The 139,460-nt window shown below is 39.4% G+C and overlaps 3 protein-coding genes across 12 annotated transcripts; 2 read left to right on the top strand and 1 right to left on the bottom strand.

Moving 5' to 3' along the window:
- Positions 1-337: 337 nt before the first annotated feature.
- CELSR2 (cadherin EGF LAG seven-pass G-type receptor 2) lies at positions 338-98,384 on the top strand. Of its 5 annotated transcripts, none has more exons than XM_039323237.1 (35): positions 338-4,017; positions 30,207-30,851; positions 45,728-45,950; positions 51,512-51,627; positions 51,877-51,965; positions 64,515-64,672; positions 65,438-65,601; positions 65,858-65,983; positions 68,329-68,495; positions 69,517-69,702; positions 70,131-70,244; positions 71,432-71,606; positions 72,761-72,902; positions 73,455-73,575; positions 74,368-74,551; positions 75,158-75,259; positions 75,947-76,041; positions 77,697-77,906; positions 78,761-78,944; positions 82,900-83,043; positions 84,462-84,645; positions 85,363-85,530; positions 85,654-85,780; positions 86,076-86,276; positions 86,635-86,809; positions 87,864-87,976; positions 88,538-88,617; positions 89,032-89,158; positions 90,384-90,506; positions 91,351-91,481; positions 91,594-91,682; positions 93,708-93,881; positions 94,577-94,786; positions 95,737-95,980; positions 96,594-98,384. In XM_039323237.1, the coding sequence occupies exons 1-35, from the start codon at positions 531-533 to the stop codon at positions 96,619-96,621; spliced, it is 9,006 nt and encodes a 3,001-aa protein (XP_039179171.1). In that variant the 5' UTR covers positions 338-530; the 3' UTR covers positions 96,622-98,384. The 5 variants fall into 5 exon arrangements, with proteins under 5 accessions (XP_039179171.1, XP_039179174.1, XP_039179175.1 ...); XM_039323240.1 differs by having other exon boundaries at positions 96,727-98,384; XM_039323241.1 differs by having other exon boundaries at positions 94,577-94,687.
- A 1,562-nt stretch (positions 98,385-99,946) lies between these two features.
- Positions 99,947-114,437, bottom strand: PSRC1 (proline and serine rich coiled-coil 1). 5 transcript variants are annotated; one of them, XM_039323247.1, is made up of 9 exons: positions 114,364-114,437; positions 112,673-112,724; positions 112,029-112,086; positions 109,159-109,744; positions 106,611-106,781; positions 106,102-106,243; positions 105,253-105,516; positions 104,179-104,296; positions 99,947-102,252 (listed from the first exon to the last, which is right to left on the bottom strand). In XM_039323247.1, the coding sequence occupies exons 2-8, from the start codon at positions 112,686-112,688 to the stop codon at positions 104,208-104,210; spliced, it is 1,326 nt and encodes a 441-aa protein (XP_039179181.1). In that variant the 5' UTR covers positions 112,689-112,724; positions 114,364-114,437; the 3' UTR covers positions 99,947-102,252; positions 104,179-104,207. The 5 variants fall into 5 exon arrangements, with proteins under 5 accessions (XP_039179181.1, XP_039179180.1, XP_039179179.1 ...); XM_039323246.1 differs by having other exon boundaries at positions 99,947-102,326; XM_039323245.1 differs by having other exon boundaries at positions 99,947-103,831.
- Positions 114,438-114,543: 106 nt separating this feature from the next.
- PPIL1 (peptidylprolyl isomerase like 1) lies at positions 114,544-118,224 on the top strand. Of its 2 annotated transcripts, XM_039323347.1 has the most exons (4): positions 114,544-114,660; positions 115,310-115,464; positions 115,681-115,749; positions 117,418-118,224. In XM_039323347.1, exons 1-4 carry the CDS (start codon positions 114,605-114,607, stop codon positions 117,636-117,638), a joined length of 501 nt encoding a protein of 166 aa, XP_039179281.1. In that variant the 5' UTR covers positions 114,544-114,604; the 3' UTR covers positions 117,639-118,224. The 2 variants fall into 2 exon arrangements, with proteins under 2 accessions (XP_039179281.1, XP_039179282.1); XM_039323348.1 differs by lacking the exon at positions 115,681-115,749.
- The last annotated feature ends 21,236 nt before the right edge of the window (positions 118,225-139,460 follow it).

Here is a 139,460-nt window from a genome sequence, read left to right on the forward strand (position 1 = left end):
ACCCCTAAACTAGGAAATGTGTTGTGTTGGGAGGCCCTCCCGCTGCGATTACACACTCCTTGATTGGTCTGAGGTATTTAGGGAAGCACCGGAATCCTCTGTGCACGCTCTGTATTTGCCGTGGATTATAGCCATTCGACAACAGGTGCGAGGCGGTTCAGAAGTCCTCTTGCCCTAAGGTTGCTCGCCCCACAAGAGGAGAACCTGGCGGTGCAGAGGGGAGGCCCCACCGCGCAGCAGCCTTTTCAGCAGCGAAACTGACGCGGCTCCTTTAAGAGCCGCAGGTCTATGGAAATGAGCCTCGCAGAGCTGCTGCCGCAGCGGAGCCGAGCCGGGCTTGCTTGGCAGGCGGCGAGACCTTAGCTGGCTGCGGCGGGAGAGCAGGCAACGGCGGCGACGGCGGACCTGCTCGGGCTCATCGGGTGGACCGGGGAGAGGGGGGCCATCGGCCCGGACCTCGCATTTGGCATGAAGCGCTGTTGGTGATCGCTGGACGGACAAAACGAAGACCGGGCTGCGGGCGGTGGGAGATGGGCGGCGGCGGCGGCGGCGGCGCCCCCGGCCGGGCTGTGCTGCTACTGCTGGCGCTAGGGATCCCCCGCTCCCGCGCCGACGGCCCCGAACCGCCCCCTCTCTGCGCCCCCTTCAGGGACCCTCGGTTGCCTGAGCGGCCGCTGTCACCACGGAGCCCACCGCCTGCTTGCGCCGAGCCGCCACCGCTGTGGCTTTGCCGGATTTCGCCTCCGGCCCGCGGCCTCTGGGCGCACCTGCTGGGGCCGCGGTGCGATGGTGCTTCGGCGGCGGCGGCCGAGGATGGAGAGCTGTTGCTGTTAAGCCACCTTCTGTTGGCCCCGGTTCCGGGCGGTCGATTCCGCAGAGGGCGAAGCCGGACTCTATGCTTGAAATCAGGCACCCACATTCCTTTGCCGCCCGCTAGCTCGCGGGGCGGCTGCCAGCTAAGGTGCACGGTGCAAGGCGGCGGCGGCGGCAACGCTGGAGACCAGCATGGGCCGTTCCATCCCCAGGGAGAACTGATCCTGCCCCCACGAGCCATGTGTCTCCGGCCGGGACGCCCATTACGGTTGGGGCTCTCGTGCCAAATCTGCGATGAGAAGACCGAGATCTTTGTCCACTGGCTGCTGGCTGTGGGCTCTTCGCAGCAGGAGGTTCAGAAGCTGTGGCCCTTGGAGGGGTGTGGCTGCCAAGGTGAGGGGAGCAACAGAAGGAAGCGGGATGTGAACACCAGCCCCCAGTTCCAGATGCCCACCTACCAAGTATTAGTGCCGGAGAACAGACCGGCAGGCACACCTGTGATCTTGCTGAGGGCCATGGACCCTGATGAGGGGGATGCGGGCCGCTTGGATTACTCCATGGATGCGCTTTTTGACAGCCGCTCAAACAGCTTCTTTGCCATTGATCCCCAGACAGGCGCCGTCACCACAGCTGAAGAACTGGATCGAGAAACCAAAAGCACCCATGTGTTCCGGGTGACAGCGACAGACCATGGCACACCGCGTCGCACGGCTCTGGCCACGCTCACAATCACGGTCAGTGACACCAATGATCATGATCCTGTGTTTGAGCAGCAGGAGTATAAGGAGAGCATGCGGGAGAACCTTGAGGTTGGCTACGAAGTGTTGACGGTGAGAGCAACCGATGGCGATGCCAGCCCCAATGCCAACATCCTGTACCGCATCTTGAATGGTAATGGGGTCAACAGGATCTTTGAAATTGACCCCAAGTCTGGAGTCATCCGCACAAATGGCCTTGTGGACAGAGAAGCTGTGGAATCCTATCAGCTGATTGTGGAGGCCAATGACCAGGGCCGAGACCCAGGACCGCGCAGCAGCACGGCTACAATTCATATTACAGTGGAGGATGACAATGACAACTCACCACAGTTCAGTGAGAAACGTTATGTTGTACAGGTACCGGAGAATGTGGCCTCAAACACCCACATCTTGCAGGTAAATGCCACAGACAGGGACAAAGGCAGTAATGCTATGGTGCATTACAGCATAATGAGTGGCAACACTCGGGGACAATTTTACATAGATGCCCAAATAGGTAATATTGATGTAGTCAGCCAGCTTGATTATGAGATGAATAAGGAATACACTCTTCGTATTAGGGCCCAAGATGGAGGAAGGCCTCCTCTTTCCAACATCAGTGGGCTGGTGACCATCCAGGTACTGGATGTGAATGATAATGCCCCTATTTTTGTTAGCACCCCTTTCCAGTCCACGGTGTTGGAAAATGTACCTGTGGGCTATTCTGTTATTCATATCCAAGCCATTGATGCAGATTCTGGGGAGAATGCCCGACTAGAATATGCTCTGGTTGACATGAGTCCCAATTTCCCTTTTACTATCAATAACAACACAGGCTGGATTGTAGTGGCTTCTGGTTTGGATCGTGAAGCTGTGGACTTCTATAAATTTGGGGTTGAAGCCAGAGATCACGGTAACCCTCCAATGACTTCTTCAGCAAGTGTTAGTATTACCGTTCTGGATGTCAATGATAACAATCCTGAATTCACGCAAAGGGAATATACCATGCGTCTCAATGAAGATGCAGCTGTGGGCACCAGTGTTCTTATTGTCTCGGCCATTGATCGGGATGTCAACAGTGTCATCACCTACCAGATCACGAATGGGAATACTCGCAATCGCTTCTCCATCACCAGCCAGAGTGGTGGTGGTCTCATCACTCTGGCCCTACCCTTGGATTATAAATTAGAGCGGCAGTACCTTCTTACAATCACAGCTTCTGATGGCACTCGGTTTGACACTGCTCAGGTCTTTGTTAATGTAACTGATGCCAACACACATCGGCCAGTGTTCCAGAGCTCCCATTACACTGTTAATATCAATGAGGACAGTCCAGTGGGTACCACTGTAGTGATTATCAGTGCTACAGATGAAGATACAGGGGAGAATGCTCGTATCACTTACTTCATGGAAGACAGTATTCCTCAGTTCAGAATTGATATAGATACTGGTGCTGTGACAACTCAGATGGAATTGGATTATGAAGACCAAGTATCCTATACTTTGGCAATTACAGCTCGTGACAATGGCATCCCACAGAAATCAGATACCACCTATCTAGAGATATTAGTTAATGATGTAAATGACAATGCGCCTCAGTTTTTAAGGGATAATTACCAAGGATCTGTCTATGAGGATGTACCTGGTTTCACAAGTGTCCTGCAGGTTTCTGCTACAGATAGAGACTCTGGAATGAATGGGAGAGTGTTCTATACCTTTCAAGGTGGAGATGATGGTGATGGGGACTTCATAATTGAAACCACCTCTGGTATTGTTAGGACGTTGCGTAGATTGGACAGGGAAAATGTTCCGCTCTATGAGCTTAGAGCATACGCAGTTGATAAAGGAGTACCGGCCATGAGGATGCCAATTGATGTCCATGTCACTGTTCTTGATGTCAATGACAACCCCCCTGTCTTTGAGCATGATGAGTTTGACATCTTTGTGGAAGAAAATAGTCCAATAGGCTTAGTGGTGTCCCGAATCACTGCCAGTGATCCGGATGAGGGTACCAATGCTCAAATTATGTACCAGATAGTGGAAGGTAATATTCCGGAGGTGTTCCAACTTGATATTTTCTCAGGAGAGCTGACAGCACTGATGGATTTGGATTATGAGACCAAGTCTGAGTATGTCATAGTAGTCCAAGCTACTTCAGCTCCATTGGTAAGCCGGGCTACTGTGCATGTTCGTTTACTGGATAAGAATGACAACGTCCCAGTCTTGAAGAACTTTGAGATCATATTCAATAACTACATTACCAACAAGTCCAGCAGTTTCCCCACTGGAGTGATTGGCAGGATCCCAGCCTATGATCCTGATGTTTCTGATAGTCTTACGTACAGTTTTGAGCAAGGCAATGAATTGAAACTTGTTCTCTTGAACCACAGTACTGGAGAACTACGTCTGAGCAGGGCCCTGGATAACAATAGACCTTTGGAGGCAACCATGAGAATTTCTGTATCAGGTAAGGTGTGTTTATGTATGCTATGGTGTGGGAGATATTAATCTGAATTTGTATCAGCTTATAGACTGGGATCACATATACTAGGTTATAATAAAATCTGGTTTATAACTTCATAAGTTATATCCATTCTGGTATATTAGCCATAGTTATAGTTTATAGCTTATGTGATGTGTGAATCCAACCAATTGTGGCTTGGCTAACAAAATACAGTTTTTTGAAAAAAAAAATTGTGGTTTACCAATGTGAACATAATTGTAGGGACCAGAAGGAAGTTATGAAGCTATTTTATCCAACTTCTACTCCTTGTTCAAGTTTTCCTCATTACCCAATTGAGAAGCTACGGCTAAGATTATTACAGCAATTAAGAAAGGAAATAAAATCACATATGAAAAACACATCACTGAGGCTGACCCCTAATCTTTGATTAAATTTATAAGTGTTGTGCAAATGGATGGATGACACCTTTTAGAAATTCAGTCTCTCATTTTTGTTTCTTTTGATAGAGACATTGTAGAATTGGTAGAGATTGCAGAATTTGCAAAAATCTTGTTGCAGTATCCCAGTTGACTGCCATAGATTTTATTCTAAAATAGCTCCTTCTCTCTGGATTGCCAATTTTTCAGAAAAACATCTCCTCCTCCTCTCTTTTCTGTTGAAATCAATCAACCACTCAAAATTAATCTCGAATAAGATTGACTTGTCTCATATATGACTAGATTGTGAATGATGTGAAGACATCAAAATGGCTTTTTAGTGGCCAGGACAGATTGCATGAGATGCCAGGAGAGTGAATTTTGTGAATACTTCTAAGAAGGAATTGGCATTCTTCTGTTAGTGCTAGAAAGCAGGAGGAGAAAAGAATTTGGTGTAGTTGTCATGAAGTTACTTATCATATAAAGCAATTTGGATAGTTTGTATTTGCCACTTCGGTTCCCATGAAAAACTTGATGATGTACATTTATGCCATTGAAAGTTTATTAGTCTTTATCCTGCCTTGAGACTATTTTTACTTGAGCAGGCAAATAAGCTGCTCTTCTGCTAAATTTGTGCCACAGGTTGGCATACTGTGGAAGAAATGTGTCAGGGGAGCTGAAGATACAACCTCTTTAATTAGCCACATGCTCTTCTTTTCCTACATTGCCTCTTTATTAGGGTGCCTAATGCCTAGCAATTAACTTAAATTAAATGTCAGTATCCCAATTCAGAGCTTTCCAAGGGCTGCAGGGCTGCAAGCATCAACAGAGAGATACTCATAAGTAACATATAGCTAATAGTAAAGGCTGATGATGATGTCAAGGGCATGCAAAGGGCCACTATAAAACCTTAAGGCTCTAAATGTTCAAATGATAAAATTCTTCAGTGACAGGAATATTTATACTTTTGATTGTGCACAACAAAAATGTAACTTGCCAAAAGCTTGCCAAAAACAAAAAGGTCATGCTCAGAATCAGTTTGGCCAACCACGTCATCTTACTTAGGGCTGCAAAAATCCAGATAACCATTAGAGGTCAGGATTTTTTTTACAGCTTTCTAGATGTCTTTGATGCCAAAGCCCTGGAGTTCCTAATTCTATTAAATATAACATTGTCTATAAAATAATTTAGATAAAATAGGCTTTCCTAGTGTTATGTCCTCTCTCTATATAGTTGGATCTAGTGGGAGTAAATATGGCTGGATTAATTTTTTAAGAATAGTTTTGGCTAGGGTTTAGATGGTTAGAGTATATGGTGTTTAAGGCTTCTGATTATTTTCTGTGTGCTTTTTGCTAAGACTTTTATTTTGCTAAGGCTTTTTGCTCATACACCTTCCTACAACCATCATCATTGGCAAGCTCTTTCCTGCATCAATGAACCCTGTGTGTTTCAGGCGGCTCTGGCAATTGGAGTTTCTTCCCATTTAATTGTCTACACTGTCCCTGATATAGTATTCTATTGGGGAACTGTAGGAAATAGCTAGTTTCTTGCAAGTGCTTGAACTGTAAAATCAGATCTGGAAGTAGACAGAGCATATACTAGAATAGCCCTTGTCTAAGATGGTACCAATTGTGCCCATTCCAAATCACTGGAATACGAGTGAAGAACTAGTATTGATGGTGCAAGGGCAAGGTGATGGCACATTTGGCTAGACTGAATAAAGCCTACAAGGGTGTACCTTGCTCATTCCACCTCCACTGCTGAAAAAATTATCCTTACTCTCACAACTCACGTAACGCCTCCCACTTGGTGCAAGACGTAATTAATCTTTCCCTTAGAACAAACTTGGTGGCTTACATTATTAGTCTTATCTAGAGGAAAAGACTGTCTCTGTTTCTTCAGAAGAGAATAGATTACAACTACAAAACGTTTAACTCTATACTTCTATAGCATCTCCAGATGGCCATTTCCTCTGTGCAAAGTCAGATGAGTTATTGTATGATGTTTTAACTGTATATGATCCATACTGAGTTAGTTCTAGTTAGGAGTGTGAATTTGGCAATGTTCATTTTCTCTACGGTCTTAGAGAGTGTCTAGCCTGACCAGCATTCAAAATTATTTTCCTTCAGCAATAACTTTTACTCATTATTACTTGTCTATTTCTTTCTTGGGTTGTTGTAGTCACACCTGTTCTACCAGGTTTCTGGTAGGAATTATGGAGCCACATTTATGGTCCAAATTTTGCATGTGATGCTGCTGGTATCTACCTTCAGGGAGCAATAATGATGGATAGTTGGAACTCAGCTTGAAGTGCATCTACCAAATGCCAATGGCAAATCTGACAGACTCTGCTATTGAAGTATATGTGGCATATGTGGGGATTGATTGCGGTTGTGTCAAGAATGGTATTCTCAGTTGACCTGTTCTGCCTTACCATATGAAGGATATTATTGAGCCATTGTATACTTTTTTTAATAAAAAGACTTTACTACTTAATTATTGTTAATACCAACATCTTCCTAAATTGGAGAATGTGCTTTCCTGCAGGTTCTGTATATTGACATTTGCTCTCCTTTTGTTTGGTAAAAGAAATTACATGCTTTAAATTTAATTTATGTGTCTATCAAATTTTTCTTACGTAACTACATTTTCTGCAAGCTTCATAATTAAAGTGTTATTAATCTTGCATCTTATTTTTTTTGCTCCTAGTCTATAATATATTTTGCAGTATGTATCTCCTTCTTTAGCTCTAACATACAGCACATTTTTCTATATAAAATCCCACACAGTATTGATTCTTTCAAAAACAAATCCTATTTCAAGTGAGCATAGTACTACCAGCATGTCTCCAGATATAGAACCAGAATTTGTCAACCTGAAATCCTTGAGATCTGTTGGATTATCAACCCCATTTCGGGAACATTGATGTTGATATAATATTGTTGTGAAGCTATTGAGACTGAAATATTAACTGTGACTCTTAAAAGAGTGTTTGCACCAAATAAGTACAACCAATGCTAGAATATGCAGGATACATATGATTTCAGCCTATACCTTCCTAAAAGGAAATATATATATTTTTTCCTCCTGCCTGTTTATAAGAATAACAGTCAAGCTTTCTAGATTATCCCAAATTTTGCAGAAGAACAATGGAGAGAGATTCAAATATATGTTGGGGGGAATTAAATTCTTTGTCCCAGGAGTATCATTGCATATCCACCCCTCAACCCCCATTAATATCACCCTTCATAGCATAGAAGATGATAGGCCTGCTTGCTGGAAACAAATTTGGAGATGCGTAAGAGCAGCTGTCCCTGGGTTTCAGCAATTAAACTCTCAGCATGGTGGCTAAAGACTGCACCTGCTTGGGGGGGATAGGCAAATAGGGACTGGGGAATACTGCACAGTAGCTAGATTAGAGGACTGATAATATCCATGGCTCTTGGCTGCCTTCGGAGCCTTGCTGAATGATATTGTTGCCTCTGATGGAAGCTCCTGGCATTATTGGAAATAGATGCAGCTGGCACTCTGGGGCTGGTCACTTGCAGTAAAGAATGGATTTTTTTTAATTTTTCTGCCATAACAATAAACCAAGAAAATCCAGCCATATTGCCAGATAATAGATTGGTAATTCCTAAAGAATCACCCAAATAACAGGTATTACTCCACTTATAACAGTTCATTTTTAAAATAGTGTTTTAACTGAACATTAAAAGTTAGTTTTCACAAAATCTGCATGAACAATCCTGTTTTTTTTCCTCAAAAAGAGCATGGAGGTCAATATTAATGACTTTTGCTCAGAAAACAATGGCCAAGTTATTATATTGCACCGAATTAGGAAACTATAGTCCAAATGGCTCACCTGTATAACAGGGACACTTCAAAATAATTATTTTAAAATCTTACTGCTCATATTAACGTAACGCTGAGAATACATGAGGATCTTTTCTCTATTAGAATAGTTTTATCATGTAGTTTATAATTGTGTTTGTTTGGACCATAATTTAGCTTGCTGTAGTGAATCATGGATTCACACAGTCACTGTTCACTCTGTTCAAGTGCAGGAAAACTGCTACCGGTATTTCCAAAAATTCTTGTAGGCTCAGACAATACATACTAGCCAGTCAATGAGATGGAACTCACTGCTTTCTCAATTGGCTGAAAGCAGATCTAAGCTTAGCAATTAATTACTCGGAGCACAGAAATCAAAAGTACAAGTCTGCGTGCACATATACGGATATACAGTCAACACAGGAAGGACACAAATAAGGCATGTCAGATGAAAATGTATAGGGATAGAGATTGATTATTGCCTTGATATGGTAAAAACCTGCTGAAAAGAATGCTTTCACAAGTCAGTGGAAATAAATAAAGACTATATTATGATTACATTCTATATATCTGTTTCTTTTAACAATGTTACTTTTCTAGTTGTTCAATGCTCATAGGTGTTGCATTTTGAGCAGGTGAAGATGATTTTCTCTGAAAAGCATTTATTTTCTTTGTAAAAACCCTACTTAGCAGTAGATCCACTCACTGTAATCAAGTTTGCCAAAGTCATAACACCATGTCAAAGATTCTAAAATATATAAGCCAGTTGCCTATAGACATAAACTTTTTACGGATAACCTATGAGCAGATTGCCTATAGATGTCGACTTTGAATAAGTATAATGAAATATGGAACTCACTTATACAAAATACTGTAAGTTAAAAAGAATAATTATATAAATGTATTAGGAATAAGCATATGTAATTTAATAATTAGAATTATAGCTGCTGTTACAATAATATACTTTGTTTCTTTTTCCCTTTTTCTGCTCTATTTTTTCATGTTTTAAAAGTATTTTTTATGTGTTTCGGAAGGAATGTATATATTTGCATTATAATTTTGTTCCTTTTTCTTTTTCTTCTATTATTTAAATATAATAGCAATAAATAATTAAAAAGGATTCTATAGTGGAAGAAAGGCTATGTAGACACTTTTCATGAATTATTATTGATATAACTAGGGAAAGAAAAACATGCTTTAAATTGCTAGAATTTATCCAGCCGAAATATGATTGTAGACCATTCAGTAGAGGTTTCTTTTGGGTATCAATAATAGGATTTTTCCTCCCACATTTTGCTGCTTACTAATCCTGGACAATCACTTTCTTTATATGCTACCCTATTAGATTTTTTCCTCATGTCATTGGTTTACAGTTGTGTCTGTTCAGATATTTTGAACCATGAAATAGGATTTTTTTTATAAATTAAAGGGTGTCAGGATTGAGATTAGCATGTGAAAATATTAGAGCAGGCTTGGCAACTACTAGGATCCTACAATCCAAGGCAACCTACTGTAGCAGTTGGGAGTTGGCCTGTACTAGATAATTTATTTAAACCATCCGTTCCACCTTTGTAACTATAATACCACCTCTAAATTGGAGGAATGACGATGGAGGAACGGCTAATCAGTTATCCTTTCAAGGATCTCCTGGCTATGATGCCATTTTAGTATTGGGAGTGAAGTGGTTTATGATGTGGAAGATTGTAGGATGCAAAGCAAAGAAATTACCCAGTTCCTATTTCATGGATTCTAGTAATGAGAGAGCAGAGAAGAAAAATTAAAAGGAGCAGATCTCTGCCAGCAATGTCTGCTGAAGAAATATTAACCATCAAATACTGAAGTATGAAAATTGGAGTTCCTTTTATAACTGAACAATATTCTCTATGCAAGTGTATTGGAATGACTTGTGAAAATAACTTCACTACGGGTAGTGTTTGACTTACAACAGTTCATTTAGTGACCATTCAAAGTTACAGTGGCACTGAAAAAAGTGACTTATGACCGTTTTTCACACCTACGACTTTTGCAGCATCCCCAAGGCCATGTGATCAAGATTTGACTGCTTGGCAGCTGATTGCACTGTTCCAGGGTCATGTGATCACCTTCTGTGACCTTCTGACAAGCAAAGTCAATGGGGAAGGCAGATTCACTTAACAACCACGTTACTAACTTGACAACTGCCTTGGTTCACTTAACAACTATGGAAAGAAAATTCATAAAATGGCTCAAGCTCACTTAACAGCTGTCTCGTTTAGCAACAGAAATGTTAGGCTCAATTGCGGCCATTAAATCAAGGACTACATGTGTTTTTTTTAACCACACATTCAGTGTTCAAAATGTTTCTAAATTGCACCAGCTGTAAGTCAACTTGTGCGCTAAACTGATCTGTAATTTCCTTGAATATGAGTACGGTACTGAAATGTGACAAGATTGAAAAAAAATCAACATTAGTCAATATCTGAGCAATATTTTGCATCTCTGAAGCTGAGAGTTTTAAGTCAAAGTTCAAGAATATACTCAAGAAGTGGTGTAGCGTAGTGTTTTGTATTGTGCTTACCAGATTGTATTGTGTTTACCGTTCCAACATAATGAGGAACATAAATGAGTTTTTCTTCAACAGTCTTGTTCCCATTGAAAACTGTGTCCCACAGCAAATGTCTCCCCCCACTTTCTTCTGAATAAGAGTAAGATCTGATTGGGTGTGCTTGATTATGTACCATCAGGTTGCTTTTGATTCCTAGTGACTACATAGATATTTTTTTTCCATATCCCTAATCTGTTATTTTAGGCCTCCCAATGGTGCAGTCATTGCCACTGCATGTCTCCATCCACTTTGCTGCTGACCATCCTCTTTTTCCTTTCATCTTTCCTAGCCTTAGAGCCTGTATCAGAGAGCTGGGTGTTCACATAATGTATCCAAAGTAGGATAATTTGAACCTGGTCATTTTTGTCTTGAGTGAGAACCCTTGAGTTGATCTATTTGATGATCCATTGGTTTATATTCTTGGCTGCCCAATAATCTTGGCAGTCTTCTCCGACACTAAAATTCAAAAGACAATTTTTCCCTTAAGACTTTCTGTTGCTAGGCTTTGAGGGATGGCTGTCATGTGTTAATGCTATTTGTTTCTAAATTATATGCCCATGCCATAACATAAGAAGAAAAGTTCAGTTCAAGCGAATTTTTACACTCAATCCCATTTTATACTTCCTTTGGAATAAATAGACTTTTGGCTTTTCTTTTCCCCACCTTGAGAATTGGAGATGTCTGTTGCATTGGTCTCTAGCTTCACAGGTTCAGTCCTTCAGATAGGAACTGCTTTTCTTTTACTCTGCAACTTTATGCTTTATGCAAATCCAATGATTTCAGAGTGAATTAGTGTGCTTTAGTCTGAGACCGGGATAGCTCATGTAGCTATCCCAGCTGAAGTTTCATGGAGTTCAGAAAAGTAGGCTTCCATTTGTCTCATCTTGGTTGGAGGGTTATTGCCACTAAACAGAATTGGTTCTACAAGTTTGAGGCTTGCTTTCTTCTGTTGTAAATGTATAATTGAATAAATAAAACATCCTAGACTTCATACAACTTGGTAATTGGAAGAAAGTGCACCCATCAACATTGTCTTTCCTACAAAGTAAAATAATAGAATAGAGCTGGAAAGGACCTTGGAGGTCTTCTAGTCCAGCCCCCTGCTCAAGCAGGAGAACCTATACCATCACAGACAGGTGAATGTCTAGTCTCTTTTTAAAAATCTCCAGTGATGGAGCTTCCATGATTTCTGGAGAAAAGCTGTTCCACTGGTTGATTGTCCTCACTGTCAGGAAATTTCTCCTTAATTCCAGGTTGCTTCTCTCTTCGATCAGTTTCCAACCATTGTTTCTTGTCCTTCCCTCTGGTGCTTTGGTGAACAACCTGGCCCTCTCTGCCTTGTGGAAGCCCCTCAGATACTGGAACACTGCTATCATGTCTCCCGTTTCTTCTTTTCTTTAGACTAGCCAAATCCAAGTCCAGAAGCCGTTCTTCGTATGTTTTAGTCTCCAGGCCTTTGATCATCTTAGTTGCTATTCTCTGAATTTTTTCCAAATTCTCAACATCTTTTTTGTGATTTGGTGACCAAAATTGGCTGCAGTAATCCAGGTGTGATCTTACTAGACTAGGGTTTTATAAAGCGGTAATAATACTTCGTATGAGAATCCAAACTTTTATATGTCACGTATTTCAACAATATTTTACCAACAATATTTAATATTTAACTTAGCCTGTTTGGCTTCCAGTCCTATCTGACTTGACTTGGTATTATAATTATTATTTTATTCCAGAAGGATAACTTAAAGAATTTCTTTAATTTTAATTAAATTAATTAAATTTAATTTTCTTGCCTATGAGTGCTGCTGTTGCCATTTATGCTTGTCCAGTCCCAAATCAAGCATTTATGGACCAACCTTAATTGATTCTGCTGGCTCCTTTTAAACTGGATTCCTAGTTCCTGGTTGCCTGGATGAAATTCTGTAACCCTTTCTCTTGCTGAACTTCATGTTTTACTTTTCTAGTGAATTTTTTTCTCAAACTGTCGTCACCCCTATTCCCATACTGTAGTGTCTTTAGTCAGTTACAAGATTGTACCTGCAACTTGACTTATCAATACAATGCTAGTGGTATATGATTTTCTAGTATATGGCACTGTAGAAGACCAGCACTCCAAAGGTGCACAATAAGAAAAATGAAGACTTTACTTCAAAATTTAGTTATCCCCCAGTTGTAGAGCAAATCTGCCAAATTCTTTACATAGACCTATTATTTCTAAATAATATCAACCTTCATAATTTAAGGAGAAGGAAAAGGGATTATTTAGGTGATATAATGCATTTCATCAGTAAAGTCAATTACAATTTAGGCAATTAGATCCTAATTGCAAAATAGAATTTGATTGAAAGATCTAAGTTTACCACGAAGTTACTAAAACTCTGGGATTAAAGATGATGTATGATGCCTGCAGCATATTTATACAAAGGTGATAAGAGAACAGGCAGAGAGCCAGTTTGGTCTAGTGGTTAAGGCACCAGGCTAAAAGCCAGAAGACTGTGAGCTGTAGTCCTGCTAAAGCTGATGGGGTGCCTTTGGGCCAGTTGTTCTCTCTCAGCCCATGTATTCAGGCTCAGGTGACATGTTAGTTGGTCAATTTTTGTCACAACCAAATGGATCAAAACTTGGTTGATCCAAAAAAACAAAGCGAACCCTGCACTTGCAGGAAAAAGGCTAGGAAGAAAATAGAGAATAGTATTTATAAACATTAGTATGCCTTAATTTTGCTGTATTCTGGTATCCCATTATTCATGTCTGACCATTGTGATCACTTTGCAGGATCCCTCTGTCCAGTGGTGGGATTCAGCCAGTTTGCACCAGTTCGGCAGAACCTGTGGCTAATTTTTTGTTGCCCAGGCCCAGAATGGACTTCTGGAAGCAGCATCCACACAGAGAACCGGTTGTTCACATATTTGAATCCCACCACTGCCTCTTTTCATAAATTTTCTGCAGATTTTCAGTGGAAATTCAACTGGCAAAAAGAGGTTTTGGAAGCCCAAAGAGGTGGCCAAGAGAAACTTGGTTTGTTTTGAGGTGTGACGTGCTTTATAGGTGCTGGTGGGAGCTCTCTCTCCCTCCAAATCAAAGCTTTAATCTGGATCTCGGTCTAAAAGCATGACAGAGAGGGGGGGGGAGGGAGGGAGGGAGGGAGGGAGAGAGAGAGAGAGAGAGAGAGAGAGAGAGAGAGAGAGAGAGAGAGAGAGAGAGAGTGATATTGCCTGATAAGGAAATCTGAGCTCCAGCCGTTGCCATAGCAGCTATTGCCCTTCACCAAACAATGAATAACGGTTAGAAAACCACATGCAGATTTTTCTGTTGGAGGCTTGGCTTTAGGCATGCAGATGATTGTGCCCCTTTATAATTCTGTGCCTATGCCACCGAAACTCACACTGCAGCTGTTCAGTTCCTCAGCCTTGAATTTCCCCTCTACACGATGTCTCGTGTTAATCATCTATCACCTGCCACTCAAAATCCTTATTTTTTTTTTTAGTAATTTATTCACCTGGCACAAACAAATAAGCCAAGAGTATACTGTGCATAAAAGTGCCCACCTGGAGAGAAGAGATTATCAGGCCCTCCTGCCTGGAATATCTGAGGCATGCAATCTTCAGATTGAAGAGCCCTTTAGCTGTTTGAATAGCACCCCTGAGGACAGTGTTTGCTGATCTTAATGGAGAACAAGGAAAGGATTCATAAAGCCTAAAGGCTATCTTTATCTCTATCTCTATATCTATATCTATCTCAATACATATGATGAAAACAATAGTATATTGTATCAAGACTAAGTATTGGCAGCTGTTAGAGTTGAATCAGAAGCAGAGTGAGAGCCAAAGACTCAGAGCTGAAAAATGCCCAGAAATATTATACAGCCCGGAAGAGGTTTGCATTCATGATTGATCCCAGTCCAAATAAGCTTTTCATAACCCCTTCTATTCAGAAGAACCCAGTCACTAGATTCTAAGAATACTTCACTGCCTAAAGAGAGGTTCATGGTATCAATTCTGTTCGCTTTTCTCTACTAAAATAACCCAATGCTCCTGGTTTAATTAAAGGGACGGTGTTATCTGTTCTAGACGCATATTTACATATTGCATGCAAATGTTTGGCTGATATCTGCAAATTTTCTTGATGTACACTGTTATTGAAAAATAATGGTTAGTCTAGAGATCTGAAAACATATTTATCTGATGAGCTTCATTGCCCATAAACACTACTTGTTCTTTTAAAGTACAGGTAGTCCTCAACTTATAACAGTTCATTTAGTGACCATTCAAAGTTACAACAGCACTGAAAAAAGTGACTTATGAATATTTTTCACACTTACGACCATTGCAGTATCCCCATGGTCACGTGATCAAAATCCAGACACTTGGCAATTGACTCATATGATGGTCACAGCGTCCTTAAGGTGATCGTGTGATCACCTTTTGCGACCTTCTGACGAGCAAAGTCAATGGGGAAGCCAGGTTCACTTAACAACCATGTTACTAACTTGACAACTGCAGTGATTCACTTAACAGCTGTGGCAAGAAAGGTCATAAAATGGGGCAAAATTCACTTCACAAATGTCTCGCTTAACAACAGAAATTTTGGGCTCAGTTATGGTTATAAGTCAAGGACGACCTGTATCTTTTTTTCAGCCTGACATTTTCTAAATATGCACATCATCAGAGGCACTACCTGATTGGTTTTATTCTATTGGTAACTTATTAGGTGTAGGTAGCTATTAATTTTATTATGGGATTCAAAGAATTTATTGGGAATTTAATCCGTGGATTATGCCATTTTAGATGACTATGCAGAGTGCATTAGTTTTAGAAGCTCTGCAGATACTGGTGCTCAGCAATGTTGAAGGCATATTTAATTACCTACAGCACCATAATTTGTGCGTTCAGTTCTCAGTAGAGGGTTTGAACCCCATGGAAGTCTGGATCAATGGTAGTATGTGCTTCATAAGTTCCAAATAGAACGAAACCTGTAATTTACTGCCTCCTGGTCAATATAAGTAAAAATACCACACAGGATATATTCTGTGTAAAAAAATAAAATTCTCCTCTCTAAGAGGGGACGCGAAAGTCATGCAATAAAATAAATAACTCTATAACATAATAAGCGTTTTTTTTAATCCCACCATTTTATATATAACTCCAGGCAGTGAACATACCTAACATCCCTGCCTCCGATTTTCCCCACAACAACCCTAGGAGGTGGGTTGGTTTGAGCGAGAATAATTGGCCCAAAGCCACTGAGTTGATTTTCATGCTTAATGGAGGCCTAGATAGTCTCCTTATTTGTGGGCCAGCAGTTTAATCACTACCCCAAATTGGCTTTTAATATCTATACTTGTCTGTCTCAGTGCTTAAAAGGGAAGACAGGCAATGTATACCATTCTACAAATAGAGCAGTGTTTCTCAACCTTGACAATTTTAAGGCATGTGGACTTCAACTCCTAGAATTCCACAGCCAGCAATGCTGGCTGTGGAATTCTGGGAGTTGAAGTCCACATGCCTTAAAATTGTCAAGATTGAGAAACACTGAAATAGAGTATATGTGTGGACATTAATTCACATAATGTTGAGTAGGGAATTCTTTGCGTTGGAGGAAGCACCTCAAATTCACTAATTAAATCAGACACACTGCTGCCTATTGTTTTAACAAATCTTTTTTGCTATGCTGTAATGACTTTTATTCTATTTTCCTATGTTCCATGGGAAGTTTTGATCTGTAGTTCACATATAGAAATTTATTTTTAGTATTATAAAATAGTCTTCTAAACTAAAGCTATGTTCACAGGCAGAGTATAATAATTTGAGATGAAATAGTTAGACATGGAAAATAATTCTCATTCATTGTCCATTCTTATGTAGAGTAGAATTTGGCTAGGTTGCTGACCCACATTAGCCCATTGTTTGGATACTTGCTGAGAACTAGCATTTGATCAATGACCTTCACACATCCTTTTTGCTGCTTGTCATAGAGAAAGGAGCACAGCCATTGCAGCTTGAGTGCGGAGCCCAAATCACAAAAGGCACAAAACAGAAGACAGTAAAGGATAACATTAGCAAATGTCTTACTATTTTAGAGAATCTTGCAATCAACTGATAAAATTATAGGATGCCATAGGAAAGTTTCTGCAATATTTCTATGGGTACAGTTGAAGTAACAAACATCAGTGACTTGATAGATTGAAATCATTTGAAGAATCCTCATGAATACGGGGGCTCTAAGTAAACGTGCATAGTTTCTGTTTGAGTCTTAATGCTAAAAGAGTTTAAAAGACAGAGTGATTCACCTATCCATGTGGGAAATCTGGCTCTACAGCATCCTCAGTTGGTAATTATCCAATCTATTTTTTATAAAGTCCTGTATCAAATGTTTTTAATTAAACATTTAATTTAATTAAAAAAAAATTTTTTTTAAATTCAGGAAAGCCCTCTAACTTTTGAATGGCTCTTCAACATGGCAGCCACCAGGATGAATAATAATTGATTTAAAAAAAAAATAGGATTTTTAAATTTAAATCGGATTTTCTTTTATCACATTTATTTTAATAAAATGCTTTTGGATTAAAAATCTTTCTAAATATAGTTTTCTATTTAAAATACATTTTAAAATAGTAGTTTAGTTTACTCAGCATAAAATGGAGCTTAGTTATGTAGCATGAGGCTGTATATTCTGCACTATTTACATTTTTGGTAAACTCATTCAGTGAATCCAAGCTCTGCAAGCTGAGATAACATGCACTGCATTGATGCATTCGCACAATTTCACAGTAACCATGAGATAAATCATAAAACAGAGTTCAGGAATATTCCTTTATCCCATTGTTTAGCAAATCTATGTACACTACAAACTATATGATTGTTTGAAGAGAAATGCACCTGTACCAGGCTCTAAGTGTATTAATTAAATAAAAAAAATTGAGTAGTTCTCCAACTATGTGTGATTAACCTATTAACCTAAAATTGCTTCTGATATCACTGTTTTACTAACCTGACAGCTTATTCTAAATAGGAAACCTTCATTTTGTTTGCAAATAATAATATTAAAGGTTCTAACTACCAGCAAGAATGAGTCCTTACATTTAAAGAGCACCTGTCATTTCAGATCCATTATGGCAGCGCCTGTTAGCGGGCATCCACTCACCTGCTGCCCGCCACGTCCCTCACCTTGTTGTGTCACTGCCGCATCACCCGCTGTCCCATTAAAGTGAGTGGAACTGTCGGTGAGTCAACAGCGGGTCAGAGGAGGAGCCACTGCAGGACAGAGATGACTATTGCTCTTTAAAAATTATGATTTAAATTGAGTTGATTTAAATCAAGCCTTTTTACTAGTGATTTAAATCAAATCCACCCTGGCAGCCACTAGCTCCTATGCAAAAGCTGTCTAGAAAAAAAGGCTTAATAAGTTTTCTGGATTTTATCCCCTTCCTTCACATCAGCCACAGTGATGACTTGGTATTCTCTTTGTCTACAATGAATTGAGGTGCAGGAGGCAACAGCACTACTTGTGCCAGTGCTGGTTGCAAAGCATCATTTGATACATAGCAGGAATATGATGAGTTTCCTCCACAGAGGGCGGGGTAAATAGAGCTGGCATCATGCATTCTTACTCCTGAAAAATTTTCAGTGGCTCCTGTGGAGCAAACTAGTTGTGTGGATCATCTGCATGATATCCTGTTTTGAGGGTTTTCCCCTTCTGTTAAACCATGTCCGATCCTTGGAGAATTCCCGGACAAATCCCTGCAGTTTTCCTGGCAAGGTTTTTCAGAAGTGGTTTCCAGAGGGGGCCAGTCCCTCGCCATCTCCGGGGCATGGCACGCGTGCCCACAGACAGGGCTCTGAGTGCCACGTCTGGCACACGTGCCATAGATTTGCCACCACTGACATAGCTGGTTTTGTGCCCAACACAGGACTAGAAGTCATGGCCTCTTAGTTTATAGTTTGATGCCTTAAGCACTACACCAAACCTGTTTCATTTTGAGGTTAAAGACAGTCATATTATCAGGAAAAGCATTGCAGTAGATCATGTTTGTATTCTGAATTTATTCTGAGTGGGATTTTTCTACTTAAGATAGCTAAAACATTTGATACAGTACTTTATTCTTCAGGCAGCTGAGGACCTGCAGTTTATCTAACCTGCTTGATAGCAGAATTCAGCTACATTAACCTGCATTTGTTTCAGTACAAAGAGAAGTTGGTCTAGCTATACAAAGGTGTTTCTTTTTGTTCGTTTCTTCTTTATTCTTCTAAAGGCAATACAGTTCACGCAGAGATATAGCAATTCATGCAACAGGAGGATCTGGGCAAATAGGAGATTAAGGCCTTTTCCCTTCTCCTCTTCCCTTCTTTTTTATGAATATTTTATTAATTTTCTAATTTTACAATCAGGTACTTAATAGACAATGTGTTGTCTGGGTCCATTAGTAATTCAGTAGTATATATTAACTTCTTCAATCTAGATCCAATATTACACCATCAAATGTTTTCTCTCTTCTTCCGGTAGTACCTATTTTCCCACACTAGGCAAATACAATTCTTATTGTTATTAATAAATACACAATTGAATATCAACATCTTTGTTACATTTTCCTCATAATATCAATAATGACAGTTTTAGATAACTTTTTTAACCAAAACATATCTTAATTGCATTTGCATATGTTCAATCAGTAACCTGTTTTCGCTTTTTTTAAAATTTTAATTTCCCATCAATGTTCAAAATATCTCTTTTGTTTATAATTTCAAAGTAAGTTATATTTGGGTAACCAAAAGCTTCTCTTATTCAAACTTCTTAGCTTTTTCCTGTTTCCCTTCTTATACCAAAATCTAATATTCTAGTTACAAATCTTATCATTCTAGTTATGACAGAACTTCTGTTTCTAGCAATGATCTATTTCTCCACCATATTCAAACATCTAGTTAATACGATAATATCCCATCTAATGGATCCTCTCCCCTTCTTGACAGATCTGGCACTCTAGGTAGCACTAGCAATCCCACCATTTCCTCATTTAGATAGGCTGGCTTGTGTCTGCAGAGGGATTTGTTCAGTCATGTTTGGTATCTGAGACTTAGATCAGGTTCTTGAACCCTTGGAGGGGCATGTTGGGCTAATTTCAGCAAGCACAGTCATGGATCTCCTGAGCTGTTGAACATGCTACTGATCTATTTGAGATCCCCATATTACATCTTTTATGAGGCAAAGGGTGCAGATGGGACATAGCTGTTAAATCATTCACTATTTTATCTAGGGATGAAGTATGTGATTGACCAGTCTCCACATGGTTCTCCAAAGATTTGCTATTTGAGAACAAGAGAGCCTTAAGAGTGCTATGTTTTTCTTAAGCATGCAGGTCCATATGGAGCTCCCGTGTCAGTTGACAAATGACCTCCAGTTCTCCTGCTGTTTCTGAGCTGAGCACATTATCTTTGTCAGGAGCATGGGATGTGTTGGAGTACAACATTGCCATGATGCCTTTTTTTTCTTTTTTCTTTTTGCTTTTTGTGGCTCTGGGAAAAAGTATAGCTTTGCTAGATGCTTTGTTTAGTAGTGGTTGCCATGGAGATGCTGAGGCGATAGTGAAGCAGCAATCTTTCCCTGAAAGGAGGAGTAACATAGTGGGGAAGAATTCAAATTCACCTTTGTTCCCCAGCAGCGGGGTCTCCATCTGCAGAGAGTTCAGCAGAGACCAATCTTGTGGTTTTTTATTTTTTTTTAAAGCAGAGCACTGGACCCACGGGCAGGCAACCAACTAACTTTGGCAGACAAATTAACTATAGCATCATGAGGGTCTTTAAGGAGATAAATGCTCAGGGTGTGGTTCAGGATAAGAAGACTGTGTTCACATATTTCAGGAATTGAGTATCACACTAGATATTATAGTCTTAGGAATGAGCACAATAGGGAGAAAATTCTGTGAGGAAGTTATTTGAATACAAAAGCTTCTATGAATTGTGTCACTGCAAGACCCAAAGAATAAGGTAGGGTCATATTAGCTGTTTTCTGCTCAACAATTTTAAAGGTCTGATGCATATGAAACAAGAATTGATATTTGGTAATTGTTACTACTATAAACACTGATTGTGGATCTGTCTTTGATGTTCCCCATGCACAGTCAACAGAGAAGGTGAAAAACGATTGCCTTATTCAAAGGCTTTAGGCAGTAATGCTTCTGTGTATAGCTAGCAGTCACTAGCAATAACATTAATTCTTCCTTGTTTTTCCCATGTGACCATCTCCCTCTTGTGTGGCCCGTGTGGCCAAGAACATTAAATGTTCAACAGAAAGGATGTTAGTTCATTTTCCGGAACATATTAGAAAACTGTAAAGCAAATAGTGAGCCAGGCAATACATCTTCCATATTCTATATTCGGAAAGATGTTTCAATTTCTTCTACCTTGTAAAACAGAAGTTCATTAAACTATTCAGAAATATTTATCAAATAATTCAGGAAGACTAATTTTAGGTGGCAGTTGAGCTTAATTACAATTGGTGGAGGTGTGATCATTATAATTAATTCTCCTTTGCTCAGAATAGTTATTACATTGTTGAAGTGTTTACACACAGCAAAATTCACTGGTGGCATTTGCTTATTAAAAGGAAGTGTTGGTCATGTGTATACAATTGTAAAACAAAGGGTATGCTTCCACAAACAAAGGGATCCTTAGATACAGAGCAAGTGGAATTGGTGTATGGAATAGGGAAGATTTACATTTGTTGATTTTCTATTCCAAATATGCTGGATTTCAATTTCAATAATTTTCAACGAATCTTGAAGGCTGAAGAAACTTGGCATCTTATAAAACCCCGGATCTTTGAAATGACTTTTACAATACTGTAGTTATTTAAAGCTTGTTTAAGAGAGATTGTCTCTATTGGATTCTGTTTCTCTTACTGTGTTCCAAAATATGCCATAAATCAAAACTGGTGAGATAAAGTATATTCATATATAGGAAGAAAGCTGCCATTTTTTTGCCCAATGCATGTACCATTTCCTCTGATTTTTCTTAGAGTGATCTTTACAATGTGGTACCCTGGCAAAATATTTAAGTTATCCTTTCATCATATATTGGGAGTTGCCGGTTCCATATTGTATTTCTGTCATTTTCTCTGCTTCCAGTTTGTAGTTTTCTGATGAAAGGACTTTGCCCTCTCACTTGAAACACTTTCAAGCAGACTTTTGTGGTCCAAATAAGTTTTTTAGTAATGTAAAAACTTGTTGAGTGCTGTACCTGTGTAAAGCATTGCCTCAGGCAACTGCTCAGGTATGTTTTACCACACAACTGAATCTGAACAAGATTCTTGTATTCCAAGGCCTGCTTAGTCTTTGGCTGGCTAATCCCAATCTTCCAATCCCAGTATTTCCTTTCCATGCCTTAACCTTCTACCTTCTGAATATCAACCCTGACAAAGGAGGAATGTTTTATTTTGACTGTTTTCTTTTTGTAATAATTGGAAATGAGGCAAGGCAAGGAAAAATGTTTGGATACGATACAGCTATTTCAGAAGTAATATTGGTCTAGGCCAGAGTTTCTCAACCTCAGCAAGTTTAAAATTAAAGTTTAACTTGCTAGCCACACCTCCCCCCTGCATTTCCTGCTCCCCCTCTGCTCATCTTTTTAATTTCATATTATTACATTTCCACTGTTTATTTTTATTGTTTTATTCTTTTACTATCATTATTTTTACATTTTCTAATCATGGGTGGCATATACATTTAATACATGAATGAATGAATGAATGAATGAATGAATGTGTGGACTTCAAATCCTAGAATTCTGGGAGTTGAAGTTGCAACATCTTACAGTTGCTGAGCTTGAGAAACACAGGTCTACAAATTTTACCCTATGTTTCAAAGGAGTGCCCATGCTAGTGTTCTTCAGCATATGACATTTAAGTCTGTTTGGGATAATTATTAGAAAGCAGCAGTATAGTATAGTAAAGTTGTGAGGTTTCTGCATTTGCTCTACAGTTGAGCCATTAACTTCTAGTCATCCGTGTCACAAGAGAAAACAGTGGTTAGGAATAGGCATCTATACAGCAACCATCTGGAATTTAATTATTAGAGTAGAAACTGAATCAGGTTTGAACTATCCAGAAACAAAAATATTAAAACTAAATATACTGTGTGAAGTATGGTGACACCTTCAAAATTGAGGGCGACTGCTTAATTTGGACATACCTAAACTTTTTAGTCAAGATAGCATGCTTACAGTATTTGAACATGGTGGTTGTTGATATGTCTAAACTTAAATTTCTGTTTTATTAGAAAGCAACTTGATGAGGAAGTTCCCTGCCATATCTTTTAGCCCCAGGATACCTCCTACCACATTCCATTTATTTGCCTTCTTTCTGCAAAGATGGGAACAGTTCCAAAGAAAGCATTGGGTTGCAAATTACATTGCATTTTTTATTTTCTAAGGGCCCAGGTAAATTTCAGAAGTATTCTATGAAATGAAGACAATTCTGGAAGCAATTATTTTGCTTTGGAACATTCCATATTGTTTAAATAAAAATAATAATTCCATATATATATTTTTTCTATAGGATTGTAGCAAATCCAGGCTTATACATAACAACCTTCCTTTGTCATCTACCTTCTGTCATTACTTCTTGAATTTTTACTAGCAGCTTTTAGCTAAGTGGTTATACCTGCATCCATATTATACTTGGAGTGTTCCTCCCATGGTATTGGAATGTGCTTTGACCACCTTGTCAGAACCCAAACATTGATTTCATGGACAGCATCATGTAATTAACAAGTGGGAGCCTTTATAACAGTGGTGGCGAACCTATGGCACGCGTGCCAGAGGCGGCACTCAGAGCCCTCTCTGTGGGCACGCATGCCATACCCTGAAGATGGTAACCATTCCTCTTCAACCAGCCGCCCACTAACTCGCCGAGGTCCCACATGGCCAGATGCATCCCAGCACCCATGCGCTCACTGGCCTCTGTGTGCAGGGGCCAATGGTATCAGGCGGCAGCCACCCCAGCCTGACCTTGCCCTGTGACAATGGCACCCCGCCCTGCCTTGCCTTGCTTCGCCTCACCCAGCAGGTTGAGCCTCCTGCCCACCACCCCACCTGCCAGAGACCCCCTGGATCTCTCCCAACCCTGCCCACCCCCACAGGCGTCCCTCCCCATGAGCAACATTGAGGTGATCACGCCCACCTTGTCCACACCCACCCAATCTGCCATGACTTCCACATTCACGCCCACCCAGTGAGCCATACCCGCCTGGCACCCGACGATAAATAAGTGGGTTTTGGGTTGCAGTTTGGGCACTCAGTCTCTAAAAGGTTCGTCATCACTGCTTTATAATCTTTTGTATTCCTTTGTTTGACTGAATAGTAGGATTCTTTAATTTTGTCACATTCCTAGTTGTAGAATTGGGGCTGTGGCCATTTTTTTCCTGAAGTTCTCTGAAGTCTCTGGATTCCTTTTCTTACTGAAGCAAATGCAGCATTACCTTTCATTTTTGGATGAAATGTTTAGTAAATGCAAACCTGGGCCATTGCTTAATTCTGAACTACAGTTGCAATTCTGTGTCTGTTTACTGTGTGGGTATACTGTAATAATAAAAAGGTAAACAGATTCATAAGTACACTGTAATTTAAATAGAAATATTATTAATCTTAACATGATTGGGAAGATTACAGTTAGTGGTCTTTTGCTCTTCAGATACTGATTGGGGATGGGCAAGTGGACAGTCTCTGACATTGGTCCTGTTATTATTGAACAGAGGACTGTCCTCTATTAAATGGGAAACACAGTTAATTCATTTACTAGGAATTGAGTGTCTTTGAACTCAATGGACAATAGACCAACAGTTTTATTAAAGCAAACTAAAGTTTACCACAATGAATTCAAACAAATTTTGTGACATTTTAATGGGAACTAGTAAAAATATTGCCTGCATCACACATCACACCAGGCCATTCATTTGTCTGTTCCTTAGAATGTTATGTGTCAGTTGTGGTTTATTGAATAATAAAATATAGTTAGGTAATCCATTTCAAGCTTGATCTGTGAAACTATTCATTGCCTTATTGTAGATTTTGGATTTTTTTTTTTAATAGACCGGTATGCCTGTCATTTGACTTTTATAAATTTAACAGAATTTACTTCTGAGTAGACATGTATAGAATTATAATGCAAGGGTACTTCAGTAAATATAAGTATGGGATATTTTGCATATAGGTCTGAAAACCCATAGGGTTGCTAACCATAAAGAGATAACTGATACTACTTCTAATTCAGCACTAAGGGCTTCTGCTTTATATGCTGGGCTTAGGACATATGCACTAGTTCTGAAATATACCTTAAGTATCTCTAACTCAGGGGTTCTCAACCTTGGCAACTTTAAGACTTGTGGACTTCAACTCCCAGAATTCCTCAGCCAGCCCCTTGGCAACTTTAAGACTTGTGGACTTCAACTCCCAGAATTCCTCAGCCAGCCCCTTGGCAACTTTAAGACTTGTGGACTTTGCTGGCTGAGGAATTCTGGGAATTGAAGTCCACAAGTCTTAAAGTTGCCAAGGTTGAGAACCCCTGCTCTAACTAAATGTGAAGGAGGGGCTGAGGCACTTTCCCAAGGGAATTGCCAAGTGCAGGTGCCAGAGAGTGTTACCACTCCTGACTCTTGGGAGCTACTCAACCGGTAGATTCCTACCATTGCTCAGATTAAGGAAGTTAATTATTGATAGCATTTGTCTGAAATGGAAGGCTGGAAGGACCAGCGGTAACCTCTTTCACGACTGGGGGCGGGTGGAAGAAATACAAAGTTTAGGGTACTGTGGCCATTTTTAAACGTCAGCCATAAGGACGACAAGGTAATAGTTATCTTGGCTAGCTCTCCTCTCCTTGTTTTGTGTAAATGTGAAGCTGGCATTTTGTTCAGCTCTTTGTTCTTGTGGCTCCATATATTAGAAAGCAAAACGAATCAAACAAAACCAGACTGGAAACATCCCCCACCCCACCCAGCAGTAAGTTGGAGTTGAAAGCGCCTGTACATGTGAGAGGGAGAGCAAATGACTTTGCATTCATTATGGCTTAATAGGGTATGGGAATAATTTCTTAGAAATGCAGGCAGTGGGTGGTTTAGCAATGTAGAATCCTTGGTGCCCTCTGAGCTTGGTGCTCTCTTGTTTGCTTGAAGACAAAATGAACCTGATTTCATCAGATCTTTGACTCAATTTTTGTACCTGTTCTTATTCTAATTATATTGCACTGGCTTTATTATGTGGGGTATTGTATGATCATGAAGGCAAATAGAAAAGACCCAACTATGAAGAAGTTAGATGCTGAAATAGGAGAAAAGCATAAGATTACATGAATTAGGAGTAAAACCAAGTGACTGCCAGGAATCTATTTTTCTTTACAAATTATAGAGGTTGTAATTGCAAGGAAGAGCATGGTGGAATAACAGAATAACAGAGTTGCAAGGAACCTTGGGGATTTTCTATCCAACCCTGCTCAAGCAGGAAACATTATACCATTTCAGACAAATGATTGTCCAATCTCTTCTTAAAAATTTCCAGTGTTGGATCACTTATAACCTCTGGAGGCAAATCTTTCCAGTAATTAATTTCTCCTTAGTTCTAGGTTGGTTCTTTCCTTGATTAGTTTCCATCCACTGCTTTTTGCCCTGCTTTCAGGTGCTTTGGAGAATAGATTGACTCCCTCTTCTTTGTGGCAGCCCCTGAGATGTTGGAACACTGCTATCATGTCACTCATAGTCCTTCTTTTCATTAAACTAGACATACCCCATTTCTGCACCCATTCTTCATATGCTTTAGCCTCCAGTCTCCTAATCATCTTTGTTGCTTTTCTCTGCACTCTTTCTAGAGTCTTAACATCTTTTTTTATATTGTGGTGACATTTCATAGACATCGTAAATCACAGACATTTATTATTTTAAAAGTGAATGCCACAAATCATTCTGAAGATTGCACTACCCATCTATATCTCAGAAAAAATTTGGACCTGATTGAACAGTATCCCTCCCTCCCTCTCTCTATGTCTGTGTCTGTCTATGGAATTATTATCCATGCATGTTTGTTGATGTCCAGTCTATCTTCCCTATGTGTCTGTCTGCCCTTGTGACTAACAACAGGATGATACAAAATTTCTGCTGCTGCTTCCTGACCATGCAGCTCATTTGTTTCCTTTCTCCTCTTTCCCTTTGCTTGAGCCAAACTACTGGCAGACACCAGAGCCAGCTTCCTTCCTGCTTTTGTTTGTTCTGGGCAACCTATTCTACTTTTTATTGGGTTTATGTTAATAATTCTGATCACTATCATTGGGTGGGCTTTTGCAGTTCCTTCAGCAAAAGGAACCCCATTAATGACCTGACACTAGGATAATAGGAACGGATCGCTAAAGCCTAAAGTACCAGCAGAGAGAGTATTTACTATATAGCAAATAGTACTATGCAAAGGTGTGAGGCTGGGAAATCGGCATACCAGCATCTCCTTAGAAGACACTGAAATGGTAGCAAAGCATATTAGATGTCACTTCTATTTCATTGTGATAGCAGATAGTGAAAACTGACCCAAACTATTCTTTTTTTAAAAAAAAAAAAAGAAAGAAATGGATACAGTGGGCTTGAGAGCCAGTTTTGTGTAAGGAACCAGGATAGAAACTGCGAAACCATGAATTCTAGTTCTGCCTCCAACATGAAGCCAGCTGGGTGACTTTTGGCCAGTCATTCTTAGTCAGCCTCATAAAGTAGTCCAAGTAAAAAGCACACCAGAAGTGTACTAGCTATATTTTATTGTAAGGTTACTTTAACCGTACAAGTCTGGAAGTTCTTTTCTCCCCATTGTCTTTATAGCCCAAAGAACTGGGAGGGTTCAACCTGTGACATTTGCTATGACAACCTTCCTTCTGCATCTAAGCTGCCTGTTGTCCAGCCATTCCCCTGGCTGTGAGTCTTTTCCCTGTCTCCCAAGATTATTTCCACATACAATACCATTACACTCGCTTTAAGCCCTACGAAGAAAGAGTGGCAAGCTACTTCTGAAAACTTGCCAAGAAAATTGCAGGGACTGATCTAGGCAATTGCCAGGAGTCAACAATTACTCAAAGGCATGAACATACATGGTGGTTTTGGGAACTTTATGTGGACCTTCAATTTGAGACATTTGGGGTATATTGGAAAAGCATTTGTACATACTATATGAAAATATGAGGTTGAATTAGCCCTGAGATGCACTAGTAGCCAACATTTCTTGGAACTTTTAAAAAAGAGTTTTAGATTTTCAGTCAAAAGTTCCAAATCAAAAGTTGCATTCCGTAAACTAACACTGCAAAGGATAGAAGTTTCTATCTTGACATCAAATCAACATAACGTGTGACATCCTGCTATTGCTTTCTCTGTTTTCTTATCTTTGATTTCTAGCACCTAATCAAGAAACACGAAGAGTGTTGCTATCATATTGCACATCATGCCCATGTCTTGTCCGTACACAGGCAGAAGAATGAGGTGATAATTGAATTGGAAATAATTGAATTACAGTCCTTGAAAGGGCTATATCCTTTCAGCTTTGGTAGCTGGGGCTGAAGCAGTCAAATAAACACCTGACAGGGACCAGGTTAGGATGGAGCAGGTGTCCTGATTTTTTTAAAAAAATATGCAAATAACTTGCAAATGCAAATAAGGAAATAGTACAAATAGCAACCCACACCTCAGAGTGAAGTGGTATAATTGGTTCTTCTTGCTTTAAGAATCTGCCATCTTGATTTTGTTCATTTTTTAGATGTATTACAAGAAAGATAGTAGGAGGAGATATCTATTGCATCAGCTCTGTATTTTCTAGAAAATCTGCTTCTGTCCTAAGAATGAAAAATGACTATGTCTCAAATCTTTCTTAATGTGAAGGAAGTTCAGTTTGACCACTAAACCTGTCTTCTATTTCTTGTCTTCATGAAACTATGGATTTTCACCATTGTAATTTCTAAGTAGACATCCTCTTTAGCAACTATTCCAGCTTTAAGTGATAAGATTGAAAACTACTTGGTCATTGCCTGATAAAATGAATTACCTAATAAAATAAAAAAATATTCAACTTGTTGGTATTTCTGAATCCGCATAGATATGGAAGCATGGTAAGAGTTCCAAGCTCAGACATGCCAAACCTTGTAAAAATTATAAAAGAGTGGGAAATGTAGAACATTAAACCATTACAACGTATTGTACATGAAAGGTATCCCATCTTGATTCTACTGAAACTCTAAACTAGCTAGAGTTTGAGTTGGGTAGGTTTGTATGCATAAGAGTGTATGCACACACTTGTATGAATGAATGAGTGAGTAAAGCTTTTCATTCACAAAGAGAACAATAAAATATTTAATTAGCATTTGTTTCTACATGCCTTGAATCTCTGCATAACAATAAATAGCATGGGAGGGATTATAAAGATTTTGCCTACTAAGATGTGTGAGAGCTCCACACAGAGTATATTACAGTAATCCAAACTGGATGTGAGCAAAGCATATTTAATAGTACCTCATCTAGTTTCACCAAAATGGATGAAACTGGCAGTCAGTATAACTACACCTAGACAATAATATCTGGGGATAATGATAAAGGGTCACACATTGTTCATCTGTGATCCATGTAATTAGAAGTAGAATAAAATATTTGATGAACTCAGGTTAATCTGTACTATAGTATTATGGCAATTGTACAGATTATTTTTTAATCAGATTTATATCCCACCTTTTGTTCTGGTGCTCAAGGAAGTAGCATTCCTTTATCCCAAAAACAACCCTGTGAAGTAGGTTGGACTGAGAGAGAGTGAGTAGCCCAAAGTTCCACCATGAGCTTCCATAGTTGAGGATGGACTTAATCCAGATTACCCTGTGTCATATAAATTACTGTGTTGGTTTAGACCAGTGGTTCTCAACCTTTCTAATGCCGTGACCCCATAATACAGTTCCCCATGTTGTGGTGACCCCCAACCACTTATACATCACTGGGTGCCAGGGGCGTGGCCAAAGAAAAGGGGGAAAAATGGCAGACAGCCTTGTTTGGGGCCCCCCGTGAAATGGTCGTTCGACCCCAAAGGGGGTCCCGACCCACAGGTTGAGAACCACTGGTTTAGACACTATATGTATATTGAAGAGTATAGTGAAATACTTTCCATTGTGCCTCACTATATGCTACAATACTATACAATTATGCAGCCTGCCTTTTAAAAATTAAGATAGACGCCAGTCCCATTCACCCATGTGTCTGTTGTATAAAAAAGAAGCATCGTTGCCTGAAAAATAATATGAATATTACAAGGTGATTTCTACATTCTCTTCTTCACCCTTCAGTGAAGATTGAAACTAATTATTCTCTCTCCTGTTTTCTATAGATGGGATCCACAGTGTTGCTGCCCAATGCATGCTGCAGGTGACCATTATCACAGATGAGATGCTGACCAACAGTATCACTTTGCGGCTGGAGAACATGTCCCAAGAACGCTTCCTTTCACCACTGCTGGCTCTCTTTCTTGAAGGAGTAGCAACTGTGCTATCTGCTCCCCGTGATCATGTTGTCCTTTTCAACATCCAAAATGACACAGATGTTCAGGCTGCCCAAATCCTGAATGTTAGTCTGTCAGTGCAATTGCTTGATAGAATTCATGGAAGCCATTATATTCCTTCAGAAGATCTCCAAGAACAACTATACCTCAACCGGACACTCTTGGCTGCTATTTCGGAGCAGAGGGTCTTGCCTTTTGATGATAATATTTGTTTGCGGGAACCCTGTGAGAATTATATGCGCTGTGTCTCAGTGTTGAAGTTTGACAGCTCAGCACCCTTCATTTCCTCCGACACTATTCTTTTCCGTCCTATCCATCCTGTCAATGGTTTGCGTTGCCGTTGCCCACTGGGTTTTACTGGTGATTATTGTGAAACTGAGATTGATCTTTGCTACTCTAATCCATGTGGAAATAATGGGCATTGCCAAAGCCGTGAAGGAGGCTATACCTGTGAGTGCCAAGAAGGCTACACTGGTAAGTATTGATTTGGGGAAAAATCAGCAAGACAGATCCCACTTAGGGAGCTGCTTAGCAGTCTTTGGAAGCTGTTGTCTTAGTTCTTTGATAAATCCCAGTGTTGACATTCTGCCTAGAATCATTGTAATCATTTCCTCCAAGGCATTTTTATTGCTCAGAATGACTTTTATAATTAATTTATGCTTGTTATTTATTAGTAAGTAAGAGGGATTAGAATGCTGAAAGATGGGGATGTCAGACTTGGAAAGAAAAAACAGAAATAGAATATTTGCCTTCAAATAGAAGAGTTACTTCTATTGACCCAACAGCCTATCTCAGCCTTTCCCAGCAACACAGTCTAGGTAACCACAACTCCCATGATCTTTGGACAGTATCCAACTCTAAGAAAAGGCAGCTGGGTGCTGTTCAGATGTAAGACTGATTGCCATAAGTTTTATGCAGGATGGCTAGTGTGAAAGAATTGTTGAAGTTGTCACCCAAAACTTCTAGAAGGCACAAAATCAGCTGTTGTTGCTATAAATCAGGGGTAGTCAACCTTGGCTCTTTTATGACTCGTGGACTTCAATTCCCAGAATTCCTGAGCCAGCTTAGTTTAGCTGGCTGAGGAATTCTGGGAGTTGAAGTCCACGAGTCATAAAAGAGCCAAGGTTGACTACCCCTGCTATAAATGATTTCTTACAGCAGAAGATTCAAGGGGCTGAGAGTAAAGCTCAGAACCTCTTATGCTAGGAGGTCAATTGTGGTCCACAAACGAATGTTAGCCTGAAAGATGGCCTTGTTTGGACTTTTATCCTATGCTGCTAATCAAGATAGTTTTAGGATTCAGTATAGATTAGAATTTGAGAAATATTTTAAAAAATCCTGCAAGACATTTGCTAGATATAGGGGTTCCGTGTGTACTACTTCTGTTTTACAAGTCTAGTGAGAAATGTGTAATTTATAAATTGCAGAAGTATTTTTTCCCAGAAGGAATATAAAGGCATCTGTTGTTGAGTTAACTTACCCATTACCCAGCATGTGTAGCAGTTTCTCATCCTGGTGTTAATTCCCTCCATCAAGAATGATTTTTAAAAATCCCCTCTTCCATGCTATTCACCATCCTCAAGGGTTCACTCATTCAGCAATGACTTTCTCCAAGTGCTTTTCAGGTCTCTTAACCAAAACTCCATCAAACCATCTGATGACCAGTGGAATTTTCCCAGAATTATTTTCTCCAAATAATTGCAGGACACCACACCCCTAAATTCCACACTGTAATTTGTCCTGAATTAGGTTGGATTCTGCTTTCTATTTAGCAGCCTCAAGATGTTAGTGGGACTAAAACTATTTTTGATCAACCAACCAGTCAAAACGTCACTCAATATAATCCACCGAGTATGATTGATTGTAGTGAAAACAGTCCAGAAAGTTATATTTAAAATAAATGTTAGAGCTAATGTACTTTTAGTATAGAAAATGTGCTTATTATGTTATGTCGCTTAGACAAATATTTATTAAGGGTAATGTAAAACAAAATCTCTGCATTTGGTAAGTTGTATAGAAAAACAAATGAATTGAAATAAACACAAACTAACACTGTATGATGTACACATATTTTTCATGTGTTTTTAAAATGATTTGCTGAGAATTTAGTATGAAAAAAATTCATTTTTTATAAATTCTTATGAATTTATGTGGCGTGACCTAGAACCAATTTTCATCAATCTGCGCCAGTGATTCATTTCTGCTAAAATTTTCCATAAGTTCATTCTTACTAAAGAATATATGGCAATGTGGAATTGCAAATTAGAAAAGTGTAACAAGTTCTGTGTGTAATCCATTTTAATACCTTCAATAAAATAAATTGATTGTTTTGGAATAGGAGAATGAGGCAAAGGAAGACCAAAAAGAGGCTCAGTTTAGTTGAATCAGGGAGAATTACAAGAAAAACATCACAGGATTGTGTTTGTTTCATTCCTGATTATAGAATAGAATAGAACAGAGTAGGTTATAGAAGTAGCACCCCTTCTTTTTAGGAAAAAGATAATGCCTGACATCTCCTGTCCCAACACTCTTGGTATTTTTTATTCTTGGCTGCTAATTTTCCAATTATTCTTTTGATCAACTACAGATATGGCACAACTTTTGTTAGTTTTTCTGGAAACATGAACCAGGATATTGTACATCATAATCGTAATATATAGCTTTACCTTGGGTTAACCCCCCCCCCCCAAAAAAAAAACAAACTAAACTAAAATTAGATTGTGGACATTGCAGAATTCAGCAGCAAAGGTATAGTTTTGATGGACTAGTTAATTCATTTATCTATGACCATTTTCCTACTCAAACCCTTCCTCCCTGTCCCTTAGTTATTTTTCTAATAATAAACATGCTTCTTTATTGTATTATTTTCTCCATGGAAGGCAAGGAAGGCTATTTGTTAAATAATAGTAAATAATAAAATCCAGAATTACTAAATACTATACATGATATCAATGTGGACATTAGTGAGTTCTAGGTAGTATTCATTTCACTAATGTAGTTTTCTAAATGCCATTATAATGGGTATCATTGTATCCATATCACTACAGCTGATATTAATTGAAACTCACACGGGGGGGGGGGCTTCAAAATGTTTAATCCTATCCAGGTGCCATATTTAATACTGAAAATTATATTACAAGAATTGTAATGTTAGCAGCATATTGATTCATGTTGCTTAGAATGAACACCGGTGAAACAATCCATACCTTCCGTAGTCCACATTTTGTCTTAAGATGTTTTCCGTTTTAGAGGAATTGGTTTTGTAGCAGTCTGTATAGATGACACAAGCTTGGGTTAACAGGAGTATCCCCTGAAGGTTGTGTCATAGATGGACTCCCTAGAAGAAGAAACTCTTGCTGAAGTATGTTCCAGGAAATGCAGGTCCCTGTAGCCAAATGCTTGGTAGGAAAACTATTTCTGTGTTTAGTGCTTATGGTGAATGCTGAGGATAAGGGCTGGGGAAGAGGAGCAATGAGAGTTGGTTGCCCTGTGTAAATCTATTTCTGCTCTTTTCTTTTTGGCTGCAATATTGGCTGCAGGTAGAGGAGGAAGGGGAGGCAGACGGCATGGTGGGGAGATGGAATAGGGGCTTTGTCTGCTCAAGATTGGGGAGGGGCACTCTGGGAGAATATTTGTTTCCTTGGCAACCAAAGCTGGTCACTAGGGTAAAGAATCAAAAAGAGGCTAGGAATAAATCTATTAAAAAAAATCTTGATGAAGATGTGTGTGTATATGTGTGTGCACACACACGGATGTGTATGCACGGCAGGGATTTGCGGTACATATAATGGAATGAAGAACAAGCTGGAGTAATGGAGAGGAACTGGATGGAGAAGAGAAACCCTTTGATTAGATAATGGAAAGAGGCAGAAAGAAGGAGCATGTGAAAGAGAAGAAGACGCACACATATTTTAAATCATGAATTTAGTGGACATACAGCTGTTAAAATAACATGAGGAGCTGAATCTTTACAAATCTCCACACCTTCTGTAGCTATATTTCTTGATCCACATTCCGCAGAGTTTATCTCCAGAACATACAGCAATCAAAATTGTGTTACATTGCCATGACTACCATGCACCATCTTACAAACTTCTTGGGAACAGCCTTTAGGTCAGTAAAACCTATGAGTAAATAAATAAATAAATCCCAAAGCTGATAATCAAGAGGCAAACTCTAATGATGGAAAATTGGCTGTCTTCAAATGATATTCCCCCCCCCCGTCTTCAAATGATATTCCCCCCCCCTTAGTCAGTCATGGAACTGTGTTTCATGAAACATGCTAGGCTTCCATGAAACATAGTGTAAAGAATCATCTTTTAGGTGATCATCATCTTAGAAGATGATTCCGTGATATCTGAGTCTGTTAATCTATTGAATGTATCTCCAAGTTGATTTGGATTTGGGCAACAGTATCTTGACTTGTAAGATACCCTCTAGGTTAGAGACTCTAGCTTGCATGAACATACTTGGGGTAAAATTGCACATGGCATACTGGCCAGAATGTACAAAACTGACCTGTACTGTTCATACTGTTAATAGGAAACATTGCATGTGTTATGGGTATAGTTAGGGTTGATAACTTAGTCTGCACTTAGTCCAGCTTATTAAAACATTATGTTTTGCTTGAACAAAGAAATGATCAGTGGCACAGATCATCTATGGGCCCATCTGGAAGTGATCACAGTGTGTAGAAGATTGAGATTTGGAGTATAAGGGGCATAAATGATAAAAAGCATATGTGTATAAATGAAATGAAAGAAAAATAGACATGTGGCCAAATATGTTAAAATGAGGGGAAACAGGAAGAGTAGTACAGACCCTAATAAAGATTGTCTGATTTAATGGAATGTAATTGATTAATACCTATAGGAAAGTGATAGTGCAGTTTTGATTATGAACAGAATGTACAATGGAATCTATTTTGATGATAATTAATGATGGATGGTTGACATTTTTGTTTATCTCCCCCAAACTCTACTTGGTTTTATGTTCTTATAATATTTTTAACTATGCATGCCATCTTGAGTCTTTTTTAGTTGGGGTCTTATAAATATAATGAATGATTAATTATTAACCATCATCAATTAATATCATTAATCCATGCATATAGCAAAGTAATTAAGCAAAATTTATGCTATGCTTGTAGTTACATTAATAGATTATTGGTTGAGAACTGCACATGTATTTTTTTTAATTAAAATAATGCTTTTTTGTTGACTGAGAACCCGAATGATTTGTGGTGAATATTAGATCTGAAAATTAATGCATCAAAGAGCAATGTAGTTGCATTTGGCAAGGAAAAGGAGTGAACGATTAGTGTACATGTTAAATATAAACGGTGAAAATTAGAGCAAGTCGACGAACTGAATCTTGGTATTGTGTTTACTAAAGATGGCAAAATGGATGGAAAAAATTCAATATGGGTAAATGCTGTTAGAACAGTACAAGGGTCATATGTAATCTGTTGTGAGTAATGAATGTTTGTCAAAGAGGTGAAAAGGGCTGTGTGTAAACGAGTCCTTTTTTCCAATTTGTTACACATAAATGAGATTTGGGTATGTCAGGGAAAAGAATGCTTTTATATTAGAACTGAAGGGAAGGGGAACTTAAGTGTGTATGGTAAACAAGAAGAGATAGGCTCAAGATTTGTGGACTGACTACAAAAACAAAGACCAGCAGGGAAAAGTATGTTGAGGTGTTTTGTTTGTATACAGTGAATGAAAGAAAACTAAATACAAAAAAAACAAATAGAGGAATGGGTTGAAAAGAAGGGAATGATTGAGAATAAAGTTAGATGACGAAATTCCGAAAAAATGAGCAATGTACAATGTAGCAAATGAACATGGTGGGAAGAAGAAGAATTTGCAGAAAGGCATGGAAAAGTATTGTGAATAATGTTGGAATAAACCTGCTTTAGCAATATTTCCTTTTCTCAACTCATGCCTTTAATTTCTTTGGTTTACTATTTCTTAGTATGGTACTTTTTAGTATTTTTATTTGGTATGAGTTTATATCACCTCTTTACCCCCACAACAAGTCTGTGAGGTAGTTTCTACCGAGGGTCTGACTGGCCTAAAGTCACACACTAGGCTTCCATGGCTGACGGTGGACCAAAATCTCCTGGCCCAACCCACCTGAAATCTCTGTGCCACACTATTTCTTTCCTTACTCCTTTGTGGTGGTCTTCTTACTCTGAAAGAGAAGTGGGGATAGAAATGTAGATTCCATGGTAAGTTCCAAGTTCCATAGAGTCCAAAGTTCCAATTTTGACTTGGAGCAAGGTTTTTTTTTTTAAATTGGACAGATTTTGATCTTGCCTTTCCTTCAATAACTGAAAGTTGATACTCTATTGCGACCAAAGGAAGTTGGAAGTCAATGCCTTTCGCCCCCTTTTTTCTCCCTTACCTCACTTCTCTACTCCCTTCCCCCTTACCCATCTTTTCCACTATATACTTTTGTATATCCATTGTATCATATATTATAAACTAATATATATATATATATATTCAAAATTTTGTGGCTGACAAAGATATACATATGAGCTGAAGGTAGCATACATATCATCTTCTTCTCCATTTCCCACTCCACAACTATCCTGTGATATAATTTGTGCAAAAAAATACTGACTGTCTCAGTCAGTGAGCTTCCATGGCTGTGGCTAAATCTGAATCTGACTCTCTTGATCCTAGTCTAGTAGTTTTACTACCGTAGAATATTACTCACTGGAATTTTGCTCTAGATTGGATCCCTCTGCCATTCCTTTTGCCTCTTTCTCCTTCTTCTCTATCTTATGTTTTGTAGTACTATTTTCACATATATCAAATTATTTGCATTATTATATATGAGACATGCAAAAATGCATTTCATGTGTCTCATCTACTTTAGCTCTTATTACAGAGTAACAAGCATGCTTTTGGCATAAGCCTGCTAGCTAACATTATGTTATTAAAGCAAACACCTGCTTCTCACTTAAGAGCATAATTATGGCATGTGTACGGATAATGAGGTATCATTTAACCCTATGTCCAAGGCCTCTTAAATGCTTCGGTTTGCTGAATGCAACCGAAGAAAAAAGCTCAGAAATTTCTCAGAGTTAGGTAACTTACATTTATTAAATGTAATACATTTATTTACAATTTATTCTAGTTGGTGCTTCAGAAATTAATCCTAAATCAGAGTTGGGCCATTTGTGAAAGTGAATTTTTTCAACATTAATTTGTGATGCCTTTCACCATGCATTACTAACATTTCTAGCTTGGGTGTGAAAAATGGGATCAACACTGCAGGAAAAATTCTATATATTTTTGATAAAATACATTTCATATTCATTATGGTCAAAAGACTTATGTGAAGGTTATATTGAGGATAAAGGTCAAGAAAGTAGGCTAGATTTAGCTACAAATTCAGTAAGCCATTTTATAACAACTATCCAATCCCTCCCATCCCTATCCTATTTCTGCATATGTCAGAGATGGAATATGGCCAGAGGGATCATTACACTTTGTAATATGGCCTCAGCATAAATTCCTGTTATTATGTATAGTTATAGCAGCCCCATTTTTCCCTAGGGAGAAATTTGAACCTGTCCTGCAGTTTCCTAAGTGACTTCAGGATAACATAGAAATAAGTTTCTATTAAATTACCTCACAAACCAGATAGGGATGTGTAGTCCAGCAGCAAAATGGTGTGTCTGCAGCCCATCAAATTATTGCTTCTCATATCCAAAAATCTTTAGAACAGCTTCTTGAAATTCCCTTTAAGGCTTCTTTCCAGTTCAAATTATACTTCAAGGAAGTTTCATAATTTTCCACAGATGATAAATATCTTCTAGATCATAACATCACTCTGCTAAACACCTAATACTCACAGTTCTGTCTAATGTGTATGTATATCAACTTATAAAGCGTGGCTTAGTATTATTATTATTAGTAGTAATATTTATTATCTTCTTTCCTTTTTCCTTTTATTGGTATTATTATTATGGTCCATTGCACAATCAGCCAGATGTTCAGTCTGGATTTGTCATTTTTATCCACTTATCAAGTCCTTCCCAAAAACCTGGGACATGCAGAGGTTGATGTTTTATGGCAGTGGTGGCGAACCTTTTAGAGACCTAGTGCCCAAACTGCAACCCAAAATCCTCTTATGCATCACCAGGTGCTGGGTGGGTATGGCCACCGAGTGGGCGTGGCCACCAAGCTGTCAGCTCGTGCTCGCTCACTCGCTTGCTGTCCGCTCCGACTTGTGCTCGCTCTCAAGCTGTCTGCAGCAAATGCTGCTTCTGCAGAAAGTTGCTCCTTTTATAGCCTCTTGCCTATTCCCAGACTGCACATGTGCAGAGAAGAGGACGGAGCAGCTCGGCCCAACAATGGCTCGCGTGCCACCAGAGACGGTTCCACGTGCCGCCTGTGGCACGCGTGCCATAGGTTTGCCACCACGGTTTTATGGTGTTAGAGATATTGTTGCAGAATGTAAGTTATTCTGAGTAAAGCTGCCTTTTGCAATTGACTGATGGTGAATTTGTCAATGCCGAGGGTGTTCAAATGGTGCTCCACTTATTTTGGGATTGCTCCTAAGGCATCTGTAACTACCCTTGCTTTGTTTTGCCAAAGTTGTTCTACCTCTAGTTGTATTTTCTTCTCTTTTCAAGTTCCTTCTCTTCTATTCTGTTATCTCCAGGTACTGCTACGTCCATTATCCAGATTTCTTTGTCTTTTTTATTGATAGTTGTTAAATCTGGTGTGTTATGTGGCAGATGCCCATCTATTTGGATTCTAAAGTCCCAGAGCACGTTAGCTTCTTCATTTTCTATTACTTTCTCTATTTTATGGTCCCACCAGTTCTTGCTTGCATGCAAATGGTATTTACTACTATTACTATTTTCTCTGTTTCCTTGCAAGTACATTGAGTGCTTTTGTACCACAGACAAATTCCTTGTGTGTCTAATCACACATGGTCAAATAAAGTATTCAGTTCAATTCATTAATAAAAGATATTCAAAGTTCAGTGTCTCCGATTATTACGGTTATGAGCCATGGTGGTGCAGTGGTTAGAATGCAGTATTGCAGGCTAATTCTGCCGACTGCCAGGAGTTCAATCCTGACTGGCTCAAGGTTGACTCAGCCTTCCATCCTTCCGAGATCGGTAAAATGAGGAGCCAGATTCTTGGACATGAAAGAAATCATCCGGATCCAGTCCAACTGGAAATAAACAAAATGCTTTAGAAAGAAGGTTGGAGTTTATTGAAAAGCAGACCCACAAGTCATGAGGCTCTGGAGCATCTGACCACATGTTGCTGGGAGTGGTGGGTTTTTATACCTTCTGGGGCTCCTGAGGTTTTTCCTGTTTGAGGCTTTGTATTTCCTGTGTCATGTACTTTGACCTGAGTCTGAGTGTGCTCTTTTGGTATTGGTGGATTAATCCTATTATGTCCCCAAAGGTCATGTCTTTTAGAGTTTGGGTGGGATATGTAGATTTTAGAGGTCTTTGTCTTCCTAATCTCATAGCTTCTAGCTTCCTGGCCCCAACCTTCCTGAATGGATTATTACATCTGCATTTCTAAAAGCTGGTTTCTGCTGAGTTGTTTTGGCTGGGGAGAGGGAGAAGTTTCTGCCTTTTAAAGATCTTCTCCATTATTCCTTTGGAGAAATATATTCTACCTTTTTAATATTTCCCAAAATATTTATTTTTCTGGATTCTTCCCACAATGCTGACTCTGTAAACCAGACATGTCAAACACAAGGCCCGGGGGCTGGATGTGGCCCGCGAAGTGGTTTCATGTGGCCCGTGAAGCCATCCTGGAAACAGTGAGGGAACGGCCCCTGCTGCCTTGGCCCTGACCCAGGCCAGCCGGGAGCCAATGTACAATTTTGTGGTGGCCATCTATGCTGAAATGCATTCAGTCTTAGCTCCACAAGGCCGTCCAGAAACAGCGAGGAACCAGCCCCTGCTGTGTTGGCCCCGCTCCCTGGGTGCATGCTGGGGAGGTGTCACCCTTTGTGAGGAATGAAGAAATGCACCATCCGTTGGCGCTTACCCCGGTCCCACCCCCTTCTGCCAGAGACCCTCAGATCTGTCCCACTTCTGCCCAGGCCCCTACAGGCACCCTTGAGTGAACAATATAGAGCTGGTCATGCCCACCCAGTAGGCCACACCCACTCCATCCACACCCACCCAGTAGTCTGCACCCATCCTGGCCACACCCACCCGCCCCCCCAAGGGCAACCGCAATGCTGATGCGGCCCTCAATGAAATTGAATTTGACACCCCTGCTGTAAACTGTTTAGAAAGGGCTGTAAAAGCACTATGACGGGTCTAAGTCCTATTGCTATTGCTGTTATTAAGTCTAAGTGTTGTTGCTATTGCTATTATGCAGTTATTTGAGAATGATTCAGAAAAAGTGTTTCAGAATGTGCGGGAGTGTAAACAAACTCTCTGAGAACGATTAAAGCACCCACAACTGTTTCTAAGATCAAATGGCTGCTGTAGAAGTCTCCCTCCAATGGCTCTAATAAATCGGGCAATTATTCTACATTAACACTTTCATACATTCCAAAGCACTTCTTCCGAATCATGTCTGAAACATTACACAGCCCTATTAGTCTTAACTACAGCCGTAGTCATGTTATGAGATCTAACTGGTCAATTTTTAAAAGCATAACATACCTTTATACATTCACATACAGTAGAACATTTGGTTTTTATTTCATCAACTTTAAAGTATACAGCGTCTTCAAAAAGTAGGATTTGTCTCTTAACTTTCAGAGCTTTGATATGTAATAAATCAGGGCCTTTTCTGTCTGCCATAAAATCGTGCTATTCATAATGATTAGCATGGCATTCACATCAATTTAGGTGTTGTGGGTCAGAGTTCATGTTGATGTTTTTTTTTCTTTGTAGCCTTAAATCTTTGAGTAGAGATTTGCATCCATGTGAATAATTTCCTGATGTAAGGTTTTTAGCATGTTTTGCCACAACTATGGAGCTGGATTTTTAAAAAGAGAAAGTGGAAAAAGAAAGGTCAGATACATAGAAGGGAGCTCATTTATCTAGAATTTGTTCCAATAAGAAAAACTACAACTTCCAAAATTATATTTTTTTTTATTATTATTTTTTAAAATATAACACTTTTACAAATAAAAATTGTTATCCGATTGTTGGGGTAGAACCCATAATGTTGCTCAGATGATTAGGATCAAGTCTCCTCTAATACATTCTATCATTATTTGGCTAGGACTTACAGAAAAACATTGGCTTGCTTTTCCTCTTGAAATCTGAACTTTTGAATTCCTACAATCTTAGCTTTTTTGGTGTTGGAGGAGAATTGGATATATGCATTTGGTTTGCCTTGCAATTTTAGGACAAAGCATCTTGAAAATCTTCATGGGGATTTTCTTGGATTGCAAGTTAACACAATTCTTTTGGGAACCCCTCTTGAAGTGGCACTAAGACTTCAGACCTTTGCATACTTGTTTGCAAAAACAGAATAACAGAATTGGAAGGGACCTTGGAGGTCTTCTAGACCAACCCCTTGCTCAAGCAGAAAACCCTATACCATTTCAGACAAATGGTCCAATCTCTTCTTTAAAATCTCCAAAGTTGGAGCACTCACAACTACTGCCAAGTATAAATGTGTAAGTTCAATCTAAAGTATATAACTCTGCAGGATCCTATGCAAATATGTCCCTGAGATCTGTTAGTAGGACAATATTGGAAGAAGGAATCTTTGCCTACATTGCAGGAATGGTTTCTTAAAGTGTCTCATTTGGCGGAAATGGCAAAGATTTCGGCTTTCTTAAAGGGTCAAACGCAAGAGAAATTTCTTGCTGTTTGGGATAAATGGATAAAATTCATACAATTTAAATTTGATATAAAAAATACTATATAGTTTTTTCATAATTTTTAACTTTATATATATATATATATTCTATTTTATATTCTTTTTTTTATATAAATATAAAATTTTTAAACTTTTTTTAATTAAGCCTATATTCTGCTCTGGGAGGCCCTGGGGGGGGGAAGGGGGGGGTTGGGTAGGGGTGGGGGAAGGGGGGTTTTGTTGGGTAATGTTTGTTTTTATTTGTATATGTTGTTTTTTGTTTTTGTATTGTCTTTTATTTTCTGTAAAATTTATAAAACTTTTTAATAAAAAAAAATAGCCAATTTTATATTGCTTTATGAGATAAGCATTGAAGAACAAATGATTAGGCTCAAATTATCCTACTTCAGACATGTTATATGAAGATCTAGATTCCAGGAAAAGGCTTCAAGGTAAGAAGGTGACAGGAAAGAGAAGAAAGAAAGATCAGTTGCAAGATGGATAGACCCAGTTATCATCGGAAAACCTGAAAGAACAGATTAGGGACAGATTCTGATATGCTCAAGATGTGTGAGGAGATGTAGCTATATTGACTATACTGGTCGGGAATGTTGTTGTCATTGATATTCAATCACTAAACCGTGTCCAATTCTTCACAGCCCCATGGACCATAGCACTCTAGGCTCCCTTGGTTGGGAATAATGATAGTTAAAAGTCTGGATTCTGGAGCATTCAAATAGAGGAATGTTTGTGTAAAATAGGTCATGTGGCTAAGCCAGTTAGCTTCCAATGGATCTTAATGAAACTGTTGTTGCCTGAACCCAGTAATTAAAACAGAAATGAGAGAGGAGGGAAGCTAAGGTTGGCAATCTGGTTAGGATTCAGAAGAAACCTTTGAAGGTAATGAAAAATAAACAAGGAAATCTGAAAACAAGGTTGAAAGGAAGGGTGTAAAACAAAAAGCTGGTGGGGACAAAAACATGTCTGGGTTTCAGCTATTTAGTTTAGATGAATCGCGGCTTTGGTTACTTGAAATTTATAACAAACGAATGCAAATGTTTTAAAATCAGAACTTGGGTCTTCTTTGTTTCCAATACAAGAGCATTCAATATACAAATTCTTGATAAAAAGTGGCATTAAATTATCAGCTTCGTTTATTTGTATCCATCAAAGACTAGTCCTGATAAATTCAGCTTTTCTACATTATCTAGAAATTGAGAAATGAACAACAGATAGAGTTAAAGTAATAAAAATATTCACATAAATCTGTCTGAAATCACTCCTTCAGATTGCTAATAATACAGGGAACAGATTTGCTTGTTTATAACACATGCTTTGGAAGCGAACATAATTTTGTTGAAGACATCCCATTGTTAAGCAGGTTCCATTATTAACAAAAGCAGCTGTATGCATATTGATAGAATATATCAAAGATATTTGCCACATTAAATCTTTTGGTTAATGAAATTTTTCACTAAAGCAAATTGAAGAGTAAACTCTGGAGAATCAGACTTGTTGGGGCTAGGTTTTCTAATCAAGTTTTAATTCAGCTTGCCCCAACATGCAAGTGGTTTATATGATATGACCAGAGATTTTCTGAGATTGCTCTTGTGTTCTAGTGCTAAAATGATAACTTTGATTATTTAACTATTTATCTGTGCCAAATATTTTCTGCCTTAATTGGTGGGAAATCCCAACCACTACTTGCCTAAAACTGGTAACTGAGAATCAAGTGGAAATTTGATATTCCATTGCTAATTTTCAGAGTTATGTTAAGTTATCTTAAGAAGTTGGACATCATTTTAAAAAGGGCCAGTGTTTAATATCATGGGAGTGTATGAGCGTTCTTTTTTTTTTAGTCTTTCTGCTTATGTAGAACAATCAAAAAGAACAGTCAGAACCTTAAATTACATTAAAATAATTTCTGTAGTCTCACAAATATGAACAATCAGAATTGTAACAGGATCAAAACAGGCAATAGAAAAGAACAGCTGAAAGTAGCATAAAACTAGAGGTTAAGAGTCTTGAGAAAATAAAATATTTCCCCTTGGCTTTGAAAAGAGGGACGATGGTAGTTATTGAGTCAATATGACATCCACTTTTTTGAGGAAGAAAGTTGTGCCCTCGGCCCTAAAGGAAGCCATGGACTGTCCACAATAAGATTTGAGACAATTTCCATCCAGCCTCCAACCATCCCTTTTTAGGAAAGGTGGTGGAAAAGGAGATTGGGCTTTAGCATCCAAGGATATTTGAGAAGATGGATTATCTGAACCCATTTCAGTTGAGTTTCAGGCTGGATCACATTATGGAGACAATATTGGGTATGCTTTTTGATGACCTGTGGTGAACCAGGATGAGAGTACTGTATCTTTCCTTGTGCTCCTTCATGTCTTTAATCATTTTAATCACAATATCCTTCTGCACTGGCTGCAAGGTTTTTTTTGGGGGGGGGTTGTCTCTTTTTTCTTTGTGGCTGGTTCCAGATGTTAACATGAATGAGAGATGAAGCCTACAGCCTTTTACCTATGGGCTACCACTCTTACCCCCATCTGTTTAACATGTACATGAAACCGTTGGATGATCTTTGGGTCACATATTATCATAACAATGATGACATCCAATAATACATCTCAGTTCCAGATTGACTAAGCAATGCCATTGAAGTCATGTTCCAGTGTCTAGAGCAGTGGTTCTCAACCTTTCTAATGCCGCAACCCCCAACCGGTCGTAAGTCAAGGACTACTCAACCGGTCGTAAGTCGAGGACTACTCAACTGGTGCAGCACCGTTTGCAGAATGGGACTTTTGGCGAGCTCAGCAGGGCAGAGACAGCCTGGACAATTCCTATTGGCTTTTGAAAGCCAATAGAATTAGACTCTATTCAAGAGAGTCTATTCTATTGGCTTTCAAAAGCCAATAGAATAAAAGGGAGTAGCACAGCTAAGGAAAAGGGGGGGAAAATGGCGGACTGCGTTGTTTGGCGACCCCCGTGAAATGGTCGTTCGATCCCAAATGGGGTCCCGACCCACAGGTTGAGAACCACTGGTCTAGAGGCTCTGCATATCTGGATGAGGAGGAACAAATGCAGGCTCAATTCTGACAAGATTGAGTAGCTGCAAATATTTGAGTCATCTAGGTCTGAAGATTTTTCATTATTGATCTTGGGTGGGATTGCATTTCACCACTCAAGACTGGTGTGCAACTTGATTATATTGGAACTCATAGCTTCTGCTCAAAGAGCAGGTGGTAGCTGTGGCCAAGTGGATCTTTGCACAGGTGTACCCAATGCATCACTGGCAACTTTTCCTGAACCTGAAGGCGAGTGATGTAGCCTATACATGGTATAAATACTACTAGTAGTATATATAATTATACCACCGAATCCAAATGTTTTGCTTCAAATGCATTTGTGGGAAGAAATTCAACTGGGCTTGGAGTAGCTTTGAATGTTAACTAATTTTGAGAAATATGGAGAAGGCAGGTGGAGAATATGTATGTTGGTTGATAGATATTCTTTGCTTCTGCTACAGGAGAGAATTGTGAAGTGAATTCCCGCTTGGGCCGCTGTACCCCTGGTATCTGCAAGAACAGTGGCACCTGTGTCAACCTGCTGGTGGGTGGTTTCAAATGTGACTGCCTTTCTGGAGACTACGAGAAGCCGTACTGTCAGATGAGTACCCGCAGTTTCCCAGGCCACTCCTTTCTTACTTTTAAGGGGCTGCGTCAACGCTTCCATTTCACCATTGTTCTCACGTAAGTACTTGGCTTAGGAAAAAGAGAAGTCCAATATGGCCTTACATTTATATTTACATTATTTTGTCCTTCCTTAAATTTTCCTGACATTCTGGACTAGGGTGACCATCGTAACTATCCCTGTTTTTTAAAAAATCTATTTCATTCTCAAAGTTTTTTTTTTAAATGGGCAGAATATGAAGCCCCGAGAAAAAAAGATTTTAAACAGAAAATATAATTAGAAAAGTATAAGTGATTAACCAGTTCTTCAAATATAATGTTACAGAGCTAAGCATTTGCAAATGGTAATGTGTCCAGATGGACCACCTCCTCTTAAATGTGTTTAAAATTGTAGTCTTAAAACTTTTGATACAAACTTCTGCTTCATCTTCTGCATGTTTTTTTTAATGCTGAGATTTGAAAAGTCATGTCAGACAAATTAAAAAGACTTGTACATACCATATGTGTCAGGGGAATCTCCTTGATCTAGACCCTTACCCACAGCAGGAAATTATATAAGTAAGCACTGATATTGTTACACTTGTATAGGTCCATCTCTGAACAAATGAGAACTACGGTATGTATCTCTCCACTTCCAACAATTGCTGTTTATACTAGATTTGTGTATGCTTATGTATATGGAGGCTGAGAGCTATCACAGGCATCTGGACCTTATCGACCGCTTAGTTTCTTGAATCTGAAGTTCAGTTTTCAGATACATTGCACTACCTGTTGAATAGTCAAATGTCTTCCTCTTTCTGTTTTAGCAATAGTGTTAAGCTAGAAAGGAACTTTTCGTAGAGTAAAGTCTAGCAAAATTTTGGGGATTTGTGTATCTCACTTCTCATTTTGTCCTTTTAGTGTAAATGGGCATATAAGTACTTTATTTGTTGTAAGGATGTTATTTTTTTTCAGCTCCTCTGATGAGATCATGGAGCCTTCCCCATTTCCTGGCCTTACCACCCATAATTATTCCAATTCCATCCTTTTTGTTAGCCTAGCACAAAGAAGCCAGCCAGCCAAAGCCTTTTTGTCCCCAGCAAAGGGTCAGTGATCTCCAGTTCTGCTCTGTATATTTGTCACGCACTTTTTCCTCTGGGACTGTGTATGTGTGTGTGTGTGTGGGGGGGAAATGGGGGGAAACTGCCAAGTGCTAACAGTCTAAAATGAATCTACCCAGTAGAGCAATTCTGTGTGTGGTCACAAGGGAATGGAGGATCTGCTTTGCTCAGATGGGAACTGTATTTTTCAGCCCTGACAGGCTCACCATTCACTGTTTCTGTGGGTTATCATTTCCCACCTGCTGCAGAAGGGGTTGCTCCAATAATTCAGCCACTTGGTAATCTAGAAGAGCCTCTTGTGTGAGGCTCTGCGTTGATTTCAGATACCACTGCAAAATAAATCGTGGTAAGAGACAAAAACAAGAATAGTTGATGCCTGATTTGAGAAACTTTCTATTCTTGCCTATAGATCAGTGGTTCTCAACCTTTTTAATGCCGCGACCCCCAACCGGTCATAAGTCGAGGACTACTCAACTAGTGCAGCACCATTTGCAGAATGGGACTTTTGGCAGGCTCAGCAAGGCAGGGACAGCCTGGACAATTCCTATTGGCTTTTGAAAGTCAATAGAATTAGACTCTATTCAAGAGAGTCTATTCTATTGGCTTTCAAAAGCCAACAGAATAAAAGGGAGTAGCACAGCTAAGAAAAAGGGGGAAAAAATGGCGGCCTTCCAAATGGAGTCCCGACCCATAGGTTGAGAACCACTGCTATAGATAGTCCTCGATTTATAACAGTTCGTTTAGTGACCGTTCAAAGTTAGATAGGTACTGAAAAAGTGACTTATCACAGTTTTTCACACTTATGATCACTGATGCATCCCCATGGTCACATGATCAAAATTAAGAATGCTTGGCAACTGACTCATAATTATGACAGTGGCAGTGTCCTGGAGTCATGTAATCGCCTTTTGCGATCTTCTGACAAGCAGATTCAATGAGGAAGCCAGATTCACTTAACCTTGGCACTAACTTAACAACTGCATTCATTCACCTAACAACTGTGGCAGGAAAGTTTGTAAATGGGGTAAAATTCACTTAACAAATGTCTCCCTTGACAACAGAAATTTTGGGCTCAGTTATGGTCGTAAGTTGAGGACTACCTGTATAGTAATTCACCTAGGGAATTAGATTTTTTTTTAAAAAATTAACGGTTTTACTATTAGTTGACCAGTTATGAAGTACACATTTTTCCCCTTTACCAATATATGTTTTAAAATGTCTCTATCCCTCACATAACAACAACAACAACAACAACAACAACAATTTGGAAGGGACCTTAGAGGTCATCTAGTCCACCCCCTGCTCAGGCAGGAAACCCTATACCATTACAGACAAATGGCTGTCTAGTCTCTTCTTAAAAACTTCCAGTGTTGGAGCATTCACCGCTTCTGGAGGCAGGTTGTTCCACTGGTTAATTGTTCTAACTGTCAGGAAGTTTCTCCTTAGTTCTAGGTTGCTTCTCTCCTTGATCAGTTTCCACCCGTTGCTTCTTGTCCTTGTTAGATCAGAACTAAATACCCTTTAGCAACCTTAATAAAATAGAATATGTTGAGCAGGTGTAATTTCACATATTCCAGTGAGATACTTAAGAGCAGAAGTTTATTTGCAGGTATCAGAACAGAATGTGCTTCTGCTCCTTTGGCTCTAAGAATGAATGTTGGGGAATAAACATGTTGTTGTTAAAGAATAGACAAGTGTGTATTTGAAGTAGCAATAATAAAAAGAAAAACTTGCAGCCATGCAGAATTGGTAATTGGCAGTTGGCTATGTCCAATTATGTAACTTTAAAATATTTACAAAAGTTGCTTTAGCTAACCAGCAGCAACTCCCGATTCCCTATGCCAGTCAAGATATTAATTGACCACCTTCAATTTTCTGAATGGCAACTTAGGAGTGAGGTTCTAAATTTCATTAGTAGCATACCTTTCCTACTTCACAAGGTTGTGCAGGGCAAATGAAACATTCAGAACCAGTAGTAAAGAGCTAATATCTTAAATGAAGGTGTGGATGTGTAGTTTTGTACAGAGAACATTGTATATCTTTTTCAATGTATGAATACCAATCATGAAATGTGTAAAGTAGGTACAGTAGAATTCAAAGTGGTAGAAATTAATGAAGACCCATAATTTATATAGTTTGTGTTTTCTAACTTTTCTGAGCTGCTGCTTATTTTAAAAATACATTATTACTTAACATCTATGTTTTTAAAATCATTGGGAGCCTTTAAAGGCTTCCATGCTCAGAAATAGTCTACAAGTATCACTGACAACTAAAATGCAAAACATATTAACTGACTTGTATGGATGGTGTTTTAGTCTTTTTTGGATAAATCAGCCTATATACAGTTTCCAATAAATACAGAAAGTGAGAATGAGAATAATGGCACATCAGGAGAAGACTAGCTTCCATCATAACAAATTAAGAGAATACTTTTCATTTTTATAAGTTTTATATTTATTTTTTTATTAAACAAATTTATATAGCTGCCCAACTTATATATAGATAATTCCGGTTGTTATATTGAGAAGCATTCATGTGTTATTTTCCCATTTGCAATTAGAAATGGTACATTCTAAGAATGAGTAGCAGTAAGCAACATACTCTGATGAAAGCCTACATGAAATAAACAATGATATAATTCTCATTATATTTATCAGAAGAGAGAAGATGGAATAATTTGACACCTCTAAGCTTATTTGTTGGGACTTTTTTCTACCAGATTACATTTTTGATGTGGTGCCAGGAAGCTATAAGGATTAAAACTAGTAAATGGGTGTTCTTTGTTCTACCAGAAGATTGTAGGAAAAAAAAAAGACTCCCAGTATTCTGACTATAGACAATTAATATGTCAGTGTGCAATTAATTAAAAAAGATCATCTTAACTATAGTGGTTTTCTGAAGATTTATTTCCATTTCTTTAGACTAAATCATAGTAAGCAACCTTTGAGTGCCTGATGATCAGCTGAATTTGTTCTGGAGATCCAGCAGTTACATTAAAGCAGACATGATCATGAACTTGGAAAGGAGAATCTTTTGCAAAAAAAAAAAAAAAATCTTCCACCACTAGTAACGCAATAAAGAGGCACCTAAAAATGGCATCCTAGCAAGTTTGAAGTTGAAATAGATTGGGAGAGGTTGATTTCATAATTACATGGAAGTTAATGAGTATCTGAATCTTTTGTCTATCTATTTTGGAATTTTGTGTTTTCTGATGTTGTCAGAAAAACTGACCGCTACATTAACAAAGTGGAAGTTTCACTATAGATCACCCAGAAGCAGTAGTATACTGTAAATCAACTGAACATCCCATTGTATTTCCTGAAGCAACCCATTAGTGTATTTTCTCCTCCTAGCTATCTAATGAAATAAGGAATAGACGAAGGTGTGAGGCTATAAGTTAAGTTGTGATATATGAAGCAAAACCCAGTTTCTAGGTTTTTTTGGCCAAAGCTTTAATCAGTAGCTAGCAAAACCTTTTAATTTATACTGAGCACTTTTCCCCAAGTTGTGAGGGTGTAATTTTCTTCCAAAACAACTATATCATTTTCTGGATATTATTGGATCAATTTGCCCACTAATCCCTATTTCTGTTACCCCGGTTTCTTGCTTGACTTAACAAAAATCTTACTCTTCTTATCCCATTTCTTGAACTTGACCTGGATGCCGTGCTTTCTGGCCTCTTCGTCAAGACTTTAAATGTCCTGGGCTGTCTCGGAATTTCCTTTAAGGACTATGACTGAAACTTGATACTTCTTGTCATTATGTGCCCAGTAACAACATGTGATTCTGTAGTCTTGATTTTGGGAGTGGTAATCAAATTCTCATAATATTCCCAGCACAGCATTAACCAGTTCAAATGGCTGATCGCTGATCGCTTCCAGAACTTGAAGAGCTTCCCACTGACATTGGAGAAATTGTTATTTCATGTTTATTGTTGTCTCTTTCTTCACTCTTATTCCTTATTTATATACAGCCACACAATGCAACCAAAGTGAATGAATGGAGGGTTGAGGTGGGGAGTGGGGGGGGAGTTCCAGGATGAGTCACAGCTGAGCCAGCCTTTTGGGCACTCCTTTGTATGAAGGAACTACATGTCTAATCACAAAGGAATGCCTTTGTTAAATCTAGCTTGCTTCCTTAGGTAAACCATGGCACTTAGCAACCAACAAGTCCTGTGTTCAGAGGCAGGATATCCCCCAAATTTCTACATGGTAAATTGTGTGTATTTATGAATGTTGTATATGAACTCTCTCTTTGTGTGAATGTTTTTAGAGGAAAATTGTGTGTAAGTATATGGGATCCAGTGATAACAGTTCAAGATACAATTTATATTGCTTTGCGTGGGAATCCATTCTGGGAGGCTTTCTAAACTCTTTTCATTTCATAAGCCAGTAGAAGCTGCAAGATTTCTGCCCAGACAAAAATTCACATCCTACAAATAAACCTTAGTTCTTATGAACATCTTGCAATGGGCATTGGGATGCTTGGAATGAGGCTCGACTTTCTCTTCTTTTTGGGCAGGTTTGCCACTAAGGAACGGGATGGTCTTCTCCTCTACAACGGGCGTTTCAATGAACGGCATGATTTTGTTGCATTGGAAATCGTTCAAGAGCAAGTTCAGCTTACTTTCTCAGCAGGTACGATTGCTCTCCAGTGTATCTGTCAATTTACTTTGGTTTATAAACACTCCACCTTAGGTTTTACTTTCCGTACCTTATTTTTCTAAATCTTTAGCAATATTCTTTACCAATATTCCTTCACTCAGCATGCTATAGCTCTGGTGCCCTCACTGCTTCTCAGAATCTTTGTAAAACGATGGGGAAATTACTCTTTTTCTCCTCAGATTTTATTTTTAAAACCTGAACGGTGTTTCATCTTTCCTTCAGGAGAAACCACAAGCACAGTTGCCCCATTCCTCCCCGGAGGTGTGAGCGATGGACAGTGGCACACGGTCCACCTGCACTATTATAACAAGGTAAGAATATTTTGTGCTGAACTGCACCAGGCCTAGTGTTGAAATAGCATAGCAATCCTCTTGGGACCTCTGAAGCATTCTGCTCATTTTATGCCAATTTTCCCACTGGTATCCCCTGGGTAACATGTCATTACCTGTAGTTGGAGATCTTGCTGCTAGGGGAAGAAGAGGGTACTTTCTATGAAACATTCAAGAACTAAAAGACGCTTTTGATTGTGGAGTCATTGTCATGATGGCTGCCTCAAAATGTTCGGTTCCTGTAAGCTGTTGGGTATCCCCAGCTATTAGTATTCATAGTGCTCTAAACGCAGAAGCATGGTGGTGGTGGGGGAGTGGAGAGAGAGAGAGAGCTGTGGTGGTCCCAGCATGATTGAGTCCAAGAAGCCAATCGCTAAATAGGGGGATGCTGACAGAGGGCAAGAAGAGGTGAACAGCTGGTGCAATTGTCACAGCCTGCTTCAGTTAATAAGCACGGGCCGAAAAAGGCTGCCCAAGGGAATACAATGGCATTGATGGCTGGTGGGTGGGAGCGGAATGGAGAGAGTGATACTAATCTGGAGGAGGGAAAGGAGCAATAGGGAAGTCCTCCTGTGCTCTATAGTTCAGTCAGAACCAATCGGAATAGAGCTGGAAGGGACTTTGGAGGTCTTCTAGTCTAACCTCCTGCTCAAGGAGAAGAACCTATACCATTTCAGACAGCTGGCTGTCCAGTCTTTTAAGCACCCACAACTTCTGAAGACAAGCTGTTCCACTGATTAATTGTTCTCACTGCTAGGAATTTCTCCTTAATTCCAGGTTGATCTCCTTGATAAGTTTCCATCCATTGTTTTTTGTCTTGCCTTCAAGTGCTTTGGAAAATAGGTTGATCCCCTCCTCCTTGTGGCAGCCCCTCAAATACTGAAATACTGCTATCATATCACCCCTAGTTCTTCTTTTCTCTAGACTAGCCATACCCAATTCCTGCAATCATTCTTCATATGTTTCTGTCTCCAGGCCTTTAATCATCTTAGTTGCTCTTTTTTGCACTTTTTCCAAAGTCTTGACATCTTTTTTTGTAATCTGGTAACCAAAACTGGATGTAGTATTCCAGGTGTAGTCTTACTAAGGCTCTATAAAGTGATACTATTCTATTTTGATTCTATGCCTCTGTTTCTACAACCAAGGATTGTATTAGCTTTTTTGGCTGCTGCTGCACACTGCTAGCTTATATTTAAGTCATCGTCCACTAGGACTCCAAGATCCTTCTCATAGTTATTGTTTTTGAGCCAGATTCCTGTGTGCTGTCTCCTTGTTGTCCTAGGGAATTACCATTGCTTTTCTAGGGTCAGTGCATTTTTCATTCACTGATCCAATTCATCCAGGAATCACTGCTTGAACTGATGATCAGTTGAAAGATACAAAAACCTTGATCATAGACCAGCCCACTTGATGTGAGAAAGCGTCAAGAAAAATAAGTTTAGAAAAGCCCTGAGCAAATTATTTGAAGTAGAACTACATATTGAAGCCCAAAGGAGCCACGGCTACTCAAAGGCTCAGCATGGTTGCTTCAGGGCTCTCCCAAAGCATTATAAATGTGCATTTACATGTCCAGAAGACATTTCTCCTGAGTTCGCTAATGGAGGGAAGCAGCAGACGTTTCATCTCACTGGTTATCCTGGCAAAAGCTGAAAGAACTTCAAGAATAGCTTTGAAGCAGCCTTATGTACTTGCTTGTTGCAATTATTTATATAATCCCAAAATTCTGAGGAGTTATACAGTATCAAACTCCATAAAATATCATAACATCCACAAACCTTTCGCAATAAAACCAAATCAAAATAAGGTTGTACTAAACCTGGCAGCCTGTTTCATCATTAAAATTCAGAATTAAAAGTCCCTTAAAAGAATGGCCTTCATTGCCAGCGGTTCCCAACCTTTTTTATACCCCGCACCCCTAGAACGCTTCTGATATATTCTCACATCCCTTACAAAAGTTTGAAATAATGGCAATGAATTATGCATATGCACTATAATTTTGAAATTTCTAAACCCAAGTTTTTGTACCCCCTGGAATATCATCTCACACCCCTGGTTGGGAACCCTTGGTCTAGGCCAGTGGTTCTCAACCTTTTTAATGCCGCGACCCCCAACTGGTCGTAAGTCGATGACTACTCAACCGGTCGTAAGTCGAGGACTACTCAACTGGTGCAGCACCGTTTGCAGAATGGGACTTTTGGCAGGCTCAGCAGGGCAGAGACAGCCTGGGCAATTCCTATTGGCTTTTGAAAGCCAAGAGAATTAGACTCTATTCAAGAGAGTCTATTCTACTGGCTTTCAAAAGCCAATAGAATAAAAGGGAGTAGCACAGCTAAGGAAAAGGGGGGAAAAAATGGCGGACTGCGTTGTTTGGCAACCCCCGTGAAATGGTCGTTCGACCCCAAATGGGGTCCCGACCCACAGGTTGAGAACCACTGGTCTAGGCTGAGAGCTAGAGGGCAGGGATACCTCTAAGGGCAAGTTGTTCCACTGTGTTGGGACATGTAAGGTTGTTCTCTTGCACCTCTCAAGGAGTTGGGATTTAAAGCATCCACTTCCTAGATGATCACGTCAGACAGGCAAAATCCGTTTAAAAAAAAATAATGTTCAGCAGTTGCATCGTGAAAAAGCAGATCCAGAGCATCCTATTGAATGATTTTCATGACACTGACTTACTTAATAAACGTTCAGCTTTAATAATTATGCTTTTGTAGGGTTTGGACAGAGAAACTAATTCAGCTATACATGTTGTGTTGAACTGAGACTCCTAAATGGTTTCACAATGATACTGTAAAAGGCCCCAGTCTTTCAGAGCTTGAATGAAAATTCTGATGCCAAGATCCAGTCTAGTTAACAGGCATTCCTCTCATTTGCTTAATGTTTATGCTATTGCATCAATACAGTACCTGTTAGGCAAGAACTTCTGCTACACACAAAAAAAATGATCAGATAATCACTACACTTATCTTGACACTTATTTAGCATTGACATCGTGCTAGATAAATGTCATGTTAGACTACACAATTAGCCATCTGTTGTTGTGAGCTGCATTTGTTCTTGTTTGACCGGTGCTTATTTCATTTCCCCATCAAATGCAGATGTCAAAGGTACCAGTAAAACAGAACCACATTTTTGTGACAAATTAAGAGTTTTAAAGGAGTCTGGCTTGGCTCCGTGCTCTAATTTGAAAGCACTTTATTTGGGATGGGAGTTGTTCCTCCCATTCCTGGGAATGTTTCTGAATACTGTACAGGTGTCAGCACTGATGAGTTGGATTGCCTGGGGGTACTTCACCCAGGCACAGTGCTTGTGTGCCAGCAGACAGCTCTTGCTAACTAATGTGGGAGGGTGCTTGCTACCAGTGCCTCCAGCTAGTGCCATAGAACAATTTCTTCCTCCCCCCCTCCCAAATTTTCACCCTTGTTTTAAAAAGATAGGTGCCTGACAAGTTACAAGGTAAAAAGCAAAACTGGAACCAAAGGTGCTTTCATAGATTGTTGTAGTTAGCATGTTGTATTGACCTAGAGTTTCATAACTTGAGCTGAAGCATCGCAATATTTCATTACACCAAGTCAAACCTGCATAAGCTCTTTTGTAGAAATAACTCTGTGACTCTCCCTCCTACCTTACATTGATTGTAAGAATCAAAGGCATCCTGTGAGTTATGACACAAGGGATTGTCAGAATATTACTTTTTAAAAAATGCTTTCATGCACATTACGTGGGAGATAGAGAGATACTCTATTCCTGACCTCCTCCCACAAACTAAAAATATGTTATCCTTGGCTTATCCTGGCTGGAAACCAAGATGTGTTAGTTTTTACTGCTGGTTCTTTTGGTAGTTACTGTGGTGTGTTGTTTTTTTCTGCACACTGTTGCAAGCAGAGGAGAAGTTGGGGAGAGATTTGACAAAAGTGCTCTTTTAAGTATTAATACGAGTGGCTAAGCTTCCAGTATTCGTAGTGCTTGATAAAGTGAGCAAGCTCTGGGTTTCAGTGCCATGCCTGTCAAGTGGTAATAAGGCAGTCCTGCTGTTTCTTTCAGAGCAATAAATACAGCTTATTAAAAACCACTGTGAATCTCTGTCCAAACATGTGAGAGCTTGCTTAATTGTTGAAGGTGCCTTGTCTCTTTATCCTAGCTTTGGAAGCTAGGACACACAGGAAGCGAGGCTCTTTTTTCCCTTTCTTTGTATTGAGCAGAAGGCTTTCCAATTAGAGCAAAATTTGCTATTTCTACCGACTATTCCTATAATGAAAGAGGGGGATAGCTCATTGCATACCTGTGGCTAACCTTGGTTTTCTTTCTTGGCTCTCAGTTTCTCCATTGTCTGTGTCAGTAAGTGGATCCAAAGAACAGCTCTCGGTATATTTGCTCCATGTCCTCCTAGGCATTGCCTTGAGGCTTATTGGTACATCTAACTTAGTTTAATGACAGATTGTGTGTGTTTCTGGGTGCATATATACACTTACGGGAACAAAAAATAGTAGAGCTGTAGAAAAATTCACTCCTATTTTCCTCTAGCCAGTGAAAAGAATGGAAGGATTTGCGAACTTTGATAGAAAACAAAATCACCCCTTCTAAACCTAAGATGCAGAATATCCATGAACTGACAGAGACATAAGACATACTAAGACTACATTATGGAAGGCAGAAAAACAGTACAGTATGATCCTACTAGGACAGTGATGGCGAACCTTTTAGAGACTGAGTGCCCAAACTGCAACTCAAAACCCACTTATGCATCGTTGAGTGCCAGGTGGCTATGGCCCATTGGCTGGGTGTGGCCAATTGGATGGGCATGGCTGCAGTGGTAATGGAAGACTGGGTGGGACTAAAAAGTTCAATCAATCAATTCCAACTTTGCAAGAACTTTTCTTTTCCCGGGAGAAGTTGAAATTGACTGATTGAACCTTTTTTTTTTTTTTTTTTTGCACATGGCAGAGGCCTAAAGCAAAAAGGTTTTATAAAACCCAGCTGAAGGCCTAGGACTGGGGTGATGACACATGTGCCCACAGAAAGGGCTCTGAGTGCCACCTCTGGCACCCGTGCCATAGGTTCGCCACCACTGTATTAGGACAATATAAGGAGATTAAGGGTTCTTTCCTGTAGCTCAGCTAAAGTGCTATCCTCCTGTTCGCAAACCTGCAGAAAACATATTGCTGTTCATAGGCTAGTAGTCTCTATTGTTTTTTTGTGGCTTGTAGCTGAAAGATACAGTATACCCAAGTATAGTTTTTGGTTTTAGTTATTTCTGGAATATGTTTAGAAAAAATGGAATCCTTGAATACATAGTTGCATTCATGTAAAATCTATACACAGATCAGAAAACTACAATATGGACAGAAGGTGGCAAAACACACTGACTCCAATTAGCAAAGGACTGAGACAACACTATGTACTCTCTCCTTATTCGATTTATGTGGAGAATATATATTGGGGAGAGGTGGATTGGAAGAAGATGAGCAGGGTTATAAAAGTAGAGCAAGAAACATTAATAACCTATATGCTATGCAGATAATGCTACTCTGGTAAGTGAAGAGGCAAAGAATCAACAAGTTCTCATAATGAAAGTGAAGGTGCATGGTAAAAAAAATGGGACTAAGATTAAAAATAAAGAACAATTCATGACAGCATGAATCAACCTGACAATGAAGGTATCGGTTAGTTTCTGCCTTTGGGGTTCAGCTATCAACAGTAAAGGAACCAATACTCAAGAAATATGCTGCAGACCAGGGGTGTCAAACTGCCGGCCTGTGGGCCGGACGTGCCACGAGGAAACCGCACCCACCCCATTGCCAGCAATGGGGAAAAAGTTCCAATGCGTCGCACAACGTCACATGATGTCGCGAGTTTGACATGTCTGCTGCAGACTAACACTTGAGAGAGTAGCCATGAAGGCCTTGAAAAATATTTTCAAATGCTATGATGTTTGTATACTTACAAATACTAGAATTGTGCAGGCAATGTTTCCCCTATGCCATAGAGGGCCTGTGGTGTTCTATGGAAGCAAAAGTTGGACTTTGAAGAAGCAAGATAAAAAGAACAGTGATACTTTTTAACTTTGGTATTGGAGAAGACTCCCGAGAATGCCCTGGCTAGCCAAGAAAATGAACAATAATAATTAAACAAAATAATTAAACAAAACCTAGAATTCTAACTCAAAGGCATAGATGACCAGACTCAAATTATCGTACTTTGGACATATTTATGTGAAGATTTTGGATTCATTGAAACTGGAACGCTCCTGAAAATAAACATCACTAACAATTTTCAGTTGGCTATTTTTTTGGTAGGTTAAAAAGGAACTCCCAACATGCCATTCCCCCTTAGAATTCTAATGATGATTACTCTCATACATGTGTGATTTTGATGCTGCTATATGTATGAGCAGGAAAGGGTTTTTTTATGATAATTGGAACTTTCTTCCTATAGAGCCATCAGGAACCCTATATTGAGAAATGCTTTCTCCTCTACCTGCAGTATTTAAATCAGGGTTAGGCAACTATGGCACCTTTATGACCTATGGACTTCAATTCCCAGAATCCCTGGACCAGGAAGTCCACAGAACATAAAGGTGCCATAGTTGACAATTCCTGGTTTAGATACTCATTTGTGGCAGTGACTATGTTTCTTCTAAAATGCCCGCATTTGCATTTATCATGTGTTAAACTGCATTCTTAGTTCCTTAACAATAGGAGCAACTAAGGGTTACTCGGTTGCTTCTTCCCTCTAAAAGGCCATGGTGCAGTCACTGCTTGTTTTCATGGTTTACCTGGTATTTCTACTACCCAATAAAAGTTTGTATGAAACTGAAGTTCATACCTATAACTCCTGTTTTCTTTTGTATTGGGTTTCCTGGAGTCTGAATGAGGCAATCCTCTGATTACTTTTACTTTCCATGAGTTCTTTTTCCTCTGTGGTCAAATATCAAGCACTTTCACCAGTCTGATGTCCTCCAGATGTGGACAAGGTTGGGAATAATGACTTGCAGAAAAAAAGAGAAGAGCTCCTTTGTCATTTGTCACAGTGGATTAGCTAAGGACCCATCACTATACAATTAAAACGTTTGAATGACAGAATGGAGAAGTTTGGTTTTCCAGGCTCACAAATCTTTAAGGCTACAGTAATATCAAACTACTGTAATCTTATCCCAGAGACGTAAGAGCTTCATGTTTAATAACCTGTGACAGTCAAACAAGAATTGCCTCTGGGCAAAACAGAGGGGAAAGCATATGTTGCCTTTTGTATTGGGGAACTTGTCTCTGAGTGTCAGCTATCCAAAGCAGGTACGTGTACCTGGAGCTTGAAAGCTTCTGTTGTTTGCACAAAAGGGGGATTGGCAGTTGCAGTCTTCTTCTAATCCCGCTTCTGTAGATTTTTCAGACTGAAGTCTCTGTTTTGCCATGTGCTTGCTGTTTGCAAAAGTCACCACATAGAATTGTACTTGAAGCAAATTTAGACTTAGCTCCAACTCTGAGGAGTTTGCTTGAATCTGCCTGCGGCTGAAGTATGGGGGCTATGCTCTGAATCTTAAGCAGAGTTCTTCCCTCTCTGTTCTCCCATTTTGTTTTGGCATGTTTGGAGAGAAGAAGTGACTCAAAGGCAGAGGGAAGATTTGGGCTGCCTGCCAGTCCCTTGGTGCTGTGTTGTGCTGTGACCTGCTGCTATGGGCACACACCCCCTCCCCCCCCCCCCGTGTAGCTGTCTTCGCTCCCTTTGTCTGGAACTGGCCTGTTTCCTGAGCCAGGCCTTTGAATCGGTCTTCATCTGCTGTAGTCCAGGCCTTTGCACAACAACACTGCCACTGGTGACCCATGGGTTTTCCCTGCAAGGGACAAGGAATGTGCGGGATGGACCAGCTGAGTGGATGAACACAAAGGGGAAAGAGACAAGAGTCTAGAAGAAAAGCTCACATTGTATTAGTTAAAAGGCAAAGGGATGCCTCGTGGAGATTATTTTTTTTAATGCATTTATGAAAAGAAGCCAGAAAATTTGTACCATATTTTAAAGAGATATTCAAATTACCATCTGAAAAGTATCCTCATAAGCAGGATCAACATTTTATACCTGAAGAAAAAAAAGTTCAAAAGCAGCAGTAAAAAGATCAACAACAGAAACAAAGAGTGATCTCCAAGCCTAGAAATGATGGCCACAAATGGTGTTAATTTGAATTTTTCTATATGTTTTAGTAACTCTCTCCTGAAAGGGAAAAAATGAATAGATGTTTAATCTGACCCATTCATCTGTTCCCCAGTTTTCCAAAACAGATATCTCTGGTTAAGTCATGATTACTCCTTTCCTGATTTTGTAGATGCTTATCTGTTCACATTTTCCTAAACAGGCACCTTGTCAAGAGTCTCTTTGTGAGATATTCTGTCCCTCCAGCAGTGTATAAAATGAAAAGTATAAGTGGGGAGAATGCTTAATAACAAGATTTTATTTTTATTTAATAAGACAAAATGTACACCTTCAAGTTGTTCTACATAGTTTGTCAGTTCAATAGGCATTTTGCAAAACAATGGGTGTGAATTGCTTTGAGGGCTCTTAGTGTAACTGGATATGTTTCTAAGCTGAAATCTAGCACCGCCTATTTTCACATTAGACAGAGTTGGATGTGTTCTTTGTTTTTGAATTTGGTTTTGGTAAGGATAAAAATGGAAAAATAATGCAAACATATGGCGACGGGATTACTTAAAGGAAGTTATCATCTGGTTTCCCCTCCTCCCCTTCCTGCAATTTCCATGAACAAAAAAGGCAATTGCATAACAAGGCCCTAAAATAAATTAGAAATAGAAATAAAAAATCATTTCATAACAGCGTATGAAATTGAAAAGTATAAATTCTGCTGTGGCAGGCAGCTGCTAATCACTTGACTCAACTCTGGTTCTTCTCATTCTGGAACACATAATTATTAAAGGTTTGACTTTAAGCAGATATTTGTGCCATTCTGAGAGTTTTATTAGAAATTTGGTTTGTATTTGTAAATAACATGCTGTTTATGGTCTTCATTAGCAATATATTCCATTGCACCCAGACACGTATCTATCCATGGCTTTGATTACTGATTACCGGCAAACAATATATAGATCTTACAAAATCAACAACTCTGCCCACTGCAGCTGAAAAAAAATCAAATTTCACAAAGGATACTGCTTGTGAATTGATCATGTGCCTTCAGGTTGGTGTCATTTCTTAGTGAACACATAGTTAGATTTTCTCCAAAATGATCTGTCTCTAACCCGGTCTTTCAGGTCCAATGATGCAGCCATTGTTGCTGTAACTGAGTCCATCCACTTACTGCTGATCATCCTCTTCTCTTCCCTTTTACCTTCCCCAGCATTAGATCTTACTTCAGAAAGCTATATCTTCATATCAAGTTTCAGAGCGTAGCCATTTGTACCGCAAATGAGAACTTTGGACTAACATCACAACATTTGACTATCTTTTACAAGACCTTCATTGCTGTTCTACCAAATGCTAGTCTGTAGCGTATTTCTTGACTTGTTCATTTATTTTATTAGAGTACAGTAATTAGCACAATGCAGGTTGTTGATGTTTTTCTCTTTAATTTTAGAACCAAGCTAATCTTCTTCCAATCCAGCCTTCCTTAATTTATATTCAACATATAAATTAAATAACTGAGGGAGAGTATACAGCCTTGTCATACTCACTTGACAACCTAGAGCCAGTGTGTTTTGCCATGTTCTCTTCATACTGTGATTTCTTGACCTATATACAGGTTTCTCAAGAGGAAATGAGGTGTTCTGGGATTCCCATTTTTGTAAGCATGTTCCACAACTTGACGTGATCAACACAATCAAAGGCCTACAGTCAATGAAGCACATACAGATAGTTCTCAGTTAACAGCAACAGTTGGGACTGGATTTTCCATTAATAAGTGATGCAGTTATAAAACAGCAGTGTCACATAGCCGTGCTGTTTAGAGAGAGCAATTCCGGTACTTCTGGTTGATGTTGTTAAGTGAATCCTGACTTGTCGTCACCATTTGCAACCTCCTGCCAGCATCCCCATTGACTCTGCTTTCAGTATCCAACAGTGAAGGACACAAATGGTAACAGGAAAGGTGGCACATGACTCTGGGATGCTGAAATGTCATAACTGTAAGGCAGCCACTGAATGCCTAGATTGCATTCATGCTTCCTCAGGGACATGAATGCGATGGCTGGAATTTTGAGGACTGAGTATAACTACCACTCATTCAGCATCATCATAAGTCCAAACAGTTGCTGAATGAGTGGTCATTAAATGAGGACCATGTGCATAACTTCTTTCTTGGTATTCTTTGGTTTTCTCAATTATCAAACATACATTAGCAATAAACTGCTCGTGAATAGCAAGGGATAATATATGTTGGCACAAAACTGATCTAGAAAAATACTAAGATTATTACTAATAATTAAGATAAAAAAATTCCATCATACCCCTATAATCTGCGAAATCTTTTTGTGTGTGTATGTGTGTGATGTCTGCTTGATGCTTTACTTATATAAGTAATATGTTTGAGTTCCAGGCATCTCCAGATGGTTAGGGCATCATCATGAAAAGAGAAGGAGAGAGAGGGAAGAGGAAGAGAAGAGAGAAGAGGAGAGAGAGAGAGAGAGAGAGAGAGAGGGAGAGAGAGAGAGAGAGAGAGAGAGAGAGAGAAGGCTTAGAGTTTACTGATTCTGATAGATGGAACTAGGTAAGACAGTACATGCTGATAGCTCAGGATAAGACATCATATTTGTCTGCCGGATCTATTTCTAAAGATTAGATCATTAAATTCTCCCCAGGCAAACATATAGAATGCAGTCATCTTGGTTCATAAATTCATTTATCAGAATAAGTTTCAGCTCCTGGTTCTGTCTTTATCATTGCTAGTGCATATTAGAATCACTACTTCATAAATAAATGCCTGTGGTGAAACAACAGGGGAAAATTCCACCCATTTACCACCTTGTTGAGTTCTAAGTATCAAAACTCTAGCAAATGCTCTGAAAGTATTTGGCTATTGATGTTAAGCTGCCAGCATAGCTGTTTTTCCATGATTTCTAGCATCACAGCTAGCAGAGAAAAGCTGCACATTTTTTTCCCTGTAAAGCACAACTGTGCCATCTAACTGAATCTGCAAGTATGTCTGAGATATACGAAGGACTCTTTCACATAAATTTCAATCTGTTTCCACTCCTCAATCCCTGACAATCCAGTCTGAAGCCAACCACAACCATGTTCATTCACTTCTGGCCTGGAAATGCAGAAAACAGGAACACCATGAGGCATTCAGTTCTGCCTCCAGTATGAAAACTGGGATCAAATAGCATCCTGTCCCTTGGTAGAATAAAAACCTCATCTTTGTACAACACATGGAAAGAAAGTGGAAAGAAGGTGCTAGCACCCCACTTTTCCTTTTTCAGTACACATTGTAGATGCATTTGACCATTTGCAATAAACGTTTAACTGTTTTGGAGGGAAAGAAATTGGCCTGCTGTGAGAACACAGTTTCTTCTGCTACAATTAAAAACCCTGTATTAGATATGCTGCTAGAAAGTTGATATTATATACAAAACAGAGTGGTCTTTTATGGTACATTGTGTTTTTCCCTTAAATTTTCCATTTCTCCCCCTTCTCCCTCTTGAATTAGCCTGTGCAATCCACTCAGTGGTGCATTGCCTATTTCTGTAATTGCATTTTATTGGACAGTATCTTCCAGCTACTCTGGGGAAATAGACTTTTCATTATATACATAACTGGTGGCATGGTAGTATCATTGCAATTTGATATTTATCATAATAGAGCCAACCCTAGTTGTGATTTGTGGTTTACACCTTCTACAGGTATGTTTGAGGGTTTCCATGTGTTTGATAGGAGAGAGAGTAATGGCACACTTGAATTTCATGCAAGTTGTTTATTTAAACAGAAAACCCAGCCAGGAAATTTTTTGCAGTGATTGTGAAACTGACTACCAGTGTTAAGAGTGCTTCCTGAGAAATTATAGAAACAGAGGAAACTTTCTTTTTCACATATAGTGACATTGACTAGGAAGTGAACAGAAGGATTTACATTGAGTTGCCTGATAGGGTTGTTTAAATTCCTTTCTTAGGATAGTTAAGGAAATGGATGCTGAGAAATATTTAATTATGGCCAGGAGCTGACAGGTGTTGTGAAAGAGCAAAGTCAGTAGAAAACCAAATTGTTCACAGGCCCTATCATTTTGCAGGAAAAAGGCTAACTTTGCTCCAGGTTCAGACAAATAAATGTGGAATCAAAAAAGCTTTGAAAGAAGCCGATTTATCATGGGGATAATGCATCTGGAGTCAGCTGTAGAGGGATGCATAGAGAGTATGCAAAGTGCAAATTAGAAATGGGCCTTTTTACTAGATTCATCCTAATTTGGAAGCAGCCGTATGAGAGCATTTGCATTGTTCAGTAGATTTTGGTCAATCTTCTGCGCTTACCCATCAAAATTTTCTGTCATAATTATTAATTGGCTTCCCTGAAGTTTTATAACAGAATTCTGCTTTCTTTTTACAGCCTATCGTGGGGACGTCTGGAATTCCACAGGGGCCTTCAGATGAGAAAGTAGCTGTGGTGACCGTAGACGACTGTGACACTTCAGTGGCCTTGAAATTTGGCTCTATTCTAGGAAATTATTCCTGTTCAGCTCAAGGGACACAATCAGGCACAAAGAAGTGAGATTTTTTACAAGCACTATTAAGTTCATCTGATGAGCTTGTAATATAATAAGTATGGAATAGTGATGGGTGAAAGCAGACTGACTTTACAGGAGTTATTCAGTGGGGAAATGGCTGTCAGAAAGATAAGCTGTGGGGCTACAATTAACTTTGTTAATTTCCCTGGCTCAACTTCACCCTATATGAAAGTGAAGTACTATAGATTTTATTGTTCATCCGCTTTAATGTGCTGGTATTCACGGAGATAGGAAGCTGGTATTTTGACACATTGCATGGATGCATATATAAGCCTGTAACAGTCACGAGAACTAATACTACTGCATGTTCCAAACTACTTTTTTTCACTACTGCGCTATTCTGCTAGCCTCCCTTAACCTGAGTGCCTTTTGGATGAATGAGCAGACTTCAACTCCCAAATATCCCAGTCAGTTTGGCTATTGCTGAAAATTCTGAGAAGTGAAGACTATATTCAGGGCAGGACATTTGAGATGGTGATGATATATTCCTTAGTCTTCCCCGCTATCTACTGTTCCTGCATTTTTACATAAGGGATATAGTGATTTGCTAAAATCTCAAACTTTGAATATAAACCTCTACTATAAATTGGATCCATAGTGACTCTGAGGTCACCCGTCTACTCTTTTAATATAATGTGTGATTGATGCCAGCTTAATACCTGTTTAGGTTAGAACAATTTCTCAGGCAGATTTTTTTTTCCTTGATCATGTTTTTCTCTTGAATAACTCTAATTTGACTTTACAGATCCTTGGATTTGACAGGTCCCTTGTTACTGGGTGGCATTCCTGACCTTCCTGAGAGTTTCCCAGTACGGAATCGGCATTTTATAGGTTGCATGAGAGACTTCCTGATTGATAATCAAGATGTAGACCTGGCTGACTTCATTGCAAATAATGGAACTTTGCCTGGTATGATGAATTCAGGAGGAAATTGAAAGTTTGCTCAAATAGTGGGGTTTCTGTGGATGGAAATTGGCAAACTACCTATTGAGAACACCTGAGCAGGCCCTAGCCATTGTCTGCAGTGTAACATATCCATAGGGATGACTTTCATTCATGACTTAGCTCCTCATTACTCGGTAGCAAATTCAGCAAACACTTTCCTAATCCCGGGAGAATTTTCTATTACTGTCCTTCCCAGTGCATTTTTACATTCTCTTTTTAGGCTGCTCTGCTAAGAAGAATTTTTGTGATAGCAACACATGTCATAATGGTGGAACTTGCGTCAACCAGTGGAATACTTTCAGCTGTGAATGCCCCCTGGGTTTTGGAGGCAAGGACTGCAAGCAAGGTAAAAGATGGAAGCTGCTAAAGAAGGTGCTTTTAAGGAATGACATATGTGCTAATTGCCAGGAACTATATCAGGACGTTAGCTCCAAGAAAATATACTATTCTAATTATTAGAAGCAACAGAAGAAAAGGTGGGAATGCTAATCTAGAAATTCTTGGACTGGGACTTATAGTACTAATAAGTTTTATATATATGAGAATAGGATGTGCTGATCGGTTCTTGCAAATACCTGGGGATCCAAGTAAAATAGAGTTGTTTATTTACTTAGCTGCAGAATACAATTCTCTTAAATACAGTTTCTTCTAAAGTGGTTATGTCACCCAGTACAAATTAGCAAAAATGGCAGCAGTTTAGGCCCTTCTTTAGGGTGGTAGCTCCCACATGTCTGGTTAGTTATAACAAGGAGTGAAAAAAGCATACAAAAAATGGTTGCCCAGGTTCAATCAAAACTAGAGCCACAATGGAATGAAATGGTCTTAAGTGCCTTGTGGAATAAAAAGAAAAACGAAAAAGGAAAATGCCAGGTATACCTCCACACAGAATATGATCCAAACGATGGGGATGATCACAGAGAAAGCTGTTGTCTCACTTATATTCCTTCACTATAAGAGTAAGAGTACTTTTAATGGATCCTTCCTTGATATTTGGACAGGATGTTTAGAAACAATACTGATAAGACAATGTCTAATATGTCTTGATGCTACACCATTTATAGGTGATAATTAACACTCTTATTGGACTTAAAAACCTAATAACAGTCAATGCAGTATTATTGTGTAGCATTGGGCTGTCCTGACACCAATCTGGCCACCTCATTCTGTACCAGCTGCATTTTCTGAATCAACTCTAAAGGCAATCCCGCCTAGAGCGGTGATCTGGGGGCAAGTGGTGATCCAGGGGCATGGTTCCATTGTAAGGGCATCCTGATCCAGGTAGGATCATAACTAGGCAAAGCGAGTCAAAGCCACCTATGACCACGGCTTCTGCCTCTTGTTTGCACAAGAGCCACAAGTACAGAAGGATCCCTAATTACAAACCATCTCTTTGGGAGGGAGAAAAACCTTATTAAAAGTAAACCTTGGGACCAGTTTCTGGACTGTCTAGATATTTATTAACATAAAACAACTCCATTAGCTAATGCTCAATCTGAGTATGCCTTGCTCCCTCCAGGGCATGGCATCTGTAGGGTGACATATAACTGGTTAGGTGGGGTGGTGCACCCCACCTAAATCAATGGATGCCTCTCCCAAGTTTTCATATAAATGTTAAATAATACCAGGAAAGCACAAAACTCAGTAGGACGACACATTAGGGCAACCAAGGGCTTGAATGCTACCCCAGTCAACTAAAACCATTTGCTTAGATAGGAGCGAACCATGGTAACCTGATGCTCCCAACTTCTAGCCCTTGCAAGCAGTCCAAAAGAGTACCATGGTTTATATTGTTGAATCCATTGAACGATCCAAAAGAGCCAAGAAAAGTGCACTCTACCCATCCAGATTTCTAAAATAGATCATTTCCAAAAAGAAGTGTCATTTCTTTTCCTTGCTGGGGCCTGAATCCTGACTGGAAGGGATCTGCTTAAGCCATTTCACATAGGATCTTCTATAATTGGGACCTCGCCTCCTTGTCAACATCTTTCCCCATGTTAATAAATAGGAATGTGGATAATTACAAAGTGAGTGTATTGGTTCTCACATTTTCAGCAATCGAGAAACCAATAGAGGAAGCTCTAGCAATCCAGCAGAAACTGAGTAAATCATCTTATCTCTTCTTGAACCTTTTATAACAAAACTACAAAAAGGATATTAAAATTGTTTTTCTCGCTCTTTTTATTACATGTGCATCAATATACACATACACACTGTAGAAGGCAATGGCAAGTCAATTATATATAGTTGCCAGAAATGCTAATATGAACACGATCTTGTAGTTACCCATTGGAATGGGTTCAAACACCCTCATTTGTTATCTCCAGCCTCAGCAAGGGTGGGTATGGTCCTTTCTATATCCATTTGTACGACAAGAAAATGGAGGGAAAGAATGGACCCCCATAAACCTCCCTATCTAATGCAGGACGATAATACTGAATTCTCTTCTGCTTCTCCATATGGTACTCACTTTTTAAGGATTTTTTTTTAAATTGTCATCAGATCATTGATTGGCTGGAATTGTTAAATACTTTCAACCCAAAATGTTGAAGGAACATTATTTTTAAAAAAATATTATGAGTATATATAAGAATAGTCCACCCCCCACCCACCCACCCACCCCCCACCCCCACACACACGGTCTGGTGTGCAATATTTTATACTCTTGTTGAACTTTTTTTTTCCTCTGGGAAGAAATGGCAAGTCCTCAGCGTTTCTTGGGCAACAGTCTGGTGACTTGGAGCAATTTGGCATTGATCATCACACTTCCATGGCACATTGGACTTATGTTTCGTACCAGGCAGAGCAATGGCGTCCTCCTCCGTGCTGCAGCGGGACAGCATTCTACCATCACACTTTGGGTGAGTAGGCAACACTTTATTATTCTCTTACAGATTAGAGATAAGAGCCGAGATGGCGCAGCAGTTAGAGTGCAGTACTGCAGGCCACTTTAGCTGATTGTGTTCAGCAGGTCAGCGGTTCAAATCTCACCGGCTCAAAGTTGACTCAGCCTTCCATCCTTCCAGGGTAGGTAAAATGAGGACCCAGATTGTTGGGGGCAATGTAAATATATATATATATATATATATATATATATATATATATATATATATATATATATATATATATATATATATATATATACACATACATACATACATACATACATACATTGCTTACTGGTGTACACCGCTTAGAGAGTGCTTGCACTTAAAGTGGTATATAAGTCTCATAAATAAATAAATAGTGGCCTAGAGAAAACTGCTTTGTGTTACAACAGGGTTGGGCATCTTGCAGCCCATGGAGCCTCCCAGCATTCTGAAGATTATCCCACCAACATTTATGGGTAGAATATGTACAGTATATTCTGGAGTACTATTTCAGATGATGGGAGGATTTTAAAATGTGGAGAAAGGTTTAGTTTCTCCCAGAGGCTTTCCATTCCACTTGCAGTGGCAGCAAACCGCAAAGGGAGTTATCTTCTCCATGTATCTCTTACGAGCAGGAATGGAACTGTGTACTTTCTAGATCAGGGTTAGGCAACCTTGGCTCTTTTATGACTCGAGGACTTCAACTCCCAGAATTCCTGAGCCAGCCAAGCTGGCTGAGGAATTCTGGGAATTGAAGTCCACAAGTCATAAAAGAGCCAAGGTTGACTACCCCTGCTCTAGAGTCTCCTGCTCTACAGAAGCAGCACAAAGGTTGGTGAGATGTGGTTTCTAGATCCTTTGCATCATTAGAAGCCTCATGATTTTCTTTGATGCTATGTACTTGTTTTATTTTATTTTCAAGCCCCCTATGATGGATGGAGATGGGTAATGCCTTCTGCAGTGAAAACCTGGCTCAAAACTAAACTCCTTCTGTTCTTATCTCTTTGCTCAGTTAAACGAAGGCACTGTGCTGATGACTGTGTACCGAGCCAACAGCCCAATTTCAGCTTTGAGGCTACACCAGGTGAAAGTGAATGATGGTGACTGGCATCACCTACAATTGGAGCTGCATAGCAGCTGGGACAATCCAGAAGCCCAGTGGTTAGCCATAATGGCTTTTGATTATGGTTTGCACCAGGTACAGTGAGCATTAGAACTCAATCTGATTGGTCAACTAATTTGGCATTTATAAAACATCATTCTGTGTATTTTGTAAAGTTTGAATGTAACACTTGTAGCATAATTTCATCCAGGGAAATGAAGCTATCTGTGGGATGGATCTAAATTGATTCCTAGTATTCTAATACACTTTGTCACTAATCTCTTTGACTAGCCTTACACTTAGGCTCTTTTTCTATTGATTTTGATTTATAGTTAATTAATTCAATAAAATACTTCAGTGTCAGTCTACAGCTATCTTAATAATTTATTCCAGCCCTCTTCTTCTTGGCTTTCATGACTGTCCTGATAGTTTATAACATCTGATCTGTATTATACAAATAAGTACTGTGGTCTCATCAAGAAATTAAGGAAAAATGATGTTTGCTTTGCCTGCCTATCCTCCAGGTGACGGCCAATATTAGTAGCGAACTTCGTGGACTAAAAATGCGGAGTTTGAGTATCGGTGCTGTGCTGGGGGAAAAGGGAAACCTGCAGCATGGATTCCGTGGTTGCATGCAGGTGAGTAGGTGAAGAATATACCTGGATGGTCCTTTTGGATGTTATTGAGCATACCATGATGGACGCATCAGGTGCAGTCGCCACCACTTCTTTCAAGTCTTCTTTCTTCGGTGCTTTTTATATAAATGACATATGTTTTGGGAAAGGTAGGCCCAATTGATTAGACCACATCAGTCTTCAGCAAATAATATAACTGACATCCTTAAGAAATTATGCAACTGGGAGAGATTGCTGTGTAGTATGTGTCTATCTATGTCAGTATATCTATACATATAAATAAATTAGAAGCTGTTCTGTCTGGAAATCAACCAGACAGCAATCAGAACTGTGTATTGATGAGGTCTCATCTTGATTTTGCTGAAAATTGAATGAAGCAAGCATGCTTCTAGGTCCTAGGCTATATCTACTTGATGCAGATCTTAAACAAGAGCAACAACATATACAGGTAGTCCTTGACTTACGACCACAAATTTCTGTTGTTAAGTGAGACATTTGTTAAAGGAGTTTTGCCCCATTTCACGACCTTTCTTGCCACAGTTGTTAAGTGAATCACTGCAGTTGTTAAGTCAGTAGCATGGTTGCTAAATGAATCTGGTTTTCCAATTGACTTTGCTTGTCAGAAGGTGATCAGACTGCAATTGTCATAAAACTGAGTCAATTGCCAAGCATCTGAATTTTGATCACATGACCATGGGGATGCTGCAATGGTCATAAGTGTGAAAGTTGAAAATCATTTTTTTCAGTTCCATTGTAACTTTGAACCATCACTAAACGAACTGTTGTAAGTTGAGAACTACCTGTAGCATACAATTCACAATTCTATCACTGTATTGTTTTTCACTTTTCCCACTTAACAGTCATGCCTACTCCGTATTTCTTGTTTATGAATGTAGGCTGAGTATATAGCACCTTAAATTTGATGAATACTGGAACAAACTCTATTTATGCAGATGTGTCAAGTATAAACTCTGTTTATTTTAAGCAATGCAGCACCATCTAGGGGCTGCAGATCTTATAGTTGGCTTATTTATTTAAATGATATTTATATTTTCTTTTGGGTTCCTAAAAGTCGGTTGGTTTAAATAGGCTGTAAAGCAAGGAATGAATGTACAGAAGAATCATCTATTTATCTAAGAGCTGATCTTCTCCTTCCTTGTTTTTTTTTTTTTTTTGCTTGGATCCTCCAGGGTGTAAGGATGGGTGAAACGTCAGACAGCGCTATCACCTTGAATGTAAACCAGGCTGAGAAAGTGAATGTGGAGTATGGCTGCAGTATCCCAGACCCTTGTGACTCCAGCCCCTGTCCTCTCAATAGCTACTGCAATGATGATTGGGATAGTTATTCATGCAGTTGTGATCCAGGTTAGTGGAAGGAACAGTGTGATTATAATTGTGTAGAAGACTCCTTATTAGGGTTCTTAGGCTGCCTAGAATTGCATACCACAAGATGGGCTACCATATAAATTTAATATATACATATATTTTTTTAAAAAATCCTCTAAAACAGCTCTAACTATGCTGCCTAGTGTTTAGGTATAGTCCAGCAGTGTCAAACTGCCAGCCCACAGGCCGGATGCATCATAGCGAAACCGTGCCCACCCCATTGCCAGGAATGGCAAAAAAGTTGCGATATGTCATGACACGTCACGTGACATTGCGAGTTTGACACCCCTGGTATAGTCCAACATATCTGGAGGGCACCAAGTATTTGCCATGTATGATATGTAAATGGGCTTAGCTGTTGTAAATAATACCTAGATCGTATTCAAAGCGTTATTTTTAGTTGTGCAATACCTGAATCAGAGCTTAAAATAGTACTATTAAAGCACTGATAACAAAGTTTTAATAATTTATTATGATTTATTCTGATTAATCTTGATTTGATAGAAAGATACGTTATAAATTTACTGTGTTTTGACTATTCTTTCTTACTTTAGTTCATCTGTACAATATGTATGGACTTTCCATGCTGTTTCCTTTAATCCTATATAGTTTGTTTTTGACAGGTTCCTTAATTAAGTAACTAATATGCCCCAAAATTAAGATTGTTATCTTAGCATAATGATTGAAATAACATGAACTATATTTACATAATTCACAGTAGTAGTATTTAGGCATTGCACTTGATTAGGATAACATACAAAACATAACAACAATTTTTATTTCATTATTTAGCACTTCAGACTGAGGTTGGGCCAGAAGCCAATATTCTTGCTAGGGATTGTATTTTTTTTTTTTTAACCTATTTCAGCTTTTCATTGTTTTATTAAAAAGTTAAAATAAAAGTAGGTGATTGAGTAAGCACAAAGGTCTCTATAACAGAGCAGACAGACCAGACAGGATAGGAGCCATGTTGGTTTCTATCTTTCCAGCCACCCCTCCCACACGTAGCCTTTAGCTCGGTTGTGATTGGAGAATGATTATCTCAGAATCTCTTGCTTGGCTGGGCTATCTTTTAGTCTCAGGTTGGAGATTATTGCCAGAGTTATACCCAGAAATCTTTCTGTGGTGCTCAGGTTACTATGGAGACAGCTGTGCCAACGTCTGTTCTTTTAATCCTTGTGAGCATCAAGCCATATGTGTCCGCAAGCCCAGCTCATCCCATGGCTACACCTGTGAGTGTCCTGACAGCTATTTTGGACCATACTGCGAGAACAAGTGAGTCTGTGAAAGTTCATTTACATTTGTGGTTATGTGTCTGTAAGTGCGTGTTGGTACTTTTCAGTATTTACAGAATTGAGATGCGGAAGTGCTAGATGCATAGTGCAGATATTAATAGAAATCTTAGGCATTTGCATCTGGATGTAAATGTGCAAATAAAAAGTCAGCCTAAATGTGTGTGTAACAATAGTTCATGTATGGGAGAGGCATGAATGTAGTGACATTGACTTGCATATACAGTGCATATACTATACATAATTAACATACCATGATTGATGTACGTGTGCATGCCAACCAAGGAGATTACTTTAAATAATGTGATTTATAATACAAATCAATATAGCAAATTGTGGAAATCTGAAAAAAAATCCCAACATAGCTTTAGTTATTGTCTTTTTACTGAAGGCTTGTAAATTATGAAAGCCTTCATACGCAAAGGAATGGAAGATCTTAGAAAAGACAATACCATAATTTGTAATGAAGAAGTTACTATAATCTTCTGCTATATTTGACAAGTGCTTACAACAGGCCTTGTGTTTTCATTGTTAGGTTCGCTCAGCCCTGTCCCCGGGGATGGTGGGGGCATCCTATATGTGGCCCCTGCAACTGTGATGTTGACAAAGGATTTGACCCTGACTGCAACAAAACTAATGGAGAGTGCCACTGCAAGGTGAGTTTTGGATTATTTATCTTGTTAAGGGTAAAAACAGTTTCTGTATCTGAATTGATATTTTATTGCTATTCATTGTTTTAATAGCTTGGCTGTTAAACATTTGGCCTTCAATAGCTTTAACAAATAAATTTGTCTACCAAGGAAAGTTATGACACACTAGACAAAAATTTGAATATCTTTGTGTATACAATGTATTTTGCTTTTTTCCAACTATTAATTTGCTGTTTTTTATTATACCAGTTAGTTTATTTGTTTGCTTTTATGTGATTTTATGTGAGTTATCTTCAGCTTGAGGAATTTGGTGAGGTAAACATTAAATAAATAATGGTTCAACATCCTTATAATTAGTTTTAACAATCAATATTCATAAAAAATTGTCTGAACATTATTTGAATCTAGCCATAATATTAGCCACAGACTTTCCCTCCAGATAACACTGTTAATGGAAATCAAATGCTTCTGACTTGCTCCCAATAATGCAGAGGCAGTAAAGGCAGAGTGTGCTGGTGCTTGTTGCTTCTCATAAGCATCATGCTTAATCATTACTTGGTATGACATGTGCATATGGTCACTCAAAGTAATACAGAGTTGGATTTGACATATTTGATAGAAATCTTGATAGTATCTTAGAAAATCCTGTCCTTTTTGAGTGTGCAAGCAAACTGTTGAAAATTTAACAGGAAACAATATATCTGGTAAAGGTCTTGGATTGGCCAAGAGGTATGATTCATATATGATTATTATGACAAATAAAAAAATGGACAGAGGTCTCTCTCTGCTATTCTACAGGAAAATCACTACCACCCAGCAGATAGTACCTCATGTTTCCTCTGTGACTGCTACCATACCGGCTCATTGTCTCGCACCTGTGAATCTGAGACTGGGCAGTGCTCCTGCAAGCCAGGTGTCATTGGGCGCCGCTGCGACCGCTGTGACAATCCTTTTGCAGAAGTTACCATCAGTGGTTGTGAAGGTCAGAAATACTCCATGGGCAGGAAGCATAACTGAAGCACTTTGGATTAGGTCACATTTGTCTACTGCAGACTGCAATCTTAGCTGATCCCAAAGAATGCAGTAGGGTTATAATTGATTGGGATATGAATGGTAGGCTACCAGGAAACCCTAGCAATAGATAAGATTGGGGGGGATAAAGAAATCTTGGAAGAAAGCAATCACAGACCACCTTTGTGCTACTTCAGAAAAAGTCTATGAAGTTAACAGAAGACAAAGTCAAGCTTGATTCAAAGGAAAGTATGCTTCATCATACCCTTACTTTTGTTCACCAATTTTCTGAACTATAAAATGCCCAGCCATTAAAGGGGATAATACAATACAACTATCACATTGATTCATGTGATTCATACAAATTGGATTTCTTGGAGGTGAATTATTGTTTTCTATATGATCAGAGTGCATTCTTACCCTCTGTTTTCTATATGCAATTTATTTCCAAAGCAAGTATTTGTAAAAATATTAAGTCTTGATTGCCTCCCCTTTTAAATATGCCTGCTGAAAAGAGCACTCTGTGGTTGCATAGGGTAAATTAATACACGCAGACTCTTAATATTTTTTCTTGCAGTGAATTATGATAGTTGCCCACGTGCCATTGAAGCTGATATTTGGTGGCCACGCACCCGCTTTGGTTTGCCTGCAGCTGCACCTTGTCCTCGGGGATCTGTAGGTAATGAAATATCTTTAAGAATGCAGTCATGTACATATAGTAATCAATTGAGTTATTAAATGGTCTTTAGATGCTTCCAGATAAAGGATTATTTAGTTATCCTACTTTCTTGATGATTTGTTATAGGTGGCCAAAGAAAGTAGTCTTCCTCAAATAGGTATCCTATGGTTTTCTAGCCCTCATCATTCAAGAAAAAATCTTGGATATGGAGTAAACATTACAGTGTATGTTACAGAGTTTTTCTCTCTGCTTGGAGCACTTTTTGTGTCAGCCATACTCTCCTCTTAGCATCATGCCAATGTGATTTGTGTCTTGGAAAAGAATATTCCACATTATAAAAAGGAAAATACAAGTATAATCCAATTCTTCTCTCTGTTTGAGAGACATATGTTTAAAGTGTTTCAGAAAGAAAGAAAGAAAGAAAGAAAGAAAGAAAGAAAGAAAGAAAGAAAGAAAGAAAGAAAGAGAGAGAGAGAAAGAGAAAGAGAAAGAGAAAGAGAAAGAGAAAGAGAAAGAGAAAGGGAGGGAGGGAAGGAAGGAAGGAAAATCTGAGCAAGCTAATATTTCGTAGTATTTGGTTTTGTGAGCTAAGTTTCACATTGTGGCTACTTTTCCCATAAACTATTCTCCTCCTCCTCCTCCTCCTCCTCCTCCTCCTCCTCCTCCTCCTCCTCCTCCTCTCCACAGGGACTGCTGTACGGCACTGTGATGAACACAAGGGCTGGCTGGCACCCAATCTCTTCAACTGCACCTCACTGACTTTTGCTATTCTCAAGGACTTTGTAAGTACTTATCTTTCATTTTTCCTGGTCCAGAGCAAAGCCAGGAATCTATGGATTTATTCCCTTCATTATGTATGAATAAATGCAAATAGTTTACTTTTATTTCATCAAAATTCTCAAAAGCAATGGCTGTTTGATATGGCTCTTTGTCCTTACTGAAGTTGGTTTCATTCATAGAATCCCCAGTCCTGCCAATTACCATTCCTTGACTATAAGCCAGGGAGGAAATATTGACTCTCTTTGTAAATTGTTTCACAATGAACTTGTGGAGACTGAACCTGCATTATTGTAAAAATAGAAAGCAGCAGCTTTCTCAGGATCACTTTCCCTTATTGTCTGGATTGATGAATGGAATGGCAATATGAATTGTCTTTTAACGAAGAAGTACAAGGAGACGTAGATTGCTAATTGCTTCATGCATTAACCATTTTTATTTATTTTTTACTTATTAAATTTGTATGCCACCCATCTCTTATGAAGAGACTCTCGGAAGGTTTAAAGTTACATCTGAAGTTACAGTGGTGCTAAAAAAACAACTTTGTGAGAAGACATACTTACAACTTTTACAGTGTATCTCTCTCTCAGTCAGTTAGTACATGTTATCCTGTGCCTGGCCCATTTTTTCCCTTTTTTTCCTCTTCACGAGTGGAGAGATTGCTTAAACAAACTATCTCTTCATGAGTTGCTTTTCTTTAAGTGCTGGCAGCTGCTGCCTGTAACCCAGTGGTTCTCAACCTGTGGGTCGGGACCCCATTTGGGGTCGAACGACCATTTCATGGGGGTCGCCAAACCATGCTGTCCACCATTTTGTTCCCTTTTCCCTAGCTGTCCTACTCCCTCTTATTGGTGGCCACACCCACTTGGGGGCACCACAACATGGGGAACTGTATTATGGGGTCACGGCATTAGAAAGGTTGAGAACCACTGCTGTAACCGATAAGATTTCCATCATTTTATTTTTGGCTATTTCAGGTGGTATAATCCTCACATTTTCAGGTTATTTTTTTTAGCTCTGGGACTATAACTTGAAGGAAGAGATTTTCAGAATTCTGAAATTCTATGATGGAAAGCATTTAAGGATATAATTGAGATTTTTCTTAGCAACTACAAAGCTCCAAACTACATTCAGTTGGTTGACAAATTTCTTATAGCATACAACACCATGAAGTGCAATGTGTCACTGAAGATTCATTTTTTGCATTTACACTTCGTTCCCAAAAATCTGTCAGTGATGAACATGGTAAAAGTTTTCACCAAGACATTGTCAAAATAAAAAATGGTATTAGGACCACTGGACTCTATCAGTGCTGGCTGACAACTGTTGGACGTTGCAACAAGGTGCATCAGACACTGACTACAAATGAAAATCAGCAGCAAAATTTTAGACCTCTTGCAGCATGTCAGAATCTTTATGCAGTTAAATACATTATAATAATAATTAAAAGTTAATTTCATATTTTTCAAGACTACGTGATGCAGTCATTCTGAAATTATATTTGTGCTCAGTTTGAAGGGGTCTATCATAATCACCAAAAGTGTTTTCAGAAAGCAAAACTTTTGAAAAAAATTGTTGTCCAGTAGAATCTGTGTTTGGTTAATTTACCTTGTTTTGTTGAAGCACCTTTGCAGAATATCTTAATCTTTCCTGTGAACAGGCAGAAAGATTGCTGCGGAATGAATCATTTTTGGATACAGAGCAGTCTCAGCGGGTAGCTCTCCAGCTTCGCAACGCTACACAAAACACTGAGAGCTTCTTTGGCAGTGATGTCAAAGTAGCTTTTCAGCTCTTAGCTCAGCTTCTGAAGCATGAAAGCAACCAAGAAGGCTTTGGCTTGGCTGCTACCCAGGATGTTCACTTCACTGAGGTAAGCCCATCAGCTCAGGTTTATATGAAGTAGAAACTCTTGTCAGCAGTACACACTTTTTAAGCAAGCAAGCAGGTTTGACACCAGGGTTTCTTTGGTGATACCAGGCGTTGATCTGATCTGATGATATTAGGCTGGTCTACTCTTTAGAGCAGTGCCCCCTAACCTTTTGGGCACCAGGGACCGCTCTGTGGAGAGAGGATTTTTCGTGGACCAGAGGGGGCATGATTTCACGTGCTGCCTGCATCCCACAGATGGGGCTTCGCTTGTTTGCATGGCCCGGTTTCTGGCATGTCGGTCCACACACTGGGGGTTGGGGACCACTGCTTTAGAGCCTGGGAATATGTAGAGCACTACGTGGCTTAGTGGAAGAAAACTGGCAGATATTCTGTTGCATCTCTCAAGGGAAGCAAGTTGTTTGGTGCTTTCACTGATACTTAAAGGAGGAACAAATCTGTTTAGCTCAGCTGGGCATTATGGAAGGAATGACAACTGACAAATTATTCTTCATCCTAAATGATTAAAATCTGATTACAGGTGTTTTAAATAAAAATAAAATCAATAAAAATAAATGCCACAGAGCATTCTATATAAATACCAAGCCTAAGTTAGTTCTCCAGTGAAGATTATTTTCTTAATAAATGTGGTTTGTTAAAAGGCACACACATTGTAAAATGTTCCCTGCAAAAACAATCAGCAATGAATATCCTTTTGCCATGGATTCTTGTAACTCTTTGGCCTTCCTGTAAATGCAACAGGATCCCAGCCTTGCCCCTTGAAGCAAGCTGTTACTTTAGCTTTGTACTCAGAAGCTACTCCTAGCTGTCTTATATTCTTTTTTTTGTGTCCTACAGAATTTGCTTAAGGTAGGCAGTGCTTTATTGGACAACAGCAACAAGCGTCACTGGGAACTGATCCAACAGGCAGAAGGTGGCACAGCGCAGTTACTCAGACACTTTGAGGACTATGCAAGCATTCTGGCCCAGAACATGCGCAAGACGTACTTGAACCCATTCACCATCATCACACCCAACATTGGTGAGAGTATAATAATAATAATAAGGTCTCTTAATTAGCAAAATAATAATTGTTCAATTCTATGTATTTTAGATAATTATATAGTGGTATGTTAGTACTCAACTGCTTTGAAACTCATCAAGTTTGGTACTCAACACATTTTGACATGATTTCCCCCCCCCAGTATTCATTGTTCATTTGGTACTCAATGCACAAGCTAGAACTTGTTCATGTCAGCTGCCTTGTGACTCATTACATTATTTTTTATGGGAAAAATTTATTTGGTACTCATTGTTTTTGCTACTCATCGCTCCTCCTAGTACCAATTAAGAATGAGTACCAAGGTACCACTGTACTTGCAGAGGATTAATCTGCATGTGAATAACAACGATAAATGAAAGAGATTATTATTATTATTGATCAGCGTACAATCAGCCAGATGTTCAGACTGGATTTGGCATTTTTGTCTACCTATTGAATCCTTACCAAGGTCCTGGGATAGACAAATGTGGATGTTTGAATTGATGGTATTACAGTTACAGGATGGAAGCTGTTCCTAGTAAGGCCGCCTTTTGCAATTGACTGATGACAAATTTGTCAATGTCAGTGGAGTCCAAGAGGTGCTCCAGTTGTTTTGGGATTGCACCCAAGGTGCCTATTACTATTGGTACTACCCTTGCTTGCCTTTGCCACAGTCATTCTATTTCTATTTGTAGGTCTTTGTATTTTTTTTATCTTCTCTGCTGTCTCCAGGCACTGCCACATCCACTATCCAGACTTTTTTATCTTTCTTATTTACAATTGTTAAGTCCGGGGTGTTATGTGGCAGGTGCTTGTCTGTTTGAATTCTAAAGTCCTAGAGCAATTTAACATTTTCATTTTCTATGACTTTCTCTATTTTATGGTCCCACCAGTTCTTGCTTGTAGGCAAATGATATTTCTTGCAGATCTTCAAATGCACCATTGTTGCTACTTTGTCATGCTGCTGCTTGTAGTCAGTCTGTGCGATCTTCTTGCAGCAGCTTACCAGGTGGTCCACTGTTTCTTTAGCTTCTTTGCATAGGCACTTACTGTCTGTTGCTGTCTTCTCAATTTTGACTTTATATGCATTTGTCCTTAAGGCTTGGTCTTGTGCAGCAAGAATTAGTCCCTCGGTCTCTTTCTTCAACTTTCTTGCTCTTAGCCATTGCCAGGTCTTGTTATTATCTGCTTTCCAAACTATCTTTTTAATGTACTGGCCATGTAATGCTTTGTCTTCCCATACCTCTGTTCTGTTCTTCATTTGGTCTTTCTTGTAGGCCAGTTTGGTCTCTCCAGTAGTCAGCAAACCTTTCTGATATACTAACTTCAGTGTATCTTCATCATTGTCCTTCAGATATTCTTCCAAAGTCATTTTTTCTTCTTCAACCATCTGATGTACTTGTAACATTCCACCCCACCTATTTGCCTTGGTAGATAGAGTCTGTCGATGTCATTGCGTGGATGAAGGGCATGATTCATTGTCATTATTTTTATGGTCTTCTTATCCATTGCTTTTAGTTCTGCTTGAGTCCAGTCCATTATTCCAGCTGTGTATCTAATGACTGGAATTGCCCAGTTGTTGATTGCCTTCATGGTATTTCCTCCATTGAGTTTGGACTTTAAGATCTTCTTCACTCTCTTGATGTATTCACCTCTAATCTTTTTCTTGACTTCAGTGTGCTTGATGTTGTGAGCTTGAAGGATACCCCAAGTATTTATAGTAATCTTCCTCATCCAGACTCTTAATATTATTTTCGTGGGGCATCTTGATTCCTTCAGTTTTCACTGTTTTTCCTTGTTTGATAGTAAGTGTGGCACATTTGTCCAAGTCAAATTCCATTGCAATGTCTTGGTTATAGATACAGACAGTGTTGAGCAGTGATTCTATTTCAGATAATGTTCTTCCATACAGCTTCAGATCATCCATGTAAAGGAGGTGGGATAATCTGACAGATGTTTTTGATGTTTGATAGCCATGGCCTGAGTTATTTAGTATTGTTGACAGAGGAAACTGCAATATTTGTGTTGTTGTTATTATTGTTGTTGTTGTTATTATTATTATTTAGTGTGTCATAAGAACATGATAGAAGAGAAGTAAATATACATATACTCTCCATGTAATGATAAGTAACTCTTCTAGGGGGTATGGCAGTGACCTCATAACTGGATGTCCAATTCAGCTATCTAGGCAATCGCCTCTGGCATTTCTTCATGCAGATCTTCTAGGAAACCAGAGAGCCCATGTCATGGACAACTTTGCACAATATGCATATCAGCACCTCCATCCCAATAAGGGGAATCTTTCCATCCCCACTGATACAAGGCCCAGGAATGTCTTCCAGTATCACACCTAACTCTGTTCAATTTTGACCAGACAAAGAGAAGCAGGTCAAAACTAGGTGGTTTAGTAGAGGGATCACTAATTGTCAGGCCACAAGCAAGTGCCTTGGACTATTCCTCTCCCCACTCATTCTTGGGGTTAATCTGCATAGATGTTAAGTGATGTTTTTCAAGCTGGCCTATGGGATTTCAGTTAATTCAGTGAAAAAGGTAGCTTGTGCTTATATATATATATACAGCTGAAGCACACATTTGTTTTTTGGCAGGCTCCATCTTGGAAAAGGTAGTTTCTTGCAAATTTCACCTTTAAAGCCCTTCATGGCATAGGGCCAGGTTACTTACAGGACCGCATTCTGCCGCACAGCTCCCAGAGACCGGTGAGGTCCCATAGATTGGGCCTCCTTCAGGTCCCGTTGGCCAGACAATGTCGGCTGGCGGACCCTCGGGGAAGGGCCTTTTCTGTGGTGGCTGCGACCTGGTGGAATCAACTTCCCCCCGAGGTTCGAACTACTCCCACCCTGCCGGCCTTTAAGAAGGCCGTTAAAACTCTCCTGTTCCGGCAGGCCTGGGGCTGATGCCCCCGGGGGGCCGGGATATGATCAGACTTGCGGTATGACTATTTTATTTTATTGTTTTATCATTGTTTTAACTTTGTACGCTGCCCTGAGTCCTTTGGGATTGGGCGGCATATAAATATTTGAAAATAAATAAATAAATAAATAAGAAGCTATTTCTTTTAAAATGACGCTACCAATTTCTATAAGTTCTTATATTTGAGTAATCAATTATAATTTGCTCTAAATGCTACCTAAATGCTAGGAAATTGTGGTAGAAATACAATTTATTTATCAAAAGGATTTAAATTAATTATTTAACTAAATATTGAACACACTACTGAACTATCATGCTTTTTAAACATTTAAACAGGCATTATAGCTCTTTTCCTATACTATCCCCATAAATGTCCAATAATTCCAAGATACACCTAGAATATTATTTGAAAATTAATGATAGGGAGCTGAAATGAGGTTTCTTAGTTTCATTTAATTAATGGCTAATTATGGGCCTGTGATTTCCCCCATTTACAAATCATATTAGCATAGCTAAGTGGGTTGTGAGTCCCTGTTAGCCATACTGTGAGACACAGCACCTCCAGGAATTGTTGCTAGTCTAGGGTATACTGGTGTAGTGGCATTGCATAATGCATTACCTTGTGATTCCTCCATTAATTTATTTAACATAGTAATTAAGCAACTACCACCACAACAAAATTATTTTTTATTTTGAGTGTCTTTCTCTGCCCTGGGCAAAAATATTTCATTGCATCAATTGATGATGAGTGGGCATATTCTGGAAATAATGTTTCATTATTGCCATTATGAGATAATTTGAAAACTAATGCATTTGTTGCTTTGGTCTGGGTATATAGTTAGGACTTATGACAGTATGTGGAGATAAATGAAAGGGACATAAATGCCCATTCAAAAACATCCATGTCTGAGTAAAAGTTATAAATAAAAGAGTCCAACTGGACACTGCCACTCAGTTGGCTTGAAGCATCATGGCTCGTGTGTGCATATGTGGGTCTCTATCTATTTGTATCTTACATTGGCAGTTATTTCGGTGGTGAGGCTAGAGAAAATGAACTTTGCTGGCGCCAAACTGCCCCACTATGAGACACTCCGTGGTGAGAAACCTGCAGACATAGAAACTACTGTCATCCTGCCTGAAAGTGTGTTCAAGGCTCCAGAAGGCAAACGTGAGTTTTGGGCATGAGGGTGAAAATTCCTGTATTGGAAAAAGAAGAGGAATTGATTGATACAATTCCTCTTTGGCAATACAACCAGTTCTTTTATCTGGAGTATGAGTGAAGCATTAACACAGAAACCTATCATTTATAATACCTTGACTATTGGTCAGAATACACAAGATTGCCCTGATTAGATCTTTTCTTTAGCCAATTGGCCTTTTCCTGAAGTCTTATATGACACTTCCAAAGTTCTTAATTGACTGGGTTTATTTAGTAAACTAAGCTGTAGAATATTTACCAACTTTCACTGAATACAGCAGAATTGGCAGTACACTAAAATAAATTACATTATGGCTTAGTGCAATGTGGAAACCTATCCATTCTATCCTATGGTGGGATTCAGCCAGTTTGCACCAATTCAGCAGAACCAGTAGCTAATTTTTTGTTGCCCAGGCCCAGAATGAAAGTGGCATCCACACAGAGAACCGGTTGTTCACATATTTGAATCCCACCACTGGTTCTATCCTTACCACCATGTGTTCTGACAAATAAGTTTCGTGTGTTATGTAACAAACATAGGAATTTATTTTTTCATAGTTTCCTGGATGGGTCAATGTAATTCAGTGCTGAATACTGTGAAAAAGACTAAATTGCATATGAAGATGAGTTTCTATTATCTTTCCTTGTAAAGGAAGGCTACCAATGGGAAGCTGAAGTGGAAAACAGAGACCAAAAGAAGGAAGTCTTGTTAATATTTCCTTTCCTGTTACACAGCATGTCAATTCCAAAAATTCTTATTCCCTATGTATGAGGGAATGGGAAGAGGATATATTTGTCATGAGAGACAACTTCAGGCCCTGACAAATAGGACTATGGATATTATCAAAATCGCCAATCTAAAAAGAACACTAGTGGAGTTGGCATAGTAGATCAAAATGATGTCAGGAGTAATTCAATAATGTCTTTGTTGGGCCAGACAAGGAAGGAGCAAGGCAAGAGCAACAAAGTTGTAGTTTCAAGTAGCAGATAAACCAGGAGAATTGGGATGGCCCAAGTATGCAGACAGCTTCTAATCACTTGTTAGAAGGGAATGGTGGTCTTATGTCATGGTGGTCTAATGGTGACATAAGTTCATAAAACATAGACATAGACATAAAGTCATAAGGTTGGAAAGGATCTTGGAGGTCTTCCCATTCAACTCCAGGGCAGGAGACCTTATCCCATCTTGAACAAATTGTTGTCCAATCTTTTCTTGAAAATCTCCACTATCTCCTGAAAAAAATGTTACCTGTTCATGCCCTTTAGGTTCTTTTTTGTTTTCCCAAACAAGCAGACTACAAATATTGGAAACAAATATTAGTGAAACCTTGTTTACTCTGTTGCTCTAGCTAAAAAATGTGGCTCCATGTTTCATGTTCACTTTTCAGAATCTTCGGTGGCCAGTGCCAAGCATTTGCCAGGCACCAATGAGGAAGAAGACCCTGCCCTTATGACAAGACAGAAGAGACATCCAGATCTAAGTGAGGGCCAGGCCATTGCTAGTGTGATCATCTACCGCAACCTGGCAAGTCTGCTTCCAGAGCAGTATGACACAGATAAAAGGAGTCTAAGGTAATGCCTGCATCATACCTCAATGCAGAAAATGTATTAGTAGAGTTTGTAGAAATGTTTAGATACACAATGTTTGCGTTTTATTCCAATTCTCCATGTTGTTTATTGAAAAGGTTGTTAAAATTCCAATAGCTATTGTTACAAATAATGGTTGTTCTTATTTGCCTGGCTGACTTTGCCTAGTTTTAGAAACTAAGCAGGACATATCCTGGCTAGTACTTGAATGAGAGACCACTAAGGAACACCAAGATTGGGAAATTGAAAAAACATCCTCTAAAGCAGTTGCAAACCTCCGTCTGTAGTATTGCTAAAAAAAAAGGATATCTGTGTAATCATTAAATCTCCAAGAGTCAAGCTTGATTTGAAAGAGATTTTATTTTATTTGAAGACCTGTCAAATTCTGAATACACTAAATGGGAGAAGGAGGGTAATCAGAATTCAACTTTACAGGAGGGAAACACTGTTTAAGTAAATATATTTTATTGATCTCTGTGTTAAGGGCCCTGTCATTTGGCTTTGATTAATCATCATGGCTGCTGTTTGTACTTTGTGTGGATGTTTTTATTATTTTAATGCTTTTTAATTATTAATTAATTTTAGAATTGTAAGCCGTTTAGAGTCACTTGGCTGACTTGAGCAGCTATAGAAATTGAATGAATGGCTAGATGGATGGATGGATGAATATATGAATAAATAAATGCCCTGTTATCATCACAGAGTTCCCAAGCGTCCTATCATCAACACCCCAGTGGTGAGCATCAGCATCCATGATAATGACGCATTGATGCAACGCGCCCTTGAGAAACCCATCACTGTGCAATTTCGGATGTTGGAAACTGAGGAGCGGACCAAACCTATTTGTGTTTTCTGGAACCACTCCATCCTGTGAGATTTATTTCCCAGGCAAAATGTCTGGGATTGCCATATAATGAACACGGAGGGAGCAATAGATATTGGGAGCGGGGTTCCTCAGGCTGACAGCTCCATCTTGACTCTGCTGTTTTTCAGGGTCAGTGGGACTGGTGGCTGGTCAGCTAAAGGCTGTGAGGTTGTCTTCAGGAATGAAACCCATGTCAGCTGCCAGTGTAACCATATGACAAGCTTTGCTGTGCTGATGGATATTTCCCGCAGAGAGGTGAGAAAAATAAGGACCCTATTTTGAGAATAGGAAGAGAGCATAACATAGTAGCAGAAGTTAGGCTTTGGCTTCTTAAGGATGGTAGACTCCTAGGGCTGAGAACAGGTATTTGGGCCATCATGTATGCCCCCTGCTCACTGCTGGAACTCAAGACAAGTAGCTTTTTAGCCTCTGTTTGAACACATTTAGTAAAGGGAAATAATTGATTCCACAGTCAAATTGCTCTTGCTTTTAGGGAGACCAAATAATATGATGCATGGGTACCCATTAATAAATTGTCTGTTCCTCCCAGAATGGTGAGATCCTACCCCTGAAGACGATCACATATATCTCCATTGCTGTGACATTGGGCAGCCTCCTGCTTACTTTCCTCTTCCTGGCTGGATTGCGAACTCTGCGATCTAACCAACAAAGCATCCGCAAGAACCTAGTCATTGCACTATTTTTTTCTGAACTCGTCTTCCTACTGGGCATCAACCAGGCTGACCTGCCAGTAAGCATCTATATGGGTGGGAGAGAAAAGTCAGGGAACTCTGCTAAAAAGATCAAGTTCATATAGTATTAAGTATCAATACAACAATTACTATCTGTTGCTAACGATACCCCACTCCTCCCCAACAAATCACAGAGGGTTATCCGGCATCTGTGCATCCTTCTTTGTTTGGGTGCCTTTGAGATGCCAAGAAAACTGCCTTAAATTAATAGCAGCAGCTCCTGAAAATGTGAATCAAAGACAGGGAGATATCCTATCTGAATTCTGAATATACAGTGAAATGGTTCATTACATTTTGGGTTTTGTGCACATTGGGAACAGGTTTCTAATCCTGCTCCTTTGTTTCCTTCCATGATAGTTTGCCTGTACTGTCATTGCCATCCTGTTGCACTTTCTGTACATGTGTGCCTTTGCCTGGGCATTGCTAGAAGCTTTGCATATTTACCGCATGCTGAGTGAAGTGCGAGACATCAACTATGGCCCTATGCGCTTCTATTATATGGTTGGATGGGGTGTGCCAGCATTCATCACAGGTGAGGTCCGCACTAAACATCATAAAATCTGGTATACAGGCATGGACATTCTGAGGCCATTCTACCCTTTGTGAACCTTATTCCATTCAAAAGAAAACAGCTTATTTTATTAAAATAAAGTGGTTCCTTTCTCTGCTAGCCTTATAACAGGTAACTGAATCAATTTAAGCAGGATATAACTGGCCTAGCCTAAACATAGGGCTAGAGCAGTGGTTCTCAACCTGTGGGTCGGGACCCCATTTGGGGTCGAATGACCATTTCACGGGGGTCGCCAAACCATGCTGTCTGCCATTTTTTCCCTTTTCCCTAGTTGTCCTACTCCCTCTTATTGGTGGCCACACCCACTTGGCCACACCCCTGGGGGTCACCACAACACGGGGAACTGTATTAGGGGGTCACGGCATTAGAAAGGTTGAGAACCACTGGGCTAGAGTGTATTGGACTTTTTAAATTAATTATTTTTTATTTATTATAAAATTTAATTTGCTGCCCATCTCATGTCCAATGACTCTGGATGATTTAAAACATAAAAGCATTAAAATAATCAATTATAAAATAACACAGAGGGTAAAATCATTAACACAAGATGGTGAAGGAGGGAGACAGATACTTGGGGGGAGGGGGAGGCAGGATTAGGTTTTAATTAGTCAACCACCTCCAATGTGAAGCTCCCCCATTAGTCCCCCAAGCCACCTGGCAGAACCAGGGTCTTAAAGCTCTTATGTAAGGTCATGAGGGTGGGGGCCAACCTCATCTTGGGGGGTAGGATGTTCAAGAGGACAGGAACCATGGTAGAGAAGTCTCTTCCAGATCCCACCACCTAAAATTCCTTGGCTGAGGGGATCCTCAGTATGCCCACTGTGCTGGCACAGGTGGGGTGGGCCAGTCCCATCCGGATGAGACTGTTCCCCAAGAAGCCTGGACCTATGCCACGAAGGGCTTTAAAGGTGATAACCAATACCTTAATAATGTCCTGTCACTGTTAGTTCAATTCCAGCATGCTGTAGAGTAGAGTTTTCTCTTTACTGATTGTTTTGTGTGGTACTCTCCTTAGGACTTGCTGTGGGCCTGGATCCTGAAGGGTATGGGAACCCAGACTTTTGCTGGCTCTCCATCTATGATACCCTGATTTGGAGCTTTGCTGGTCCCATTGCTTTTGCTGTTGCAGTGAGTAGAGAAGCAAGGGAATATGGGGAGGAAAGGCAAAAGACCCCCATTTCTCAAAATGGGGGTAGCTGTCTGGTTCCATAAGGTTACTCGTGATTTACGTGAGGTGTAAATTATAAATGCATGAGAAAAAAAAGAGGTTTTTTTTCTTTAGGATGGACATGGCAACTATTACTTTTCACCTTAGGGTTTAGTTTTATTTACCCAGTGTGTCAAGACTGTCTAGTTCTGCCATTTTATTTTTCCAACAAAAACACCCTGAAGAACTTGGAAAACAATCTTCTTGCTCAACTGACTGAAGATGCAATGGAAGGCTGAGAAGCACTGCAGCTCTTTCCTTGCTCCAACAGGAACCTCAGATGATGGGTTATTTGAGTTTCCCAATCAGTCATACAATTGTTATAAGACATATAAAATAGAACTGATCTTTGCAAGACCAAGGAAAGGGCACTGCCAAGGAAGAGGGACTGATACAGTATTTAAAATATTCCAGGTTTGGGAGGACGCGCTATTAGCCAGAGAGAAATCTAGTATTAATCTTTTCTGTCTTTCATTCTATAGATGAGTGTCTTCCTCTATGTCCTGGCCACCAAGGCCACATGTGTGGCTCAACAGCAGGGTTTTGAGAAGAAGGGGACAGTGTGAGTCTGGCATTGTTCACGCACAACTTTACACCTATTATGTGTATTTATTCTTCCATGTCCCTGCATTGTGATCTCTACTTTTTTGGTACTATGTGCCTTTCCTCTGAGTTATCACCCTTATTATTGTCTCCATCTTATTTCACCCTACTAAGTTGTTCTTTCTCCTGCTTTCCATTTTCTGACTTAGCACTTATGTATCCTAATAGTCAGTGCTTCCAATATTTTTGTTGGAATTGTGGGATCAGTCCTGCATAGGTACAAAGCTAAGTAGTATTGCAAAGTTAGTGGAGGCCATGCTCCAGGGTCAGCCAAGAGAACCAGGAGCTTATTCATAAGTAATATTTCACCCATGAGACCTGGGGCTTGTTGTGTGGGAGAGACCACATTGACTATGCTCTTTCTCTACTGTAGCTCCGGTCTACGGTCGGGCTTCATCTCTTTGCTGATAATGAGTGTCACCTGGTTACTGGCTCTGCTATCCATTAACAGTGATGCCATCCTCTTCCACTATCTCTTTGTGGGCTTCAACTGCTTCCAGGTAATTTGGGTATCGGAATATAGCACACATTGGTATGGAATCTCCCCAAATCGGTCACATTTGCTCAATAATACTGAGCTGTTATCAAGCCCTCCAATTCAATTTTGTTTTCACCACTTTCCCTTTTCTCCAAGAACTCATTTATCTCAATTTCATACAGTAATATATATTGAAGAATCAGGCCAAAATTATTATTTTTTTTTAGAATTTCATGTGGCATTTAGACTATGATTGACCTCTGTTGGCAATTGGAGCAAGGACCATGCAGATTTTATTGATCATGATGCTGTATCAGGCATGTCAAGCACTTTCCAATTAGCAGGGGAAGAAGAGGTAGATATTTTAGTGGGTTGGAGTCTTTTAAAGGATGAAAGAATTCTAGAGGTGTATTGGGAGACATAAACAGCACTTACACAGGACTTTGACCACATGTTTTAAACCTTTGAAAAAAATCAGTTCTTATATTCTTGAACTCTTTGGCTCTTAAAGTGTTATAATCCTATGGAACAACAGGATTTTAATTTTTATTACTATATATAGAAATAGTTATTTTACTTCTCTCTGTTGTTCCAAATACTTGAATGTGTATAGATTTCAAACAAGTTCATACTCTACTGTTCGGTCAGAGATCTGTTTCACTAAATAATTAGGAAATGATGATTTAAAGTAGGATGTTTACCAAAAATATAGCTCTCTAGGTCATAATGGAAACATGCAAAAATGACATTTTTCTTTTTTACAACTATTGTTCCCCCCCCCCAAGGTAACATCTACCAGAGCAAGTCTTATTAATAAAAGCAGCAGTTATTCTCAGCATAGAAATATATGGAACAAAAATAATAAGAGGATAGGATTGAAAACCACATAGGATTGAAAAAAGAAAGCAAGGTCTGCAAATTAGTCTACTGGCTTTCCCCTACTATAATGTTTTGGAAACCCAGTGTGGTGCAATGGTTAAATTGCTGGACTAGTACTAGGGAGACTCAGGTTCAAGAACCCCTTTACTATGGAAATATCCTGATAACTTTAGACTAGTCATTCTCTCTCTTAGCGCAACCTGTTTCACAGCATTGCTGTTGCGAAGATACAGTGAAGAGATCTCCATGGAAGCTGTCTTGAGCTCTTGAAGGAAGAACACGATATAAGTCTAAGAAACAAATAAACATCTTGAAGCTTGGAAGCCATGAGGTTGCCATTCATTACTTATTCTCTCATTGTTCCATAGGGACCCTTAATCTTTCTCCTCTGTGTCATCTTATGCAAAGAAGTGAGAAGGGCTCTCAGATCTATTTGTGGAAAGAAGCACAGCACTGATCCTACACTCACTACCAAATCTACCTTGACAGCAGTGAGTATCTCAAGGCGCTTTCTTTCCTATTCTCGCTGAGGGCCAATAATCCCTCTGAGTAGAAAACTGTGGGTATGTTGTTGCAGAATTTGATACTGATCTTCAAAGGCAAAATAAACTTTGACCTGGAATTGGCATTTTGCTCCAGTTCAGAATTTTGAGTCATATTTTGCATTAAGAAATGACAATGAAGCCACTGGCAATGAAGCAAATGTGTATACATTTTCGTGTTTTGCCTAACTGATTCTCCTACTATTGGTATTATGGAGGGCCCCAAAATGATGTAGGACACTGAAGCCAAATTATGTACAATCTCCAGGCTTGATCGCCTGAGCACCCACATCTTTTCACAACCATCTACATCACTTAAAACTGAGTAATTTCACAAAAGCTGAGATTCACCTCTGAATTTTGTGTTTCTTGGAACAGATGGCGTGCATAATATTCTATATCTTGCTTTCAGATCATCTGCTGAGTGGTTATATCCAGAATATAACAGGAAAAAAGATGGTCTGCTTTCTTATAGCAAAGATGAGTTTTGGCAACAGATTCCAAAGAACAGCTAGTGAATGAATGCCTGTGAGAAGACACACACTGGTAGCATTGAGAAAAGAGACATCTAATATAAAAGAGATGAATGGTCAAATAGATGAGACAAAGCTGGCATAGTGAAAGATATGAGGTCCAGAACTGAGAGCTGTGCCAACGAAAAACACTCAGATCCTTAGTCCAATTGATGAACCAAAAAAAAAAAATATATATTGAAGAGACTCACCAAGTTAGTTAGTTGTTGCCTCTCTGCTGCTATTAATTGATTTCTCCCATATTATTCTGATCTCAACAGGCTTATATTTGCAACAATACCTATGTGGATGGGCAATTGTACCACACACCATTTGGGGACTCCACTGGTTCCTTGCATAGCACTGTCCGCTCAGGCAAGAGTCAGCACAGCTACATCCCTTTTGTGCTCAGGTAACGCTAATGTAAAGAAGGTCTAATTCTTTCCCTGCCCCCATAGTATAGGTCTTGCTGTCTGTATTGTGGAGCCTTGGCAGCTATCAAATTCTCTATTTTCTGTTCACAGGGAGGAGTCTGGCTTGAACAATAGCCAGGTACACATTGGGCCTGCAGATCCCAGTTCTTTGTTCTTGGAGGACAAGGATCAGAACAATGGTGAGAGGAAGAGATTTGGACAAGTTCTGGACAGAACTGTCTACATCCCTGGGCCTATGAATTGGCTTCAGTTGATAGCCCTATAATTTGCTTCTTAAAGCTACATATAGTATTTCTCATTTCCATGTAGTCCTTTTCTTGTTTTTTTTCCCCTCTCCACTTCTTTAAATGCTCTATGATTTTGGACAGCTATGGTGATTACATGTGAACAAGAAGTTGACAATTCCTCTTCCTCATGTTTCTCAGAGTCTAGTCAAAGTTAAATATGTGCTAGGGCTGAGGATGTAGTAGATCCCTAAAGTTGCAGCTTAGTATATTACATAGCAATTCTGTAAATCCCATGGAACTCATGGATATCTTCATAGAATTGCACAGCAAATCTCTATTTCTTTTGTTGTGCTAAAACTGATTTACCCTAAAAGAGAAAAGTAGATTAAAATGAGCACTGTCTTTGTTTGCATACAGAAATTGAGAACCAGGCCATTGTGATATGGATCTTCCTATGTCTGTAGAGGAATACTTGCCTTTTTTTCCCCATAGACACTATCCCACTCCTTATGAAATTTTTATTTCCACCCTTCATAGTTAAAGAATCTGTAGTTATCTACACAACCGTCTTGTGGAATAAATAAGGCAAGGCAGACAGCCCATTGCCCTTCAGTGAATTTAGTCAATTACAATAGAAAGGGGGCTTGGGGTGGGTACTACAGGTTAGACAGGAGACAATTTGTTGTATGAGAAGATGTATAATTCTGATTTATTTGTTAGTCTCCCAAATTGTTGGGAAACTAAAAAATTAGCCTGGACTTTAGAAACTGATAAAACAAAAGCTGCCACAGCCAATAAGATCACCCTTGGATAACCAGTTTGGTCTAGAGGTTAAGGCACCAGGCTAGAAAGCAAGAGATCGTGAGTTCTAGTCCTCCTTTATACATGAACACCAGCTGGTGACTTTGGGCCAGTCCCTGTCTCTCAACACAACTCACCTTACAGAGCTATTGTTGAGGGGAAAATAGAAAGAGGAAGGGTGAATATTCACTATCTTGAGTTATTTGTAAAAAGTAATAAAAGGTAGGGCACAGATAAGTAAAGGGGTAAGAAGTAAAGCTACCTTCAAATTGAGCTTGATTCCTGGTGCATGGCTTAGATGCAGGAAAATTTTCATGTAACTGATCCTTGAAAACAGGGAATTGAAAGTGATGATATGCTGTCTCTTCCACCGAAGAGTGACATAGAACACAAGGATTTTCCCTACAGAATTGAAGTGCTGTTCACCCATTATGGTGTTGTCAGAAAACGACAACATGGAATTTAGTGTCTGCATTACTGATCCTTATCCTCTACTGCCTATGCAACTAGTCACTTCTTGCCAAGGTCCTGGGAGACAAAGCCAACAAATTTTGTACAACTTGAGATTGTCTTTCTACTGTGGAAGAGTAAGGAAGGAAACACTGCATTTACACTGGTATAGCTAAAAATAACATAAGTCCGTTTCACTCATGGGTTGGAAACACAGTGATGGTAACATCATGTAGACATAGCAATCTTCGCCCTTTCCTCCCCAGGCATGCATTTGTTATGATTAGGTACAAGTGGGGAAAGACTCAAAAGTCAGGAGCCAGTTGTTGTTTTTTTAAATAGTGATGATGTGTGTTGTATTCTTAGTTGAACTGAAGACAGTAATACAGTAATAGACTTGGGGAATAAGCCGGCAATGGGGTGGGCATGGTTTCGGCATGACGCATCTGGTCCATGTGCCGGCAGTTTGACACCCCTGGTATAGATGGTTCTTAAATCACCAATTGAGACCATTTAACTACTTGGTATGAGAATCAAGTGGTATGTCCTAAGCAGACACCTCTTCTATCCGCTTAGGGGATATGTTTTGAGACCGCTTAGGGGATATGTTTTGAGACCGCTTAGGGGATATGATTTGAGACCGTAGAACAGTTGAGTGAAGAATGGGTGCACTATTAATACAGTCTGATTACTATTTGTCTTTCTCTCTGCACTTTTTGGGCACAGAACGTGATACTGATTCAGACAGTGACCTCTCTCTGGAGGATGACCAGAGTGGTTCCTTTGCTTCCACCCATTCCTCAGACAGTGAAGAGGATGAAGAATTTCCCAAGGAACCCTGCTGGGAGAACTTACTGTGTCCTAACAATGAGAAACTGCCAGCACTCAGCGCTCCAAAGGGTAATGCTAGAGATGGTTTTGGGCTATTCCAGGAATATCGCACTAAAGGAGGAAGGGATGGAGCTAACATTAGATCAGACTTTATCCAGATTACAAAGATGTTTCCACTCATCTTCATCATTCTAGAATTTCTGTGACTGTGTGGTAGAGACCATTGCTATAGTGATTCCATGGAATTTTAAAGCTTGAGTAAAGTGTGTAATCAAGTTCAGCTGCTGTAAGTTGCAGATGCTTTAAAACTATGCAAAGTTGTCAATTGAGATAAAACAAATATAATCTCAGTTACGACCAGAGAAAGTTTATTTGTTCATGTAAACTACTTTATTGTTAGTTCTTCCCTGTCAATTTAAAACTGTAATTTACCTTAATCCTCAACAGTGGCATTGATGTCTCTTCTCCTTGTATGTTTTCAAGCTGTAAAGAGCTGCTAACAAGAGGTGATCTAAAGATGTAATTATGTGACAAAGGGACAGAAGAAACCCTGCAGAGCTTGCTCACTAAGATGGTACTCCAGAATAGTGAATATAGGACAAAACTCCTCCTTCAGTATAATTTTTCTCTGGTCCGGTCATGTATTTTTATATTGGTTACATCTCCCTGGCCAGTAGCTTTTGTTAAGTTCTTTAATGCAGCTGTTGAAAAGTCAGGAGAGCAGATAGAGGGACATTCTAATCCACAATCTTCTGCTTTCTCAGTAGATAACATCTCTGGACCTGGAAACCCTTATTGGCCAGGTGACTTTGTAACCACTGCCAGTGAGAGCGATGGCCACCCTGCCTCAGAGTCGCTGCGGGTAGAACCAATGGGTAAGAATGACCGGCTGGGACTGACAGAGGAGTTGGCCAGAGAGAATGGAGAGGGCATCTTGGGCTCACTGCCTCACCCCACTTCTCAGCCCCAGAAAGGTAAAAAGTTAGATTCTGGGAACTGTAATGCTGACTGGTCTGTTTTACCCTAGCAGTTTTCTCTTGGGTTACACCAAATACCAAGTTGCATTTTGCAATTGCTGTTAATATTCAGGAGTGAATTCAACATCTTAAGTCTCTCAGACCAGATAAATATGGAATACATGTATGTGGAATTAAGAGAAATAATTTTTTGCCTTTCTGTATGACCGGAAGAAAACGGAAAAATGTAAAAAATGTTTTGCAAATAAGCATTTTTCCCAGGTGTGATACAATAGTACAGAATTTAGCTTTATAGGACATAGTCTTTTAATAACCCGTTAATCGACAAATCTAATTGTGTGTTAGAAATAAGATTGGGCCTAGAGAAAGCACTGGGAACATATAGTATTAAAGGATATAATATTAGTTAGGCTTATTTTTTTCTGTTAATAAAACTAGCTCTCTTTGGGTAAAAGTAATGTATCATTGCAGCCTTTGTTGAGAAAGCTCCACAATACTAATGTATAAGAATTTATATACATAAATACAGATAATCTGGCAATGGCAATTCTTGTAAAGTTAAAGACTGCACTGGGATGAAGATTCTCCAAGTTACCAGTTTATAACTGAGACAAAAAAAAAAACTGATCTCTTTTAAGATCTTGCTACCGGATGGGCCTAAGACCATGGGATGTGATAATATGATGAAGGAAATATATAAAACCAGATAGTCTTTAGTCATTAATTTCAAGACTTTTAATTTACCAAGTGGATTGGATCCTGGGTGCCTTTAAGGCTTATAGATGAAAATGGAACCCAGCTCTGCCTTTTGTTTTTTACAAGTAGAACATCACCAAGCCCGCACCTCTGTCCATAAAGACAAGTAGTCAGATCCTTTGGCCTTGGTTTCCTGACTGTGGCAAGGAATGGTTTGTTTGTTTTTTTTACTCTGAATCTTTTGCCCTCAGGCATTTTAAAGAAAAAATACCTGCCACCCATCAGTGAGAAGAGCAGCATCCAGCGCATCCATAACAAGCTCTCCAGCTGCCGCTCAGGGATGGTATCCTTGCATGGTTCTTCGGGGAGTGATGGCAGCCGTGGAGGTGGGATACCCCGACCCCGACAGACCCTACAGGAGCAGCTCAATGGCCTGACACCTATCACCATGAGCATAAAGACTGGCACAGTGGACGAGGACTCTTCGGGCTCCGAGTGAGTATGGCTGAGCCTTCTCTTTGCTCGCCTGTCCTTGGTGGTTTGCGTGTGACAACGTGCTGCCTGCGTGAAGCCTCTTGTCCACGCCAGATCTGGTGCTTTCAATCTTTCAGGCTGACATTTTGTTATATTTCATAGTTGTCCCCTCCTCCTTTATTCCCAGGCTGTGCCTTATAGTCCCTGTAGATTCTTCCTGATGTTTGCGTTATAAAAATCCTTTACTATTCCACTGAGGGGAGGGTTCCCACTCTTGGAGAAAATACAACCCCTTAGCTGCATCTGGATGTAGCTCAGCATCTGAATGGCAGGATGCATTCATCTCCTCCTTTGTGGACTTTAGGTGGGAAAGGGAACTTTTTAAGGGAAGTCCAGGGTTACCTTATCCCAAGGGCCAGAGGAGCATGTCAGATTTAACGTCCCTGAGAAATACTGAGCTGCTCCTGTGAGATGCTGGGAAGCTCAGCCAACCTACTCAGCACTGTGAAGGGGGCATTGGGGGATGCTATCCTGTTCTAACCTCCTCTTGAGCTCTCTTGCACTAACCCCCTTTCCTCCTCCTCTCCTCCCTTCTCTGTTTCTTGTTCTTTCACCTCTCGCTTCAATCGCCCAGATTTCTGTTTTTTAATTTCCTCCATTAACACATGAGCCCCAGGGGGGGTGCTTTGCTCAAACCTGCTCATGACCACACTCATGTGTTTGTGTTCCCCCTGTCCTGTCTCGCTTTGTGTTTGATCACTGAGCAGGAGCGATGAAACCTCAATCTGATGTCGCATGCACCAGACTCTCTCTCTCTCACACGTTTGGCCAGTCTGGGAGCCAGGATTGCTCTCAAACCACAGCGAGGAATGTTGTCTCCGTCAACCCGGCCTGGCCCAGGGAGCTGGACCCACTGTATGTCGTGCCAAATGAAAAGTGACCTGCCCCCCCACCCCCTGGGGGGAACACCAGGTTCCAGGAGGCGGACCTTGTTGAACAGATGCACTTTGGATCATTCTAAAATGGACTGAAAGAACATAAACTTGACCACCTCCACGTCTTCAGGGATTTTCATGCTTTGTTGCCCAGTCTGGAAGTGCTGCGTGTCTGGAATATATATATTTTTTCGTTATCAAAATTGGTCTGGGGGAGCCTCAGCAGCCACCATGTGGACATGTATTATTGTGCAGATGCTTTCATTGCATATTTGACAATGGGGTGGAGCTAGGGGCCAGTGTGCTTGAAGATGGCTGCAACTAGGAGCCACCAAGAACTGTAAGTTTTGACTTGAGTAACAACCCAGGATCAGCCCAGTTTTGGCGGACACCATGCTGGGCTTCTCCTTGGACGGAGGGAAATAGCACCTTTTAAATTGAAGCTGGAGGGTCTAGCAGACCTGGCTGTGCAGAGAACGTATGTGAGACCTACTGTATGCTAGACATTCCTTAAGAACCTTTGTGTTGAATCTGGAGGGCACAACCGGCTTCCCTCTGCAATATATGTGTGTCAAGGGGCCATGGTCATGCTTTTTTCCGATCCAGCAGCGTGCATCTAAACACACCTTCCAAGGTGCAGTTGAAGCATATTTAATCCAGGGTGCAGTTCAGTCTTGGGCTCACCGGCACACACAGAAAATAGGAGTCTGACATCTTGGTTTTGCCATACTAAGCAATTATAGAATAGGAAAGAAATTCATCATCCAAATAACTTTTCCAGAATGCTGTAAAAGTACATTGCTCTTCTGCAGGGCAGCACTAGTGCCACCTGCACTTTTCTGGCCTAAGGAAAGCTTTTTTAAAGAAAATGTTGAAATAGTAGGCTTGTTCCAGACCCAGAGCCATTTCCCCAGGATGTTCATCGCTATCATGCTGCCTACATTCATGGATTGTACAGTTTAGCGTCAGCTGGGGATCTTGTTCTTCTCTGGCAAGTTGCTTACTCCAGCCTTGGTGCTTCAGATTGCAGTGGGATCAGGGACACAGGACCAGCCTATCCACTGGCATCAATGGAAACGTTCCTCCTTGGATCACAGTTACTTTCTTAACTGCTTTGTTTGACAGCCACTTCTCCAAGCTCAGCTCACCATTCCAGTAACTTGGCCCCATCAGAATGCTCCAAGAGGCAGCCCATAAGGTGTTGAGCACCACAGATGTGGCCTGCTGAGCCATCAGTCCACGCTGCAATTATTTTCGTAGAAAATGACAAAAAGAAAAAAGTCCCGCCTCCCGCTCCTCCCAGCCAGTCAGCACGTGTCCCCCTGTTGCTACTGTGGCTGGAGCAGGAACGCTGCCTTGATGTCTCCCAAAAGCACCTGGCTCTCATGCCAATAGGTTGCTGCCTTTCTGCCTCAGAAGCCTTCATTTTTTTCTACACTCAGCCAAGCCTGATGCCTGCTCATAATGGGGATTTTTCATGTTGGTCCTTTTGGAAAGTACTTTTTTTATAATGTTCACCGGGAAAAAGAGACTTTTCTGCTAAGGGAGAGTGGGAAGAGGGGGGCAGCTTGGGGAGGGTGAAGGCACTGTTACTTTGATGTGTTTTTATTTTTATTTTTCATTTGACCATGGCTGAAGGAGTTCTAATTTAAATAGCTGAAAAGCCCTTGGGGTCATGCTTTATAGCAATGTTAAATCTTGTTAGCTGGGTGCAGAATCTGATGCGCTTTGCTGACTTAGCCAAGGTTTGCACAATAAGGGGTTAATTGAGACTTGACTGTTGTCATGGCCTGGCTTGTCAAAGAAAGAAAATTAGGCTTTTCTTTTCAACACCTCCAGTAATATTGCTCATTACTCTTTAGCCTTTTGTGGCCAACTCCGAAACCTTTCTTGGAATGTTTTGACACATAGAATGTGATTCTCTGAAATCTGTATAAGGTCAACTTGGCACTGCAGTGGCATCTACAACGCTAAGTAGGTTGCGGGTCTACAACTTGCCACAGCCAACTCATCACAGCCAATTTGCCACAGCCAACTCACCATGGGATAATTTGCCATGGGATAATTCCCCACGGCCAACTTGCCAAGGGACAACTCACCGCAGGACAAGAGTTACACTAGTATCGAAGAAATAGAATCATGAAAGAAAGGATGCCAAAGGAGGGACAAAATGAAATGTGAGTGACAAAAACTAAAATAATTTTGTAATTATTTTAAATAAATTGAATTGTTGAATTGTCCTGCAGCGAGTTGTCCTGTGGGGAGTTGGCCATGGCAAGTTATCCCACAGCAAATTGGCCGTAGTGAGTTGGCCATGGCAAATTGGCTGCAATGAGTTGGCTGTGGCTAGTTGTCCCATTCCAGTAGGTCAAAGGGGATAAAGACCAGCTTCTTCAGCTTATGATCTACTGCTGTGTTATTTCCACTGAGTGTTCCTTCTGACCCATTTGACTTTAGCTGGTTAAGTGAAAGGAGACACAACCCCCCCCTCCTCCACCCAAAAAAGCCTGTACAAAAAAAGAGCCATTTGCTCAAGTTCCACCTGGAGCCCGTATTGCTGTTCAACACCATTCTGGTCAATTCGCACTGCTCATACTGAAGCAAAGTGGAGATACATATGGAAATAAGATTCAGCTGGGCAGGAACTGCTTTGGCATCCTAATATATGGCTTGTTGAAGTTATTGCAGCAGGAAGGAGTATTTAAAACCCACAGGACTTCCCTTGTTGCCCTGGAAGTGTTTTTCCTCATGATTCATAGGTGAATGCAAAATGGTAAGTGATGCTTCCAAATGCAGGAAATGGGACACACTTTTGGCTATCCCGTATCTATAATAGCTTTTCTCAACCCGTTGCTGTTCAGATGTGTCTGAGCTGCAAGTCCCATTGTCCAGAACCAGTATAATCCATTGGTCATACAAATTGGGGGTTGTTGAATATAGTCCAATACATCTGAAAGGTATTGACTGGGGAAGGCCAACTTGAAATGCAAAGGTATTAGAGCAGGGGTATCAAACTCGCAATGTTACATGATGTGTCGCGACGTATCGCGACTTTTTTTTCCATTGCCGGCAATGGGGTGGGCGCGGTTTCAGCATGACGCATCCGGCCTGCAGGCTGGCAGTTTGACACTCCTGCGTTAGAGTAAGTAAATCAGAAGAAAAAGTCACTAGGACAGGAGGCCTTTCAGATGTAACTAAGTTACAGGTATCCCCAACCCAGATGATAAAAGCTGGGGATTATTAGCTGTATTTGGAGGACTACAGATGTCTTAACTCCTGGATAAGGAGAGGCAAACCAAAAAGGCTCCCTCTCAAATTGCCACCTGTTAAGATAGAGGCTAATTTATTCCTGAATATATTTATTTTGTTTTGGTATGCTGAAAGAAGGTTGGAAGGAAAGATCAATGGCATTTCTACAGTGTCTTCCATCAAGCCCCATTCCTTCATAAAAACATGAAATTACATTCTCCTCCAAGCAACATTGCATTATATTTTATGTCAGGGCTCCATTAAGGCAGCTATCAAACAAATGAAGCCTTGGAAATTTTTCCTTATTAAAAACCATTTTCACTTACTACATTTTGGCTTCTCTGAAACCATTGAAAGTATTAGATTTCTACCAGACAAAAAAGCACCGGTTACCTGCTCCATCATCCCAATCGCAAGTACCTCTAAATGCTGAGTTTTTAGACTGTAAGTCAAATGCACAAACTAGCCTACAATAACTTCCTATGCAAAATCTTTCTTATATGGCAAATCCATTAATTGAAACAAACTTGAAAGCAGTGGTAGTAAAGGATTCAAACTAAGCTCTCTACAGCAGCAGCGACTTCCAGGGAAAAGAGTTTTTTCCTACCTATTCCTGTGCCAGGTGGGACGGAATCGGAGGGGGAGGTATGCCACTCCATTCATGACCAAGGAAGTGTTAAACCTTAACTGTATTAAAAACTGAGAAACTGTCTTGTATGGGGAGCTTGATGTGAAGAGTTCAGCTTCTGCTTCATCGCTGCAGCTAATTAATTTTTAAGTGTCCCTCTGCTGTCTATAAAGAGCTAATTAGCTGTTTTAACTGTGGAAAGGATGTATTTGACATGTCTGCTTTTTAATTTATTATTTTTTAAAGATGTATATGCATATATTTACAACTGAGCACACCTTTCATTTCCTAGGCAATAAATCGCCACCGCCATTGTCCAGACCTAAGCATATGCCATTGTAGGTTCAAGGTTCTTGTCTTCTACTACGAATTTCCATTGATCCAACCCATCTTTTTCCTCTTCATTAGCTAGTAAAGTCATTTCCAGCAGAACTCAGCTGAAGCCATGTACAGCTGTTTCCATAGTCTTGAGTAGCTGTGATGCATGCAGAAATTCAAGAAATAAATGCGTTCGTGTCACAGCCTCATCTACTGAATTGGAAACGGTAGTCTTTGGATTTCTGCTTGACAAGCAGTTGTTGAAGTTCGTGGAATATTGCCAGGGAAGCAAACCTTACTTTTCCTTAAGAAGCCCAGTTTGATGAGAGGGAAAAGCACAGGAAGAATTACGATTTAATTTTTTGGGAGGAACATTTTTTTTTTTAATTCTTGATGGGTTACAGGCTTTTCCTTTGGTTAAATATCTCAAGTGTTTAGGGAGGGTTCTTAATGTAAATATAATAGAGTTCGCCCCTTTTCCTAAATAATAAAACCATAGTTCCATGTAGGTGGTTCTATATCAGTGCTTTGTCTATCTCTACTAGAACATTGAGTAGGGAAAGGGAAGACCAAGAACCTGAATTCAATAGAAAAGAGTTGAAGCTATTAAGTTTCCTTGCTACTGGGCAGAGGCATTATAAAAGAGAATCTAGATGTCTTCTCTTTCAAATATATAGAAAGATGACCCCCCAGCTTTTCTGATAATGATTTACCGATTTTGAGAAACCCTTAATCTTTGCAGAAATATGATGGTTCACTGCGGGTTTTGTAATTCATTCAGTTTTTGTCTGAACAATGTACCTGGTCTATCTATCTGGAGACATTACATTAACGATATCAAAATGGGACAAAAGTCAAGCTTCTGTTACTGAAAAGGAATTAACAGTATTGGTTCTCTTATCCCCGAGTGAGCACTGATCACCAAGCGGCAATAATTACTCGAGGAGTTGGTTTTGCTACAAATTGTTATGCAGATGTGTGTTTTTATTAGAAAGGCACATATATTTTTTTTCAGAAATTAGAAAATAGCGATACAACATTCATGAATATAGTGGCAGAATTGATACAGCATTTTGTCCTTCAATCTTGTGCAAGACATAAAGATTAACTTCACTGTTGCAACTCCTTAAGCTGCAAGGGATTCATCTTCTATTCCTTAGCATCTGCTGGAGGAAGAATTTCCATATATCGAGGAATCACTCTGCAGTCTTTGAATAGGATCCTGTCACTATATAGTCTTGAAATGAAGAGTATTGAGATGCTTAACACATTATTACACCACTTCTGCAGAGATTGCTTAAATAGTCTCAACTTCCTTCACTTAAAGCTTTATTGTCCATTAGGGAACCACCATTTAATTTAGAATAGGAAGGAACTGAAGATTTTTTGTTCAAGGCATTTTTCTCTGTGTTAGATTGTTGCAAATTTGATTAAGTAGATTGATAATGAAGGCAGGGAGGTAGATCTGTTCAAAACTAGGCTTCTAAGAATTCCACTGCAACAGCTTAGAAGTATTTTTTTGCATTTATTTACTGTAGGTCTAAATAGTATGAAACTGGCTCAAAAGCAAAGGTATTTTCAGCACTGTGTGCTGCTTTTCCATCATCTAAGCCACAAATGTCCTAGGAATAATCAAGAGCAGTATAAAAATGCTATTTAATGTGTGTGATTTATGTTTTGGGATAAATCTTTAGCAACTCCATAACAGAGTAAGTTAATTTTTTTTTTTTTTTACCTCTGTTTAGGTTAATAGCACAGGAAATCTGTGGATTAATAGCACTACTACTGACCATCCTCCGTTTAATATAAAAAGGAGGTATTTATATAAAAAGGAGGTATGGAATAAGAATGAAAAGATAAAAGGGTTTGAAATGAGAGTTGTGTAGTCTTTCACACAATAAGAATCAAAAGGTTTCTTACTTTTGAATAAGTTTAATCAAAAGGAACAAGTACTTTACATACCGCATTTTCCGGCGTATAAGACGACTTTCTAAAGCGTTGAAAATGGCGCCGAAGTTGGGGGTCGTCTTATACGGCGAGTCGTCTTATACACTGGAAATTACGGTAGTTTCCGACGTGTAAGAGACTTTCTAGGCATGGAAATCAGCTCCGAAGACGGGGGTTGTCTTATACGCCGAGTCGCCTTATACGCCGGAAAATACATTATAACAACTGAAATCCTATATTAGTGTTTACTTTTAAATTAATATCAAAATGATCAACAGTGCATATATTATTCAATATTACATAATGCTTCTTTACAGCTCAATGCTGTAGAGTGGTTGGTGTACCTTATAAGAGACTAAATATTCCACTGAGTTCCAGTCAGGCTGTTTTTTTATCTAATAAAGTTTTAAGCTAAAGCAACCATTAAAAAGTCAGGAGAGTCTCTGCTGCTGAGCTGAACTTCCCCCTTTCAGCAATGGCTCAGCAAAGCTTCATAGGCTGCAGCTCAAAGAGACTTGGAGCCCTCAAAAAGTTTCGTTTATAAATCTAAGGAATGTAATGATAGGACAAGAACTGGCAGTGCTTCCTTATTCCAGATCCTCAAACCACAAACCCAGAGTGTGATAACGTTAGAGGAGAAGCACAATGCAAGCTTTGAAAGTTCTCTCGAAAGAAGTGATTCCAGGAGCTTCTAGGAGACCAAAGCAGCTTTATCTTCAAAAGGAAGACATCGTCCAAGATTATCAGTTCTTTCGGGCTTGCTCCCAAGATTAGAGTAATGGCTAGTAGTATTATCTTAAAGGACAGATGGAGCAAGTAGTTAGGACAGGTCTACAAACGCTTGAAATCAGTATGTATGCACTTAATATTAATTTGTATTGTACTTTTTACATACACCTCAAATCTATTCCATTATTTAGCGCAATCACTAATGTACTTTTTAAAATCCAAGGACTGGGATTTTGTTTTTATAAACAATGTGGATAGATTTTCAGCTGCTAATCATCAGATCCACAAGCATTCAATACCCAGAACATTCGACAGAAGAGCACTGCAGCCAATCTCTCACCAGCATGTGGGTTGACTTTCTCCCCTATTGTCTTAGAGAGCCAATGTTTTTCCATTTGAAGTAGGACACTTACGTGGCTTCAAAACCCAGGAATCCAGCCCCTCATTTTGAACTGCTAGAAGTTGTCGTCTTTGGTAGTCTCATCCTGCTGTTCTGAAAAGTGCCAGGTGAGACTGGCTTCTGACATGCAGCTGTAGAGGGAGATGGAGAGAGGGAAAAGAGAAGTAATTGTGTTTAATTCATTATTTTATAATTCCAGCACAGAGGAAACTTATGCTCCCCAAAAAGTCAGACAATTCTTGACTGGAAACTGAGCAGAGAAAACTAAATCAGCCAGAACTCTAATCCTATGTTATTCTTGTGGGAGAAATCCATTGTTTGAAAAAGGTTTAACCTCTCTCTCTACATATTGAGCAGGGTTGTCAGCAAAAATCTGGCAGCCCACTTCGATTCAATATGGCAACCTGAGTGCCACCAGTTGTGTCCATTGCTGAGAATTCTGGGAGATGAAGTCCACATATCAGACAACATGCAGATTAGGGAAGGAAAACACTATACAGTGGTTTATCATCAGTGAGGAACGATGTAATGATTACACCCCGTTGCTCCTATTGTTTTGGTTTTTACAGGTACTCCTTGACTTAACAACCCTAACTGAAGCCAAAATTTTCATTGTTACGCAAGACAATTGTGACTTTTGCTCCCTTGACTTTGTTTGTCAGAAACTGGCTGGGAAGGTTACAAATGGTGATTACATAATCCCAGGACAATGCAATTATTATAAATACATGCCAGTTGCCAAGCATCCAAATTTTGATCACATGGCCATGAGGATACTGTAATGGTCGTAAGTGTGAAAACCAGTGGTAAGTCACTGTTTTCAGTGTCATTAAATGAATGGTTGTAAGTTGAGGACTACCTTACAAGGCATATCTAAACAAGACCAGATGGCTTATTTCATGTTATGTGTAGATTAAGGTAGATGAAGAACTTGTTTCTTACCTAAGAAGACACTCTGACATCACATGTCTACCATTTTAATAGATGAAATGGCATTGAGGACAATCTTATCCCAGTGTATAGTTTTTCTCACAATATATTTCAACAGAATTGCAAAGCTTTTTAACATCTCTGTTCATTCACTCACCTTTCTTCCCAACCATAGCAGTTGGTTTAATGGATCTTTGCCCACCAGATGTTTCTGAACTCAGTGGTTTAAACTGGCTGGATTTCCCAGGAATGGCATACCTGCCTAAAACAGCAGCAGTATGATTGATTGGTTTTGGCACTGGAAGTTGGCTTGCCAGTGCAGATGTGGCAGTATGTCTTGTCTGAATCTGACAAGAACCACCACGAGGCTTGGAGATGGCTTGTGTGTTGGGGCCATTGCCTCTCATAGTTTTCACCTGACCTGTGATGAAAGTAAAAAAAAACAAACAAACAAAAAAACGATTTAATGGCAAATCAGCAAAATGTTTCTAGACATAGTGACTGGATCCTATCTAACTCTTTAAATGTAAATGGATGTATAGGTTATAGGTAGATACATTGTTTATATGGATTTTCAAGAGTACTTTGTCTAAGTCCCTGTGCTATGGATATTCAGCAGTCACACAGTAAGGAATAGAGCAATAAACAAAGACAATTCATAGTGAAAGGGGAAAATGTGTGGGATCTAAAAATTTGAATTAAGAGTAATACCAGTTTGCTTATCAGCTAGAGAATCAGACATTAATGATGGGTCAATAAGTTTTCAATCTAGTGAAGACCCAGAATGAAAAGCTAAAAAAACTTCTTAACTAGTTTATTATTGTTGCCATGTAGGAGACTGTGGGTTCTAGTTCACTTTAGGCATAAAGTCAGCTGAGTGACTTTGGGCCAGTCACTCAGTCCTAGGAAGCAGGCAATGGCAAACCAACTTGTGAAATCTTGCCAAGATTTTCGTGAAACGTGATCAGGGGATAAGGCAAAATACAAGTAACAGATTCTAACTTACTTGCATTTGTTTTCTGGAGAGGTACCCTCTTTTCTGGAGCAACTGGAATTTTTTTCACAGGGCTGGTCCGCAAGAGACGCAACTGAGGAATTGGCTTTTTTTTCACTTGTGCAGCAAGCACTGTCTCTTTGTTAGAGGAAACCTGCAAATATATCCACAGCAAGATTCCAGAGGAAATTACATTTTATAGGATTGTGCTACGCTATCATAAAGATGGCTGGTGCTCCCTAAGATTCAGAAGCTTCCCTGTTGTGCATGGAAAACAAACAATATGGTTCTATAGGCACACATGCACACCTGAAGAGATTGTACAACTTACATGCATGTTTTTTGCGATGTTTATAGCCTTAGCTTGCATTGATACGAACAAAGATAGGCTAGGCACCCTTTCAGCCTGGAGAACCATGCCAGAGGTTCTATACATACGGCTTTTATGCAGTGATGTGCATTCCTAACTATCTGCCCAGTTCCCCCCTCTACCCCCAGCTCTTCTGTTGGAAATACTGTACCAGTGAACCTTGATCAGAAACATTTTTAGCAGAAGCTTCTGTCTTCCTCAGCATTTTCCTTATGCTGGTTTGAGGGAGAGGTTTCAAATGCAGCAATGGCTCCTGGTCTTTTGTAGTAGTGGGGAGGACAAGTGCTTTATCTGTCCTGCTGTTCCTGATAGTTGCCTGAAGCTTAAGGTAGAAATAAAACAGCTGCAGCTTTTGAACAGAACTACTATTCTGTAGAAAGTTGGCTAAACATTTTTACACAGATTTTCTATGAAAAAAAATCCAAAATATGTCGATACATATCCCATTTGAAGAAGTATGGTCCTCAAAGCAGAGTAGCAGCTTTTAAAAAGCAAAAATAAATAAATAAATAAATCAGTAAACATATGACTAAGTTAAAAGCAAGTGGGCAGATTCGACAGAACCGAAAAGTACTTGAGTTTAAGTGAACAAAAATTTAGGTGGTTGTCTAAACATGTTTATCAGAGCATCTTTTTCCGAATGGACTACACACAGAACTGTCTTCTACAAGAAAGTTGTAACTTATAAGGTAGATATAAAAAGACAGGGAAACATCTGGCCCAGAGCTGTATTTCCCATTTAGAACAGGGAAGCTGAGGGGTACGTGGGTGAAGCAATGATACGCTGTGGGCAAGGCCATATATTAGTAGAGCCAGGTTTTGGATTCCTGTCAACTCTCCAAGGTAGTACGCAGATACGTTTTTTTTGGTTTAACATATAGCACACCTATTTTAGGACATACATTGAACTTTGTTTATATTCTGCCTTGGGATGGTGAAAAACCTAGCAAGCTATTTGATAAAATAAAAGGAACTACAGGAGTCACAAGATTAACTACTTGGGGAATGCAGCTTAGCTACTCCTGCCATTAGCAATCATCAATAGCTAACAATTTTCATACAAATCTAAAGTTGACTGGCATAGATTCTGGGTAAAATCTTAAGGTTTTGAAAGAGTACAGTAGGCATCTCTGTCCCTCTCACCTTTTACTATACATTTAGTGCAAAGTGAAGCAAGTGTCTTTCTTAAATGTGTATACTGTATAACTCTCTCTCAAAAATCTAATGACTTTGACTGTAATGTAAAGTTCTGCATTTCCAGAATCCCATGATCATGACTTTATATACTACACTAGATTTCATACACAGAGATACATTCTTGTTTAATAACTACTACTCTCTATGCATTTTGATCTGCTCCAAAAGATGCTTCTAAAATAGTAGGGCTTCCTTGTGATTTCTGAAACATAAGGCAACTATGGGAATCTAAACTCAAAGCAGAGAATATAATGTATAATTTGGTAAGGCCACACTTGGAATATTGCATCCAGTTTTGCTCCCCACGATAGTAAAATATGTAGAGACTCTGGAAAGAATGCAGAAAAGAGCTACAAGAATAATTAGGGGACTGGAAGCTAAAAATATGAAGACCAGTTACAGGAATTGGGTACATCCAGTTTAATGAAAAGAAGGACTAGAGATGACATAATAGCAGTGTTCCAATATCTAAGGGGCTGCCACAAAAGAAGAGGCAGTCAACCTATTTTCCAAAGCACCTGAAGGGAAAACAAGAAGCTTGTTCTGGATGTTCCATCCATGTTCTTGTATGGAAACTAGTCAAGGAGAAAAGCATCCTAAAAACAAGGAGAAATTTCCTGACAGAACAATTAATCAGTGGAATGGCTTGCCTTTAGAAATTGTGGGTGCTCCATCACTGGAGGTTTTTAAGAAGAAATTGGACAACCATTTGTCTGAAATGATATAGAGTGTCCTGCTTGAGCAGGGGGGTGGACTAGAAAACCTCCAGGGTCCATTCCAACTCTGTTATTCTGTTATTCAAATAAGAGGGTGCTGGGTAGAGAAAGAAGATATCAGATTGGGAATTTTCTTTCCCAATATTGAATTTTCAGATTCAATTTTGCAAAATGAAAATGATTAGAGCTAAATTATCTTTTACAGGGCTAGGGAATAGATTACCATAAAAAGTACTTGGAGAAATTGGTAAAGAAATGCTACATATTGTAACAATCCATGTAATCAACTATTGCATCATCTTTATTATATGGTAATAGGAAGATAATGCTAATAAGTACCATGCAGAGCTACTTGAAAGGATCTTTGCGTACTACTGCAATGTGGGGAAAAAAGATGCCGCAACCGTACTATCTCAGTTTAAAATACTAAAAAGAAACAAACCCCATAGTTCTTTGTATCTAGCAATCCAGAGATTTAGGGGTGGGGAAGGGGGATTACACAGTGTTTTCATTTTTTAAAAAAAGTCATGTGCGCAATGTCTACAAGCATTTTCAGTTAGCGAACCTGACATTGCAATCTTTACAATTCTAAGCAAATCTAGGAGGTCAGCTGCTGAGGTTTTGAGAGCTGAAACTCTTAACAGAGTCGAAAGGCTGTTGGGAAAGGCTGACTAAGTATAATAAGCACAAGCTTAGGAAGAAATCAGAATCAAAACCAATGGTTCCCTAAGCACAATCTTTGCAATCTATATGCCTTATTTATGAACTTATGTCCTGCCACCATACCTTTTTGTTGCCAGATGTCATTGTCACCAAGGCCTTGGGTTCAGAGAGCTTAGCTTGGGGAACATCAGCGCTGCACACATAAGATGTATTTTGGAGTCTTCTGGGACTAGGCAAGTCCTCCAGGTGGGAAGAAGGATTTCTGTCTTTGGAAAGCAGAGCTTTGGGGGAATCTTGAGCCAAGCAGGAAACTGGTTCCACCGTTGGGAGCAGAGCTTTCAGAGGACTGTTTTTCACATTGAAAGTCTTTCTCCGGGAGGTCTGGGGACTCTCAGTCTCTGCACACAAGAATCTGATTGGGGGTAAAAGCTTATGTTCTAGAACCGTCTCAAGCTTTGTTTCAGAACTGATATTCTGCTTTTCCAGGAGCTGACATTTCTCAAGCTGCATAGCCAGCAAGTTAGCTTCTTTCATGACCTCCTCCAGCTTCATTGGAGTCAGGGGACTCCACTGGGGAATTGGCTCTCTGGCCTTTCCATCATTCTTCTCCAACAAGATGTTCAGCTCAACTGCTTGTTCCACACTCTTGTCATTGAGTTCAAGGGGACAAGTTATAGACTCTCCCTCTTGTCTATAACAGCAATCAATGCTGAGAGAGAAAAAAAATGAAACACATTTACACATTCAAGGAAACAGCCATGTAACTCAAAATAAAGTTCCATATTTTTATTATTGTAGACTTGTTATGAGAGGCATGTAAAAAAAAAAGAATATAAGAAGGTCACCTAATAAAATAGCTCCCATCTGGCCAGATTTCAAAGTATTTGGCTTTTGTACAAAAACAATAAAGCTTGTCAGTATTAGCATTTTCAACTGTTATTTTTTATTTAAAAATGCATTGGTAATATATTAGGGATTAGATATATAATCTTTCAATTTAAGGAATGGACAACAAATTAGAATCATTTATTTATTTTCTTTTTTTCTCCTAAATAATTTAGTTGATCCACTAAGATCTTCATTTGTGCACACTTGAGCAAAATGTTTGCACTGGGCTTTTCACTTTCATTCTCCAAGGGATTTTAATAGTTTGAAAGATCCTGACAATGAAGCCAGCAAGATCATGATCTTCATGAGGGTCTCCTTGCTGATAATATCAGAAAGATGAGGAATAATGTATGAGTGATTCAATAGGAATGAAGGTAAGTGGAGCTTGACAGATGTTAAGAAAGCTACAGCATCTAGGGAACGAATTCCAAAATGAATCCCAGAAGATAATGGCAAGCCACTACTTTATTGTGGCCAAGGAAGCTCCATAGACATTTAGATAAATTTGGTTCTAGATTATGAGACCAACAATTTAGAAGGCATTTCTCTTGTAATTAAAAAAAACAGCTGAATTTCATTAATACGCCTGGAAAAGACAATATGACTTTATTGATACTATAAGTAAGCCTGATCACTAATCAGTTGTACTGTCAAAGAAGAATTTTTCACTTTATAAGGATGTACTCAGTTGGAACGTGGAATATAAAGAACAATGATCCAAAGGAAACCTGACATTTTTAAAGTAGAAATGAAATGTACTATACTGCATGTTTTAAGAATAGCTCAACTTATTAAATGCACTAAGTGAATCAGAATTGGTCCCTCTAATCACAAGATATTATATATTGAGGTCATGAGACCATACAAAGGAATGTAGTATCACTGATACTTTAAAAAGGATATAATTGAGTATGTGTTTACCTATAACTTGATAAATGACAAGATAATATATTTCCGAATTAGGAGGACATATAGTGAACATCAGTGTCAACAAAGATACGCACCAACTATAGACACATTGATGGAAGCCATTGACGAATTTGAATTGGAATGCAAAATTTAGAGAAATGGAAGAAACTGGAATTACAGGAAGATTAGGACTAGGTAAATGAAATAATGCAGGAGACGTTAATATAGTTTTATGAAGAAACATCTGACTTCACTGCCAACATCTGCATCAAGCAATGTAAAGGCAGATCACATCTGGACATCACTGAATGGACAACATCCGACATTTCATAATAAAATAGAGAAAATGGAGATATATACTCCAATTCACCATGACAATTTGTAGAACCCACTGATCTGACTTAGAGAATATAGAGTCAGAATTTAAGAACATTGAGGACCAAATTTAATACATTTAATTTAGTGAAAAAAGAACTCATTAAAAAATAAAAAATATGAGTAATGCAAAATATTAAGATGACAAGTATAATGTCAACCACAATCACTGGATTCACAAGTAACATCAAAGAAATGAAGGAGATTGATAATTCTGTCTTCTTGGACTCAAGAACTGACAGACATGGAGGGTCTTTCACATGAGTTAAAGTACAGTAATCCTAGCAATGAAAATGACCAATTTACACAAGACTGAGGATATTTTCTATGACAAAAGAGTTAAGACAATCCCCTCCCCAAGTGGTAACATACAGATATAGATCAAGAGAAAGAATTAGAGTAGTGCCAACTACTCTTAAAAAACAACAACTGTCAATTGGTCCTGGACACAGTAAAGACTCCTTTAAAATTCTGATCAAGTAGAAACTTTGAATGTATAATGCAAGTGGATGAACTAGAAAAAAATTATTGTAGATGGCAAGGTTGATGGAAATAGAAGAATGGAAACATAGTGGAAAAATTGAATGAGCAGGATCAAGGAAACTATTGGAATATCCTTAGAAGGACTATCAGTTGATCCTGATCAAGATAGCAGGGAGAGACTGAGCCTGAGTTCATGGCCCCTAAAGTAAATAATTTTACTTTTAATTTAAAAAAAAATGTTAGTGGTTGTTAGAATACTTGCTTATCAACTTCACACACTTGCTATTTATTTATGTGAGAGCTTCTATGAATTGTCAGTCGTGAACCATCAGTCTTACCCATCCAAAGGAGAAAATAGTTCAAAATCCAGTGTCTCATCAGTAATAAATTTTATATCTGAAAAATAAGAAATCATAATCATTAGAAGTATTAATCTGGATATTTAATCTTTCCCATCATTACAAATATTACCTAGGCATCTTAACAGTTCTAAGCAAGAAGAGAGCTATTATTTATAGTTTGTAGTGAAGAATATCCCCAAGAACAAGCTACTTAAAGTCCATATAAACTCCATGGAAACAAAAGATGTTAATTCTTGTGCACCAAATAACATGGAAAATTAGTGGAAAAACGGAGAATTAAAATCATCTATTCATTACTCTGCTATTAATAATTTTAATATGTTCTGAGAATTATACATGTTATAGTGGAACCTGACCTAGACAATTATGAATAGTTAGGCATAGTTAAAACAAATGAAATCTACCCAAATAAGTAAGCTTATAATTCTTCATAATTTCATACAGAAAGCTTCACACTAAGTATTACACAGTGTTAAAAAGTTTCTATACCATCCTGAAAGAGGATTTTTTTTTACCAAGAAGATAAGTTATAATGTTTCTAGTCCAAATGATCTTGGATATGGTGTAGAAGAATTTCATGCATATATTTAAATGCATAGACACTGACTTTCTGTACTCACCCTTCGATGATTCCATGCTTTCTAGCAATCATCTCAGGATACTATTAAATAACTGAAGGGGGAAGATAACAGTTAAATACATCTTGAATGTTAAGGGAGATGTGTTCTGCTATTTTTACATATTAGAAAAATAACTGAACTAGATGGGAACACAGAAAGCTGCTGTCTTCAGATTATTGGCATTCAGATTCCGGGTTTTCAGGCAAACAGTTTAATCCTGGTTTGATCATGCAAAACCATCTTGTTTACTAATCTAATAGCAACTTTAAACTTGACATCTACTATTTTTACTTTAAAAATTACAGAAGTTATTGATAACATTATATTCTGCAAAGTTACAGTTTGAAAAAAAGTGCTCAACAAATGCTAGTTATTGAAATCTCACTAAGGGCAGATTGGAAAAGGCTGTTTGGTGAAATGTGGTGAAAAAAATGCATATGAGAAAAAATACATGGAAAAGAGTGCTTCAAGAAATGAGAATAAAAAAATACTCTATAATTTGTATATAAAGAAAAACACAATGGATAGGAATGTAATCAAAGAGAGCAAGAACCAGTTCAGATTAGCAAATACAGAAATGTTTGAATGAATCAGTTTTGGAATTGGGTATGAAATGCTCTGGGATGAAACTGAAGAAATACTGAAAGGTATGTTTTAGAGATCTGATGGGCATGATAGAGATACATGAAACAAACGCTGTAAACATTAGTAGTCCAGAAAAAGACAAAAATAAATACTATAATATTGAAAAATATAAGGTTGCAGCTGTAGAAAAGTTAAACTATAAATGTGGTTTGCTTATGAAGTAGTAATAAGTAATAATAAAGTTGGAAGGGACCTTGGAGGTCATCTAGTCCCACTCCCTGCTCAGGCAGGTAATCTTATACCATTTCGGACAAATGGCTGTCCAGTCTCTTCTTAAAAACTTCCAGTGTTGGACCATTCATCGCTTCTGGAGGCAGGTGAAAATTATGCAGCTTTTCTCTTCGATTTAAGTATAAAAATCAACATTCTTTAATTATTCAACAACACTGACAATAAACGATGTCGAGCCACCCCGGAGCAGCTTTTGTATCAGCACGATTGAACTCAGTAGAACCAGTGAGCTTCCAAACAGCGTAGAGCTGGCCAGTTTATTTCAGGCAAGAATGAAGCCATCATATCCATGCCCGTTTGGCTTGTTTCGTGTATCCTAAGATTGAGACTAAAGTCCTTTGACCATCCTCTGACTATAGTAACTAAAGTGTAGTCATTTTGAACAGTAGTCTTATGCTTCTTGGAAGAAACAGAGACCTCCTTTGCCTTGACCCGTTAAAAACAAAACAATTTACAAGAATCAAGGGCAAGGGATCAAAGGGGGAAGGCAAGCAGGACGCAATTTTACTTTGCTTGGATGAAAATCTCACTCTGCTCAGGGAGCGGGGTTGATTCCCCGATATGTTCAGTGTTGCAAGTTTTAGCTCCCGAATAAAAGAGCTAAAGTCGGGTGTTTAATTTGCAAACAAGAGCAAGATGCAAAACGAGTCTCTAGTCAATATTTTACACGCATGCGCTATTTCGTTCCTAAACTCACCTAAATGCTAGGAAGTGCAGCTTCATTTTGCCCCTTTCATGCGAAAATCTATCCATCCCTCCATGCAACATGCAATCCATCCCCGCCTCCAGCGTTACTATCTCCCCCACGCTCTCACCGCAAAGTTCCTCCGCTCCTACAAACAGCCAAAAAAAGAGAGCCAAAAGCAAATTCGAATTTCCCCCTTTTGACTCCGTCACAATAGTGTTCTGCATTCCTTTATAGCGATTGGCCCAAGGCAGGCGGACTCCCATCAGCAACGCCCCCTTTCGGCTTTCTCTTGCAAGGGGACGACGTAGTCGGTAGTACCGGAAGTGTGACGCGAAAATTTGTTTCCCCCAGCGGCTGACAAAGGAAGCATGGCTGCCGTGCCTCCGGACACTTGGCAGCCGCCGACTGTTTCAATGGAAACCACGTAGGTGTTAGAAAGCGTTCGGTAGCATGATAGAGGGAAGGTTCCAGGTTTAATCTTAGCACGAACTAAAGAAAATTTCTTAGAAAACGTCTTGTGGGAACCATTGCAGTCGGGTAGACCGATTCCGGTTAAGTTTCCTAAAAGAAACTTAACTCTTGGAAAGAGTTGAGAGGTGCTGATATCCCAGTGTTTCTGGCTGAGGAATTCTGGGAATTGAGGTCCACATATCTTAAACTCAAAAGATAAATTTCATCCACGACGATCTGTCCCCAGTGTGATCTTTCAGGTCTTTCAAAGATGCATTCATCGCCACTGTAATTGAGTCCATCCTATTGTTTACTTGCCATCTTTCCCATTACAACCAGAAAGTTAAGTCTTCACATAATATGTCCGAGTAGGATAATGCGTGCCCTGAGTGAGAACTCTGAGTCAGTTTGATGGTACATTTGTTTGTTTTCGTGGCTATGCATGGGATTCTCAGGACTCTTCTCCAACACCAAAGTTCAAAAGCATCAGAAGCTTTTCTATTATGCTGCTTCAAAGTCCACTGTGAAATATGGAAGTGCCATATTGATTATATCATGTTGTGCTTTTTCATCTTAATATTTTATTAGATATTAAATAGCATAAGAATTCTCTCTATTTGCAGCATGGGGCTCATGGTTTTGGAGCTATACTGGAAACATGCACCCAAAACTTGCAAAAATTTTGCTGAGCTGTCTAGGCGAGGCTATTACAATGGCACAAAGTTTCATAGGATAATCAAAGATTTCATGATCCAGGGAGGTGATCCAACAGGAACTGGTAAGAACACAATCAAAATACACTTTTTAAATACTGTTAATAGAAATTAATGTTTAATGTAAATGTGATATTAAGATGGCTGCAGTCTGTCCATTTCAGCTTTTCCTCAAATTCCTCCAGTCTCATTAAATCTAGGTATCCCAGAAACACAAACTTGCAGGAAGTAGTTTCTGTTTTGGCTTTTCAATTTAATTTGTTTAATCATTATTGTGGTAGGAAGAGGAGGAGCATCTATCTATGGCAAGCAGTTTGAAGATGAACTCCACCCAGAATTGAAATTTACGGGTAGGTAATCCTTTAAGGATTTATATGCTCTATATAAATCCTTCATTATCTGAAGTCAAATCAGTTGGGTAAGATTGTACTTTAAAGACACATCTGACATTATTATCCCCCCAATTAGTTACTGATGGCCAAATTTATACTGATGGTCCTCAAATCGAATTAATAGGTTTTTTTGTTATAATTTCTTTTAAAATTGTTTATTTTTTACAGATGTTTTATTTGCTTGACTTGAACTAACTGGGTGGCTCACAAAATAAAAAATAATACAGAAAAAAATGTTAAAATGTTACAAAATAGTTATAGATGGCAATCCAGATAATGCACAAGTCCAGCCAACCTACCCCACCGCCTAAGAAAATAGCAGATTTTCAAAGGCTTTCAGAATGCATTTCTTGAGAGGATGTCATTCCAAATGATAGGTACCACTGAAAGAAGTTACATTTCTTGGAGTCTTGATAGATGACACTGTTTAATCTGGCTGGATAGAAATTTTTGTGGATAAGCAGTTCTTCAGATAACCCGGCCATATGCCGCTAGTTCAGTGTGTGTAGGAGGGAGGTCATGTGGGCATACCAAGGCAAGCCCATCTTTATTTGCATCTCTGCATTCTGTACCAGTTGAAGTTCCTAAATGGTCTTCAAAGACGTGTAGACCTCATTGCAGTAATTGAGCCATGAGGTGACAAAAGCATGAAAGTCTGGAAAGCTGCCTGATCCAGGGAGGGAAACATAGTGCTCCAAAATAATTATCTGCCTGGAAGGGATGAAAAGGTAAAAACTGTTTTGAGATGCATTCAACTATTGGTGACTATATGGACATATCTATGCAGATTTTTTTTTGGTAAACTACAAGAGTAGTTTATGAAAATCTTCTGTGGGTTTTTTTTTCAATTTCCCAGTCTAGATTACAGTCAAGAATTTTCATCAAAGTACTAATGTAATCAGCTCCAACTCATCTAAATACTAATTTGGTCCTGTTGAGTCTGACTAAGGTTGAACATTTGTCATTTGCTTAGCCTTCCCGTCACTGTAGATACGCAGTGCCCTCCTCCTATCACTTCATCATTGCAAGCAAGGGAAGAAGTTGGATTCCTTTTAGCATTATTCTCTATTGTGAAAACCTTAATCCCAAAGTTTCATGGACCAGATGCCTGATAAAAATCTTTTCATCTTTTAAGTCTAGGTTTAGGGGATGAGTCCAGAAAATAGTTATAGAGAAACTCTAAAAGTGGTGGAAGTGCTGTGAAAGGCATCTAGTATTACAAGGGTTTATGGATGCCAGTTATTAGTCAGTAGAGATGCACAGGCATCTGAGTAAGAAATGGGAAATGTACTTTAGATCCGGAATAGGCATGTATGTTATCTTTGTCAGTGGCATCTTAATGAAGTTGTCGCATAAAATAACTCTAAAGTCATGGAAGGATATCCATTTAACAACTCCTGAGCTTCAATCCATATTTTAATAGTTGGTATAAGTGTAAAAGCCATCTGAAATCCATGAGCAGTCCTATAATCTCAAAAATTATGTTGATTTGACTATGAATTTTGATACCGGTGAAGGAATGATTTGCCACAAAGATACACCAGGGTGCTACCATTTGTTTTGTTTGCATATTTGTTACAGGTAACTTAGAAATGATAAACTAATAATATTTTTTTCCTTCTTAAGGTGCAGGAATCCTTGCTATGGCAAATGCAGGTCCAGATACAAATGGAAGCCAGTTCTTTATTACACTAGCACCAACCCAGTGGCTTGACGGAAAGCACACTATCTTTGGTCGTGTTTGCCAGGGAATTGGGATAGTCAACAGAGTGGGTATGATGGAAACAAATGCGCAAGATCGTCCAGTGGATGATGTAAAGCTTTTGAAAGTTTTTCCATCTGGCTAGACTGGAATCATAAAATTGTTACATATAGACTCTTAAAAAAAAAAAACCTGCTGTGTGCCAAGAGATATCTGCCAGCCACTTGCAAAGTAATCTCTACTAAAACTTTCTTCAGGATTCATTGTTAACCTTTTTATTAAAGCTAAATAATCAAGAGATTCATGAACTATTTGTCAGGGATAGATGCCATCAAGGTGTGATAAGTGTTGTTGATAATTTTATCATCTATTTATGCTTCATTTAGAATGTAGTAAATCACATGCATAAATAAACATAAAATTTTAAATGCCTAGAAGTATTCAGGCAACATGTAGTATTGTACAAGTCATCATAAATACCTGTTAACCTAGTGCAGGGTCCATATGACTTTGGAAGTAAGATTAGAATGTTCCAAGTAGAAATAAGTTGATTTGTTATCATTTGTTTATTATGTAATGATATAAAATGTCATTTATAAAATATAAAAGTTGGGACCAAATCATTTATACTGATGGTAATTTAACTCTTGGTCTCATTTTATATCCCTCAAAGTCAAGGACATGAAAACTTATGATACACTGTTTGAATAAAGTATGTTTTATCAAATACATTTCCTTCTTGTTTTTACCATGATTAATAGTTTAGTGCTGCAAATAAAATACTTCCATATTTGTACATATCTATTCTATGTTTATCTCTATAATGTCATTCATCTGTATTTCTTTCAGTTCATATCTACAGATTTCCATAGTCTTAACACTTAAAAAAAATGTAATAGTACTTCCAGTACAAAACAAATAATAGGAATCTGAGAAAATATTGGATGTTTTTGACAATGATTGGTTTAACACAGCCTAAATCTCAGTTTATTAGTAACTTAGCAAGTTACACATTTGGTTGTTACTTTTTTAAGACTAGCTAAGTAGTTTATTCAGTAAATCTCTAATGGCACTTTTTGGTGTCAGGTTAGTACGTCATCTATAATGCATTAGTTTGCATTAATATTTGATCTTTATATAGACTTGCCTCTGCTTTCATAAATTTATGGCAGCAAAGACATTTTTAGTCTCCATAGAATTCATCGTATAGATGGAATATTATGCTAATGGCAGACATGCATATGCAAATTCATATGAATACACACGTAACCTCTAAATTGAACAGTCATGAAGAATTAAGAAAATGTAAGTAAAGTTAGGGGAAGATAAAATGCAGGATGTATAGAAAACTACCTTGATTATGATGATTGTTCAAAAGGTAGATGTTTGCACTATATGAACATTTTTTGGACAAACCCTTTGCTCGTTTCCTGTTTTGTATTGTTCATATGTTGATACTGCACCATTGTAGTTAAACTAAAGGGGGCAGTCTTCCACAAGTATTCTAAACTGACTGTGGAGAAATGATTGAAGAGATTACTAATGGCCATAAGGTGGAGAGATAGAGCCACCTTATAGAAATATGGCACTGAAAGTAAAAATTGGAAGTAATAGAATCATTCTTGAATTATTCAAAAGATTGAAGCAGTTAAACGGTAAAATGAGACTTGGTATTTTTAAAAGCATATGCAGGATCTTCAGATTACACTCTAATTTCTTTAAAAAACTGCTAAGCAAAGTGTCACGAATAAAATGCCTTTCAAATATATTCATAGTATATAGATTTCACCTAATATTAGCTGGCTGTTTTCTGTATTTGGATTACTTACTTACATAAACATATAATATTTCTCAATTTTCTAAAATATTCAATAGTTTTTCAACCAGTTTTTGAAAAATGAAAAATAAAGTCCCAGTAGGATTTAGCAGAAATGTATCTGAGTAAACACAGTTCTCAGTCAATTTATGCAATTATGCTATATAAAAGGCTCACTAGTATAGTACATAATACTTAAACACAATGCCATAATTTTGCCACCATCACAATCTAATTGGAAAAACTCTTGGCTTTGATAATGAGATGTGCATGCATAATCTGGAAATTATTTTATTCTGAAATCTGTTTTTTATTTTTCTCTTAGCCTTGCCTTCTTCTAGTGGATACATTTTTTTGCTATGATTAATTGGCAAGACCCAGGTTCCAGGTGTCGACATTAATATCTTCTAATGATTAATCTGTAGTGATTTGTGAAAAGGAAGACAAGCACACCTGAAAACATCTTAGGGTGACTATGAAAAAGCTGCTGCCTAGTAACCGAGGGGGTTGATTGGTCTGAGATTTTTGATATAAAAAATGTGATGTGATTTAAGAATGCTTAGAGAAACTCTATACTGCATCAGACTTCTAGTTCATTTAGACAAGCACTTCTCTGCAATGTCAGACATCGTTTGTCCAACAGTTTCAGGGCACAACGAGACAGATACCCTTTTGAAAATCCACTGCTATACAACTGGTAGGAGAATGCATTCTATTCCAGTTTCTCTTGCCCATTTTTCATTTCAGTTTGCAAGAGATGAGAAGAGACCCTGCTCTGCTCTGAAAGATTAAAGGAAAATACATGAAACCATGTATATACTGTGTAGTTCTCGAGAACTGGGGTATTCCAAATTGTTAGAGGGTTGAGATTAAACAGAGCAAGCAGGAGTTCTAAACAAAGAGTCAAATTGCAGATTGCAAAATCTGGAAAGCTGAGTAATGGGCTGAGCAAGCCCATTACATTGTTGGACTGGGGTTTTTTTTCTGCTTTAAAATCAAAAGCATATTTTCACAAAATATTATTGCATTGTATTTCTTTTAAATAAATCTCTCTTTTTTACCATTGCATTGGTATGGAACATACTTGTAAATAATTATGCCTCCTCCCTTGTTTTCTAAATCTGTGAGCTGCTTAAATGTTTGATGTCATCCTTTGCCCTGGGGAAGAAAACATGTTTCAGAAGCAATTATGTATTTATTTTCATGAATAAATCTTAGTCCTAAAATTGCCATGTCCTGGTTTTATCACACAGTCTGCAATTAACAGAAGAAAGAAATTCAAAACTCTGGCTCCTCCCAACATCTGCATTTATACTGTTATTTTCTACTGCTTACTTATATAATTAATGCATTCAAATATGGTTCACAATAGAGAAACTGTTAGTGTGTATGTGTGTGTCTCATTCATATACATTCCACAATGTATTCCTCACCAAAAAAAGCAGCTGTATTAGAGTAGAATCCAGTTTAAAAGTTAAAAATACTCTGTACCGTATTCTGAGATTTTGTTTTTTTACCATCTGTGAACCACCTCTTAGGACTCTACATCCAAGACAGGATAAACATGGTCGAGAGAAGGGGTCTCCAAACTTAGCAACTTTAAGACTTGTGGTCTTCAACTCCCAGAATTCCTCAGCCCCGCTACTGTTCTATGAGCAGAAGGCTTAAGAGTCTTCTTCCTTTCTAGCTTGGTGCCTAATTCTCTCAACCATTCATGATATGGTTTAGCCTCAAGACACTTTATCATCTTTGTTGCTCTTGCATTTTGTGGGGTCTCAGCATCTTTTTTGTATTGTTGTGACCAGAAATGTATGCAGTATTCCAAGTATGGCCTCACTAGTGCAGTGTTAAGTGATATTATCACTTCTCACATTCTTGATGTTATTCCACTGTTTCTAGGACTGCATTGGATTTTTTTTTTTTTTGGCAGTTGCAGCACATTGATTGCTCATACTTAAGTGGTGGTCCACTTGGATTAGCTTGATTAGTGTCAAGTTAAGATCCACGAAACAGTATTAATCACTATTGAGTAAGAAATAAGAAAAGGTAAAAAGCCATCTAGGTAGGCAAAACAAATCAATGAGAAATATTAAGTTTCCACACAGAATTAAGAATGTAGATATGTCCTTAGTTCAGAGTAGAGTATATAAACCTTGGCATGTGTGTACTCTTGCAGTTCACAGGGCACTTTTAAGAGGTGTAGATTTCAACTCCCAAGAAATTCTGGCATATTAGTTGTGGAATTCTGGGAGTTGAAGTTCCTACATTATAAATTTGTGGAGAAGGTTGAGAAACATTGCCATACAGCACCTAGTAAGGAATATGAAGAGGACAGATATTTTCTTTGTCAACACACATCTATATCTTCACCTAGGTCCTAGGATCTGATACATTGGGAAAGTGAAGCCTCGAGTAAGTACTGAAGACCTTCTAGTAACTGATCTAATTCTGAGATAGGATTCTTCTATCTTGGAACCCAGATTTAGTTCTATTCATTCTGAGAAGATCTCTTGTAAACAAACTACTGGGAGAATTGTCTTAAGTTTCCTACCTGCTACCCTTCAACAGACAGAAAACTCTCTCATTAACCAAGAAAGATCAATACTTACTGGAAAAGGACATCAGCGTATTATTGCAAGCCAGATCATCCTGTCCTATTACATTCTATTAGTTGTTCCAGATAGACACTTCTGCATCTGCACTGTTTTCAGGATTGCTTTCATTTCTTGCCTGTTGCTTCTATTCTGATTGCACCTTTGCATTTTTACTTCACTCTCATCTTGCTTTAGTTCTACTATTATGTTGTACATCCCTGCATTAACTGACACTTAAAGTGGATTGGGAAATCCCCGATGAATCAAGAAAATATACAATTAAAAGATTCAATAGGTTATCATGCTAATTCAAAGTTAAGGAATATTAGCTTTGCTGAAAATTTGCTGATTTGATTAGGGAGATCAGGAAGACAAAGAATAGTACCACATATAACAAAACAGCAACCAGATTAGAGGCACAATTTAGTGTTTAGAAAATAGCCCAATTCAACTGGACTGAACCAGAAAAAATGAGATTTGGGAAACTGAAGGGCTTTTTGAGAGTGATGGTGGTGGTGATTTGTCTGTTTTTCTTCTTTAATTATTAGTACACAAATCCCAGCAAAGGCTGTAATATTTAAGACAGATATAAAATATTCAGGCACAAGAGCCTGCCCTAAGGCAGGGAAACTGGAAAGACTTTAATGAACTGTTTTCTGGGATTAGTGATGCCTTAGCAACTTTTCCAAGCCTGCAGAAGCATCATCTGAAACTGCCCGTTTTGGCCAACAGTTTCTGTCTTTCTCCTCCTTTAGACTTATGCACTTCACAAGGCACTTTTTTTAAAAAATGCCCATCTGTGCAGATTTTTTGTTCTGAAAACCATTTCCCATCCTTGAATGTGTTCCTTCCTCCCAAAGATAGCATTTGTGTAATGGTTACAGCAGGAATGGGAATCTATACCCTTCAGATATTGATAAGGTGTAGCTTCCAATATCTTCAACCAGGGAGCTGTAGTCTGAATAGTCACAAGTTTCTTATTCTTGATGTACAGTATGTTTCCCAAAGCAAAAGGTATTTCTAGGAAGGAGTGTGGATCAAATAATGATATTGGAGGAATATGGTAATGTTTTTTTTTTAAATCCCCAATCAGTACCATATTTCCAATTCTAATGTTCCAACTTTCATATCCGTCTTTGTTTATTGTTATCTGTGCAAGTTATAGACATTGTGGGGAGTTGCCCTTGTGGGGCAAGCTGTTACTGCAAAACACTGACTACCTTCGTTCGTGTTCCTATCGCTGCCTGGAGCTGGGGTTTTCCCCACCCCACTTGTTTCCAAACGGTCACTGTGAAATCATTGATTATTGCTACTATGACTGCCTGAGGCTGTTAAACACCGTCACACATTGACTATCGGGGCTAGGGGCTGGTCATCTTTGTTCCTGAAAGCCCCCCCTTTGACGATGAGAGTCTGCCACCTCCTCACTTCGCATGAGCTTCTGCTAGAAAGGACACTTTACCAACACCTTGAGAGCACAGCTGCAGAGCGCGACGGAGGGGAGCAGGGCTGGGAGGGCGTGGGCTTCGGTGGCCCCTGAGAGGGTAATACTACAAAAGAAATCTATTTTATTTGTGCATTGGTATTATATAATCAATTTCTTTATAATAGAGCCCTAAGGCTTACCACTAGGTTTTTAACTGAGTGCAAATTACCCTATAATTATAATTGCCTCTTGTTAGCTTCATAGTGACAATGTCTTATAGGAAATGGAATTGTTTCATTGCCAACACTTAATTGCCAATTCACACAGAAAAGCAGAGTTTTCACCCAGCAAACATCCTTGTTCCACTTTTTCAAGGCATTTCCACATCTAGAACAGGGACTTTTTGATGGGAATAAAAAACTGCAGTACTTATATTCCTTTTTCAAAGCTATTAATAGATCATACTGGGTAGTTTATTTATCTTAAAGCAGTTTGCCGAAATGTTTCTGGCTATTTTGTGCACAAAAAAATAGAGTTTTGCTGTTGAGCAAGTATGGTCAGATTTATCATTGAATGACATCAGCAGAAAGAGATGTGCCACCATTTGGAAGATATTTCCTGACAGGTATCAGCTTATCTAGAGTAGCTAATGAAGTGGCATGCATGGTGACAACAAATTAAGCTGCTGTTTAGATAGTCTTAAAGGAGGATTTTAAAAAAGAAATGAGAAAAGAATTTAAAATTAAAGAAAAGGATGTATCTTATTGGATAAAGGAAAAAGGAATGCATTCGCAAGTCACGTTAGGAATAAAATTTAGGAATGTTCATTACTGAAAATCAAAAACTGAAGTTGACACATGCAGCAAGAAGTAAATAATGGGATCCAGCACTATAGAGAAACAGTTCCATTTTTGCAGAAAGTTTTCTTGTTATTCTCCTCTTTCTTTCAGCCTCCTATCTAAAAATCTTTCCAAAGGTTCAATGGACCTCCTGAACAAATAAGGGTGCATTCAAGAAGATCATTTTCCAGTTTAGAGAACAGAACATCACTATGCCTAAGTTGCTACAAAAGGAAATTGTAGAGAGTTAGGAAGATGACTTTGATGGAGATACGCAAGCCCTCTGATCAGTGCAATGAGGGGTAAAACATATTTCAAGATACAGTAGCCAGGTAAGATTTGAAAGAGGCTTAGACAGAAAGCTGCCTAATTTAATGAATTGTAAATAGCAGAAGAAGACAGAGCATAATCGGACTTGTGAGATTCTGTTATTACAGCCAATATCAGTTTTAGCCTTCCTGCTCTGGTTTACCTAGTGGGGCTGACAGAAATGAAGAAGAGCTAATGGTCTTAAACAAATGCAAGCATCATGCCTTTTCCAGCTGTGCCCTGAAGAATTGCAAAGAGGCAAATGCTGAGATAAGAACTGTCACATGATCTAATTTATGTTATGGATATTATCTTGTTAACCATAATTATAGTAGGAGATAAACTCCCTCTGCAGCAGTCCATGCCTCTCCAAATTTTTCACCTGTTACTTGGTAATAAATTTAGATATAAAAATTAAGGGTGACGTGTATATACATAATTCAGATGTGGATTTCTAAAATTTGGTAAATCTCAGGTATTCTGAGGTAGTGAAAAACTCTAAATAAAACCAAGTGCTAAAAGGATAGATTTCACCCCCCATCCCCCACCCCCGTACCAAAACAGTCAATGCTGCCAAAGTTTCCCTCAGAACGGCAGGGGGACAAGGCAAAGAGAGGCAAATCAGGAAAACAAGATGAAAATAAAAACAATAATCAGAATGGTTAATTTTTGCAGAAATATTGCACATTGGCAGGTAGTTATTGAGAAAAAAAGCTTTTCCTTAGTTTAGTATGGTGTTACAATAACATGGCCGTACAAATCTGGAAGCCTGGCACAGATTTTTCAAGCCAGGTGCATCTTACAAGTGCTTCAAATCAACACCACAGGTAAACAGCTGACACAGATGCGCCCTATAATTTCCTGTGCCTAAATCCTCCTATACAAATGCAATTATGTTAAATTAGATTTAAAATCAGTTCAGTTCTGCCATGCTGATTGGAGCTCTGGGATTAGGTTTAAAGTACAGTTTCTTTATGGACCCTGAACCTTGGGTTACAGATGTTCGACATTGCAGCCTTTCAAACAGGAAAAGCTCAATCTTAACTTTACCCAAGTCAATATTATGGGTAATGCAACGGTAATACATGTGAAATGCCCCTATTTGTAGATTTTTGCTGTTTCAGAAGGCTAGAAATTATTCAATTTTCCATCTGCTGCACAGGGCATTCTGGCTCTTTGAGAATTTGTGTGTATTTGACAAGACTGTCAAATTGTCACTCAGTTAATCTGCAATTGCCCAAAGCTTGACTAAGAATAATATAGCATCAGAATTATCAATGAGTGTCTGTATTTTGGCTCGGCTATGATAAGAGAATTACTACAAAGTATATGCTGTAAACAGGTCTGGTTGGCAGAAGGAATATAATAGACAAGAAACATCTTGAAATGTTAGACTTCTCTTTTAAACTATTGTTGCCCCAGCATATCATGCAAAATACAGGGGCAGCTGCAGAAAAGGCTGATCCCTCCATCCTCTGCATTTAATCTTCTTTCTCTGGCAGAAAATGTCAACCACAATTGGCAGAGAGAGTGACAAGGAGATACACCTTGCATAGAAATGAACCAAATTTAGGTGCCCAGCAGCACTCTTTGCCTTGCTCCTCCTATCCTCACTGTTAAGCCAGTTAAAAGACAATGAGGAGTTAAGGGTTAGAAAAAGACTGGAGGACTCAAGGTAAAAAGAGATGTAGGGGAAAAAAAACCTCAAGTGAAAAGGCAAAAAAAATGTCCATATCTGCATTAAGGAATTACTTAGGAACATTAGACGCGTATTATTCTCACTTGCAATGTGGGGCACTCAAAGCCATTGGGAAGCTTTGAAATTGTCATAAGAAAGCAATGCACCACTAAAGAATACTGCTGTGTTTCTTTTTCTAAGGGTAGGTGGGGGGAATCAGAGGAAAGGAACAGGAAGAACCCCTTAATCAAAGGATAACTCTTGTAAGCCGGTTGCAAGGAAGGGGCATCTATGGTGTTAATGAAAGAGTCTGGCTTGGGGACCTGTGAGCAGAGTTGAGGGAAAGGTGATTTTCATCAGGTCTCTCCTGAGAAGAGAAAGAGCTCTTAGGTTTCTGAATACTAAGCAAGCTCCCATTTTCTATACTTCAAAAATAAAGCCCATTAATTGCATCTGTGCAGCTAATGTGGCATATAGTTTGGTTCTTAGAACTGTTTGCAATAAAACAAAAGAAATTATTTAAAAATTCCTACCATGTCTCCTTCCAGATGCTGGAAATGCCTATCTTTTGGCTTGAAAAGCTGCAGATGCACTGGATGTCCATCAATCATTTTCGAGTTGTTTGAAATTCTGCCCAGCTCCGTGAAAAACAAGACATAATTATGATCATAATCATCATCATCTGACCATTGCTTTTCCTGACTTTGCAAACACACTGATCCCTTTGCATCGGTAGAGCCCTTGCATGTTGCTTGGGCTTTGTGAGTTTTGTTGCAGCAATAGGTTAATCTCATATTCCACAAGAAACTCAGGCTGTACACCCACCAGCAATATTTATCCAGCTGAAAATTGCCAGGAATTGTAGATACATGAATGTTATCTTTCTATTACAAATTATTTTCATTTAGTAGCTGGTACACAAATAGGTATCTATATCTCCATTGCCAAAGACAATCATGAATTGATATGCATTTCACAAGATGGGGACACTGGATCAAGTATTTAGAAACAGACCGTTTGTTATAGCAGAAAGAATCTGCATCTCACTAAATAAAATACATTGGATAATCTCCTCAATGACTCTTTACAAATATTGGAAATTACTTGACATGTTGACAGATTTGAAGTAGAAACCACTGAGATTCTTAGTTTTATGCCGGAAAAATTCATCCAAGTTTCAAACTTCTCACTTGCTCTTGAATACTGCAGAATTAGATACCCTTCTTTTAGCATCTTTGTCATGGGAGATAATAATTAATAATAATTAATAATCATGCCATAAATCACTACCTTATATAATTTATTAAAATTTTACATTAAAATAATATTTATTAATATTTTAAAATGAATATAAATTTCTATTGCTATTTAAGCCACTGTTCAGTTATCTTCACCATAAATATGACCCAATGAGTGTTTAAGGAGGAAAAGAATTAGACAGTTTGTTGTGAAAATGCTTTTACTGGGGAAGCAAAGAATGGCACCATAGCTGTTTTGAATGGGGTGCCTCTGATGCTAAGGTGGCAGCAGAGAGAAAAGTCTCTATGATAGAAGTGATAGTACTGCTTTATACTGCACTAGTTAGGCCACCCTTGGAATAGTACATCCAGTTCTGGTCACCATGATACAACAAAGATGCTGAGACCCTTAGAAAGTGTGCAAAGAGCAACAAAGATGATAAGAGGTCTGGGGGGCTAAATTGTATGATTAATGATTGAGGGAACTAGTATGTCTAGCCTAACAAAGAGAAAGGGTGATATGATAGCTGTCTTCCAGTATTTGAGGGGCTGTCACAGAGAAGAGGGGATTGACTTATTTTTCTAAAGAACCTGAAGGCAGGCCTTGGTAAGGCCACACTTGGAATACTGCATCCAGTTTTGGTCACCACGATGCAAAAAAGATGTTGAGACTCTAGAAAGAGTACAGAGAAGAGCAACAAAGATGATTAGGGGACTGGAGGCTAAAACATATAAGGAACGGTTGCGAGAATTGGGTATGTCTAGTTTAACGAAGAGAAGGACAAGGGGGGACATGATAGCAGTATTCCAATATCTCAGGGGCTGCCATAAAGAAGAGGGAATTAAGCTATTTTCCAAAGCACCTGAAGGCAGGACAAGAAGCAACGGGTGGAAACTAATCAAGGAGAGAAGCAACCTAGAACTAAGGAGAAACTTCCTGACAGTGAGAACAATTAATCAGTGGAACAGCTTGCCTCCAGAAGCAGTAAATGCTCCAACACTGGAAGTTTTTAAGAAGAGACTGGACAGCCACTTGTCCGAAATGGTGTAGGGTTTCCTGCCTGAGCAGGGGGTTGGACTAGATGACCTCCAAGGTTCCTTCCAACTTTACTAATATGAACAAATATGAACAAAGGGAGATCCAACACAGAACTAAAGAGAAATTGCCTGACAGTGAGAACAATCAAGGTAACAGCTTGCTTCCTGGAATTGTGGGTACTCCATCACTGGAGATTTTCAAAATAGACTAGACAACCATTTGTCTGAGGTGGTATAAGTTCTCCTGCCCTGAGCCAGGGTTTGTACTAGAAGTCCTCCAAGGTCCCTTCCAGCCTTGTGATTCTATGTCATTTTGTGGTTGTTGGGATTGCTGCAGCCCAGATGTAATAGTGCTTTTCTTATGGACACTTTGCTTTCTACAGTAATCTCATACTTCCCTGCAATAAAAATAGGTGCAAAGGATCCTTACTCTAACCTATGAAGTATAAGAAGTTTACTTGTACCATATATTCCAGGCAATTCACTGAGACTACCTTATTTTCAGAGTCCTTAACTATATGCAGGTACGTGACTACCTATGTGTAGTTTCTACTGCTAGAAAGACTGTATAGACAATTGAGTAAAGGAACAAATGGGATGAAATAGCTGCTATGATTCGGCTGCTGTTGCTTTCTTGTTTACTCCTGGCCTTGTTTACTCCTGTTATTAAATCTTTTGTTTTCAAAAGGATTCTAAGGATTTCCCCACTCCAACAATTTTATTCCTAGGATCCTGGTATTTTTTGTGTTCTCTTTCAAAAGCCATCAAAATTGCTCAGGGCAACCTTTTCTCCCAGTTCTTTTCTTGAAGCATCCAATGCAATTTTACCTTTGTGATCAAACTAAGATGGGCTCATTGGTTTCTTCTGTAACAGATGGAACTTATAACTGCTTAGAGCTGTGCTATTGAATCAGTTCATTTCACACAGGTCTTTGTTACTAGTTTTTCTCAAATAGAGAATGAACACCATAATATATGACTGAGTCAGGGCATCTTCCATTTGAAAAGCCATTCATTCTTTTTGAGGTCAGCCACAGAGATCTTCCAAGTATGGATATACCTATTTGCTTGGTTCAGAAACAATACTATATCATATTGAAAAGAAGGACTAGGGGTGACACGATAGCAGTGTTCCAATATCTCAGGGGTTGCCACAAAGAAGAGGGAGTCAAGCTATTCTCCAAAGTGCCTGAAGAAAGGACAAGCAGCAATGGATGGAAACTAATCAAGGAGAGAAGCAACCTAGAACTAAGAAGAAATTTCCTGACAGTTAAAACAATTAATCAGTGGAACAACTTGCCTCCAGAAGTTGTGAATGCTCCAACACTGGAAGTTTTTAAGAAGAGATTGGACAACCATTTGTCTGAAATGGTATAGGTTTCTTGCCTAAGCAGGGGGTTGGACTAGAAGATCTCCAAGGTCCCTTCCAACTCTGTTTTTCTATTTCTATTTCTATATTTCTATTTTTATTTCTATTCTATGGTTTCTCATCTTTTGTTTAATTCAATGTATACATTTTAGTATTATTTGTGACCAGACAACCTATGACTTCTTTAGTAAATTCTGATTAATAATCTAGGCTCAACAATATTGTATATAAAAGGCCAACATAAATATTTAACATTCAACAGAGAGTGTGAACCTGATGCTTCTTCTCACATTCTAGTAAATGTACAATAGGTAGCCCTAGATTAACCAGAATGGTTTATCTGCTAATCTCTGACAATTATACATTCGAGCATCCTAAACAGGGTCCTAGCAACTTTTGCTGAATTAAAAGTACAATATGGTAGTTTGGAGAAAGTCATGAGCCGTTGTCCATTTGTAATGGAGCAAGCATAACTGGTTATAACAAAATGAAGAGTAACAAGTAGGACATGTGGCACAATAACCATCTAAATGATTTATTTAGTCAAATTTGTATAGCCACTCATCTTACAGAATGCAACTCTGAGTGGCATACCACAATGAAACAACAAGTATAAAAACAAGAAGATAGCTAGATAGATATGTACATGTATAATATAAAATCTAAATTAAAAATATTATAAAAGCATATATAAAATATAAAAAAATACAAACCTTTGGCAAAGAATGGGCACCTAGTGATCTGAACATATCTCTGGTTCCCTGGGAGAGTGATCCACTGGTCTGCTTACATAACTAATTCTTGAGGGACTTCTGGAATGTCAAAAGGGATGGAGCCAATCTAATTTCAGGATGAAGGATGTGCCATAAGGTGGACACCACAGAAGACAAGGGACTTCTGGGAATCACCAAATATCGGTCCCTAGCTGATGGTATCCACAGCATGCCTTTTCTGCCAGATTTAATAATTAGATCTAATCTAAGGTGATGGGGGAGAGGCAATCCCTCAAATAGCTTGCTCCCAGGCCATGAAGGCATGAATATTAAATTATTGCAGAACCTCCTGACTTATTAGCATAGTACTTGATACAATAATAAAATTCTCTCCCAGGTAATCATTCTAAAGCATCAATGTCATCAAGCATGTAGTTATGTATTCTGACTGAATATGGAAAGGAAAAAAAGAGTTCATCTGAATGTGACTCAATAGACTATTTTAGGAAGTGATATTAAAAAACCCTTTATAATCTGTATTTGAACTGAGAATTTTAATTACTGTTCTTTTGTTAAACAGGTTTTGTGGAAAAACACCTAATCAGAGTTGAATACATTTGTTTCCAGAACTGGTGATGTGAAATAGAAATGCAATGCATGTCATCACAATATAGAAAAGTTGGTAAAAAAAATTGAAAAACATTTCTTTGAAAGTGTCTATATGCACTAAAATTGAATCTTTTCATGTTTTTAATCAGCCGAATGTTGTACTTTATATTATCAATTTTAAGTCTTATCATGCAAATGTATTTTGCTTTTGCTTTTTAAAAAAATGATTATTTCAAAATGCCAGTTTTCCTAAGTATCTTTTACACAGGATTTACAGGATTTAATTGGCCTCCTGTTTACATAGTCAGGGGTAAATCAACAATAGAGGCAATTCTCAAATTACAACCACAACTGAGCCCAAAATTTCCATTACAAGACAGTTGTTAAGTGAGTTGTGCCCCATTTTACGATCTGTTTTGCCAGCTGTTAAGTGAATCACTTGCACTTGTTATGCGAATCTGGCTTCTCCCAAGGACTTTGCTTGTTGGAAGCCAGGTGGGAGTTACAAATAGTGGTCACATGACCTGGGAGAGAGAGCCAGTTGCCAAAAGCTCAAATTTTGATACTGACCCTGGGGATGCTGCAATGATCGTTAAGTGTCGTAAGTCAGTGTAACTTCAAACAGCCACTAATGAATGATTGTAATGCCTGTAATCCAAGAGGAAAGTAGACTGATAAACATCTGTTATTCTCATTGCAAGCAATGTTCTATCACAGTTTCTTAGTTAGATGTTAAGAAATGGGTTTTTACAAAATATCTTTTTGAAGTCAAGGTACAGTAATAGTAGGAAATAAGATACAGCATCCATTCTCAAGGCATCACTGTATTTCAAGGAGATTCATAGCGACATATACATATGCTGTCTGTTCAAAAATGGCTTCTCATGTTGAAATATGGCCCATCGTTTTATATTATCACATACTGCATGGAGGAATGCTGTCCCAGATTCTTGGAACTCTGTAATAGTATGTAGGAATGACCTAAGGAGACCAGGTGAAGAAGTGCTGCCTAGGGAACAGTCAGATATGAGGGAATATAACTCACAGCTGCATTGTAGGAAAAGCAAGAGGCTCAGGAGAGATTGTCTCTAAGCAAACAGGCTGTAAAGAGAGGAGGGAAAAGCAAGATTTTCTACAATATAATCTCCAGCGCCTTTTTTTGTAAGAAAAGTGCTGGAACTCACCTCTTGTTAATCTTTTATTTAAAAAATTATATATTCAGTTCTTAACATAAATTTAATTTATTGTATTTAAGGCAAATGTTCATAGTAAATTTTATACTAAAAATTAAAAAAAAATTTCAATTCACCAACAATTTTTTAAAATAAATTATTTACTTTTTGCATATAGTCAATCACTGTATGCACACCCACACATGTCAGTTGTGTAACGAAACATAATGGTCGCCTCCCGCAGTAAATACTCAGCACGCGACCACATGACCAATCACAAGCCGAACAGGGCCACAAGCCAAGCAACGCCATCACAATCAGCGCAGATGAAGTACGCATACATTGGATTCAACACACAAGCAGCCTGCATGCACTGTTTTAATGATTTTGCCGCCAACCTGCTACGCTTGACAGGACAATTCAAGTCCACGTGGACCAAACATCAAATTTTCAAAAGTTACTTGAAGAATCCATCAAGAAAAGGTGCTGGAACTCCATTCCAGTGTGTTCTATGACAAAAAAGCAGTGATAATCTCCATCTATATCAAAAAGTGTTTTTCAAAAGGCAACTGGACTTTGTTTTTCCTTGAAGATATTTTGCTTCTCATTCAAGAACTGAAGAAGCTTCTTGGATGAGAAAGAAAACATCTTCAAGGACAAATAAAGTGAGTTCAGTTTCCGTTTGAAAAACAATTTTGGGACAACCATGACCTGGATGATTGAGAATATCCATAGACAATCCAAAAAAGTGTTTTTCAATTACTATAATTTAGGCTATAATTTCATTGCTCATCTGGAAATAAGGCCAGGTAAAATTCAGGGTATTATTTATAGCTGGGCCAATGGTTCAGCACTTTACAAAATGTTGAATAACCATATTATACAGGAATAAACTTACATTGAAGTCGATTTAACAAAGAATTTCCTGCTGACCAGGAAATTGACTCTAAATCAAGCTGACATACACCAATAAACTGATAATACGCAATAATTTGTTTATCAAAATTAAACTTTTTATGAAATACAAACAAGAAATATTCATCAGTACAGTATACATATTTAATGAAGATCCAAGATAAAGTAATACACTGATGAATTTATAATAGAAAATAATAACTTTTATTAGAAAAGCTTATTAATTTGAAAATTGTTGACATAGTATAGATTACAAAGAGATCAGCATATTATATCCCTAAAATACAGCTTCTAATTCTTTGTGATATTGTGCTGTGCTAAAATGATAAATGAATTTGTGTGATAGCTAATAAAACAAATGGTTTCATTGCAGTTAGGATTGGCTAAGAATAATTATTTTAATAATTTTTAATTTATATAACAAATAAAGAAGATTGCAACTGCATAAATAAAGGCTTTCATTGGAAGTGAACAATAAAACACATTTAAAAGTGAGTTTGTTTACTTTTCCATAGTTCTAGAAAACTGAACTTTATTTTTTTATTAGTTTATAACATAAAATACAGAAGTACAAAACAAAATAGTAGGAAAAATAGGGGAGGGAAAAGTGTAGGAAAAAGAGGAAAAAGAAACAAAAGGCATTGACTTCTGACTCCCTTTGGTGCAGTAGAATAAGATAACATCAAACCTCAACTTTTTACTTTTACATAATAGTATAAACTAGCCATTTCTATAACAACAAACCTATCTAAAACTGGGCTTTATTTTTGAGATAACTCTCATTTCTGGTTCTGGTTTTGGGGACCAATATTTGGTCTTTGTAACAGAGCTCAAAACAATCTTGACTTTGCTGCCAGTTATCCAGGCACAAGGGGAGTATGTTCTGCCTGTGATCCAGTTTTATGTGTCTAAGTTTTCAAGCCTTGCTCCAACCTTGGTTTCTTTAAGAAAAATGGGAGCAGTCCTGACAGTCATTCCAGATACAGATGCTCTAACTCTTGAAGATACAAAGTTGGAGCCCCATTAGAACCCACTCTAAACTTTGCTTGGATAATGTTGGCTGCCAGTTGGCCTAGGCCAGGGATCAGGAACTTTGGCTCTTTTATGACTTGTGGACTTCAATACCCAGAATTCCTGAATCAGCCATGCTGACTCAGGAATTCTGGGAGCTGAAGTCCACAAGTCATAAAAGAGCCAAAGTTCCCGACCCCTGGCCTAGGCAGAGTAAAAATGGGTCCTGCCAGTGATCCAGCTTTGCTTATTTAGACCTTCAGGACCCATCCTGAATGTATTCTTCACTCTTCTTAGTCAAGCCAATAGCAAGTTCAGTTAATGATCCTGTTTTGCATGTATAACTTGTGACCTTTCTGTTGAGTCCGTGGCGGGAAAACAGACGCGAGAAGCAGCTGGAGTTCTCAGTTTCATTTATTCAGCGTTCAGCTTACATGAAGATGGCTTCAGCCTCGCCCAAACGCCTCGCAGCCTCTTATATAGGCAACTCCCGGGTAAATGGGTTACTTTTCCCGCGCCAGCACCCGCGCATGCGCACGGCGCTGGCGACAGCCTGTCTGGTCCCGGGCAGCTTTGCACCTGCCCGGGACTGCCTGCAAACGCCCGAGCCGTTTGCAAAGGCTCGGGACATAACACCCCTTTCCCCCGGGCTAAAACTACTACCAACATACAACATTTATTTTATATGACATTTGCTCCCCAGTGCTCCCACTGATTACTGGCTTTTGCCTTGCCAGCAATGTTATGTAATCTTCTAGATACTTAGGAGATTTCTTTGCTCTCTGGGACCTTCTTAGCTCTGGGTTACTGGCATAAGTCCCCTGACTGGAGGGAGGCGTGAGCCTGTTCTCTCTATTGTGCCCTGGTGTCTTCCAAGGACTGTGCCCCGATGCCTGGCCTGCTTGCTTGCCCACCGGGCTCGTCAGGCCAGGGCTTCTGTTACTTTGTGACCTGGTTGACCTACCTAGCTGTAGACCCTCAGGCCCCTTGAAGTGATAGCCGCTGCTGGGCGTCTCTGTAGAACCTCCTAGGTCAGTCTAAGACCTGTCAGGAGGCTGTCCATTCTCTGAACCCCATTCTGTGTTCGGGCTCGTGTGGGTTTCTGTACTTTCCCAAAACTCAGGTGTTCCCTGATTTGTGCTAGGGTTGTTGTAGTCGGGACTTGGTTCCTCGACTAACTCTGTGTATGTTTGACCCCCTGTAGGATTTGGGGTAAGGTCAGGCCAACCTTGGGAATTGTGTGCCAGTTCTCTTGCGGGGAATGATTTGTTGGGATGCCCCCGGGTATCCTCCGTTGCTGGAGTGCTGTGTGATGTGTGTGGAAAGTGAGTATGCCCCCGGGGTGACTCCCTGGCTGGAGTAGGCGTGAGTGCCTGTTGTGTGGGTAAGCTCCATGACTTTCTTTTCGGAGCAATTGCAGAACCTTGGGACGAGCCGTTTGTGGCTCCCTCAGTGGAGATGGGCAGTAGCTCTTGACCCTTCCCTTTGCTCCAAAGGGTCCCCCTCCCCCCCTGGAAAAGACCCAGGAGTCTCAGCAGAAAAGTCTCGCCTAGAGCGAAGTTGGTCGATGTGCCGACGCAGGACACGACCGTTGTCCAGGGCAACCTCGTAGGAGAGAGGACCTGTGATCCTGGACACAGAAGCGGGGACCCATGTATGACCAGGCCCGTAATTGCGAGCCCAAACCGGGGCACCCACAAGTAGTTGTCTAGGTGCCCTAGGATGTGAGGTAGATGAAGGCAGTCTGTCCGGATGCAACCGGTCAAGTCTAGTAGTAAGTTGGCGCCCCCAACGAAGTTCAGCTGGACTTCTCCCTGTAGAAGTGGACGGTGTGGTGCGATAAGAAAGGAGAAAGTCAGCCAACCTGTGATGCCAGTCCCCGTAGGTGAGTCTCTTCAAGGCGTCCTTTGCGATGCGCACCATGCGTTCAGCCATACCGTTGGTGGACGGGTGAAAAGGCGCAGACGTGGCATGACGAATCAGGTTTGCCTGTAAGAAAGCTTGGAATTCGGAGGAGGTGAATTGAGGGCCGTTGTCGGACACAATGACATCTGGCAGCCCGTGTGCAGCAAAAATCCCCCTCAGTACCTGAATAGTCTTTGCAGTGGTGGTGGATGAGACAGGCACAACCTCAAGCCATTTTGAATGGCTGTCAACAAGGACCAAGAAGAACTGGCCCTGAAAGGGCCCAGCGTAGTCAATGTGCACCCTAGACCATGGGGACTGTGTTTCCTCCCATCTATGCACAGGAGCTTGGGGCATCTCTGGGCGAGATCGTTGGCACAGGTGGCATGCGTGTACCTTAGCCTCAATATCTTTATCTAAAGCAGGCCACCACAAGTGGCTGCGTGCAAGAGCCTTCATACGAACAATGCCAGGATGACCCTCGTGGAGGGATTCTAAGACCCTAGTCCTCATTGAGGTGGGAATGACAACTCTGTTTCCCCAAAGCAGACAACCCTGAGAAAGGGACAGTTCGTTTCTTTTGGACCAGAAACTCTGAAACTCAGGACTAGGGCAGTGCTCAGGCCACCCGGACAGGACCCAGGAGCGGACACGTGAAAGTGTGTGATCTGTACCTGTTTCAGCGGTAACATCCCTGGCACTAAGAGGGAGCTCGGGCAAGGCTTGGATTGATAGAATGTTGACAGCTGGCGCGGGGTCAGCTTCTACTACTGGCAGAGGCAACCTACTGAGGCCATCAGCATGGCCCATTTCTTTCCCAGGCTTGTGGAGTAATGAAAAATCATATGCAGACAAAAAAATAGACCACCTAAGCATTCTAGGGGAAATGATGTGGGGAGTCTGCTTACGTGTGGTAAACAGTCCCAGCAGAGGCTTATGGTCAGTGAAGACCGTGAAATGCCTGCCATATAGAAAATCGTGGAATTTTTTAATTCCAGCAACAACAGCCAGAGCCTCCCTGTCTATCTGAGCGTAGTTGCGCTCGGCAGAAGACAGTGTTCTGGAGTAGTATGCAATAGGAACCTGAGTTCCATCAGACCTGAGGTGACTCAGGACAGCTCCAACCCCGTAGGGGGACGCATCACAAGCGATGCACACAGGGAGAGACTCGTTGAAATGTGCAAGAACACTGTTAGAAGTGAGCAAGGCCTTGACTTCTTTAAAGCAAGCCTCATGCGCTTGTGACCACAGCCACACAGCCTGTTTGTCTAGTAGCCTGTGAAGAGGCTCAGCTACACTAGCTTTATGTGGAAGAAAAGAATTGTAGAAATTCAGGAGGCCTAGGAAGGCCTGAAGTTCGGCCTTAGACTTTGGCCTGGGTGCATCTAAAATAGCAGTTAGTTTGGATTCAGCAGGATGAATCCCAGCAGCATCAATTTTGAATCCCAGAAATTCAGTAGAAGGCACCCCAATCTTGCATTTGTCTTTTCTGAGCTTGAGGCCTGATTTCCTGAATCTTAACAGGACAGCCCTAAGCCTTTCAGCTAGAATGTGTGTGGAGTCTCCTGCAATCAAGACATCGTCAAAGTAGGGGCAGACCCCTGGTATACCTCGTAGTGTGTTTTCCATAACGCTTTGGAAAATCCCAGGAGCGACATTCACTCCAAACTGTAGCCTTTTTACTTTAAAGGCACCCCTGTGGGTCACAATGGTCTGAGCTATGGCAGCATCATCATCAACAGGCAGCTGTTGATATGCTTGAGCTAGGTCAAGCTTTGCAAAAACACGCCCCCCCTTGAGAGAGGCCAGAATGTGACTGACCACAGGAACAGGATAGGCATGTTGCTGCAATGCCTTATTGAGTGTGCATTTGTAATCAGCACAAATGCGAATGTCCCCATTTGCCTTTAGAGGCGTGACAATGGGGGTCTCCCACGGGCTGGAATCAACAGGTTCTAGGATTCCCTGTTGGATTAGTTTGTCTAGTTCAGTGTCAATCTTACTTTTTAAAGCAAAAGGGACCCTTCTTGCTTTAATCCTAATGGGAGTGACAGTGGGGTCTAGCTTTAAGGACACAGGTGGTCCTTTGAATGTGCCCAGCTGGGGGCTGAAAACATCTGCAAATTCTTTGCAGACTTCCTGTAGGTCGAGTGTTTGTAAGCTATTGAGTCCTGTGACGTGTATCCCCAGGGCCTCAAACCAATCGAGTCCTATGAGACTCGTTCGTTCACCCCCTACTACTAATAAGTCTAGTGGACCTTCAAAACTCTTGTATTGCACGTTAAGGGTGGCCTCCCCCTTAACACACACTCTTGAGTTCTGAAAATCTGTTAATACAATATCAGAAGGCCTTAACTTGGCCTTAGACCCACTTCTGGAACAAATCTTCCTAAATGTATGCAATGAAATGATGGACAGGGCAGACCCTGTGTCTAGTTCCATAGATAATGGAACCCCTTGTAGCTTCACGTTGAGTGACAGCTTTTTCTTCATGGGCTTGTGTGTGCCTGTTCTACAGATGCTTCTTCGCGAAGCGCAAAAACCTACCCTATTCTGGCTGGGGAATCTGGTACCCTTCAGGCGTTCTTCTTGGGGTTGTGCCTTTCGTCGGCCCAGGCACACAGCTGCAATGTGCCCTTGTTTACCGCATGCCCGGCAGGTAGCGGAGCGGAACTTGCAGTCGGTTCTCCTGTGGCGACCTCCACAGCCGATGCACTTGAGCGGAGCCAAAGAGCTTCCCTTCTGGTTTTCTTCCCTCGCGGGGTGTAGACGGTCGACTTCCTCGTCCGGATCCTCCTCGGAGTTTCGTCGGACGTCTTCCTGGTGCACGGACGCACCCTCTGCATGTTTCTGATCGGCCGCATGTTTTTGACGGCGCCGCCTGCTGCTTCTTCTGCGGTGACTTCCCTTAAGGCGTCTTGGAAGGATAATTCTTCCTTTGCGAAAAGTCTCTGTTGTAGCTCGCGATGCCTTAACCCGCACACGAATCGGTCCCTCAGTCGTTCCTCGAGGTCCTTGAACTCGCAGGGCTTGGCGGCCTCCGTAACGCGGCGATGTATTCCTTGGCTGACTCACCGGACCGTTGATCTCTTTGTTCGAAGGTGTGGCGCCATGAGATAACGGACACCCTGGGGTTGAAGTGCTCCTTCAGCAGCTTCTTCAGGTCTGCGTAGCTTACAGACTCTACTGGACAGGTGCTGCAAGGTTTTCTGCGATTTCGAAGGCGTCTTGGCCGCAAACGCAAAGCAGGGTGGCCGCCTTCAAGCTATCTTCCCTCACTTGGTTTGCCTTGAAGTAGTTCTCCATTCTGGATACGTAGGACTCCCACCGCTCTG

Source organism: Crotalus tigris, unplaced genomic scaffold (assembly GCF_016545835.1).
Source record: "Crotalus tigris isolate CLP2741 ecotype Arizona unplaced genomic scaffold, ASM1654583v1 scf7180000024167.7108832, whole genome shotgun sequence".
NCBI lineage: Eukaryota > Metazoa > Chordata > Lepidosauria > Squamata > Viperidae > Crotalus > Crotalus tigris.

Bases quoted from the DNA above. Each gene is read 5' to 3' on its own strand.
- CELSR2 (XM_039323237.1), top strand. From the start codon at position 531: ATGGGCGGCGGCGGCGGCGGCGGCGCCCCCGGCCGGGCTGTGCTGCTA. The intron at 73,576-74,367 runs GTGAGTTTTGGA...GCTATTCTACAG, and splicing joins ATGGAGAGTGCCACTGCAAG to GAAAATCACTACCACCCAGC. The intron at 85,531-85,653 runs GTGAGATTTATT...GCTGTTTTTCAG, and splicing joins TTCTGGAACCACTCCATCCT to GGTCAGTGGGACTGGTGGCT.
- PSRC1 (XM_039323247.1), bottom strand. The intron at 109,745-112,028 runs GTAAGACTGATG...TTTCTCTCTCAG, and splicing joins CTATTTTCTCCTTTGGATGG to CATTGATTGCTGTTATAGAC. The intron at 106,782-109,158 runs GTATGGTGGCAG...TTCTACCTTAAG, and splicing joins TGACATCTGGCAACAAAAAG to CTTCAGGCAACTATCAGGAA.
- PPIL1 (XM_039323347.1), top strand. From the start codon at position 114,605: ATGGCTGCCGTGCCTCCGGACACTTGGCAGCCGCCGACTGTTTCAATG. The intron at 114,661-115,309 runs GTAGGTGTTAGA...CTCTATTTGCAG, and splicing joins ACTGTTTCAATGGAAACCAC to CATGGGGCTCATGGTTTTGG. The intron at 115,465-115,680 runs GTAAGAACACAA...TTATTGTGGTAG, and splicing joins AGGTGATCCAACAGGAACTG to GAAGAGGAGGAGCATCTATC.